This window comes from Onychostoma macrolepis, chromosome 03 (genome assembly GCF_012432095.1).
Source record: "Onychostoma macrolepis isolate SWU-2019 chromosome 03, ASM1243209v1, whole genome shotgun sequence".
NCBI classification, from domain to species: domain Eukaryota; kingdom Metazoa; phylum Chordata; class Actinopteri; order Cypriniformes; family Cyprinidae; genus Onychostoma; species Onychostoma macrolepis.
The window spans coordinates 6,445,128-6,589,306 of record NC_081157.1 but is presented as its reverse complement, the minus strand read 5'-3'; the positions used below and the strand labels follow the sequence as shown (position 1 = coordinate 6,589,306).

The 144,179-nt window shown below is 38.7% G+C and overlaps 2 protein-coding genes and 3 long non-coding RNA genes across 5 annotated transcripts in view; 2 read left to right on the top strand and 3 right to left on the bottom strand.

The window, feature by feature from the left end:
- Positions 1-57,053: 57,053 nt before the first annotated feature.
- On the bottom strand, positions 57,054-58,864 carry LOC131536669 (uncharacterized). Its single transcript, XR_009270034.1, has 8 exons — positions 58,685-58,864; positions 58,559-58,609; positions 58,370-58,414; positions 58,216-58,280; positions 58,063-58,128; positions 57,625-57,778; positions 57,375-57,485; positions 57,054-57,255 (listed from the first exon to the last, which is right to left on the bottom strand). It is a non-coding gene; the product is annotated as an uncharacterized LOC131536669 (long non-coding RNA).
- A 10,311-nt stretch (positions 58,865-69,175) lies between these two features.
- Positions 69,176-72,718, top strand: LOC131536673 (uncharacterized). The gene is made up of 3 exons (XR_009270038.1): positions 69,176-69,356; positions 70,050-70,143; positions 71,240-72,718. It is a non-coding gene; the product is annotated as an uncharacterized LOC131536673 (long non-coding RNA).
- Positions 72,719-78,977: 6,259 nt separating this feature from the next.
- LOC131536678 (uncharacterized) lies at positions 78,978-79,683 on the bottom strand. The gene is made up of 3 exons (XR_009270043.1): positions 79,579-79,683; positions 79,424-79,479; positions 78,978-79,227 (listed from the first exon to the last, which is right to left on the bottom strand). It is a non-coding gene; the product is annotated as an uncharacterized LOC131536678 (long non-coding RNA).
- A 6,558-nt stretch (positions 79,684-86,241) lies between these two features.
- On the top strand, positions 86,242-113,518 carry LOC131536646 (gastrula zinc finger protein XlCGF57.1-like). The gene is made up of 9 exons (XM_058769686.1): positions 86,242-86,284; positions 86,379-86,640; positions 90,192-90,905; positions 108,318-108,347; positions 109,623-109,664; positions 109,750-109,832; positions 109,928-110,062; positions 112,338-112,449; positions 112,608-113,518. Exons 2-9 carry the CDS (start codon positions 86,454-86,456, stop codon positions 112,691-112,693), a joined length of 1,389 nt encoding a protein of 462 aa, XP_058625669.1. The 5' UTR covers positions 86,242-86,284; positions 86,379-86,453; the 3' UTR covers positions 112,694-113,518.
- A 7,645-nt stretch (positions 113,519-121,163) lies between these two features.
- LOC131536662 (stonustoxin subunit alpha-like) overlaps positions 121,164-144,179 on the bottom strand; it is a 34,710-nt gene continuing 11,694 nt past the window's right edge. The window contains exon 3 of the mRNA XM_058769710.1: positions 121,164-121,878. Within this exon, the coding sequence (XP_058625693.1) occupies positions 121,361-121,878 (518 nt within the window). The 3' untranslated portion in view covers positions 121,164-121,360. The remainder of the gene's footprint in view (positions 121,879-144,179) is intronic.

Below are 144,179 nucleotides of genomic sequence, written 5' to 3'. Positions count from 1 at the left end.
GAAAAATTAATTACCTGCATTAACGCGCTAATTTTGTCATCACTACTTTAATTGACTTTAATTTGTTTTACAAAGAACTCAACATTTATTAGATTAAAGTGCCTGCATTACCATAGGAACACAACTAACAGAATAGGAACACAACTAATATGATCGAGCACCTAGAGTGCGCCACCAATGAGTGTCCCGGCAGAAACAAACCCTAAAATATTATAGCCCTGGAAATAAAAGTATCCTTTACCAAAAATAAATGTACAATAAAAATAAGAAAACAGTTGTTAGAGTTATTAGTCTGTTTTTCATGTTTGATTAGACAGATCTATGTGATGAATGGCTAAATAATCACATACCTTCCCAATTATTTGGCATAACGCTGCAGATGACAGATTATGATATTATAGTTTAAATTATAACAATATTAAATCATGTTCAATTCAGAGTACTTCTTATTCTTATTTGTTCTTTTGGAGCCTGATTGATTTAGTTCACCCCTAAATGTTCATTATTATATTCTTTGTAAATAGGAAATAACACCACTGCTGTTTCAACATACATGATTTCAGCAACTTTGCATTATGCTTCATTGTAAATAGGAAATAACACCCACTGCTGTTTCAACATACATGATTTCAGCAACTTTGCATTATGCTTCATTGTAAATAGGAAATAACACCCACTGCTGTTTTAACATACATGATTTCAGCAACTTTGCATTATGCTTCATTGTAAATAGGAAATAACACCCACTGCTGTTTCAACATACATGATTTCAGCAACTTTGCAGTATGCTTCATTGTAAATAGGAAATAACACCCACTGCTGTTTCAACATACATGATTTCAGCAACTTTGCATTATGCTTCATTGTAAATAGGAAATAACACCCACTGCTGTTTCAACATACATGATTTCAGCAACTTTGCAGTATGCTTCATTGTAAATAGGAAATAACACCCACTGCTGTTTCAACATACATGATTTCAGCAAACTTTAAGTTGGGTTTAGTTGAATTTCAGAATAGTAACAGATGTCAAAGGTCAGTTGGAAGAATTGTTTTAGTCATTGTAGATTTATTGGTTAACTCTTAGTTTGCATGTTTCATTGTTCATTGATACAGCAAGTGACATCCTACAGATACCTGGGGTTTTATATGGACAGTGTTCTTTGTTGGAAGACACATATTGATCGTCTGTGCACACGGTTACAACAGAGGCTCTGTTTTTTAAGAAGGCTGAGATTGTATGGGGTGGGTAGCAATATATTGCTTGTTTTTTACCGAGCCATGTTTGAAAGTCTCATTCGCTATGGAATTACAGTCTGGTTTGGAAACTTGTCTGTTCAACTGAAAAACTAATTGGCTCATATCCACAAAACAGCCAGACTTTATATACAGACTTTATATGAACAGGCAGTGGTGAGACAGACAAAAAGTATTAGCACTGATCCTGATCATCCTCTTTTTAGTGAATACCAATTGCTGCCATCAGGAAAGAGACTGAGAATGCCTTTGTGTAAAACTAATAGATTGAAGCTTTCATTTGTTCCTGCCTCCATAAATCTATTGAATTCTAATAAGAACAACGCACCTATGGCACATTAGCACTTTACTGTGTTTTTTGTATTTATTTATATTACATATTGTTGTATTTTAATGTATGTTCTTAATTGTTTTATTTAATCTGTTTTGTCTATCATTATTGTATGTATTATTGTTTAGAGCAACATTGTAGCACTCTGCCTGAGACAAATTTCCTTTCGGGGACAAATAAAGTTTATCTTTTTCCTTGTTCAAAGAATAATACAGATTTCATAGATAATTGGATGAATTTTTGGGGCAGACCTAACCTGTTGAAAAGAGATGGTATTCATCCCATTTCCCATTTACACCCCTCAGCCCTACACTTACCCCTACCCCTCCGTTTCACACATTCATGTGAAGGGTAGGGGTGTCTCGGTTCTCTCTTATTTGGAGGCGTAGGGGTAGGGGGAAGGGTCAGATAGCCCTTCAAATGAAGATTTTTCAGGAGCACACTTCAAACGAAGGGGTATGAATTATCTCGGCATAAACCAGCTACACCTGCAACATGGCTGCCCGAGCAAACAAAAAGACATAAACGTAAGCATTATTGGCATTAATAAAGATTTTAATGAAAAGTAATAGTTTGTCTTACGCTACATTCAATTGTGTGTTCATATTTATGGTCATTTTATTAAAAGAAATGTTTGCAAAAAAAAAAAAAAAAAACCGCTAAGCGCAAAGTTTACTAACGTTTAACCATATGTAGTGTCCTTATCACTTTACCGCTGGACTGATGAGGGCCTGAGTTCGAAATTCTTATTGATCCTTTGTCTAGCTGTCTCCTGATAGAAATGTGTTACTAACTGATTACTTGTTAAATGATGTTACTCACTATACAATTCAATCAAAGAAATGGAAGACAACACACTACACAATTAAATGAGGAAATTCAAAGATTAATATGAAGTCAGGTAGGCAAATGCCAAAAAGTGTGTGAATGCTGTAGATGTATGGTTTTAACAATAAATGAATTAAAAAAACAAAAGGAGAGAAGTACAAAACAAACAACCTGATCTCACAGAATTCCGTGTAATGTTCACGGATTTAATTAACCTCCGAATCTGTGGTGGCATCACGGAATCGCCGAAAATTCCGTGATGGGCTCACAGAAAAAAATCTGTGATGGCCTCACAGAAGTGATACCAATGTAAGTCAGTGACAGGCATCAGCCGTGCTCCACGCACGGATCCACTGGTTCAACACTTTAAATATGCCGACGCGATAATTTATTGTCATCATTATTGTTCAGAAGTGGGTAGGTTTAGGGTAGGGGTGGGGTCAGGTACTCCAGTGAAAGTATAACTGCATCGGTCACTCTTTTACGTGGTCCGATGCAGCGCTGGTGTTGAACCAGTGAATCCGTGCATGGACCACGGCTGATGCCTTCTGTGAGCCCATCACGGAATTTTCGGCGATTCCGTGATGCCACCACAGATTCGGGGTTAATTAAGTCCGTGAACATTACACGGAATTCTGTGAGATCAGGTTGAAACAAAAGATACACCAATAAATGGATTAATGCAACCTGTTGTCTGTCTTTTATGCTTTTAAATAAAACTAATTTCTTTGTCTTCAACAGTTCGCTTTCAACTAATATGCTCCAATTTATCATTTTCCCGAGTCTCTCACAAACTGGAATTTACCTTTCCACGTAACGTGAATGATTTTCTATAGCGTTAGCTTATAACACTTCGGCAATATTGATGAACTTGCTGTTTTGGCAAGGGGCGGGGCAGTACTGTAACACCTTCTAAGCTGTTCGCCAATCACAACGCACTGGGACAGCTAACCAATCACAACACATTTAGTTTTTCGGAAGGCGGGCCTTCATCAAACCCGGAACTAATCGAACCGTTTGTGTCAGGCTGAGGAGAAAGGTATTGTAATAATGTAAATTATGTGAAAAATAATGCAATTTTCGAACCACCGAGCATGAGAGCATGTTCTAGTACACCGCCAAAACAAAACCAAGATTTTGTAAAAGAGCATAATAGGACCCCTATAATAAACCTAACTTTAACAGTATCAATCAGCTCAGATTTAGAAAATCACAGTGAAATACTATATTAAGACCGGTCAGATTAAGGAATATGAGGATCCACACTCACTCTCACTCACACACACACAAATCCCCCTGAAACCCACCTCGCTGCAGGCCTGATTTGAGGCTAGCGATTGTTGTGGCCACAAAAAAACAAAGGCTTCTTCGCTCAGCCGAGCAAAAAAAAAATTAATCAAAAAAATGAATAAATAAAACAAAATAAAACCCTGTTTCTTGTTTTTACTTTGAGATCATCGCCTGAAACGTTTAGGATTTTATGGCCTAAAATACAGGATGATATCCTGCTTCTCTCGCGTCTCTCTCTCAACTGACTTTCAATCTTGCTCGCACTTTTCTAAGTCCTTCCCCCTCTCCCTCCTGATTGGAGGAATGAACTAAGACACTATAATTTAAACAAGCTGATAACAGCAACCCACAAACATGCTGTTAAGCACCTGTTTGACCAAGTACATTACAACCAAACTCCCTGTGCAAGCGAGTCGCTTAAAGAAACAACACATATTAAAAAATATATACATTTACCCACTAACACACACACAAAAACAGGTTTTCTAGTAACAGGGTTACACATACTGACTGCATGATAGTGCCACAACATATTTTTATGTCTGATCAGGGCGATAACCACCACTAGTCCCCCCAATAATTAGAAATTGCTAACCCTTTTTTTCTCAAATATGGCCAATTTCAGAGAGACAGAGAGTGAGAGAGAGAGAGATGAAAGTTGGGTGTACACACTGTGCATCTCTTTTACAATGAGTGAGTCTACTTCAAAAACAGCGATTTTATCTTCTCGTTGCTGCAAAATATAATGTAGCTGTAGCACACGTGTCAAATAATATGCACTTGCTGCTAATATTAACCTTAGGCCAGTAAATAAAACAACAACAATTGAGTCAAAATAAATCTTTGTATTGAAAACAACTATTGTACTGATTACTGTGGTTTTTCTTTAAAAGGAAAATAAAATAAAATGATAATCAACAATTGTCACAATTTTCTTTGTTCAATATAAGATCACAATTGCATGAATTTTCAACTGCAATGAAATTAATTGAGCAATTTCACCTGACTCTCTGGTCTTCTATTTGTTCAGTAGGGTGCACCCTCTAGGCTATGCAAATTTCCTAGAATACAGCACTTTTGAGATCACCATGAACACTTACAATGTTCTAATAATTTTTTGACAGTTCACTCAAAATAAAATAAACAATAACTCCTTGATGTGAACCACAAGGCCAAATAACAGTTCAGAAGAAAACAGTTCAAAACTCAGTTCAAAAGATTTGTTTGGAAGGTTCAGTTCAAAAAGATTCAGTTCAGTAAGTTCGTTGAAAAGTTCAGTTCAAAAAGATTCAGTTCAGGAATCCCCCCCCAAAAAAATAGAATTGATAGAATCGTGGAGAAATGATTCTATTCAATCATTCCAAATGACAAAAACAGATCCGTCAGAGCAGAAACGAAAATGCTCTTGAAAAGTCTCTCAAAACACAGCTCAGTTCGGTTTATGAAACCTAGTGAAGAGGGTGGTTCCACTTAATACACTCAAGGATTTTGTCAGGGAGACATTAGGCTTGTTTGAGATGCACCTCGCCTCGCCTGTAATGTAGGAAGAGCAGGCGGCTGCAGTGAGGGGAGGAGTGAAATAAGCGCAGTCAAGACGGACAGTTCTGAGCTCTCGAAGTGGAACAGATACCAAAGAGATTAAAGGCAGATATCGCCTTATTCTCACTCATGTGCTGTGCTGCTGATAAACATGATATTATTTCAGTTCTGTTGCTTTTATATGAATATAAATATGATGAACAAGACACTCAAAGTTTTTGCTATTTAATTCCATACGAAAGGCGTATTTATATCCATTTTTATTTTAATTCAAACATGTATTTTAGATTTTATAGAAAATATGACAACAATCACATATCTCACACAGAGATCGCACTGTCATAGTGTTTGGGAATATTCATGCACAATTTAAATGCATAATAGCATGAAATCAGATTAAAAAAAGAAAACATTTTAGAAGAGAACGCAGCATCACGGTTGTCTGAACCAATGAGCATTAAGCTGTGTCGTCAGTCAGTCGTTTCCCATCAGGCTTTTGACCAGCGCAGTCGGTGGAGAGCAACTGCACGTGACTGCTCAATCCAACACAGCCGCCTCGCCATCGCGAGAGTTTTTTGGTAAGCTAAGTTTTAGGCTTATGATCAGGGTTAGGTGCTTCGACACCCTTGTTAATCAGCTATCATTTCTCACTGATTTTAGGAATAAATTATGGGTAGGGTTACGTTTAGGGGTAGAGATTGAGTTAAGTCTATATTTTTGGACAATAATGTTGATCCAGGATCAACAAAAGATGTTGATCCAGGAACATGTCTTACTTGGCAAAATCACGGTGACCGGTAAGGGCATAGTGCATATCCGCCTCCAATCTGCGCTGAAGCTGCTGGCAAAGATCAGACAACTGTTGATTCCTGTGAGGTGGAGACCTCACAACCCACACCGGCCTTTCATCAACAATGGCATCCTCCTCATCAGACATCAGTTCCAGTGTTGCAGTCTGCCACAGTTCTCTCTCTGCATAGGTTTTTATGACCCTTGACCTGGACTCCAGCAACTGCAAAACACACCATATGTTAACTTCGAAAAACACAATACATAGATTAATTTCTACACTTACTTGTCTTTTCCTTTGTCGGTTTTTAGCCCCTGCCTTAATGGAGTCTCTTAGTTGGGACTTTCCTGGCCGAGACAAAGAGTATTTCCTCCGCAATGTCTCGTAGAAAGTCCTGCAACATGCTAAATAAATAAAAAAAATATTCAAATAAGTGACAGAAACAATTCAAATTAAAATAGGGATGAAAAAAAACGAGGGACATAAAATAATTACAATAACACTTTTATGATTACCTTTTATACACTCAGGGTCTGCATCTTCAAAAGTTGTCCTTAATTCCTGCAGCAGATAAGTCATCACTGCCTGATTATGAAGTTAATTTATTCTGTGCTGAAAGAGAGTCGTGTGTCATTAATTAAATTTAAATGAATTTAACACATACACACGTTATGGCAAGATGAAAGCAGTTTGAAGAAAGTTTAAGGTTAACGTATACTCTTTCCTGAGAATAAAGACGACCTGAAGACGTCACAAACAGAGGCTTTGACTTTACTCTTAAAGATGAATTCAAGCCAGCTCAGCAAGACACGGAGATTGTTTGTTTGTTTACTTGCTTTGTGTTGAGTTGCAGGCTGTTCGTTCTCCAGTTTCCTTTCCTTCTTGGTCGGGAATCCCGGGACTGGTGATTGGCTGCTGGTGCGGTCCTTGTGTGGCGTCACTGGGGAACCCCTTTTGGTGATGTCTTGGTGACGTTGACGGTGACGCGCTCACTAGAAGTTCTGCTCAGAGTTTGTTTGCGTGGCTGCAGGTTCTAACAGTTTTTTCAGTGAGAAGTTGACGAAGTGTTTAGTTCTTTTAGATGATCAGCTTGATGTTAAGTCTGCGAATGCTTCGCAGCTCGATCAGTGGGAGCAACGCCCAAGCTTTCAGCCAAGTTTTTCCAGCAGTTTTCCAGCAGCATGCAAAGTTGGGTGTCTGTTTTTATCGGACTGATTTGAGTCCATCCCATTCACTGTTTGGTCCAATCACATTGTCTCTGTAGGGCGGAGCCCCGCCCAGCACTGCTTCTCTTCGTGCATACATTATCTTAATGTTTCATCCATCATGTGAGGAACATTTCTTAATAACTTCTAATAAAAGTATTCATCATTCATACGAGACTGAAAATCGACATATAATTCATGGCAACTTCCTGCATCTGAAATAAGCTTTAATTCAATATCAAACATGAGGTATTTGTCATATCGAATACCTATAATTTTACCTACCAACGGGTTAAGTCATAGATTAAAATATCCTAAGTTCTAATAACCACAGCAAGATAAACAAGCATAAAATACCACATTCATATATACATATTGCCTCTTGGGTATATTGCTTTAATAGCAGCAGTTTATTTCTTGATTGTCCTTTTGGCAAAGTCCATAAAAGTTTGGGTGTTCTTTGCACAAGAAGAGAAAAAGAGGCGCATTCCTTTGGAAGGTGGGAGACCAAAGCTGAGGTCTTGAGGTCATTAGGAGTGTCACGTTGTGTGGCTCTGGTGATCTTCTTAGCTCAGACGAAGCTATAAGTCAGTCGCTTTTTTTGTTTATCAGAAGCGTAGTTTATGGTAAGCGGAGTCGCAGTATCGCGAGCGTCTCTGATTCTGGAACCTCTCCAAAGAAGCAGTTCTTTGTTCTTAACTCCGTGCAGATGTAGCGCAGTCATTTCATCCTCAAACTTATCGTGGTGTACGAGTCTATGGCAGGACGCTAGTCGGAGAATTGGGCGTTGTGCTGGTCATTTGTCAATTTTATGACTCGGCGATTGAGGGTAAACTCATGTTTATGAGTTATGAGTTAAGGAATGTTCTGAGTTAAGATTATGTGTGTGTGTTCTGTGCGACCAGGTTCTACAACAAATACACTAATATGCTAACATCTACTAGAAAATAAAGTCTAGGGCTCTTCAATCCCATTTTTGGAGGGCTGGTGTACAATTATGATGATTTCTCCTCATTGATTTGTTTGCTGCAAAACAAACATGTTGTTCTGAAAGGAACTAGTAACAATGAAGCAAGAAACAAACCTGAAGGACCTGACACTGCAGGAGCAGTATGAATGCATGACATGGCAGCAGACTTCATCTTGTCAATTCCCTTATTTAAGTAGTCGCACTCATACTTAAGTAAGGATAGCTCTGCTTTTAGAGTAGCAATCTTTGCTGATAGAACAGAAAAGAACATGAACAAGAACAAGAAAAGTTAGAGGTTTTATTTCTCTGTCCATGGCCCTTCTCCAAGATCTATAATTTGACCACTTCCCCATTTTTCAAAATGTCAAATACAAATTATAATCATCACTAGTAAAGTACATTTCAAATAAGTGTAATTACATTTTCCAAACACAATTTAGCCAATTACACTACAGCAATTTGTGTTCCTGTACCTTGTTTGTCAACAGTCACATTATAAATGAATGGTACAATAATAATTACAATGTTTAGGGTGCATTGTGTAATGTATATAATTGGTGATACACAAGTGTTTCTACGATATGAAAACATCAGTTTCTGAGGCAAAAGTACTCTCACGGAAAACATTATATTTTACATTTTAAAAATATTTTACACAAACTTTTTTTTAATGCAATATAACTTATCATATCCAACTTTAAACACCTCATCTTTCAGATCCCTCCTCTATCAATGCCTAGCTGCTTGTCTGCTCTACCTTAGCGGTAGTACACCACAGAGGTACTACAAACACATTAAGACTGTCACATGTTGATCTAGTTTCCTTAGTTCTCCTCATTAGTTAATTAGCTCCACACCTGTTTCTGTTTCGCCTTGATTACGTTTTGTATTTAAAGCCTGTGTTCATCCTTGTTTCTTTGTCTGCTATTATTTGGTCTATGTGTTTTGCTACCTCTCGCTCCTGGGTTATCTCTGTTTCTTGTTTGGATTTTTATTAAAGGGGTGGTTTACTGCTTTTTTTCTTTGCTTGATTGTGTTTATGGGGTGCAATATAACATGTCTTCGTGTTTCGTTTGATAAAAAACGCCTTATTTTTCATATATTTCACCTTTATCGTAAGCCGCTTTCTCCTCTGTCATTTGAACGACCAGTTGACTTCCTGATTCTATGAAACCACGCCCTCAGAAACAGGCAATGGGCTCAGATTGGTTAGTTGTGATCGGTGTGTTGTGATTGGCCAAACCACGTACTGCACGTTGTCCGGAAACTTCACGCCCATCACCTTCACGGGCGACCGCTGCATGTGCTCTGGTCATATGTAAATAATGGTGTCAATATTGCCATATCAGTTTGAGCCAGAATCAGACCCAGAAAGCGGTAATGAAGAGAGTCAAGCAGAACTTCTGCAAGCACGGCTCTTACAAACGTTTCTGAACGGAAGTTTGCTGTTGTGATTACATATAATTGTTTGAAGTTTGTACACGTTTTTCTTATACACAAAATAGCATCGAACTAACTGGCTACTATAACCAAACAGCGTTGGCTTGTGTTTACGTTCTTGATCAAATCGAAAAATTATGTCATAAAGTATATATGGAAAATACATTTACAAAATTAGCACATAATTACAAATTCGCGTCCAAAATGTTTGTACGAGTTTGTCAAAGACACACGAAATAGCATTCAACTAACTGGCTACTAAAGCCAGCGTTGGCATTTGTTTACATCCTTGATAAAACTAAAACATTACGTCTGAAATTATATATGCAAATACATTTAAAATGATTAAATCTTACTTACAGGGTGTGGCCCAACAACTGCTGCCTCTGTTTTTAAAGTTGGAACTGCTCCATGTTTTAGTAATAGTTTCTGTGTGAATCCGGCATTGAACTCGTGTAGATTCTGGAAGCTGTCTTCCGTAAAATGCGCAGCACAGAGAGCTAAATTACGATTGTAATTGTCAGGAACATAATCAGACATAAATTTGAACCATTGTTGACGAACTACAGCGTCTGTAGGAATTCCGAACACAGAAGACCTGACAGCTGGGTGAAAATAACACCGTTTCGACGTCATGGCTACAACTCTCCAAAGCCACAGAACATGGCCTTTCCCCCTCTTTGGCATGTTCCGGAGGGAGGGGTTGATGCAAATGTATGGGTTTTTTACGTATGCAACCCGGGAAGTATCTCGTTGTAGTCCCATATGAGTCGTTTTTGTAGGCATTAAACTTCTTGATTTTTAAAAGACGATATCTCCGCTTACGTTGAACTTTCAGCGCCTCAACTTTGCAGATACTGTTCATGCACCAACAGCAACATTACACACTATTTAAAATGAAAAAAGTGAAATCGCAGTAAACCACCCCTTTAAAAGACTCGGTTTAGACTTTACTCCTTGTCGTGCGCATCATTAGTATAGCAAACCGTAACAAAGACATTTAAGAAAACCTTGTATTCTTTTATAATATTGCATTATAATATGGTTATTGTTACGGTATGTAGACCAGACACAGCGGATGGGGAGTATAACACAGATTTATTGATATAAGTATGCAGGTAAGTAATGCAGTCTGTTGATATTGTGAATGTGGGATGATAATGACTGATAAAGGATATCTTGCCAGGGTGGAGATGCCAGGAGCTCGTGGTTGACGGGAGGCGCACACACCTCGGGGAATGGAGGTTCCTGAGCGGGAAAGACAGGCGAGGACAGACGAATGGAGGTGACGCAGGGAAACACAGACGATCCGGACGAGGAGGTAAGTATAGCGAGGTAAGTCTATCTTAGCAGGTAGGGAATGAGTCCACTTCGTGTGATCGAGATCGGACGCTGACTGGAGTGAGGTGTGTGCTTAAGTAGTGAGGTTAGGGCTGAGTGTTGATGAGGTGCAGGTGGTTGTGATCAGTATTCAGGTGATTGTGATCTTTGTGTGGGATTGGTGGAGGAGCCTGGCTGATCCGTGACATTACCCCCCTCTCCACGGCCCGCTCCTGAGGGCCAAGGGGCCCGGCGCCGTGGTGGTCTGCCTCTGGTTCTAGGTGCTGGACGGTTGGGGAAATTAGTGTGGAATTCTTCTATTAGGGCGGGGTCCAGGATGTCGTCTTTGGGAATCCATGACCTCTCTTCTGGTCCATACCCCTCCCAATCGACGAGATATTCCAGTTTACCACCACGGCGTCGGGAATCCAGGATGGTTCTGACTTCATAGACCGCTCCGTCCTCCAGAATCAGTGGGAGAGGGGGTTCGGTGGTCCGGCCAGGCTCTGTGGAGGAAGGAACAGGAGTGTGATAAGGTTTGAGTAATGATATGTGAAAGGTAGGATGGATCTTGTACTGAGGTGGTAATTTGAGTTGGAATGTGACCGGGTTTATCTGCTTCTGGATGACAAAGGGGCCAACGTATCTGGGAGCGAGCTTCTTACAGGGTAGACGCAGTCTGATGTCCCTTGTGGACAGCCAGACCTTCTGACCTGGTTGGTAGGGAGGAGAGTCGGAGCGTCGAAGGTCAGCTGTCAACTTGCGTCTACTCAAGGCTCGTCGAAGATGGTGGTGTGCTTCGTCCCAGACCCCCTCTCTCTCTCGGAACCAGTGATCCACCGCAGGTACATCCGAGGGTTCCCCGTTCCAGGGGAATAGGGGTGGCTGGAAACCGAGTACGCACTGGAAGGTAGTGAGTCCAGTAGTTTGTTGGCGAAGGGAGTTCTGGGCGTACTCGGCCCAGCCAATGAACTGGTTCCAAGAGTGCTGGTGGCCGTGGCAGAAGGTTAGTAGGAAACGTCCGATTTCTTGGATCTTTCTCTCCGTCTGCCCGTTGGTCTGCGGGTGGTAACCAGACGAGAGACTGACGGTCACACCTAGGAGCTTTAGGAAGTTCTTCCAGACTAAATAAATTGAGGACCACAGTCAGAAACGATGTCCTCCGGAATGCCAAAGTATCTGAACACGTGGTTAAACATGATTTCTGCTGTTTCCATGGCTGTGGGTAGGTTCCTTAGGGGGATTAACCCTCTGGGGTCTGAGGTCATTTTGGGGCCCTTGAGATGTTTTGACATGCCCTGATATTTGTGCTTATTTCATCTACTTAAAACATACTATTGACCAACATGTAATTTTTTTTGTATTCAGCACAAACTGTGCTACAATAATATGTGACCAAGATGGATGTACATGTTTGCATTTCTTAGAAAAAAAATATTATGCGTGGTTAGTAAGTTTTGGGAAAAAAAATGTAGCTGAAATAAGGCCATAAAACCCACACTAAATAGTCCTGAGCAAGACTTTTGAGTAATCAGTCTTGTAGGCTAGAATATTTACTTCAAAATTATGTGAAAATCATTCTGCTTACTCATTCACAGAAAACAATATATTGATTTAAAATTTTCAAGACGTGTTTTGTGATCGAGGGTCTATATGCGAGGGAGTGGTAATGGCCATGAATATTAAGTGATTTTCACCTGAGAGACAAAGGGCCCTCCCCTATGGGCCCCTAATGGCCCATCAGTGTGACTGTGACTTTGAGGCAGGTAAGAGAGAATGTGAGGAGATTGAAAAAAAGTTTTTTTTTAATTATTTGTATTTTATTTACAACACAGTATAATCAAAACATACATAATGAAGGTCAAAGACACATTATTGTGCACGCTGATCTAACCACAGAGATGTGAACAGACTTTGAGTCATTCCTGCAGCAGATTCTGTTCAACAAGTAAATCATACCTGATATTTACGTGTGTTATTTAAGTGTTTCTACTTCTTTCCATGGATTCAAGAAGAAAAAAACACAATCAGTAGAAAAGGAGCGTTTTAACATAGAATATCAGTGTAGTTGAACATCTGATGTTGGTGCAGCGCTCTCAGAGGAAAACAGTTTGAAGAGACATCAGGATACATCTGGTGCTGGTATCTGATTCAATAAAATACAAACAAAAAACATTTGTGAGCATGTTGATATCAGGAACATCTGTATATATATATATATATATATATATATATATATATATATATATATATGTTTTGTAGCCATAGACTCACACATGCTTTGTACTATCATAAAAAAGAAAGAAAGCTTATATCTGAGAAACGAATTATTATTGTTTAGCAAGTTATTAAAATCTATTTCTGAACAGAGTAGGCTATTAATAATAAACATGTACTAAACATACTTAGACTTGTAGCATTCATCATGTTACAGTGTACACTCATATTACTTTTATTGTTTTATATAGAGCATGAAAACATCATCGTGCCGTAAGAAATTTAAATACAACGAATTGCCCTCATATTCAAAATGTTTTACACGATTTCAAACATTGTAGTCAGGAATTATAGTTTGGGAAATACTCAACTATGATTTTGTAGTCATATAGTGTAGTATATGATTTTATAGTAGTCTATGATATGATTCTGTAGCCACAGACTCAAGCATGCTTTGTACAATAAAAGGATGTACTTTATACTATAAAAAATGATATTTTATATCTGAGAAACTAATTATTATTGTTTAGCACGCTATTAAAATATATTTGTGAACAGAGTATTAACATTAAACATTCTTAGACGCGTAGCATTCATCATGTTGTCGTTTGGGAAACCCCGTTAGTAAATCTGTTCAAGTTTATGTCACAATAACACGGTAACTAATGCAAAAAAGAAACATTACTTACTCATCTCCTCTGCTGGATGAAATCGTGTTCTTCTTTGGAGGGAAATCCTGCTTTTACTCAGCGCGTCTTCATCCAGAAACGAACAGTAGCCGCGATGAAGGACCTCCTCTTTGTTTGTGTTGGGCGTTTGCACGCGCGCACTTACCACGTGACTATTTACATATGAACAGCGCGAGCCGCGCGGGGGCGGGGTCACATTAGAGATAATGAGTCAGACGGGACAGATTGAACATCGTGTTGGTTTCATACAGATTACTTCATCACAGAATGTTTGTTTTCGATAAGACTTACTTCATTTCAAAGTAGACACTTCAAGCTTTCTATAGATATATTTATCATGTCTCTGTGTGAAGTATTTGCTGAGTTACAGTTCATTTTAGTGACGCGTTTCTAAAAACAGTTCGCGGAGACGGAGAAGACAAGGAGCGCACCCTGTTTGTTTTATTATTTTTCTAAAAGCACAAAGTTGTGTTGTTATTGTGAGTGTACTCAAAAAAAAGTAGACACTTAACAGTTTCGATTGATGTATAACACTTATCTGTACGATCAAAAATGGCAATTCAAGCTCATTTCAGCCTTATCAGGAAAATCTGCCTCAAAACGCGTATACGCGTTTGTCGACCCCAGAGGGTTAAGCGACAAGACTTGGAGAATCTGTCCACTATGACCAGGATACAGGTGTTACCTTCTGACTCGGGCAAGTCGGTGACGAAGTCTACTCCCAGTTGTGACCATGGTCGATTGGGTGCAGGGCAAGTTTGCCGGCAGGAAGGTGGCGAGGACTTTTCGATATGGCGCACTCTTCACAACCCTGGACGAACCTTCTCACATCCCTGGCCATGTTCGGCCACCAGTAACGATCTTTTAGTAGCGAGAGGGTAGCGTTGGCCCCAGGGTGACCAGTGCCCAGTGAGGAGTGAGTAGTTTGGATAAGTTGGGTGCGTTGAAGTCTGGGAACGTACCGCGAGTCCGGAGGGCAGCCCGGCGGAGTGGCCGTGGAGACATTGGAAGAGGGAGTAGAATCTGGATTCCACTGGATGGGATTTATGAACATGTTTTCGGGGATGATGGGGTCGGGTTTGTCCTCTGTGTCTTCGGGTGTATATAATCTTGATAAGGCGTCAGCTTTGATATTTTTGGGACCGGGGTTGTATGTGACCTTGAAATGGAAACGGGTGAAGAATAATGCCCAACGAGCTTGGCGGGGATTGAGTCTCTTTGCTTCTTTGAGATATTGCAGATTCTTATGGTCGGTGAGTACTGTAAATGGGTGTTTGGCTCCCTCAAGCCAGTGTCTCCACTCCTCGAGGGCCAGTTTGATAGCCAAGATTTCCCTATCGCCGATGTCATAGTTTCGTTCCGCCGGGCTGAGTTTACGGGAGAAGAAGGCACATGGATGGAGTTTAGAAGGGTTCCCCTGCTGCTGGGAAAGAATGGCCCCCACGCCTGTGGTGGAAGCGTCCACTTCTACGATGAAGGGTATTTCCGGGTCTGGATGTACAAGGATGGGGGGCTTGGGTGAAGGATGTTTTCAGCTTCTCAAAAGCTTCTTGGGCCGCTTTGGACCAGGACAGAGACTTGGGCTTATTGTGGTGGAGGTTTGTGAGTGGACTGGTTAGAGTGCTGTAGCTCTTGATGAATCTGCGGTAGAAATTGGAGAAACCTAGGAAGCGTTGGAGCTCTTTAATGGTGGTGGGTTGTGGCCAGGTCTTAATAGCCTCCACCTTCCCCTCGTCTATCTGAATGCCATTACTGTCGATGTGGTAACCCAGGAACTGTACTGACGATTTATGGAATGAGCATTTTTCGGCTTTGAGGAAGAGATTGAGATTGATATCAAGAATTTATATCCTTAGACTGTACTTATACTTCAAGTTATCCTTGGTACTGCATTTATACTAGAGGTTTTGTTTCTATATATATTTTGAATACAACAATTTCACTTCACACATTTGAATTAACTCTAATTTAGATGTTAGTATATTGAACCTTAATGTTTTTACAAGTTTTGGTGATAAAAGGTTTACTTATTTGCAATGCCTAATATAATTTAGATTTAAATGTCTGCATCCACTAATCTTTCTTAATGACTATGACAATCCATAATAAAACTGAGCTCTAACCTATTTAAGCTATCATTGTTTTAAACCTCAAAACAAACAATCTGTCATGAATCTGGCCGAACAAGCTGACACTAGTTGAGGAAAGTCAGAGCCAGTCTGCAGATTACAGCTGACAGATTCCACAGAAAATCGGGTAGTGTATGATGGTCACAGTCTCTAATTTTTTAGCTTCAGACTTTGATTCTATCTAGTCGGAGGATATTAGACATATCTGATATTTTCAGCCGATTTTAGAACACACATTGTTTTCATTTGTCATGCGTCAATTGTCAGACTTTAAGGACTTTTTTTTATTTATTTAAAAAAAAAATTATTATGATTTTCTCATCAGATTTCACTTCTGTCGAAAATAGGGTTTACTGATGAAATAGTGTATTTTTTTTTTGGATAGATGCTAAGCATTTGGTAGAAGGAGGTGCAGCACATATACATTTAAACAAGCACATTAAAACAAGGATAGCTTACTTCTATATTTACATATAAAACATTTATTTGTTGTTTATTTGTTTATGTAATTAACCAACTAAATTGTGACCTGAATTTGCCAATGTAGCTGAATAGCAATGCAATTGCTTTAATTAAAAATGATTTAATTATTAATTTTTATTGGACTGTTTACAATTCACATTGTCTCAAAGCAGCTTCACAGAAAATAATAGATCCAAAAAAAGAGCCATTATTTTAACCAAATCCTAAATTCATGCCATTCTGTTGTATACACAGTTCTATACAGATTATTCACTTTAGCTGAAAAGTTTTATGTGGCAATCAGGTCATCACACTCATTTTGACAGTAACAGTGGTGACTTGCCACAATTTATTGGACTGTTGGGTTGCATGGTGGCAACAACATGATGACCATTTTTAAAAATAAACATTTACTATAAATATTGCAGTTGCAAGATTTTAGTGTATTGTGTGCAGCTCAATACACGTCAATCACTGATACAGTTAAATATTATATCATTTCATTTGTATTTTATAGTTTTTTTATTACTGGAGGTGTGGGAGTCTCATATGGATCACCACTATTTGTTCTCGTCAGTTTTGCTCAAGGTCTCAGGAGAAGACATGTGGACATGATAGAAGAAAGTGTTTGCAGAAGTGGTGCATCCATTACAAAAGTATATGATGCTCTTCGTCACAGCTGCATCACTGCTATGAAGCGTCTTCAGAGGAAGAAAAAGATGCGGATTGGTGGTACACATGCTTTTGTCATCATTGATGAAAGTAAATTCCGTCACAAAAGAAAGGTACAGCACAGAACGACAGATGACATTGAGATTACTAAGAAGATATTTTTGATTGTTAAATAATAATAATAACATGATTATATCATTTTGGTTTGACTTTTGTGTAGTACAGCCGTGGATGATTTGGGAGAACCTGGGGAAGAAATCGTTCATGGGTTTTTGGAATGCAAGAGGTGAAGGGCATTCGTCGAAGACCAATATTGAAATTGATCAAACAGTGTTCCAGAAGGCATCTGCTACCCATTATACAGAAATATGTAGTTCCTGGGAGTTAAGTTCTCAGTGATTGCTGGAGGGCGTACAGCACCTTGCAGCATCAGGGCTACATTCACTATCAAATGAACCATAGAAGATTCTTTGTTCATCCCCAATCAGGCGCTCACACCCAGCACCTAGAGTGTGCATGGCGCTCTTACAAGGAAAATATCTATCGCTACAGGGGCAACCTCAGCAAACATTCACTACAAAGAAACCTTTGTCTTATTGAGTGGAACTACTGGCTTGGAAAGAATCACAGACATGGACCCATTGGCCGCTTAATCCACGACATTCGAAAAGTGTATACATTTAAATGAAACAGTATTTCTAATGTGATGACCGTACTTGCTTATAAGCATGTAAATAGTGCATCTTTCTTATTAATGAGTAAAGCACTGGCACGTACAAATGGGGCCGAGCTACACTTAACCAAGGCCGTTTTATATATTTTATAGCTTTATTTTAAGTGGAGTTACTTGTAATTGTAATTGAATGTTTTCTCTTCCAGCTTTACCTGTCTTTCTCCACAGAAAGATGTTATTTAAATTTCCAAAATGTTTAGTTTTGATTTTGAGCCTTTTGGTAAACTCTGCCTTGGCTGTTCCTATGCAAGATGTTTTTCTTTTTCTTTTTTTTTCTTCTATTAATTGCCCATCATTAAACTGTCACCCTGACTCTGTTTAGTTTTGTACATCGTGGTTTTGTCATTATTGTTTTTCCCTTAGGACTATGGAATGATGCAAACATTATACATAATAAAGCTTTTTAATACACAATTATTGTAGCACACTTCAAAAGTAATATTCATGTTAAAAATATAAAATTAGGTTTGCCCCGTGCTGGACATTTGACTAATGCTGTATTTACTTAAGGCGTACAATGAACATTAATCAATCCCAAAACATAATTAAATTGCTGTATAAATCGCATATTCGTGGAGTAGGGCTAAAAATAATTGCGAACAATTTTGGGAAAACAACAATGAGGGAGACGAAGTGAGTGTCCTAGTGGTTGCGAGCATACCGGGAGCCAATGGCAAGGCCGTGATCTCTTTACTTAGCCCTTTAGAAATTGAAGCGTTACAAGCAGGTAATAAGTTTACTTCATAGATCGTATATTTGGTGCTATTAAAACGCTTATTTGTTTCACTACGATTTTACTGCACTAAATGTTTTACTTTTATAAATTATATACCTAATTGTTATTGTGGTGTGTTGCGTGCGTCATTATAGCAGAGACACCTCGTGAAATCCGTCAGTCCGACGACGATCGGTAAAGTAAAGCATTTGTTAGCCTTGTTAACGATTCTTTGAATCAACAACTGTTGTGTGGCCATGGCGGATCTATTGCCCCCCGCCAAAATTTTTTGGGTGAAATTTATGACTTGTTTTCTCTGGAAGGGCTCTGGGGGGCGCTCTGGCGGCACGGAACCAGCAGAGACTCTTGGGGGCGCTCTGGAAGCGCGGGCTCTTGGGGGCGCTCTGGAAGCGCGGAGATACGGAGGCGCCTTCGTGGCGCAGGCACTGGGGGGGGCGCTCTGGAAGCACGGACTCTTGGGGGCGCTCTGGAAGCACGGAGATAGGGAGGCGCCCTCATGGCGCAGGCACTGGGGGGCGCTCTGGAAGCGCGGAGATAGGAAGGTGCCTTCGTGGCGCAGGCACTGGGGGGCGCTCTGGAAGAATGGAGCTGGACGGGACCAGCGGAGACGCAGGAGGGGTGTATGGGACCAGCGGAGACACAGGAGGGCTGGACGGGACCAGTGGAGACACTGGGGGACACTTGCGAGGGGCAGGCACTGGCGGGCTTGCCATACTCTCTGACATCGGGGTTGGGCAGGCCACGGACGGCGGGCTGGTTCCGACTCAGGACCGGACACAATCCTGTGGTGTCTGGGAGGTCCACGGGTGGTGGTAAGAGACCCCGAGCCGGAATAGGTAGAGGATAGTCGCGTCGTCCAACGCGACCCCTGCGGCCAATTTACAGAACTCCCCCGCAAACTCGTAGAAGGGGAGATCCTGACGGGCAAGGGCAAGGATCGGAGCAGCATCATCCATCCTTTCGGTGTTGGTTCGATCTTCTGTCACGTAGTCGTTGGAGCCAGGGAAACGCAGAGACGAGGAACTTAGACTTTATTAAAGGAACATAGACTTTATTAAAGGTCCCATAGCATGAAAATTTCACTTTATGAGGTTTTTTAACATTAATATGAGTTCCCCTAGCCTGCCTGTAGTTCCTCAGTGGCTAGAAATGGTGATAGGTGTAAACCGAGCCCTGGGTATAAAATGAGCTACTACCGTGCGAGGCGAGCACAATATTTTTTTACGAGCGAAGCATGACAGTTGCTCAGTGTTTGGATGTACAAATGAACACCAAAGTATTTTTTTTAAGTATTGTTAAAAAGAGTTTCACGAAAAAATGGTTGTTACAGGAGAGTCCCACCCTAAATGCATGGATGGATTTATAAAATGGAGCAAATAACAGCATTTGTAAATCACAAAATGGAACAATTTGCTTCGCACTGGTAAAAACTGGATAGAGTATGCAACATCTCAACCTGATTTTATTTTTTAATCTAAATTCTGATAAAGAAAAATCACTCCCTATATGTACATAGTTTTCTTTCTTGCCTCCCCCCTTTTTTATTTTTTTTTCATTTTATTAGTTTTTTTTTTTATATATCCCCCCCACTTTTTTTTTGGTTTTGTTTTGTTTTTTTCCTCCTCAATATGTACACAACATATGTAAAGGGTGCATATATGTGGGCACATTTAGATATATACATACATGTGAATGTGAGTGTAGATATATGTGTGCTTATATATGAGTGTGTTCGGATGTATAATATGTGATGTGCATCTGATGGAAGTGTATTATTTTTTGAGGAAAGTAAACAAATAATAATAATTAAAAAAACAGCCAAAAGAGTTTCACAGGATTATAAAGTGATGCACGGGTTTCGTTTTCACTTTTTTTTCTCTCTGCGCCATATTGCTGATGTCTTTTCAAGGGCATATAGCTGTCCATCAATTATGATCATTTGCATTCAGCTGCAAACATGAGGTGCGAGTGGTTGCGGTCGTTCGCGCGGATGTGGGAATGGCGTTTCAAGTTTTTTTTTTTTTTTTTTTTGAACTGGGATGGTGCCCCCCTGGGAGTTGGTGCCCTACGCAAACTGCGTACTCTGCGTATAGGGAGCGGCGGTACTGTGAAAATGACATCCAAAATTTTCTGAAGACAGTTGGTTTCCTTCAGAAATACAGTGATATAAAAACACCCGCACCGGGTTTCGATTTTGAAATGTGCAGTGCTCAACCAAGCGTTCTCTCCACCTCCCGAACCATTCAAATTTCCGGAGGTGGGATTTATTTTAATGATATTCTAATGGGCCGCTTTGTACGGAGCCCTTTAAAGGACATTGTGGTGGGAAAAATTCGGGGTGAGTGGAAAAAATTCAGGGTGGGAGGAAAAAATATTTTTGAATTGTTTTGCGTTCTCTCGCAAAAATTTTGCGTTCCCTCGAGAAACTTTGCGTTCCCTCGCAAAACTTTTGCGTTCTCTCGCAAATATATTTCCGTTCCCCCACAAAACCATTTGAGTTCGGACAAACTCTTCCTGTTTACAGCTTGCAGTGGTTACAGCTCGTATGTTCACAATGGAGCGGTTCATAGAGTTTTATTTTGAACTTGGACTCAAATAAATCAATAAGTCAGTGCTTAGTTCAAGGCATGGTTTTGGGACATAATAAAACGCTTTAATGTGGGCTTAATGTTTTAAAACAGTGACTTGGAGGACCAAATTCGATAATAATAAAAGCTGATAAAATGATTAGGCTAATATTAATAACCTTATTAATAATATTACTAAGCAGAATAGCCCAGAATATGAACGCAACGACCTGCACATAGCCTAAGCTTTTTCTCCCCCATAAAATGCTTAGTAAGCTATAATGAAAACCAAATCCGTTGCATTCATATTCTGGGCTATTCTCCTTTATTAATAGTAATATTATTAATAAGGTTATTAATATGAACCTAACAATTTTATTAGTATTTATTATTATCGAATTTGGTCCTAATGTCACTGTTTTAATGCATTAAGCCACACTAAGCGTTTCAGAATGTCCCAAAACCGTGCCTTGAAATAAGCACTGACTGTATTACTCTGAGTCCAAGTTCAAAATAAAACTCTATGCACCGCTCCATTGTGAACATACGAGCTGTAACCACTGCAAGCTGTAAAGTAAACAGGAAGAGTTTGTCTGAACTCAAATATCTTTTGAGAGAACGCAAATATCTTTGCGAGAGAACGCAAAAGTTTTGCGAGGGAACGCAAAACATTCGACAATAATTTTTTCCTCCCACCCTGAATTTTTTGCACTCACCCCGAATTTTTCCCACCACAATGTCATTTAAGGGGCTCCGTAGCTTTGTGATATCACAAACACTGGAAAATAACTTTGTAGTCCAAACGAGCCGTTCGTGTAGTTCTTGAAAACTGATTTTTTTTTTTTAAACGAAATATCTGCCCCTTTGGAGTGGACTTTGAGATTTGTAACTTTGTAGATCTTTTTATGCCCAAACATACACTGACTAAAATTCAAAAAGTGAAAAAGCATAGCAGGACCCCTTTAAAGTTAGTGCCTAGAAGAACACAATTGTTATTGTTAGTCTGAAGTGCTATAAGCTAACGCTATAGAAAATCGTTCACGTTACATGGAGAGGTAAATTCCAGTTTGTGAGAGACTTGGGAAAATAAATTGGAGCATATTAGTTGAAAGCGAACTGTTGAAGAGAAAGAAATTAGTTTTATTTAAAAGCATAAAAGAGACAACAGGTTGCCTTAATCCATTTATTGGTGTATCTTTTGTATTACTCTCCTGTTGTTTTTTTTAATTAATTTATTGTTAAAACCATACATCTACAGCATTCACATGTCACGTCCCTGGACTGTCTTGTGTGTGTTTTGCTCCCCATGTGTGCCCTGTGACCTAGTCTCTGTCTCCCCTTGATTGTTTAATTTGATTCCAGGTGTGTCTCCTTAGTTCACTGATTGTCTTGTCTTTATAAACCCCAGTCCTTTCAGTTAGTGTTTGTCGGTCTTTGAACGTCAACCTGAGTGTCTACCCTACCTGTGATCTATGTTCCTGTCTGCCTATTAAACTCCCGTGTTGCTATTCCTCGTCTCCTCGTTCCTGATTCCCGGGCTCCCCCGTGAGTTGTGACAGAAAGACCGACCTTAACAAAGTAACCTCCGCATTTTTTCCTCCGTTTTGTTTTCTCGTTTTACCCAGTGTTTTTTCTTTCCGTTGTGTTCGATGGATCCCTATGTTCGGCCCGAATTCCTCCTCCTCCTGCTGGAGCAGGGGGACAGATCTCTCGAGGACCACACCAGACTATTCCTGACGATAGCTAATACCACCAACTACCCGGACGGCACGCTCTGCTCATTCTACAACGCAAGTCTGAACACCGCGTGCAGAGCGCTGTCGTCCGAGGATGGTCCTCGAGAGGATTTCGCCGCCTTCGTGGAGTGGATACTGGTGAGAAACGGATCACCCCTCACCGTCTCTTCCGAGGATGATCTCGCCAGATCCACTCCAGACCCAGAGCCCAGCCCACCAACTCCCAGCGGGACGGAGCATCAGCCCGAGCCCACCGATGACGGAGAGCCATTGCCCGCTGCGATCTGCGAGCCAGCGCGAAGCCAAGCGACTGAGCGGAAGATCGCCCCGGAAGTTGAACCCAACACGTCAGATCAGGTGCGAGAGCCGGCAATAGTGCCCATCGCGAGGGAGCCAACCGTGGACGGTGTGAGCGCGGAGTGGAGCTCCGCCCCCTGCATCACGGCTGAGGATGAGCTGATCATCCATCTGGGGCTGCTGGACATGGAGGAGGATTTGCTGGACTGGGAAACGGATCTGGAGGTCAACGTTTCCCTTCACCAGCCGCCGTTCGCGGTCCAGGAAAACCCGCCGGCAGAAAGTATGGCAAGCCCGCCGGCAGAGAGTATGGCAAGCCCGCCAGTGCCGGCCCCTCGCAAGAGCCCTTCAGAGTCCCCGCTGGTCCCGTCCAGCACCGCGCTGCCAGAGCGCCCCCCAGTGCCTGCGCCACGAAGGCGCTTCCAAGAGTCCCCGCTGGTCCCGTCCAGCACCGCGCTGCCAGAGCGCCCCCCAGTGCCTGCGCCACGAAGGCGCTTCCAAGAGTCCCCGCTGGTCCCGTCCAGCACCGCGCTGCCAGAGCGCTCCCCAGTGCCTGTGCCACGAAGGCGCTTCCAAGAGTCCCCGCTGGTCCCGTCCAGCACCGCGCTGCCAGAGCGCCCCCCAGTGCCTGCGCCAAGGCGGCGCCTCCCTGTCTCCGCGCTGCAAGAGCGCCTCCCAGTGTCGGCCCCTCGCAAATGCCCGCCAGTGCCGGCCCCTCGAAATTGCCCTACAAAGATGAGCCCTGAAAGCCCGGAACCTCACAAATGCCCACCCTCCCACCCGCTCCTGCCTCCTCCACCGCTGTCGTCTGGCAGCCCCTCTGCTCGCCCTCAGCCCACCATCAATGCGGTGCGAGCCCCACAGGACTGCCATCCTCCAGCGTCGCCGGGGCTGGAGTATCCCTCACCTCCGCCTCCAACCTCCTCGGCCCGGACTCTGCCTCGGCCCGTTGACCCAGCGGCTCCACCTCGGCTCCTAGCTCCCTCGCCTCCACCGTCACCCGTCGATCCTCCAGCTCCACCGGGCTCCCTCGTCCCTCCGGCTCCGCCTTGGTCGGGCGTCGACCCGCCATCGCCTCAGGACTCCGCTCCTCCGGCTGCACCTCGTCGCTCCGTCCCACCGGCTCAGTTGGGCTCCTTCCTCCCGCCAGCTCCACCTTGGTCCTCAGTCGCTCCGGCTCCGCCGCGGATCTCCGGAGCTCCGCCTTTGCCTCGGTCGCCAGAGCACTCGGCTCCACCTTGGCCCCCCGAATCCTCGGCATCCCCCTGGCTCGTCGGCTCTCCGTCTCCGCCTCGGGCTCCTCCACCACCTGCTCCGCCGCCGTTGGTCAACCCCCTGGAGTCGGAGGCCATTCCTCCTCCATGGCTCCTCCCTCCGTCGGCTCCACCGTGGGCCATCATCATGGCTGTGGCCTGGGTCCGGCCAGGCTCCTCCTGCTCCGGGTCCCTCCTGTCTCTTCCCTGGCTCCTCCCTCCTTCGTTGCCTCCCTGGTCTCTGTCTGCCGACCTCCTCCCGGTGGTCCGTCCTCCTCCTGAGCCTCCGCCATGGTTCCCACCCATTCCCCCCCCCCTGTGTTGTTCCACGGTGCGAGGACGCACCTTCCGGGAGGGGGGGAGTAATGTCACGTCCCTGGACTGTCTTGTGTGTGTTTTGCTCCCCATGTGTGCCCTGTGACCTAGTCTCTGTCTCCCCTTGATTGTTTAATTTGATTCCAGGTGTGTCTCCTTAGTTCATTGATTGTCTTGTCTTTATAAACCCCAGTCCTTTCAGTTAGTGTTTGTCGGTCTTTGAACGTCAACCTGAGTGTCTACCCTACCTGTGATCTATGTTCCTGTCTGCCTATTAAACTCCCGTGTTGCTATTCCTCGTCTCCTCGTTCCTGATTCCCGGGCTCCCCCGTGAGTTGTGACATCACACACTTTTTGGCATTTACCTACTTGACTTCATAGTTCATATTCATATGTCTTCATATTAATCTTTGAATTTCCTCATTTAATTGTGTAGTGAGTAAACATAATTTAACAAGTAATCAGTTAGTAACACATTTCTATCAGGAGACAGCTAGACAAAGGATCAATAAGAATTTCGAACTCAGGCCCTTATCAGTCCAGTGGTAAAGTGATAAGGAGGCTACATATGGTTAAACGTTAGTAAACTTTACGTTTTTTTTTTTGGTTTTTTTGCAAACATTTCTTTTAATAATATGACCATAAATATGAACACAATTGAATGTAACATAAGACAAATTATTACTTTTCATTAAAATCTTTATTAATGCCAATAATGCTTACGTTTATGTCTTTTTGTTCGCTCAGGCAGCCATGTTGCAGGTGTAGCTGGTTTATGCCGAGATAATTCATACCCCTTCATTTGAAGGACTATCTGACCCTTCCTCCTACCCCTACGCCTCCAAACAAGAGAGAATCGAGACACCCCTACCCTTCACATGAATGTGTGAAATGGAGGGGTAGGGGTATAAATGGGAAATGGGATGAATACCATCTCTTTTCAACAGGTTAGGTCTGCCCCAAAAACTCATCCAATTATTTATGAAATCTGTATTTGTCACAAACAGAGACGTGAACCAAGAGTGAGAGGTGAACAGAGATATTTATTTGCAGACAGTACGATAAGGATAATGGCTCCCTTTGCAGGCATTTGTATAACATGTAATGTACATAAATTGTTTATTTTGTATTAGCCTACATTAACAGTGTTATTCGATGAAACCATATAATTATTAATTAACCAATCATTATTGCCTCATTGTTTTTATATAATGCATTTTAAGTCATTTTAAAGGCTATTGTTGGCTTAGGTCTGTTTTTATAACCCCAAAAATTATTATCTTAATACTCCTTTGTAAATTATTATTTGAAGTAACAAAACCATGGTTAATTTGCGGTTACCATGGCTACAAGGACAAAGATTTTTGGTTTTATTTGTGTTAAAACCGTGGCTACTTTTCGTAAGGGGACATGGAAACTCAGAGAGAATATTAGATGTGTTGATGGTGGTGAAATTATTTCCGACATTAAAACAGCCAAAAGAGTTTCACAGGATTATGAAGTGATGCACGGGCTTCGGTTTTTTTTTTTCTCTCGGCGCCGGATTGCTGATGTCTGATGTCACGGGCATATAGTTGTCCATCAATTATGATCATTTGCATTCAGCCGCAAACATGAGGTGCGCGGTTGTGAGCGCGGATGCGGGAATGGCACTTCAAGTTTTTTTTTTTTTTACTGGGATGGTGCCCCCCTGGGAGTTGGTGCCCTACGCAAACTGCGTACACTGCGTTTACACTTGCCTAGAACAGGGGTATTCAATTAAAGTTCCAAGAGGTCCAGTCTCTAAATTTCCTTCCCAGCTGAGGTCTGGACAATAATTGTATTTATTTATTTTTATGTTTTTTAATTTAATAATTTTTTGTACTAGTTATACATTTCCATCTGGTAAGCTGGCTTTGTATAAGGAAAAAAACTGTCAAAATAGTCATCAAAGATGAGCATATTGGGCCTTGATAGGCAAAGCAGTGATGTTTCAGATTTATTCTATAAAACAATTACAATATTTCATCAATGAGCCCAATTGGATATGAATATTATAATATAAGCTCAGATGTTTTATCAAATTGTTGTTGTTATTACATTTAGATAAGGTAGAAAGCCATGTGACTGAGAAAAATACTGTATGGGGGGTTCAGGGTTCAAGTATTTTTATATTTTGCTTAAAATTAAATGTGAAGTGAAGTGAAGTGACATACGGCCAAGTATGGTGACCCATACTCGGAATTTGTGCTCTGCATTTAACCCATACAACGTGCACACACACAGCAGTGAACACACACACACACCGTGAACACACACCCAGAGCAGTGGGCAGCTATTTATGCTGCGGCGCCCGGGGAGCAGTTGGGGGTTCGGTGCCTTGCTCAAGGGCACCTCAGTTGTGGTATTGAGGTGGAGAGAGCGCTGGACATTCACTCCCCCCACCTACAATTTCTGTCGGCCTGAGACTTGAACTCACAACCTTCAGATTACGAGTCTGACTCTCTAACCATTAGGCCACGACTTCCCCCCCAGGAAGTCAAATGTACATAATAGTCAAACACCCACCATCAGCAGAAAACAAAGTTAACTAGTGATATCAAATTTTCAACTATATAATAGTTTACCTATTATCTACAAATACTTTCCCAATTACTACATTATTATAATATGCTCTTATCATGCTGATTAATAATGCTAAATGTAGATTAATAAACAACTTGTCACAAACCTGGTTTATTTGAATGGTTGGAGTCTGTAAAGTATGTTAAGCACACTCAAACGGAAGCAAGAGTAACTTCAGTTGAGGCTCAGAGTGTCAAAGATTTCTATTTACGACGTGTTTTTGCAGCGTTCATAAAAATTGTGATCATAAAAATGGCATATTTCAATTGCAGTCCTCCAGGTTCTGCTAATTCTTTGTTTTCTGCATATTTCTAAAAAAAATGATCACATTTCAAAGAGAAGTCTGTATGCTATGTGGGAGTGTGGATTCGTCAGACATACACACATCATTTTGTTAAAGAAAAAGACTTTCAATAAAAACAGACTTTAAAGGTTTCATGGCAGCTTTATTTAACATATTGAAAGCAAAATCCAAATGTATTAAGTGAAATGTGTGAAAAATTACATGTACAGTATGTGCGAAATGCATGATGAGTACAAAATGCAGTGCTGCTTATTGACTTGTGAATCAAACACTTCAGCACCTATTTTTTATTGTAGGTATTAACCATTGAGAATTAATTTATAGATATTTATTTACTTTATTCAGCCTAATTTCTGCCAAAATTTTAAGCAATGCTTGCAGATATCTAGGTGTAGGGTTTATACATAGAAATAATTTAATTTAGCTCAAAGGGAATCATTTATGATTTGATAGGGAATTTGAACAGAATCACTGTTTTGCGGCTGATCACTGAGTCGGCAGCGATTCACTGAACGAGCCGTATACCATCAACTCTGCACTGGATACTAAAATCCAAAATATAGTGAAAACACTATTAATAAGCACAGTAACAAGATCGGCAGATTAAGACATTAACTTGTAAGTACAAAACACAAGATACTTCTCTTTTCAATATAAATAAGACTTTATTTATATAAACCTAAGACATAAACTAATCTAACACATGAACACATGTTGCAGAAAGAGAGAAAGGATGAGTTTAGAGAATGAGAATGTGAAATCCCAAGTTTATAGCAATATGTGCTATTGCATAGACCTGAACAAACCATCAATCACTTAATTAACCCTCGCATTGAGTTTCTCAATGAGGCTAAAATTTATATTAAATGCACCAGTTCAGAATCTGGGGGCTACTTGCGTTGCTTTGGTGTTAAGGGATTCCCTTTTCTCATCCTCGTTGTTGCAGGAAAAGGGGTTTCCCAAATGCTGATTGGCTGGAAGTTCAGTAGTCGTTGAAGTGATGTCTTGGCCGTTGGCTGAGGATGCGGAGTTGGTCTGGTTGAAGTTTTGAGGCTGTCACAGGCTCGAGTTGAACTTGGAGACAAGGTATGGCGGCAAAACTTAAACTGAGAACACGAAACTCGCAACGGAAAAGAAACTAAAATAAAAGAAAGAATGGGTGTAACGAGACTAGGTGGTTTTTCTTCTCATCGTGGTGTTAAGTAGCAACTGCCTGTAGGCCAGAGCACGCTCAAAGAGCGCTAAAATACAGCGTCAAAACGCGGTGGCAATAAGACAGAAGAGAGACGAGAAGGGGCAGATTTGATGGTGTCCTGAGTTTTTAAACTCGGCTTTTGGACACATCCCATCTGGTGTCTTGACCAATTAGATAGGCTATTATCTTAGCTAGGGTTGTTCCTCCCATCATAAATCAGCATGTTATCAGCAGTGTTGGGCACGTTACTTTAAAAAAGTAATTAGTTATAGTTACTAGTTACTTCTCACAAATAGTAACTGAGTTAGTAACTAAGTTACATCATTATAAAAGTAACTATTGCGTTACTTTTTAAAAAATGTCAAATAACTTTGGATACCCCCAACATTAAATGTTAAATTAATGAAATGGACACTAAAAAGAATAAATTATTATAAAACATTGTACATTAATCTACACTATTTATCTACTGTCACTTATTATCAGTCAGTCAAGCATTATAATATAATATTATGATAATTTAATATTATATGATGATAGAACTTTAGTAATTAGAATAACCAAGTATGAATGCATGTTTGTCATCAATATAAAACGCACTAAGGATTAATGAGCTGCTGGGTTCATGAATATTAATCATGTTGTCTGCATTCGCTCGAATTGATTTGCTAAAATCAAAACAGGGACGATAATAGGTGAGCGCCAGCCAATGAGATTGTCGCTTGCGCATTAGTTCCGCCCACTACCAGAGAAACCGGCAGTTCTAAAAAGCTGAAGAATACAGACAAGAATACAACAAAGAATATCGTTTACATGTAGCGCGTCAATTCTGCATGTTATGAAAGACTCTCTTGCTCTGTATCTTTCTTTGCGTGCGTGTATGTGAGAGAAAGCGACGGCGAGTCGTGCGCTTCACACTAGAGTTTATGGTACGTCAAATACACTGCCATCCATTCAGATGAACTGAAAAAATAAATTCTAATAATATAATATAGTAACGCTACATTTTATTGTCAGTAACGGTAACGGCGTTGTAACGGGGGAAACAGTAATTCGTTTGATTACTCGTTACTGAAAAAAATAACGCCGTTAGTAACGCCGTTTATTTATAACGCCGTTATTCCCATCACTGGTTATCAGTCACATGGTCCGAATTTTACACACTCTTGCAAAGTATACTTTTGGATGTGATTTCTATAACCAGAATATGATACATTTGACAAAGAATCAGTTGGAAGAAACGTTTCAAGCTAGAATTGTCAAACTCATACATACCAAACACGAATAAACCTTAAAGTCATTCAGTAGTTATTAGAAAGACATACATAATATGTGCTTAAAACATGATAGTCTAATGTGTGGGTTACATACATAATATTGTGTTATGCCTCGATGTCATTTTAGGATTTTTTTATGCGTATGAAAAAGAAAGTCTCTGTGTAATTCTATGTAGGACATAGGGACATGTTCGGTGAAGACCAGAGAGAGGTTAAAAGGTCTCCTAAAGAATTTCAGTCTCAGTCTTTGTCTTCTATGTGTGGGGAAAGTCAATCTAAGGAAGCTCGTGATTTCCAGCGTGGAACGCATGTGATGGCCATCTCTTTGACCATCAGTCTTAATTATTTGTCCCAAATTTGACGATCTACTTCCGACATTGTACTTATCAATAAGTATTCTTTTGTCTTAATGTTGCAAGCTGTTCTGTGAAAGAGGCTTGTTGGTTAGGCTGTCTTCAGACTCATGGCGCCAGAGTACCATGGACAGATTTATGAGTTCTGTTGGGCTTCTCTGGAATTTCGGCTCCTCAAGTTTCGATGTTCTGATCGAATCTTAGTTTTGTCTGACTCGTTCTGATCCTACATAGGTAATTTCTTAAAAGGTTAGAATACAGGTATTTAACTGAAGCACTTGGTTATCCTCAGAGTAAACCCGTGCTGATATTTTTCATGATTGTGCAGGTGGCAGCGGGACTTCAGCTGGAGGGTTAGGCTCATCATCGATCTTCAAATCACGACAGAACAACGCTGGTTCTTGTCCAAGACCCAGTTTGTACTGCCACAGATATAAACTCTGATTTAGCTTCAGCTCAAATGAGAGTTGTTCTTCCATTTCAGTCAGTTCGTTCCAGATTTCCTTTTCAGTGCTGACATGTGAACCTCCATATTCTGCAGAAAAGGAGAACTGCCACTTCGCAATTGACCCTGAAAGGGCTCCAGATTCAATCGAGGCTGACATGGCTATCTTCCAGTTGTGTGTGATCTGGGTCATCTTCTCTTTATTGTATCCAACCTTTTTATTGACTTTCTTTTGCCACCTCACTGGTGTATTGCTGTCATTAGTTATAGTTTTAATATTTTCCCACATACCAAATGCTGGGCCTTTAGTAATTGACAGACCCCCAGGCAGGAAGTTAACCTTCTGGGGTCAATAAACGCGTATACGCGTTTTGAGGCAGATTTTCCTGATAAGGCCGAAATGAGCTTGAATTACTCTGCCATTTTTGATCGTACAGATAAGAGCAATACACCATTCGAATCTGTAAGGGGTCTACTTTTATTTGTATACACTCATAATAACAACTAAACTTTGTGCTTTTGAAGAATAAAGAAAACAAACAGGGTGTGTTCTCAGTCTTCACTCTCTCCGCGAACTGCTTTTTGAAACACGTCACTAAAATGAACTGTAACTCAGCAAATACTTCACACAGAGATATGAGAAATATATCTATAAAAAGCTTGACATGTTTACTGTTAAATGAAGTAAGTCTTACCGAAAACAAATATTCTGTGATAAAGTAATACGTATGAAACCAACGGAGGTCACGCCCACGCGCTGCTCGCGCTATTGTTATTACAAATCTCCACACGAGCCACGTGGCATGTAAACGCCCACACCACCGTAAACAAAGCAGAAACGCGTTCATCTCAGATACTTTTCAGTTTTGGAAGAACACGCTGTGAGGAAAAAGCCTTGTATTTACCCCCAGAAGTCGCGCTGAGAGGAAAAAGCTTTGTTTACCTCACAAACAGAACGCGAGCGCAGCTGGAGCCGCCGGAGGAGGAGATATTTTATACCGAGTAAGTAATGTTTCTTATTGGCATTCGATAATGTGTTGTTGTGACAAAGCTGAACGCATTTACTAGTTGAACTTTTCCCAAACTATAACTCCAGAATAAAATGTGTGAAATCGAGTGCAAAATTTTGAAATATGATAGGCAACCTTTCATTGCATTTAAATGTTGCACGACGTGAGGATAGTTATATGTTCTTTAAACAATGATATAAAAGTAATGTCTAAGAAAGTTTAGACCAATCTTTATTGTGAAGTAGCCTACTCTGTTTGCAAATACCTGCTCAAACATGTTTATAATAAGCTTAACAATAATAATTTATTTTCTCAGTTATAAAATGTTGTTTTTGTATTGTATGATAATACATGCAAAGCATGTGTGCATCTATGTTATAAAATCACGTGGGCAATATTGGTGATTGCTAATGTAATAATATAGTTGCTCCTGATAAGCCTATCAACATGCTTACTAATTTATTTATTAATTTTAGTGTGTGTGTGTGTGGGGGGGGGTGCTTTATTTATTTTGAATAGTAAAAATATGTAGGCCTATATATTATAATAAATATAATGTACTGTTTTTGCTGTACTTTGGATCAAATAAATGCAGGCTTGGTGAGCTGAAGACACTTCTTATAAAAAAAAAAAAAAACATTACAAATCTTACTGTTTAAATAATTTGACTGGTAGTGTATGTATTGTCACCATGTTTGCTTTGTCTTTGTCCATTCATTGTGTTGCTCACGTCTGTTTTGTGTTTTCTCATGCAGTTTCTGCTGTCTCCTGTTTTCCTGGGTTCCAGTTTCCTGCCACTGTTTTGGATATTTTGGATATTGCACCCACGATGTCTTGACTCTTCTGTTGTTTATTTGTTTGTTTGTTCCTAATAAACTGTTTAACTGCACTCACAAGTGAATCTCAAGTTATTTTATGTGATAGTTATATGTATACACATTTCTTTTTTCCTCACATTCTTTCTTGTAGCAATTCCCTCTCAGTCACACACCTGACTCAATGGGTCATTATGGAGCTCATTATGCGGGCCTTTGTCTTCTCAGGTGTGAGTCACAGCATTATCCAGGATAGTTCACGCCCTCTCGCATAGACCCTTTCTACTCAAAAAGTGACTTAGAAAATTTAAATCAATATATTGTTTTCTCTGAATGAGTGAGTTAGATTATTTTCTGATCATTTTGAAGCAAATATTCTAGGCTACAGGATCCAGTTCTCAAAAGTCTTGTGAACAAATGTTCTGTATGTGTTTTATGGCCTTATTTAAGTTACTTTAAAATTTTAGTTTTTTTCTAACCATGCATAAATGTTGTTTTCTCAAAAACACAATCACGCATTAAGCTGCTCACATATTATTGTAGCCCAGTTTGTGCTGAATACAGTGTTTTAGACTTTAGCCATTAAAATGTTTATAAGCAACTAAAAAAGCACAAATGTCAGGGCATGTCAAAACTTCTCCAGGGCCCCAAAACACTCTCAGACCCCAGAGGGTTAAACCGCGCTGTCAGAATTTCACGAGTGCACCAGCGCGCTTCCCTCGCTTGCGTCGCCTGGAGCGCTTGTACAGGAATGCAGCTCCTCCGACTAAAATGTCCAGCAAAACGTCCGAATGTTCAAACGTCGGCAAAAAGTCATCTGGTGTGCCATTTTTTATGTCCAAGAGTTCGTTTCTAGTGAAGCTGATCGGAAAAACGTTGCTTAAGACAGGACAAACAAACAAAAACAGGAAAAGTACCAAGGAACAACAAACCGAAGCTGCCATGTGCGGTGTCATCTTTTCTCATAAATAATTCTGTTGGATATAAAGACCCATAGGAAAGTAAAATCAAAAGCGAGATCTCTTTAACATCTCAAGTATTTCTCCTAGACAGAAATGAGGTTACTTTAAGATTGAATGGAGATTTTTGCTTGAGTCTCCTGCTTCTCAAACTTGTCTCCTGAGACAAAAACTCTTAACACTCTCACAATGGTCTCCTTTAAAGTTTTAAAAGAGATCACAACAACATCACACTCCGCAAACAATGACCTGGCGGTCCACCAGCGGTTTTTGGGCGGCACAAATTCAGCGGCTTAATACGGTCGGACCACCGTCGGCACACCATCGGCGAGCAGACCAATCTAAAAACGCTGTCGGTCAGCCGGCGTTTTTTGGGTGGCACGCCACCAGCGGTTTGCCGCGGCTGGGCCTCCGTCGGTACACCAGTGGCAAGCGGAGGGTTTCTACTGAGCTCTTACATGACATCTTTGTTATATATTACATTTATGTATTACATTACATTTTTACAGTTAAGGAATCTGAAGCACTGAATAAAAATAGTGAGAGTTATAATTAACAAAAGTATAGTATAAAAACTGCAAGCACATTTTTAAATGAAAACAATAGTTTGAATGATCGTAAAAACAACAATACAAAATCTAATAACATTTTTTTTTTAAATCTATAAAAATTTAATTAAAATAAAAGTGCTACTTTCTCCCACTATCACGTGCGGGTTGCAGTTTACACCTATGTATGAATGGGTCATATAACTACAAAAGCGATTAAAATTCAAAATTAAATAAACATTTCTATATGTTTATTTAAATGGTGCGTGACTGTGACGGACGCGCACTCCGAGTCTCATTCAAACGCTGCAGCGAGGGAGTTACCATGGAAACGGGGCGGCAACTCTCCAACTGACAGCTGCAACACTGCTTCTCTCGCTGCTGTTTTCACCGTTTTCAGGTGAGTTTAGTCCCTAAAATCAAAAATATTACATACAACTGTTCCTGACACTTTTCTTTCTTGTAATAGATACGCTTCTGTTGAATATTTACTTCATAAAGACGGTTTAGTGTCTTCGAAAAAGTCCGTCAGCATCTCAACTGTTTTCAGACGATGTATGCTAACTCTGTATATTGAGCTCTAATTTATCAAAGTTTTGACTTTTCATCACATATTTATGTGTAGTTGGGAGATTTTAACCCTCTGGGGTCGACAAACGCGTATACGTGTTTTGAGGCAGATTTTCCTGATAAGGCCGAAATGAGCTTGAATTACTCTGCCATTTTTGATCGTACAGATAAAAGCAATACACCATTCGAATCTGTAAGGGGTCTACTTTTATTTGTATACACTCATAATAACAACTAAACTTTGTGCTTTTGAAGAATAAAGAAAACAAACAGGGTGTGCTCTCTGTCTTCTCCGTCTCCGCGAACTGATTTTAGAAACGCGTCACTAAAATGAACTGTAACTCAGCAAATACTCAACACAGAGACATGAGAAATATATCTATAGAAAGCTTGAAGTGTCTACTTTGAAATGAAGTTTGACATCCAAACATGAGTGAGTGATGTTGAAATGTATTTTATTTCTGTGATCAAAGATGAATTTCCAGCACCATTACTCTTCAGTTTTACATGAAGATTATTCAGAAATCATTCTAATATGCTGATTTTCTGCTCAGGAAATATTCCTGATTTGTATTTTGTTTTGTGTTTTGTGTGTATTATTCAGGATTCCTTAATGAACAAAGTTTAAAATTAACAGTGTTTATTTGAAACAAAAAGTATTTACTCTCACTTCTCATCAATTTAATGCATCCTTGCTGAATAAAAATTAATTTATTAAAAACCTCACTGACTGTAAACTTTAGAACAGTATTGTACAATACCATTTAAAGGTCTGGAGTCTATTTAACAATGAATCCTGAAAAAAAAAAGAAGAAGTTTACACTAAAATGTTTATCAGCACATCTTTTTTTTATATTGTTAATAATCTGAAATGTTTCTTGAGCAGCAAATCAGATTTATTTTTGAAGGATCATGTGACACTGAAGACTGGAGTAATGATGTTAAATTCAGCTTTGATCACAGCAATACATTACAAGTTTAACATATTCTAATAATAATAATAAAAAAACAAACAGTTCTCTTGAATTGTAATATCATTTCACAATGTTATTGTTTTAACTGTTTTTTGAGTTGTGAGTATAAGAGACTTCTTTCAAAGATGCACAAATCCTACTGACCCCAGACTTTTTAACAGTTGTGTAAATTAGTTATGATGTTCCTCCCACTTCAATAATACTGTGGCATATGTACACTGTAAAAAATCCAATTAACAAAACGCTGAAAGGGCAAAAATATTTGGTTACACTTTATTTTGATAGTCCACTTTAGACATTCTACTAACTATAAGTAACTTTGTATTGTAGAACCTGGTCGAAAAGAACGCACACACATAATCTTAACTAAGTACATCCAACTGAGTTCCTCCCTCCATGCAGCGTCGTAAAATTTTACAAATGACCAACACAACGCCCAAAGTATCTGACTAGCTACCTGCCTGTTCTCCTTATCATCACATGAGACCCATGAAGCTGGGAGGAGAACATCTGGCCATCCTTTGAAGAACAGAATCTTCAATGTTGTTCCTGACCAGTTTACCATAAATAAAGTTGAATAAACAGACAGTACAAAGCACGTGGGATCTGGACATGCTCCAGCACAGACCCTCCCTGAATCCCCTGACTGCTTTTGACCATAATTCAATGCTGGTATCAACAAGGAAAGACAGATATACGTTGACCAGACCTCAACAAAGCTACAGCACGGTCATCCTTATGACCTCATAACAACTCCCTTTTCTTCACTGCATTCCAAGAGAATGCGTGCCTCTTTTCTCTTACAACAAAGAAACTCTAGTTACACAGAGGATCTGTAAAAGGACAATCAAGAAAAGACTGCTGCTATTAAAGCAATATACTCAAGAGACAATATATATGAATGTGGTATTTTATGTTTTGTTTATCTTGCTGTGGTTATTAGAACTTAGAATATTTTAATCTATGACTTAACCCGCTTAGTAGGTAAAATTATAGGTATTAGTGTTGTCAAAAGACCCGGTACTTCGGTACCAAGTCGGTACTAAAAAATGAAAACGCCACGGTACCAGCTTTTTTTAAGTACCGGTGGTGGTGCAGTACCGTAAACCAGTTCTTGATGCGTGCGGCCGATGATTTCCGCGATGCAGAAAACGCTGACGGAATCGCGGAATCCAGTTATAAAAACAGAATTTACAGTTTAACACGGAATGTCACGGAATTTGTCAAAGTTTGGACGAAATAATCAAAAGTAGGTCATTACACTTAAATCAAATCGCGACAAGGACTAGCATCTGTAAATATTAAGCCGCAAAAGTCGATTCAAATATGAATCCCGCATGTTCTGCTAGTCTCTGTGTGAATGAGTGAATGGCAGAGAGCGTTTTACTACATACACTGAAGCGCGCCTGATGCTCGCGGTGATTTCAGCATCTGCCGTCTCAATGAGGACATAAATACATAAACAACGTCTCGAGAACTGCTCTGAGAGTCACTTCACGAGCATTCTACCGTTTCATTTGAGTAAACCAGCGTCATATCATATAGCTACACACAGAAATTTAAAGGTATTCACGGCAACCCGTCAAAATAAAAGTTTATCTTAGAGACATTGTGCCAGAAATATATTACTATTATTTAGTAGAATGTATGTGATACTATTACTACTGTTGAAAAAAAATTAATAAATATTTATTTTTAAAGAAATAATCACACAATATTTCTTCCATATTTTAATTTTAATAGTAAATCCCCTTTATTTACCAAAAATTAAATGTTTAAATTTCATTATTTAAAAGACCAATTAAATTTGGGTAAAACTTGTTTACTGTTTTTCATACTTTTATTACTTGGAAAACCTGAAACACAATTTAAATAAGTATAAAGAATGGCATTGATTTTTGTACATTTTATTTTTGTTTGATTTTATTATTAAAAATGTTTTTGGTCCCACTTTATATTAGGTGGCCTTAACTACTATGCACTTACATTTAAATTAATAATTTGGTACAATGCACTTATTGTGTACATACATGTTACTTATATTTTAAAAAATACCTATATGTAATTAAACCTGTAATTAATTTCTGTAATTATATTTATAATTACACTGTTGACCCATCCCTTACACCTTAACCCACCGTTAAACCTACCCATACCACCAAACCTGTCCCTAACCTTACCCGTATCCCACTTCAATAGCAGCAATAGTGTTTTGCAATACAATATGAACACAATGAGTACATTGTACTTATTTTTTGATGCAAGTACATAGTAGTTAAGGCCACCTAATATAAAGTGTGACCATGTTTTTTAATTAGCATGTGGTACCGAAATTGGTACCGAGAACCGTGGATTTTCACTGGTATCGGTACCGAATACTGAAATTTTGGTACCGTGACAACACTAATATATATATGCTTGGTGTTTTATGTTATGCATGGTGTGTTTTAGTTTGATCTTTGCTTTAGAACTGCCTTTTTGAATATATAGCCTTGTCTAGTATTGGGTTAAAGCTTTTCTCAAATGCCAGACGTTGAACAGAACTATATGTTGATTTTCAGTCTCGTATGAATGATGAATACTTTTATAAGAAGTTATTAAGAAATGTTCCTCACATGATGAATGAAACATTAACAATGTATGCACGAAAAGGAGTCATGCTGGGCGGGGCTCCGCCCTACAGAGACAATGTGATTGGATCAAACAGTGAATAGAATGAACTCACATCTGTCCGATAAAAACAGACACCCCGCTTTGCATGCCAGGGGGAGGAAAAGCCTGAGCTGGAAACTTAGCTGCTTGGAAACTTTGCTCCCGCCTCACCCGCCTACAGACTTAACATCTAGTTTGATCATCTCAAAGGACACTCTGTCCACGTCTGACCAAAGTAACTCCAAAGCCTTACCATTCGCGCGCTGCCAGGAAGCCACCAATCCAAAGAGGATTCCCGAGTGACGTCACGCGACAACGACACAGCAGCGCGAGAGTCTGGGGTTCCCTCAAGAAGAACTCAAAGCAAGTAAACAAACAAACAATCTCTTTTGCTGAGTTGAATTGAATGAATCTTTAAAGATAACGATAGTTGAGTCTTCTGTTTGTGACGTCTCCAGGTCGTCTTTATTCTCAGGAAAGAGAATAGCTTAAACTTTCTTCAAACTGCTTTCATCTTGCCAGAATGTGTGTATGTGTTTTGTATTGTATCCTAGAATAGTAAATAAACTCTTGATTCATTTTTAATGAATAGTCTGGTGCCGTGATTTTCAAATCTTAAATTATTTGCCAAAGATCGTGTTACCTGTTGCTCATAAATTTCCCAACCAAGTCTGTATTATTATCGTGTCCACGAGATAAACAGAATTGCTAAAATATACTGTATTAATACTCGCTGGTCGAGTCATTAATAAGGTATAAATTATACATTTCTGATTAATATCAATTAATCAGATCAAAATCGAATTTCTACGATTTGATTCCCTAAAGCTGAGATTATAAATAAACGATAAAACCTTACAGTATCTACGTGTCAACTAATTCTCATTAATTTGCAACTACATGTCTACTAATTCTCAGTAGGGTAGATTTAGGGTTAGTAGAATAAGTTGACATATACTTGTAAAGTTTCTCATACTCAGTATGTTGTATGTTGTGGACCCATCAAAATAAAGTGTTAGAAGATATTAAGCAGACAGTCTACTAATACTCTTAATGACTGCTAGTTGACGTGTAGTTGCAAAGTTACTTACTGTTAGTAGAATGTCTAAAGTGGACTATCGAAATACCAAATATTTAAGTTGAACTCTTTTTATTGCTTGTGCTTAGTTGAGAAGACATATTAAGTCTGCGTAAATATATTTTAAAAATATTAAATGAATGGTTATTTTCAAATCCAGTCAACATTCAGAATGCTAAATGTTGACTAAACTAATAAAAACAAATCCAGCCAACACTGAGATCATTCCGCACGTGCACGAGCCTGAGTGACTTCGCGGGAGAAACAGCGCCGCCATCTTGTCAAGTTGGTTGAAATATATGTAGCTGAAATAAGGCCATAAAACCCACACTAAATAGTCCTGACCAAGACTTTTGAGTAATCAGTCTTGTAGGCTAGAATATTTACTTCACAATTATGTGAAAATCATTCTGCTTACTCATTCACAGAAAACAATATATTGATTTAAAATTTTCAAGACATGTTTTGTGATCGAGGGTCTATATGCGAGGGAGTGGTAATGGCCATGAATATTAAGTGAGTCTCACCTGAGAGACAAAGGGCCCTCCCCTATGGGCCCCTAATGGCCCATCAGTGTGACTGTGACTTTGAGGCAGGTAAGAGAGAATGTGAGGAGATTGAAAAAGGGTTTTTAATTATTTGTATTTTATTTACAACACAGTATAATCAAAACATACATAATGAAGGTCAAAGACACATTATTGTGCACACTGATCTAACCACAGAGATGTGAACAGACTTTGAGTCATTCCTGCAACAGATTCTGTTCAACAAGTGAAACAAGTAAATCATACCTGATATTTACGTGTTTTATTTAAGTGTTTCTACTTCTTTCCATGGATTCAAGAAGAAAAAACATAATCAGTAGAGAAGGAGCTTGTTTTGACACAGAATATCAGTGTAGTTGAACATCTGATGTTGGTACAGCTCTCAGAGGAAAACAGTTTGAAGAGACATCAGGATTCATCTGGTGCTGGTATCTGATTCAATAAAATACAAACAAAAAACATTTGTGAGCATATTAATATCAGGAACATCTGTATATATATCATATATATCACTATCATAAAAGAAAGAAATCTTATATCTGAGAAACTAATTATTATTGTTTAGCACGTTATTAAAATCTATTTCTGAACAGAGTAGGCTATTAATAATAAACATGTACTAAACATACTTAGACTCGTAGCATTCATCATGTTACAGTGTACACTCATATTACTTTTATTGTTTTATATAGAGCATGAAAACATCATCGTGCCGTAAGAAATTTAAATACAACGAATTGCCCATCATATTCAAAATGTTTTACACGATTTCAAACATTGTAGTCAGGAATTATAGTTTGGGAAAACCCAGCTATGATTTTGTAGTCATATAGTCTAGTATGTATGATTTTATAGTAGCCTATGATATGATTCTGTAGCCACAGACTCAAGCATGCTTTGTACAACAAAAGGATGTACTTTGTACTATAAAAATGATATTTTATATCTGAGAAACTAATTATTATTGTTTAGCACGCTATTAAAATCTATTTGTGAACAGAGTATTAATAATAAACATGGTCTAAACATTCTTAGACGTAGCATTCATCATGTTGTCGTTTGGGGGAAAACCCAGCTAACTGTTAGTAAATCTGTTCAAGTTTATGTCACAATAACGGTAACTAATTAAAAAAAAGAAACATTACTTACTCATCTCCTCTGCTGGGTGAAATCGTGTTCTTCTTTCGAGGGAAATCCTGCTTTTACTCAGCGCGTCTTCCAGAAACAAACAGTAGCCGCGATCAGGACCTCCTCTTTGTTTGTGTTGGGCATTTGCACGCGCGCACGCACCACGTGGTTATTTACATATGAACAGCGCATGCTACACGAGGCGGGATCACATTAGAGATAATGAGTCAGACGGGAAAGATTGAACATCGTGTTGGTTTCATACGGATTACTTCATCACAGAATGTTTGTTCTCGATAAGCCTTGCTTCATTTCAAAGTAGACACTTCAAGCTTTCTATAGATATATTTCTCATGTCTCTGTGTGAAGTATTTGCTGAGTTACAGTTCATTTTAGTGACGCGTTTCTAAAACAGTTCGGAGACGGAGAAGACAGAGAGCGCACCCTGTTTGTTTTCTTTATTCTTCAGAAGCACAAAGTTTAGTTGTTATTATGAGTGTATACAAATAAAAGTAGACCCCTTACAGATTCGAATGGTGTATTGCTTTTATCTGTACGATCAAAAATGGCAGAGTAATTCAAGCTCATTTCAGCCTTATCAGGAAAATCTGCCTCAAAACGCATATACGCGTTTGTCGACCCCAGAGGGTTAAAGGACATGTTACAAGAAATTCAGATTTTATACATTAAGAGGGCAATTGTTAGTTAATTGGCAATGAGTAGTTAAATGTTTCAACTGCCCAATACATTTAAGAAATAAAAGATTGTAAAAAGACTTAATAACAATCTAGGAGCTATTGTTGAAGAGACATGAAGCCTCTAAAATCATATTAGACCCTGAGCTATAGAAGTAACGATTTTGAATAATTAAACAGTTGTATTGCTGCTTGTTCTATGACCAGTAACTTATCTGTCTTATTTTTAGTCTCCACCATCATACAGGGCCCGATGGCTGCAGCTATAGAAGTAACAGAAAATTACACTGAATGGACGGGTGTGAAAAATAAATTCACTGAGTGAAGATATCCAATTGATTTTAATGATTAACCTGTCTCAATGTTTTAATACTAGTAGGTGCTGTCAATGGCTCTCATGGTTCTTGAGTGCACCTTTCCTAAGCTGCAGAAAATACCGGATTCTGGAAGAAAACTGTCGAGGATGTTGCAGCAGGAAAGAGCGGTTACCAGTGTGCATGAGGTGATTTCTCAATGACGGGTAAGATCCTCTTCTGGCCAATAGGGGACAACCTAAGGCAGGGGTCACCGCCACTGGGCACCTGCCCGAAGGAGGTGTTATATGTGAGATGGTAGTGGAGTTGAGCGGATGCTTGATAGGCCTAGAGCATCGTTAAGAGGAACTGTAAGAAGTTACAGCAATCTGCCTCAAAAATGTGAGCTCCTCCAGACCTGATCACCAACAACCGCATTCCTTCATGGCTTGTTTTTCATTGGGACAAGCGTCCACAACCTGATGCCACTATGCCAGGGGATCACACCCTGAGGAAACGGAGCTTATTTATAAAGAGTTAATGGCAATGGGCTTTCAAGAACCATCTGAGACCATGTGATGACAGCCATTATTATGAGACAAAATTTCTTCTGAGGCTGAGATGATATTGAACATTGATATTGTGTCTATATCATAGTTTTTACATATGCAGGTCATTAGGCATAGCATAAGATGATTACAAGACATGGTGGTAGCTAAAAATGAAGACTGCTTGTGCTGATTCAAGAGATGGTTTGGATAACTAAGGTTAAAGGAATTAAGCATTTAAGATAAAAATAATTTTAAGAAATGCTCATAGCATTATGTATTTTAAACAGTCTAAATTGAGATTTTAGATATAGAAACCTTGACATTTTTAACCTATTTGAAGGATTAAGGGTTATATGTTGTAATGACTTTGATATTATAGTCCAAGTTAAAGATTGGTGAAACTGTCAAATGATAATTTGCACAGCAAGAGAGAGAGAATGCTTGAGTGGAGGCAGGGATGGTGCTCTGCTTCTCTTATCGGCCTGCTAAGCAAGAGTAACCAAAACAAAGAAATGATTTTAAGACCAAAACAACCCAGCTGATTAATGAACAGGCAAACTTTGAGACTAGATAAGAAGACTAGCTACAAACTAGGTAAAACTGGCAGAAAAATGTTAAGTTTAAATCCTTCGAATTTAACACCAAAAGCAAACCTTGAATATATAAGCTGCTTCGATATTCATGTGCCTAGTATGTGCGAGCGTGAGGATGACTACTCTATATTTTGAGGACAATTCTGTTTGTGTTTTGCGTATATTGTGTCACTAACCTCTGGAATGAGTGTTTTATCATTACAGATGGGTTAAGTGAAATGGCAAACTTTACAGAAGTCGATAATTCTGAGAGAATCTGATGAAAAGAGGATACAGAAAATGGGACGAGCTTTAACTGGATTGGTTATCCGGCTCTGTCTGCTACTGGTAATAATGACTTATTTTGGCATTAATAATGCTGATTTGAATCACTTTCTAGATTAATATGTTTAAGAGTGTTTATGATTCGGATTTGTGAAATTTAAGATTGCCGTCCATAATGGATTAAAAATCCATGCCTAAATTCAACTGAGGGTCTAAATTCAAACAAGTTAACACTTTGTTATTCGAAATATTTTAGACTTGACGGCAGAGAAACAGTGACACATTGGCTAAGTCACTAACCAAATTATCCAGAGAGCACCCTCACATAAAGAAAGGCTGCTGGGAAGACAAAGGAGTGAACACAGTTCATGTACTATGGGTTAAAAGCAAAGCAGCTATAAGGCTGTCTGTGTGTGTCCTCAAGGTTTGAGTGACGCAATAGTTTGGGTTATGTAGAATAGAGATAATTTAACAAAAACTTTTGGATCTGCTGGCTAACCCGTTGATGGAGGAAGACAATAACAAAAGGTTTTAATCAAAGGAAATATAGCAGATGAAGTTAACGTTTAAAATAACAAAAATTGGAATGGGATCTACAGAGCTGTTTATGAACACCTGTCAAGTCAAATTAAATTAATATTATTGTGAACACTGACAGGGCTTTTTGATAATTTATACTGTTTCAAAACAGATTTATAGAAACGGAGGATGTCTCTAATGAATATTTGACAATTTAGATCTGAGCAATAATATTGTTTAAATAGTGATAGGATTGTGAAAACAGTCAGCTATTGTTCAGTTTTTTTGATTTGAGAAGTATCACTGCCAAGAGACATATGATTAAAGGGTTTTAAGACTGATCAGATAGCTGACCTGTAAGCATTTCTAACTGACAAGACAGTGAGAACTAAATTGACTTTACACGAGGTCTTCAGGATTTGCTTCTGAATGTGCCGTTAATTTAGTCTGAGTACAGTAACATGGTATAATTGAGAAGATTGCAATAAAAATAATAATAATAAGGCAATGAGTATGATTAACAGTAATGTCATGATATAAAAATACATGCATGACAATAAGTGAACAAGTTAGTTCTATTTTTGAAGTTATACACTTGAATACTTAATGTCATTTCGACCAAATGTTCTCAACATTGACAAGTTTAGGTTTATGTAATTTATGTTTAAATAGCATGTGGACTGTGATGACTGCAAATGGATCCGTGGTGAAAGTAAAACTTAATAAAAGGGCTATTAAGTAAACTAGGAACCGTTCTAGGTTTTCGAGGAAATAATGATTATGATTACTTTTATTTCTATTTTTAAAGATGGCTGAATCTTGGTCTTACTTATTTTTGGTTTGTTTATTGTTAGTAAGACTTCCATTTGATTTTGAACCACAACATGGTTTCTAATGGGGGAATGAATGAGTGGATTTACAATCCCTCTTCTTGCACTTTATAATGGATTGAAAATAATAGTTTTTGTAAAAACCAGTGTATCTATCCTGGTATTTAGGTTATAAGCAATGTCTGTATTTGGTATCTGTGAGGTGACTGAGGGTCTGACATATGTCAGGAATGCTATAACAGTGTTTATTCATTTAGCCCGGCTTCCAGAGAAATATATATTGTAATCAGTTCATTTTTACAATCTGACCAAATTAACCAAAAATCATCATAGTTGTATGAATTAGATATTGTGGATGCAGTTTTCTTTCATAATACTTTAATGATTTGTTAAATCTGGTTAATGAATATGCAATTTTAGTTTTAAGGCTGTTGGCTAAATGTTTTGTTTTCGAAGGTCAGTGTGAAGTAGCTATTGTAGGAAGAGAGGTATTTACAAAAGGGGCGTTGATGAAAGCATATATGGATGGAGGACACTTTTCCAGTTAGAGGGACAAATGAATGATCCACTGGAAAAGGCGTAAATTTTTATGTGAAGAAAGACTAGTGCAAGTGCAGAAATAGTGGGATTAAATAAGTTGATGAATGTATATGGGAGGTACGAAATAATGTGTTTATTACTAGTATCAGAAATGTTAAGTATATGCACCTGCTTAAGATGACCAACAGCCTGCATTATTAGCATGTGTCACGACTACACTTTCCGTAGTGACCTCATTTAGTAGACCAGACGTGGGGTATGGACCCCACATTGGTCTAAAACGGGGGACTGAAGGAGTGGATGCCGAGCTGCCCTATCCTTCATATTGAAATTAATTATATTATTATATTGTTTCTTGTTTGACTATGGCAAGAGTGAAATGTGTAACCTTATGTGCGCTTATGAGATATTAAAGAATCCTGCTGTACTTCTACTCTCTAAGATGATGACTTCATAGTGTGTGTGTAACGAAGTCAAGGAGGCCTTGAAGTTCTGATAAGTGCTCTGTGTGTATGTGTGTGTGCTGGTAGCTCTCTCTCTCTGTGTGTTAGAAGACTGTCTCTGTCAGCTGCCGCCATCCTGACCAAAAATGGGTGTCCGGAAGACGATTCATATATGAATAGATTTTTACGTGCACCCCTAGTTTTCTCTTCCTCTTCTCTAAAGCAGCACAGCATGGCCTCGCCCCCTTTCTTACATGTTCCTGAGGGCGGGGTTTATCTGGGTCCGTGACGTATCAGACCCGGGAAGTAACTCGTTGTAGTCCCTTACCAGCCGTTTTTGTAGACATTAAACTTCCAGAATTTTAAAAGACGATATCTCTGTTTGCATTGAACTTTCAGCGCTGCAACTTTGCAGATACTGTTTATGCTCAAACAGCAACATTACACACTAACTAACGTTAAAAAAGTGAAACTGCAATCAACCACCCCTTTAAACAAGTTTAAAGACGGTGTTATCGGTCATAAGAGACGACAGAAACATTATTTGTATCAATGATACTTCATTAATAATAGGCTAGTAAAAAGATGCCATTAAACATTTAAAATATACCATCTTTATGTTGTTTCTATTTGAAGTTCAGTTTGAAAATATGACAACACATATTAATATGCGTTTAGTCAAATCTTTTGAATTCATTACAGAAACAATGTGTGATTATTTTTTTAATTGAATGGCAGACAGCACTAATGTTAACCTTTTATAGATGTTACTGTTGGTAATATTAGTTAATTTTACTGCTGAATATGCATTTAAATTTAATTTCCAATTTTATAGGCCCCCCCAGAAAAAGATTGGGATGGCCCCCCGCCCCCTTCAAATGTTCAATTCGATAATCCGGCCCTCAAATGAAGTTAATTGAACAGCCCTGGTATAGACCATTTAAATGAATATTCGGCGGTTTAAGGAAGTGACATCTTTGTTCCTTGGGCGTTTCCGGTTAGTGTTCGAGTATTTTTAGTATTTATTTACATTAACTCTTCAAGTATGATGCAGCATTGTTTTCGACATTGTTTACATATGCGCCTAGCGTTTTGATTCTTGTTTAGTGAAAAATGCAAAGCTTTTATTTCTGTTTTATTGCAAGCGTTATGTGGGCTATAATTAAATATGAGTTCTCATTAGTTGTCTAGCTATCTTGTCGGCAGATAAATGCAGTGAGTAACACATTATAGAAATGTATACTGTAAACTTGAATGTTGTATAGTGTAACAGTTAACTGCAGTAGTTTACAAAAGCTAACGGTAAACATTTTTCATCACTTAATGCTTGTCTAATGTTAATTCTAACATCTACTGATGTATTAAACAATAATAGTATTATTTATAAATATTGTGCATTAAACTAACTGTTTTTTCCACTTTTGTCTTTAGGAAAGCCATCATCTGTAATGTAAGACACCCAAGATAGTGAGTGCTACAGGAAGGACAGCTGGTTGTCTTGCTGTGCCAAACCACGTGACCATATGCAATGTAGTATTTAAAGCTGCTCATGGCCAGCCTGCTACTTTTGATATTGATCACATGTTAATAAATTAGCTGGAAACAGTTGAAAGTGAGAGGATGTCTTTTGTTTATATATATATATATATATATATATATATATATATATATATATATATAAAAAATGTCTGGACGCATTACTATTTTTAAAAATGTTTTTGAAAGAAGTCTCTTATGCTCATCAAGCCTCCATTTATTTGATCAAAAATACAGACAAAATATTGTGAAATATTACTACAATTTAAAATAATGGTTTTCTGTTTTAATATTCTTTATATTTATTTCTGTGATGCAAAGCTGAATTTTCATCAGCCTTTACTCCAGTCTTAACCCTCTAAGCAAAATTGCGACAAGACACCATACTTAATGAAATAGACTGTAGTTCCTAATATGATGTAATATCTAATTTATATTCCCTACCACTAGATGACAGACATGTAGTACTTCGATTCTAGACCAAAATTACATCATGTTCCTATTCAAAGTGTGGGAGGAAATAGCAGAGCAAGTGAGCTATCGTGTCATTGATGCGGAAGCAGTTTAGCTCATAGCGTGCAAGTAAATTGTGAGAGAAAAAAAAAAAAAAAAAGCCAAATAGCTAATAAAAAGTTGTACCATGAGGATGTGTTGCGGTGTCACCATGCAAGGCGAGAGTGTTCAAGAAGCACAAACAAGTGATCATTTCGAGCCTTTGCCCAACGGGAATGGGGGTGGCAGGGGTGGACGTGGTCATAGTATCCATAGGAGTTCTGATTGCGCGTGTTCAAAGGGCCGCCGGCAGACAGTACAGGTGCAGTCAGTGTGGGGCAGGTCTGTGCGCTGTGCCATGCAATGAGAGATACCATACTCTCAAGAACTATAAACTGTCACCTAGACACCTGATTGGGCAGATAGCTGGTCAACTGATCAAAAAATAAGCACATGTATTTTACTATGGCACAGTAATATAGTAATAATTTTCTACTTACTCCTGTTTTACTGTTGATTTCCTCTTTTCCTGATCATTTGGAATGAGGATAAAAAGACAAAAAAAAAAAAAAAAGTTCAAACAATTCAATATCTACTGTTTCCTGAATATTATGAAATTCAAGAGGGTGACGTCATAATATGCAAATTAGATGAGTATATTTACACCCCACAAACATTCGGTCATGCCCAACATTTTTCTAATTTACAGTAGATCTGCATCTTTAAGCCATTTCAAGCCACAAGCTTTTGAAATCTTTGTCAAAATCCAGCATTTTTTTCCAAAAATCCCTGGCGCCCAAAGGGTTAAGTGTCACATGATTTTTCAGAGATCATTCTAATGTGCTGATTTGATATTTGGTTATTGTCAGTGTTGGAAACAATTGTGCTACTTAATATTTTTTTTTTCCTGGAACCTGTGATACTTTATACAGGATTTATTGACTGAATTCTGGCAGGGATTTTCAAAATGTAGAAATCTTTCCTAGAAGTATGTCTTTACTATCACTTTAAAAAAAAAAAAAAAAAAAACACAATTTAACATCCTTGCTGAATAAATGTATTAATATTCTTTAAGAATAAAACAAAATACTGACCCCAAACTTTTGAACAGTAGCAGTGTTAATTTTGGCAGGCATTTTTGATTTAGTCTTTGTCTTTATCTTGAGACGAAAATGCTTAGTCTTAGTCACATTTTAGTAATTTGAGTCTTTCATAGTTTTAGTCGACGAAAATTCTTTGTATTTTTGTCAACTTTTAGTCAAAGTGCCGTTAACAACATTTATTTTGGTAGCTATTTTATATGTAGTATTCAACCAAAAATAGGCATCAATTCTTCTCTCTTTAGACCAAATCAATTAATCTTATGAGAAATTTGAATCAAGGATTGAATTTGGAAAAACTGGAATAAATTTTCATTTTTTGGTAGAGATACAAATTAAACTCATTTTTCAGATACAGTAGCTTTACTTAATTATACATTTAACATCTTTTGTTGGTTAACATTTGACACGGATAGGAATGCTGCCCCTTTAAGACGGAAGGCATGCATGTAATACTGACACACATTCAGTTTTCACCCACTTGTTTACGCTCACTTAAGCCATAACTGACTGCATTTACGTGAGATACTCTACACGATAGACATTTGAACTGTGTGTGTATTTGAGCACCGAGAACTGATCGCGCGCTGTATGAGAACTGAAGAAGTGGAGCATGCGCGAGAGAGAGCACTTCTATCAGTTCGATCCCACCTTCACTAACTGTAAGTTGATCGACAACAAACTGTGACTCCCGGGAAAAACGGGACGTCTGGTCACTCTATCCCTAAAAAAAAAAAACCTTCAGGTGCTGAGGCCATTGTTTCAGATCGCTAGTTGGCGTTTTGGTAGCCTATCCCGCTGCGAATATTCGTTGACGAATATTTTTAGTCTTTGTCGACGAAATTAACACTGAACAGTAGTGCATATTGTTACAAAACATTTCTATTTTAAATAAATGCTGTTCTTTTATTCTTCAAAGAATCCTAAAATTCCCTTACGAAAATTAACCATGGTTTTTGTAGTAACCATGGTTTAACTATGGTTTTTGCAGTAAAACCATAGTAACTACAAAATGAACCATGGTTTTACCACAGTAACCATGGTTTAACTATGGTTTTAGTAGTAAAGCCATAGTAACTACGAAATTAATCATGGTTTTACTGCAGTAACCATGATTTATCTATAGTTTTGTGAAAACCATAGTAATTGCAAAATGAACTATGGTTTTACCACAGCATTTTAGTAGAACCATTACAAAATAACCCATGGTTTTTCAAAAGTGTTAACTACAGATTTAGTTATTTCTTACTCTTAAAACAAAAATAGGGCTCAATAAAATAATCATAATTAATCTCATGATTTCTGAAAATGAAACAATCAAATTTGGCAAATGTGTTGTCAGTTATTACAAAAAAATACACTCTTAAAAATGGTTATTTGGCAGGGTGTATGGTTCCATGAAGAACCTTTAATATCCAAAAGAACCTATCCATTGCACAAAAGGTTCTTTAGACTATTTAATGGTTCTTCGCAATCATCATTTTTGTGAATATTTTTTTCTGGAAAGTGAGATCAAGTGAGCTAAATGTTCCTAGCTGCCTGGTCCAGAACTCATTCCAGACTCATTTTCTTTTAGTTGTGTTCAATTAAAGCTCAATAAAGTATTACTTTTTAGTTATAAATAGTGTTTTTAATTAAAAAAGACCAGCAGATCAGTCCTTTTATACTTTTTACTCCTATTTTAATGCTGTTTAGCATGACTCAAATTTATGCTAGTTATTTAGCAAAAGCAAAGTTTAGTATAAAAATCATGTTTTAAAATGAAATAAAAAGGCTGAGTGATACAAATCTTAAAATATAATTTATTTATTTATTTTTTATTTATCCCACTATCATACATTTTGCACCAATGTATTGGTCGTAGAACTACAAAATGAGTTTCAAATTTGCGATTTAAAGAAAGATTTTTCAAACCGTAACCGGTCCGCGGTGTAAAAAAGGTTGGAGACCCCTGCTATAGAGGACGCAACAGGATAAGAAATTAGCTCCGTTTCCAAATAAATGACAAATAAATGCATACTCTGAAAGCGCTCCTCAAGACATTATTACTGGATGCTCGAAATTGAATGGGAGAATGCATGTTTTAAACAGCTTATTGTACAGGTGAATTAAATCGCCATTCTGTAACACACACACATAAGGGCTTTTCACACTGCACTTAACCCCGGGTTATCAACGTTTTAAACACCGCTTTTAACCCTGGGTTAAGAAACGTCTCACACCTGTTTTTTTGAAAGCGGTGTTAGCACCGCTTTTTAAAAAAGTGAAAGTGACGTGACATACGGCCAAGTATGGTGACCCATACTCGGAATTTGTGCTCTGCAATTAACAGTTAACCCCAGGTATAGTCTGAGCAGTGTGACACATGATTACAGATAACCCAGGATTCTGCTTATCCGGGGTTTAGGATGACCCAGTTTACAATTTCAAGTGTGAAAAGCCCTATAGGCTTCAGACAGTAGCGCGTACATCGCGTGTGCACAGAATCGTTCAGTGCGGAAATGTACTCACTATTCTGTGATTTCTCAATAAAATAGCTTAGAAACTGAAAAGTTCTAGCATATATTTCTTAACTAAATCCCACAGCTTCACTACTAGTAGAGAGTAGCTGCCAGGTAGAAGTAATTCATACAAGCAATCGCTCTCACTAATGCATTCATATGAATGTAATCTTTACTGCGCAACTATCTGTATCTGATTTAGAACGAGCAGAAATCTGTGAGAAATATGACGACCCAAAGACAAAAGAACTGATCAAAATGAGCTGCTATAGGAGCAAGAGCCATGTGGGCAGCGCTGTGTCATATGCCAGCTGTGCACAAGGTGTTTGAGTCTCAGCTCCAGACTTATTTGTTCATTAATGACGTCATCAGCGACTAGTCAACTTCGACTCGACTTTCATCACATAAAAGTCGCCTTTAAAAAAAAATTCAGAAGTCGTTCAACCCCTAGCAGGTGATACATTTTTAAAAGAAAAGAAGAGCCAATAAATCTATTTTTAGTCTTTGAGGGACTCGAGGGTTTTTCTTAGGGGTGTAACGATATAGTCGCAGTATGATATTTCGCGATGCAAAAATGTTACGATATGTATTGTTGAGTGGTGGCGATACTTTTACGTTATGACGACAGTCTAATCCTATTGGTTGAGCTGTCGACGTGACCTACTCTGCAACAGCGTTGCGTGTGCTTTCATCACAGTTGCAGAAATCGCTTGAACTGAACATTAGTAGGGCAACGTGAGTTCGGCTGAAACTGAAATTGAAGATGCCCCGTCGTCTTATAAGTCTGACGTCTGGCAGCATTTTGGTTTTCCGGTCATGCGACAGAACGACGGTAAAAAAAACATGACAACTGACGGGTGGACTTCACGACAGAGTCCTGCATGGGTCCTGTTTGATAAAGCCGCAGTAGTTAACCGAATACCTGACCTGTTATCTGACAGCAACACTAATTTAATTCCGAACCCGACCCGTTTGACATAAAAACCAGTAGCCCATCACTGCAGAACACAAGATCCAGGGGGCGGAGTTGGATCCAGGTCCAGGGGTGGAGCTGGATCTCTTCCCACAGCATTTTGATTGGACACATGGCAGATTCACGTCATACTTACTCGCGTTGCGTATGCGGAAACTATCGTTTCAGCATTGAGTCGTAAATAAAGTTATTCTTGTGACGAAAAACAAACTTGCTAAAAACAATAAAAATAAATCTAACTCTATAAATGCTTAGTTACAAACACTGTAGTTTGCACAATATGGAAATGGGCAGTAATCAAGTATTTTAATACTTTCATTTAGAGAAACGTTTGTATTCATTTCAAAACATTATAACTACCTAAATACAAATGGAATCTTACGTTTCACCATCCCTGGGGCCGGTTGCACCAGCTGGACGTACACCCGGTCGTAAGGCTAGGCTGGACGTAAAATGCGCTTTAAGTCATGCGTAGAATTTATACCCGTTGCACCATCTCGGCGTAGTGCTACGTCCGAGACTAAATCTTACACCTAGTCAGAGGTAGGTGTAAAGTGAAAACTCATGATTTGCTCGGACATTATTAGTTTTTAGGATTCATGTCTGTTAGTTAATTAATACTGCAGACGTGAACTGCAATGTTTATGGTCTTTTCAGGCAGGATAAGCGATATCAATGACGGAGCTCGGTGTTGACTATAACACTCTGTCGACAGTAATTGAACTAATACAAAAATATTAATGTACATCTTGCAATTATACAGTAAAATATTACATATGATCAGGAATTATTAAAAGAAATGTAGCCTACCATTCCACATCTTGCTCGGAAGGACAGTAGCCTATGCTTGGAAATATTTCACGTAATTGCATTCATTTGTAGCATGCCTGCCATTCAATAATCGCAGTAAGTTTGTGCTTTGTTGTTTTTAATCAGAGATAAAAGTGTCAGCTTTCAAACTCTGTCAGTTTTATCACAACATACAAACTATAAATGTGGTTTTCCAGCCACAGAAAGACGTCACGTTAAGTCACATTTGGCTACCTCAGGAAAGACATTCATTGTACATATAACCTCGATTGTCAGCTAGAAAAAAATAACTAGAAAGAAGCCTTGTATTGCATTCATTATATTTTACTTGACCTACTGCCTTCGTTTTTAATGTTTGTTTAAAGAAATCTGTCATGGGAACGTGCAGGGAGACTATATAAAAATGCAGACTTGTTAGAAAATGTTTACTCAGTGAAATCATGGCGCGGTGGCTTCACTTGTTATGATGTCTTGAGCAATTCAGTTCTATATTTGTAGTTGTAGCCATTGCAGCGTGAACATCGTCTCAGCTATGTCTATAACTGCGGGAGAATGTGTCAGCGTGGAAGCACATCGTCTACGCCTGATCGTAGTTTTAGTTGGTGCAACAGGTCTAAATATTTATCGTAAAGCTGGACGTTGCAAAGCCCAGCGTAGGGCTTACACCCAGCTTTTTTACGTCTAGCTGGTGCAACCGGCCCCTGAAAAGCCTGTAGTTTCTTGTTACATGTCAGAATAAAAACAAGTATTCTTTGTTTGGGTGATTCTATAACCCTCTCAGTAGTCCACTTTGACTTCAAATTAATAAGTAGGCACATCTGCTTTTATTGGAGTGATATTAAATTGTCTATTTGAAGCAGAAAATGTGTGCTTTCCACCACTGATTATGCACATTAATATAAAACTGCATAAGACTAAAGTATAGCAGCACTGTCAGGTTGTCTTCTGCAATTTTATATTTATAAATTACTTCACAAGGGCATCTGACATTTTACATAATCTCACTTAAATGCATTACCAACACAATGAAATATAAAAAAAATAAAAACTTATATAATTTAAAACAGACATGGAATTTATTTTAAAGATATTTGCTTTACATGCTCATTTGTAGTTACTTTAAGTTACTTTTGTAGTTATTTTTATGTCCAAAACTGTCATTTTTCACCAAAAAAAACCCCCAAACATATACATTTATTCATTTCAGGGTTCGTACGGTCATGAAAAACCTGGAAAAGTCATGGAATTTTAAAACGGCAATTTCCAGGCCTGGAAAAGTTTTGGAAAAATAAATTAACCCACAAAGTTTTGGAAAAGTCATGGAAATTTGTTTCACAATCTCTGTGTATTTGAATATGTTTTAGTTGATAATATTGGTTAAACTACAACAGTTAACGTTAGCGCGATCCGTCACGTGATGTTCTCTGCGTGGGGTAACGGCAACTCGCAGACGCTATTGCAGCTAGTATTATGTAGTAAACTCACGCAATGCCAGGAAAATGCCGATTTAACAATGTATGGTTTCATGATGAAAAGTATAAGGGGTGGCTTGAGAAAGATCAGGACCCGGGACGTGCAAAATGTACACTGTGCCGTAAAACATTCGACATTTCGAACATGGGAGAGGCAGCGCTGTCTAGCCATGCTAAAGGTGCAAAGCACCAGTCTGCTACTGCAGCTGCGTGCTCGACAGCTCCCAACCCGATCACTGGCTTTTTCACTTGTGTGACTGACGTGACACCCGCTCCCAGCTGCAGTGCTTCCCTTTCATCCACTGTAAAACAAGGGACCATTCTGAGTGCCGTGTCCAGAAACGAAACCCTAACTGCAGAGGTACTGTGGGCGCTAAAGGTGGCTAATTCGCACTATTCCTACAAGTCTTGTGAAGACACAGGCCAGCTTTTTCAGACTATGTTCCCAGACAGCAAGATAGCGGCCAGCTTTGCATGCGGCGAGCGCAAGTGTTCATATTTATGTACTTTTGGACTGGCTCCTTATTTTAAGAAAGGGACTTTGGCAGATGTATCGAAGCAAAGCGTCTATGTTATGCTGTTTGATGAAAGCTTGAATCACTATTTACAGTCTAAACAGTTAGACATGCATGTCAGGCTATGGAACGGGTCCGAGGTGAAGACTAAATACATCGGCTCAGAGTTCATGGGCCATTCATCAGCTCAAGACATCGCTGAGAAAATGAATAACTTACTTACAGAGATCGGAATCAAGAATCTTGTCCAAATCTCAATGGATGGACCGAACGTTAATTGGAAGTATTCAAAATACTCCAGAAGCAAGTGCAGAAAGATGCGGGAAAGTCACTAATTAACATCGGTTTGTGCGGGTTGCATATACTGCACAATGCGTTCAGAGATGGGTGTAAATCCACCGGATGGGAAGTTGAACACGGACTCTCTAGCTTGTATTGGCTGTTCCATGATTGCCCTGCCCGTCATGAAGATTTTATGACAGCAATCGGTTGTAAAACGCCCATGCTCAAGTTTTGTAAGAACCGGTGGATTGAGAATGTCAACGTGTCAGAAAGAGGATTGCTACTCTGGCCACATGTCAAACAATACATCCAGATGGTAGAGAGAGGTGAACTACCCAATCCAAAAGTCAAGTCATTTGAAGAGGTGAAGAAGTACCATGGGTCCCTGGATGAAGAGAAGAGAAAGAAAGAACAGCAAGCTGTTGACTTGAAGAGGAAGGCCCTCACAGATGAGCTGGAAGATTTGAAAAAGAAGAGGGCTAGGACGGAGGCAGACATTTGTGCTCTTGAGAAATCAGCAGATGAATATGCTGAAAAGGCTGAATCTTCAGGCAAACTGACCTTAATCACCAAATCCAACAGTTTCCGCCGTACTGCAAAAGAAAAGAAAGCATCTCTGCTCAAAATTGAAAAACAGATTGATGAGAAGCTTACAGAAATGAAAAAATAAATGGTGTTGATTGTTTTTGGGGGATGTAGAATTCAAATAAAAGTGTTACCTTGTTAAAGACAGTTATCCAGTGAGATTAATTTATGGCAGTTAAAGTTAAGGACAATGTTGCTGGACACTTATTTATTTTTTAGTTTAACATTGTTGGTTCCCATTGATTTATGTTAATCATCTCCCATGGATACGTCAATCCATTTCTAAGGGGTTCTCAGGGTTTGATGCACTATTTTATGTAACTGTGTTACTGTGCAATAATTATTTAAATAAATGGTTATTTTGTATTATAAACTACAAAGCTTGTTATTTTAGTAAAAATATGCTGTGGTAAAACATGGATTTTTCTTCTTATTTAACATGTATACATAGACATTTCATGAAAAATTAGGTCATGAACATTTACCTCAAAGTCATGGAATTTTATTGGTAAAAATGGTGTACGAACCCTGTTATTTATTAATTTTTTTTGCAACATTTTACAAAAATCAAGATTTAATATATTTGGTCAAAATCCCATGTTAGAAAAAGATGAAGTGCTATACAGGCTATTTAAGACGATATTGGCTGACTACATGGCAATGCTAAGCTAAAATGTAAAATTTGCCCTCTCCCTCTTCACCGTTCCCACATCTCAGACCTCAAATACATAAAATATTACCGTTTTTAGACAGTTTTTGAAGTAAAAAATAAAGAAAATACTATGCAAAACTTATTGAAAAAAACAGTTCTTTATTTAACCTTGTAAGACCCCCCACCCACCTAGTTTGACCTTAAAAAATTGAGTTGTCACTGAAAGGTATGGAGTTTATATCTATGGCACTACATGCACACAACACTCAAATAAGTTCAGCACAGATTTGGCAGAACTCGCTGCAGAAGTCTGGGTGGGTGTCTTCGCTAATGATTTTTATGAGTTCCCCCCTTATTCCACGACCTACATATCCTACAGGTTAGCAAAGAAAGAAAACAAAGAAGAGAAACATTCCAATGTTCATTATTTTTGTAATGTTTTAATTCATTATTGAAAGCAAACACTCTGTGGCAACAACTAACAATGAACACCTGGAATGCAATTTTTGAATACGTCTCCACACTGCATACAGGTTTGCAGTCTGTACATTTTGTAGAACTCCGCCTTGTAGTATGTGGAGAAAGCACTCCAATTTATGACATCTATACAAATGTAAAATTACACATTCAAAAATCCACAAGGCTGGAATTCATTAACCGGCTGTTCAAGCAAATAAGAATTTCTTAAGATTTTTATTAAAATATGTAACAAGTTATGCAAAAAATACTAGGGAACACTTACTGTCAAGCCAAAGAAAATGGGCTCGTCTCCTGAAGGCTTCCCGTGTCACAAGGTCTCTGAAACGAGTGCACACCAGGGCCAGCGTCAGAATTGCCTCATCACCCTCCTGGAGAACCACTTCAATAAAAATGTCCTCCAGAACAGATGCTGGCAACTGTAAGCAAATAAAAAAAAAATATATGAAGATATTGGCCCCAATGCATAGTTCTTGAATTTATCTAATGTCTTTGTTCTTGGTATACATGTATGTAGTGGGTAAAATCAAAGGATAATGGCCCGTCTGTTTTCATTGTGAAGTACATAACAGGGTGATCAGGACACAGGTGAAGTTAAGATTGTATAAAAACCACATACTCCCTGTACAAGGAATACAAACACAAGTATGCTGAGAGTTAATATTTCAAAACTGTACAATTGCTAGTGACTCAGACATTATACCACAATAATCCCATGGTCCTTGGAACAACCATACATGTAGTCCACGTGATGCTCCTTGAGGCTTCCCTATAACATAGAAAATGGTGTCAGAAATAAAACAAACGAGGTGAAAACTTTGGAAATACAGCATTGTTTTGCAAATCTGGTTCTCACCTTTTATGTCTCATGCATTTTAATACTAGGTTCAGCCAGCACTCACGAATGTAAGGCATGTCTGTCTAAGGAAAGAAGAACAAAATAAACCATCAAAAACTGAGGCAAACTGAAAGTCATCGACTAATTTCTGTAATAAATTCAAGGCTCTCACCTGGCTGAAATCAAATGGCCACTCAAAAGTAATGTATAGTGCAGACTGTAACATATAAGACATTGATTTTAATATTATATACATTTCCTAGCACTCACATATTCTTACTATACCTATTGCCTTTGAAATGCCACTAATAAAATCCCCGAAGTCAGGTAAGGTTTACTTCCATCTTCATTTGTAACATACCATCAGCATGAACACTCCACAGTCCAAGCTGTCTCTTTGCGATGGGATATCCTGGAAAAAAAACCTATAAATTTTGTATTGATTACAGTTGTCAGAAAGCAGCGTTGAATGCTGAGTGCTATGTACCTTGTTTTTAACGAGCTCTGAAGGGCAATCTTCTCATGCCGCAACACTGTTCTGTGCATCTATGGACAACGTTAAATGCATTTCAAATTCATCTGAACATACCAGCGGTATTTCCAACGCTAATTAGTTTAACTATGTTAGCTAACTTAATTAGATAGGCCACCTCTGCAGAGCTATAACTGTTACACGTGCGCGCTAACTTTAGCTGTTATCTAGTTAGCGCTAATAAAGTGTCTTCAAAAAATATGGACAATGTCAAAACTTTGACATGCATTTAACGGTGATTATTACTTACAGACGTACCTTACACTACATTATGAATCTCTCTCGACTATTAATCAAATGTAGACTTACATTGATAAGAGCAAACGTTGTCGACCACGGGCTGCAACTTCACAAACGTGTATGCAGGTTCTTCCGGTGGAACACAGTTTATAAAGTGGGATCTTGTGTTCTGCAGTGAGGACCATCTCATAAAAACCGCGACCCGAACCGCACCTGCATTAAATCTACATAAGGCAGACAAAACACCTTCATTTTATTTTTAATGTAACAAGCAATTAACAAGTCATTCTGAGTTAATGCGTTAATGTTTTAATAATACATTTAATAACATTTAACACACGCAGCCCAACAAGTTAACAGAGAGAGAGAAAGCACCATTCAACGTGTTAACAATATAAAACTATTGCGGACTAAAGCTTTTATTCAAACTGTGAATAGATTAACTACAGAAAAGCGAGCAAAGAGTGCTCCCTTTAATATAATCACTAGACCTACAGCTGTCAATCAAAGTCAATACAGCTGTCGATTGGCTACAGTGCTCAGTGTTTGCAAATCCCGCTGTAGAAGCCCGGTCTTCAGACAGAGCGCGCGAACACAAGCACGGGACAATTTGAAAGGAGCTGCCTATCAGCGTGTACTGGATTAAGTCGAAATAGTCCTGTTATAAATTGTACCCACAACCCACCCATGCTTGTCACCAGTCCGACCCGCACCCGCACCGCACCTGACACAACAATATTATTCCACCCGTTACGTCAATTTTTGCGGTTCACCCGTCGGGGTACCCGCCCGCGTGCAGGACTCTGCAAGTTCGCGGGCTTGTCAGAGCTATATTACAGGTACGGCGCATGTTATTACCACGGAGTGGGAAATGAAAAGTTTCGTGCTTCAGACTCGCCCGCTTTGAGTCAAACACTGGAACTAACAAGAGTGGGAGCTTGAAAGGGCACACCATACTACACCAGTGTTAATTTTGGCAGGCATTTTTGATTTAGTCTTTGTCTTTATCTTGAGACGAAAATGCTTAATAGTCTTAGTCACATTTTAGTCATTTGAGTATTTCATAGTTTTAGTCTAGTTTTAGTCGACGAAAAGTCATTGTATTTTTGTCAACTTTTAGTCTTTACTTTTAGTCAAAGTGCAGTTAACAACATTTATTTTGGTAGCTATTTTATATGTAGTATTCAAACAAAAATAGGCATCAATTCTTCTCTCTTTAGACCAAATCAATTAAGCTTATGAGAAATTCGAATAAAGGATTGGATTTGGAAAAACTGGAATACATTTTCATTTTTCAGATACAGTAGCTTTACTTAATTATACATTTATTTAACATCTTTTGTTGGTTAACATTTATGACACGAATAATTAGGAATGCTGTCCCTTTAAGACGGAAGGCATGCATGTAATACTGATACACATTCAGTTTTCATCCACCTGTTTACGTTCACTTAAGCCATAACTGACTGTATTTATGTGAGATACTCTGACTCTACACGATAGACACGGGACTGCTGTGTGTGTATTTGAGCGCCGAGAACTGATCGCGCGCTGTATGAGAACTGAAGAAGTGGAGCGTGCGCGAGAGAGAGCGCTTCTATCAGCGCGACTCCGCCTATCCCGCCGTCACTAACTTTAAATTAATCGACAACGAATTGTGACTCCCGGGAAAAACGGGACGTCTGGTCACCCTATCCCTAACCCTTCGGGTGCTGAGGCTATTGTTTCAGATCGTTAGTTCGCGTTTTGATAGCCGTCCACTGCGGCAGTGTTGCCAACTATTTTCAATGGAAAGTAGCTAAAGACTGCTCGAAAAGTCGCTAAATGTCGCTAGATGACGTCACGCGCAGATTTGCATATTAATGACGTAATCACGTCCTATTTTGCATTCTGCCTAAAATGGCGGTACTTTATAACATTTTTCCCTAATCCGTGCTCACATAATGTACTTTAATATACTAACCGAGTGTTCAGTATAAAACTGTTATCATTTAACATTAACGTTACATATTTTCTGTCAGACAAGAAACTGAACTTGTTAACCAGCAGTTACATCATCTGTAATGATACAATTCCGGATTTATAACGCGTTGGACAAAATCACTACAACTGTACTAGGTAAGTTAAAGACAGCATATGTATTGTGATGTTATCAGTTTTACAAGTAAAATGATAAGAGATAGGCTATAATTTATGCCACAGAATGCTTTCCTTATTCTCTCACACAGTGTATGATATTCAATCAGGGATGATTAGAATAATCTGATAGATAGTGGATAAACCTTTGGTTGAATTAGGCCTGTTTGTATATTTACAAACAAACTTTGTGCACATTTACAAACGAACTATGTGCATGTTGATAGGCCTTTGCACATTTACAAACAAACTACGTGCATATTTACAAAAAGCCTTTGCACATTTACAAACAAACTATGTGCATATTGAAAGGCCTTTGCACATTTACAAACAAACTATGTGCATATTTACAAAAAGCCTTTGCACATTTACAAACGAACTATGTGCATATTTACAAAAAGCCTGTGCACATTTACAAACAAACTATGTGCATATTGAAAGGCCTTTGCACATTTACAAACAAACTATGTGCATATTTACAAAAAGCCTTTGCACATTTACAAACGAACTATGTGCATATTGAAAGGCCTTTGCACATTTACAAACAAACTACGTGCATATTTACAAAAAGCCTTTGCACATTTACACACGAACTATGTGCATATTTACAAAAAGCCTGTGCACATTTACAAAATAACTGCACATTTACAAACTATGCATATTCACAAAAAAACTGTGTACATTTACAAACAAACTATATTGTGCATATTTATGAAACAATTAGAAAGCTAAAAAAACATTGCATTTTAATTAACAGATGGAAATTGTCATAAAATGGCACTGAACTATACTTGCACTATAATATGATAATTTAATTAAACCGATATAATGAACCATATATATATATATATATATATATATATATATATATATATATATATATATATATATATATGTGTGTGTATGTATGTGTATGTATGTATGTATGTGTGATAATCTGGTAGACAAAAGTTCCACAAATATGTACACAGCAATTTAAAAATGTATATATACTTTTGTGTTTTTGTCGCTCTGTGATTCTGATTACAGATTAGTCCATGAGAATGTTGAGAGGGAATTCATCATCATCATCATCCACAAGATCCACACCCTCAAAGCTCTCCTCCTGTGGGGCGATATTGGATGCAGAGGATGAGCTAGAACCTGCTGCAGGACAGGACTTAAATGAATAAGCAGCTGAAGTGCCAAAGAGCTGCAGCACTTTATCTGGCAGTTTGTGCTCATAGCAGGCATCTCCGGCCAACCTCAAACCATACCTAATATAAAGAATAGAGCTGAGGGTCTGCAGGGACATGCGGTTCCTTAGTTTGTTTTTAATGACACCCATTTGACTGAACAGCCTTTCTACCTCAGCATTTGAGTGTGGGAGCGAGAGGACAGAAACTGCAGCAGAGGCCAAGTCTTCATATGGGTTCATGCCTGCTGAATCCCTGAATTTTTTAACTTCAGCCCAAAAAGCCACTGTGTTTGTTATTTCACCCCATTTCTGAAGGTGGATAGACCTCCACTGATTAATAATTTTGTCAATTGTGGCTGGGCAATATCCTAGAAGGTCTGTAAGTTTTGTCATTTGTGTCAGGCTCTTATTGTGCTTAAGTGTCTCCCCCACACTAAACAAAGACATCTGCTGCAGTATCTCCACATTATCTGGGAGCCTTGATCTTAGTTCATTTGCTAAGGAGATGGTGTAGTTCACATCTCCTTCGCACACAATCCTCCTCCTCAGGAGAAAGTTTCAGCTGTGCTGCCTTTGCCTCAAATATATAGCCAAGGTATGGCTTGGGAGAAATGTGCCCATCTATTGGTTCCTTAAGAACATCAATTTTTGCCATTGGGTTAATGACTTTGCTGCAGACAGACTTTATAACCCTCATTAAACAGTCCAGCAGCTTGAGAGGATCAGACTGTTCTCCCTCAAAAGCCTTAACAGCATACTGCACCTCACTAATTATAGATTTTAAATAAGTGAGATAGAGGAGGTTCTGTGGGTCACTGTACATGGAATGTAGAACATCTGCCATGTAGCAGTGTTCACTTGCCATGGTGAGACTGAAATGTAATTTTAATTCCTCCCACTGATCCAGGATTCTGGACACAGCTGGCTCTATGGAAAGCCAGCGTGTGGCACAGACCTTTGTAATCAGTAAAGGTTTCTCCCCACAGTTTATCGTCTGATAGACAGACTTATACGCCTCTCTGCGCTTGGGAGAAATAGAGAACCAATTATAGGTTTCCCTAACAAGAAATTCCACACTACGTGGAAGAGTGTTTTTAGAGGCAGAGCTTACAGCTAACTGTAGAGAGTGACACACACAGCGGATGAGGACTAGATGTTTTAAGTCACTCTCCTCCCTGAGAATTTTGTGCACACCATTGTAGACTCCTGTCATCACTGATGCATTATCTGTGCCGATGCCAAGCAAGTTCTTCTGCTTGAGGCCACACTTCTCAAGAAAAGTTAGAACTGCTCTGGCTATTGTTCTAGCATCCCTCCCTCCAGCTCAACAAGACCTAGGTAGGTGGCCACCACATTTGCTTTGTCCTCGCTAAAATAGCGAATTACAATTCAAGGTACTTTGAGACACTTACATCAGTGCTTTCATCAAGGAGGAGGCTGTATTTGCTGTCACCAATATTAGACACCAGTCTTTTAAGAAAATATGGTGCCAACACCCCATTGATCATTTCGGTACACTTGGTACGGTGCATCCGAAAATGTTTGGCTGCACTGGAATCTGGAAAAGCAGCTTTACATGCTTTTCCAATGTGGTCACAAGAGAGGATAGAACAGTGCTCTGCAATTGCCATTGCCATTGTTGCCTCAGCCTGTTTCAAAGAGTCAATGTTTTTGGGGAAAAAATGGCAATGTAGATTGACTTGCTTGATTATAGGGTTTGGACTTTTCAGTGTGCTTCTGAGTTGATGCATGTTTTTAATATCAGACAGCTTGGCACAAAATTCTGTCTTGTAATAGAGACAGTAAGCCCTTGTGTCATTGCCCACATAGGGCTTCAGCCACCCTTGAATTCAGGGATTAACTCCCATTCTTTTCTATACTTCTGGGAATATATTTTAGAGTGTGACATTTTAGCCATTTTAAACGTGTGTAATATTCTAGCTGTGTGTATTTGTATTTATATTTGTATTATGTATAGGTTTTTATATTTGTATTATGTATTTATATTTTATTATTTGTATTTATATTTGTGTATATCTTTAATAAAGTGGTATTTAAAGTTATATGTATATATGCTTTTTATATGTGTATATGAGTTTAATTAAGTTTATTGTTGTGTATGAGTAAGTACAATCACGTGCAGTCTCTCAGATGTAGCGCAGTAAACGATCTCGGAGGAGTTCAGAGACTGGAATGAACTAAAGCTCTGTGTGACAGTGAGTAATATAAGTGCATGAGAAGAATTAACAAAAGATAAAAATAAAAGAAAGAAGAAAAAACGGTCAAATTAAATAGTTTTATTTCAAACAAAGGAGAAGCAGGCAAGTGATTGGTCCGTGGGAACACTGTGTGCACATGCGCAGTTCATTCACATCTATGTCAGCTGCCGTGCGGTCACTGGAATGTGCTGCTCCTCTCAGCCGGAGCCGGCGCTCACTGATCAGAGCAGACACAGGGAAAGGTGTAACTCAAAATCTCGTGCTCGCAGGACAGTACAGGCGACATTTAGAAAGTTGCTAAGGTTTGTCCAGAAGTCGCTAGAATTGTCGCTAGGCGCTTTTTTAAAAAAAAGTCGCTAATGGGGTCTGAAAAGTCGCTAAATCTAGCGACAAAGTCGCTAAGTTGGCAACACTGCACTGCGGTTGCCATACTAGATACGCCCCTCATCTGATTGTAATCCAATGACAGAGACGCACATTTTGAAAGACAATACAGTTAACTTAGCCTATAGGATGTATTTTGAATGTCCGGTAGTCCTCAAATAACATTTTAGGGTAACACTTTAGAATAATGGGTCATTTGTTAACATTAGTTAATGTATTAACTAACATGAACTAAGAGTGAACAATACTACTACAGCATTTATTAATCTTAGTTAATGCTATTTTCAGCATTTACTAATGCATTATTAAAATCACAAGTTGTGTTTGTTAACATTAGTTAATGCACTGTGAACTAACATCCCAGCTAACAGGGAACGTTCCCAGAACATTCACTAACGTTCTTTAAAAGTTGTGTTAATGTTAGTACAAAACGTTATTAAAATAATGTTTTGGAACGTTCTTATAACGTTGTTAACGTTCTTGTAACGTTGATAGAAAACGTTCTTAGAACAACGTTCTTGGAACGTCTTTAGGACATGATTTGTACTTCATGGACGTTCTTATAATGTTGATAGAAAACGTTCTTAGAACAACGTTCTTGGAACGTCTTTAGACATGATTTGTACTTCATGGACGTTCTTATAATGTTGATAGAAAACGTTCTTAAATCAACGTTCTTGGAACGCCTTTAGGACGTCATTTGTACTTAATGAGCGTTCTCATAATGTTGATAGAAAACGTTCTTAAATCAACGTTCTTGGAACGTCTTTAGGGCGTGATTTGTACTTCATGGACGTTCTTATAATGTTGATAGAAAACGTTCTTAAATCAACGTTTTTGGAACATCTTTAGGACGTGATTTGTACTTCATGGACGTTCTTATAATGTTGAGAGAAAAGCGTTCTTAGAACAATGTTCTTGGAACGTCTTTAGGACGTGATTTGTACTTAATGAACGTTCTCATAATGTTGATAGAAATGAACTTAAATCAATGTTCTTGGAACGCCTTTAGGACGTTATTTGTACTTCATGAACGTTCTCATAATGTTGATAGAAAACGTTCTTAAATCAACGTTCTTGGAAAGTCTTTAGGGCGTTATTTGTAATTCATGAACGTTCTCGTAATGTTGAGAGAAAACGCTCTTAAATCAACGTTCTTGGAACGTCTTTAGACGTGATTTGTACTTCATGGACGTTCTTATAATGTTGAGAGAAAACGTTCTTAAATCAACGTTCTTGGAACGTCTTTAGACGTCATTTTTACTTGATGAATGTTCTAATAATGCTGATAGAAAACGTTCTTAAATCAACGTTCTTGGAACGTCTTTAGGACGTTATTTGTACTTAATGAACGTTCTCATAATGTTGAGAGAAAACATTTTTAGAACAACATTCTTAGAACGTTATTGTAATGTAATATAATTTCTAAATTAATAATTAAATGCTAAATGTTATTATTTTGTTATCAAAACATTCTGAGAACAGTATTCATGTCCTTATGATTGCAGGCTACTTTATGAACATTACCATGATGTTGGGAGAAACATCTTTAGAAAAAAAAAAAAATGTATAGGCTATATAAAACATGAATAGAATAGAACCGAATATGATAGAAAAATAAAATGTATTTAAATATGAAACTACAACCTCGATTAGGATGTGGCAAATCGCCTGAATGAGTCACTGAATCTTTTATAATTATATACTTTATCATTATTAATTATATATCTTTTATAACTTATTGAAGTCATAGGCCTATTGTGAAATGTCATACACTGTAAATCAGTGGCATTGCTAAATTAAATTAGTTAATTTAACAAAATTTTATTTCAACTCAATATATATTTGTGATGTGAACTCAAAATCTCATTAGGTTAAGGGAACTCAATCTAAATAAGTATAAATTAATTTAATCTAAAAATTAGCTTAATTCATGATTTCTAACATTGTTTTCGAGAAGTCACGTTTGCTTTATCTCTCTCAATATTAATTAAATAGCCTTCATAACTAAAGATAATATAATAAATACATAAATCTGCTTCATATTAAGCATAGATCAATCCTTTTAAATAAATAAATTTTACTCGAGACAAAATATTATTTTTCAAAAACCGCGCGCATTTTTCAGTCAGTCACATCCGCCCATCCCCCACAGCTCACAGTCACGGGATCACAGCAGGACGGCTCGCGACGCGTCACGGAAAATAACAGGTAAGCATTCACTTCTGTATTCTTATTTAAAGCACTTTTGAACGTTATTTTGTGTTTTGTCAACTTTATCTGAAGATAACCAGCTCAGTTATCATTGTAATGTTAGCTAGCAAAGAAGCAAGGAGCTAACAACCAACCACATCTATTCTATTCTATTCATGTTTTATATAGCCTATACGTTTTTTTTTTTTTTTCTAAAGATGTTTCTCCCAACATTATGGTAATGTTCATAAAGTAGCCTGCAATCATAAGGACATGAATACTGTTCTCAGAATGTTTTGATAACAAAATAATAACATTTAGCATTTAATTATTAATTTAGAAATTATATTACATTACAATAACGTTCTAAGAATGTTGTTCTAAAATGTTTTCTCAACATTATGAGAACGTTCATTAAGTACAAATAACGTCTAAAGACGTTCAAGAACGTTGATTTAAGAACGTTTTCTATCAGCATTATAAGAACATTCATCAAGTAAAAATGACGTCCCCAAAGATCGCCCAAGAACGTTGATTTAAGAACGTTTCTCTCAACATTATGAGAACGTTCATTAAGTACAAATAACGTCCTAAAGACGTTCCAAGAACGTTGATTTATACCAATTTGAAACAGGAAAAATCCCTTCAAATATAGATAACATTTAGAAGTTATCAATAAAGTTATTAAATGGCAAAAGTTGCCTTGTTACATGTTATTAGCTAATAAACTATTACATGAACTCAGTTAAGGAAGGAAACTCAGAGATAAAACAGGTAAGATTAATAGGTTCTAGTAGGTGTTTCTGGGTAGGTATGCTAGCATTGAACCATTAACTGACAGTAAGAATTTTTGCTATTAATACATCAGTTAAATTGTTAAAGAATAATTTGTAATGTTTTCCTTTAAAAAAAAATGCTGCATGGATTTAAAAAACGGCATTGTCAAAATGGCATTGAGAGCAAAAAAACAAGTTACACGTAAGTTGTTAGTTAATCCTTTAAATTTTACAGGTATTCAGAAACAAGATAAATAACAGAAGGTATAAGTAGCTATTATTATGTCTCAAAGCCTAAACTATAAACTTTTTGAAGCTTGAAAATAAAGACTGTCTAGACTTCCAATGGAAAGACAAAAATGATGAATGAATATCAAAAATAAAAACATTCGTTTGAAGATGAATGAAATTCATTAAAAATGAATTTGGAAAAACATGAGGGTGAGTAAACCATGACAGAATTTATTTTTTTTTTTAACTATGCTGATCTCAGCTAAAAATTTTAAATATTGCCAAGTAAATATAAAGTTGTCCTGACATGTGTCCTACCTTGTGCATCTTGACAATATCTGCAGAGACTACTTTTCAGATAGTAGTAGATCTGCCAGGATCATAACTTGAATGGCTGATGCCATTATTGTCCCTGAAGACAAAACACAAAATTAGAGAAATTTAACTCACAATTAAGCAACATTTATGGACAGCTTATTTTTATGAATCATAACAAGACAATTTTTAACCACTACAAACTTAGCATTAGCAATTACCTGACATCTTTATAAAAAAAAACAAAGCAACTTTAGGATAAGGGAAAGTAGAAGTTTTATTAACTATATTAGTTAAGTATATAAATGTATAACTATAATCAGAATTTAAGACTTCACTGGTATTCTTCTGAAGATAACCAGCTCAGTTATCATTGTAATGTTAGCTAGCAAAGAAGCAAGGAGCTAACAACCAACCACATCAAAGTTATCAGCAAGTGTTAAATATGCAGTGTTATACACAACAGTTTGTCAGTGATAAATTAAGATTTATTTGTGTGTATGTGTGTGTGTGTGTGTGTGTGGTTTCTCACAGCTGGACACAGACAAACTGGAGAGACAGCTGACAGGATGTCGTCATCTGTAACCGTCACTCGCGCCACAGTTCTCAAGTAAGGTAAAGCAAAGACATATTCTCTGTATTACAATACGTTTAAACTTTTAGTTAATCATTATTTATTATCCGCTTTGTCAGTTTCATCTAGAATATCCATGTGATGCTGATCAAGTTTACTAAATCCATGAACGCAGTGAACAAAGGGTCTGAGGAGCATTTATAATGGCTGTTTTGTTAACCTTAGTTAACATTTTACACAGTTATTTGCTCCTCACGTTGTCTTTCTTAAAATTCATACTAACAAATTGTTGTCATGCTTTTGAAATCAATCTTTTCAGTGCAAAGGCAGCGAGGGGTCATTTGCAACAAGACGGCTGATACTAATATGGGCCTAAAATAAAGTAAGTAGTATTCACATTAAACAAATTGATGGGCTTTAGTGTTGCACAAGATGTAATTTGTCACCTTATAAACAGTTATTTAAATTCATCGTTCTTCAGTTTTTATATTTTGATGAATTGCTATTAATGCAGATGTAATGATGACCAGAAATGACCAGCAGCACAAATGTTAAGTCTTCTGAAGCAATAGTATACTTTTGTTTTGTGAATATTAGATTGAAATTTAAACCTAAAGATTGATCAAATCGTGAATAACGTTATACAATACAGATGATAAACAACAAACTAACATCCCACAAGAATGACATCTAAAGACCAGTCATGTTTGATGTAATGTAGTGTGCCACCAATTTGATTCAGACTGAACTGGCAGAGTGAATAACATCTTAAATTTCAGTTTGTCTGTCATTCCGTCAAAGTCTTTTGGTATTTTGTGTTGCTTCAGAAGAATACCAGTGAAGTCTTAAATTCTGATTATAGTTATACATTTATATACTTAACTAATATAGTTAATAAAACTTCTACTTTCCCTTATCCTAAAGTTGCTTTGTTTTTTATAAAGATGTCAGGTAATTGCTAATGCTAAGTTTGTAGTGGTTAAAAATTGTCTTGTTATGATTCATAAAAATAAGCTGTCCATAAATGTTGCTTAATTGTGAGTTAAATTTCTCTAATTTTGTGTTTTGTCTTCAGGGACAATAATGGCATCAGCCATTCAAGTTATGATCCTGGCAGATCTACTACTATCTGAAAAGTAGTCTCTGCAGATATTGTCAAGATGCACAAGGTAGGACACATGTCAGGACAACTTTATATTTACTTGGCAATATTTAAAATTTTAGCTGAGATCAGCATAGTTAAAAAAATTAAATTCTGTCATGGTTTACTCACCCTCATGTTGTTCCAAATTCATTTTAATGAATTTCATTCATCTTCAAACGAATGTTTTTATTTTGATATTCATTCATCATTTTTGTCTTTCCATTGGAAGTCTAGACAGTCTTTATTTTCAAGCTTCAAAAGTTTATAGTTTAGGCTTTGAGACATAATAATAGCTACTTATACCTTCTGTTATTTATCTTGTTTCTGAATACCTGTAAAATTTAAAGGATTAACTAACAACTTACGTGTAACTTGTTTTTTGCTCTCAATGCCATTTTGACAATGCCGTTTTAAATCCATGCAGCATTTTTTTTAAAGGAAAACATTACAAATTATTCTTTAACAATTTAACTGATGTATTAATAGCAAAATTCTTACTGTCAGTTAATGGTTCAATGCTAGCATACCTACCAGAAACACCTACTAGAACCTATTAATCTTACCTGTTTTATCTCTGAGTTTCCTTCCTTAACTGAGTTCATGTAATAGTTTATTAGCTAATAACATGTAACAAGGCAACTTTTGCCATTTAATAACTTTATTGATAACTTCTAAATGTTATCTATATTTGAAGGGATTTTTCCTGTTTCAAATTGGTATAAAATGGAAATTGCAGTTGACTTAACTACCCTATTATGATGTATTTCCAGTAGTGTGCATGTGTATACCTATCAAGATGAATAAATTAGGTCAATTTATGTTGACCTAAAAAAATTTTTTTGGAAATGACACGATGAAAATGTATTATTTGAATGTTTATATTTTTCTTAATCTAATGATGCTTCAGAAGACGTTTTTCTTAATGCTGCTATGAAAGTAGCTTGTCAATGAAAGTAACATATGCCAAGTCAAATGAAACTACCTTTGACTCTTGAGTAATGTAATATTTGTAGAACTCACAGCACAGATCCTAATAATTTTTTTGGCATAGCCACACTAATTATTTTATAGGCATTTTGTAATATCACTTTGTAACCTCAGCCAATCTGTTTACTTTATAGATGGAGTGTGGAGAGACAGGACATGGACCACAGTTTTTCAGCACCCACACACCACACTCAAATTCATATAGAAGTTCTCAATTATTAAATGTTAATATGATAGTTTATATTTAGCTGTGAAGTTATAGTTCATTGTCATAAATATTAAACTACATATTATTATTATTTTACATGATATGCAAATTTCACCAATTTGTTCAATGTGTTAATGAACTTTTTGAAAGTGATTATCTTTAATAATTCAGATACCTGTTGAAATGCACATGTAATTATATACTTGCTCGTATCTGGAAGGTTGTGTTAATAAAAATGATGTTGAAAGCAAATGTTGCAATACTGCTAATCTTAAAATAACATTTTATTAAACTAAACTTTGTAATGTTCCAAATAAATGTTTTTAGGATGTTGTATTTTTAAGAAAATGTAGGTGGAAATAAAGTTGTAGGAACATTATGCTAACCATAAAATAACGTTCTAGCTACGTTAAGCAAACTGGACATTTTAACGTTCTTGGAATGTTCCAAATAAACGTTCATAGAACGTTATGTTTTTAGTGAAATTTAGGTTGCAAGAACGTTGTAGGAACGTTATGCTAACAAAAAAATAACGTTCTAGGAACGTTAAGCAAACTGGACATTTTAACGTTCTTGGAATGTTCCAAATAAACGTTCATAGAACGTTATTTTTTTAGTGAATTTTAGGTTGCAAGAACGTTGTAGGAACGTTATGCTAACCATCAAATAACGTTCTAGCAACGTAACGCAAACTGGACATTTCCACATTTTTGGAACATTCCAAATAACGTTCCCACAACCAAAACAGAACGTTACAAAAACGTTCTCAGAACATAAATTTGTTAGCTGGGATGAACTAACAATGAATGATTGTATTTTTATTAACTAACGTTAACAAAGAGGAATAAATACTGTAATAAATGCATTGTTCATTGTTTGTTCATGTTAGTTAATACATTAACTAATGTTAACAAATGACCCATTATTCTAAAGTGTTACCCATTTTAGTTCAGTCTCGTCTTGTTAATGAAGACGCGGCATAAATTTCATCATAGTTTTTATCATCAGACATTAATTTTAGCTTGTCAACGTCTCGTCTTAGTCACAGAAAAAAGGTTCGTTGACGAATATTTTTCGTCTTAGTCTTCGTCGACGAAATTAACACTGTACTACACTTTCTTGAACAGAACATTTATTTTATCATTATTTATTTATTTAATTTTTTTACTGCTTTAAGATGTTTTACGCTTCTTAATTCTAAGTTCATGTTAAATGTAACAATTTTTTCAGTGACTGACAGACAGACCTATACAGAATGTTATTCAACCTTGAAATGTGATCTTGTATGCACAAAGAAAGTTATTGAAATTTGTTAAGGTTTTTGAAATTAATCTGTTATTTGAATTTCAGTTTAATTTTTCAAATTTATTCAAAATATCGTGATACATATCGTATCGTGAACCCAGTATCGAGATACGTACCGTATCGTGACCAGGGCATATCGTTACACCCCTAGTTTTTCTCCAGGTTTGACATGATGTTTCTCCTCTTCACTCAGTTCTTCACTCTCCTCGCTCTCTTCCATCAGGTCTGAAATAAAATTTAAAAATCACTTTAAATACACCAATATTCTGTAAGGAGGGAGAGGCTGATGCCGTGTCAGAATCCATATGCAGAAGTTTAATTAGGAATCACACAACAATCCAAATCGTGAGGCAAAGATCAGAGTCGTAGTCGTAGTCACAGGCAAGGAGTCAAAATAACAACACACAGTCCAACTGGCAAACAAACAAGAGGGCAATCCTAAAGGCAAAAATCCAGAGAAACAGGCAAAAAGTCATACACGTAGCAAACAACACTAGACAAAGGAACCGCTCGGTAAGGCCGTGAAACTGGCAACACTTCACAAGGTCTGTTAGCCTGGCCATGCTTAAATAGCTGCCAAACAGGAAGTGATCACAGAAGCAGCAGAGGGAGCGATACCAGTCAGTACTCGGGCGAGGGCTCCCTCTGCTGGTGTGGCGTTACATATTCAAAGAGAGAAATATGAAAGTGAGTCCTGATGTAATAGCAGAAACAAGACAGCTGCTGTAAAACATGATGATTCTGGTGTGTTTTTATGAATTAATTGCATTAATGAGGTACATTGACATTTCATTTATTGTTTTCAAAGCATTTTAGGCACAAATTAAATTTTGTTGTAGTGATTACTATCAATCATTTAATGATAAGTTAAAGGGACCAAACAGATCTCACCCCCATTTACTTCCATAGTAGGAAAAAAAATATGAAAAATAAATACTATGGTAGTTAATGGTGGTCAATATCTGTTTGATTACTGACATTCTTCCAAATATCTTCCTTTTATTTAAATGATAAATGATGGCAGATTTTTCATTTTTGGGTGAACTATCCCTTCAAGTTATTCTTATGGTGCGTTCAAGTCATGTCAGATACATCGTATTTACGAGTTGAACGCACATGAACGCCACCACAAAGTCGTTATTACGAGTGGGAAATTCGGAATTTTCTTTAAGCCCCGAGTTTCCGAGTTGGGGGCGTGTCAGTGAAAAAACATGTCGGATGCAATGGACGCAGCCAGACTAAGGCTGAATCCCATTTCTCTGTCTTACCCCTACCCCTTCGTCTTACCCCTAGCCCTTGTCCCTCGAAACCGAGTGGTAAGCGCTAGGGGTGAAAACATACCTCTATGAAATGAGACACCACTTGGTTACGGTTACGGTTACGTCATCATACATCGTCGCTAGCTGGCTGCTACGTCACCAGAGCCGACAAGTGTTGATCACAAACTTCCAAGATGCCGTCTGCAAGTGTGTGTATGTCGATTGCATGGGTTTTAGTGATGTTTTTACGATTGTCTGCAACAAATCGCAGAAATCAAGGGAGAAGAAGAGGTCTACGACGCCTACGAATGCTGGTGGATCAGCTTATGGTATGTATGGATTGGTTGCAAACAACGTTATGTTGTATTTAACGTTAACTGAACTAACCAACACAGTAGCTGAGCTGGGCACGCGTAAATTACATGGACTTGTATTACCGTATTGACCCGAATATAAGACAATGTTTTTTTCTTGGAAATACATCTGAAAAAACGTGGTCGTCTTATATTCAGGGTCTAGACTTTGACATGTCAATAATACACCCACAACAATAGATGGCGCCAAAAACGCATAAAATGAGTGTGCCATGAAATATGTAATGTAATGTGTGCTGTAAAGATCGCGAGTGAAAACAAAAGAAAAAGAAAAGCTTACAGCGGCACGAGTCGTGACTGTCATGTTAGCCTGATGGGACCAAACTTCCTCTGTAAGTGATTTTAAAACATAAGACAGTACCCAGATTTGAAGACTACAATAATATTTCACTTCTAATGATAATAAAATTTTGGTAGGCTACTATGAGATGAATAGCCTAATTGTTATATAATTCAGATGGGCTACCTGTTATTTCAATGGTATATCAAAAAGTGTATATTTTTCAGTGTCACTGTTGGTACATTTTACCAGTATTTACCATACTTTCAAAAAAAAATTAAAATAGGAAATATATGTAATTTGAAAATAATTTAAGAAAAAATGTGTTTTACAGAGAGAGAGAGAAAAAAGAAAAGAAAACAAGATTTGGTTTTCAAAAAGCCTTTTTCCAAAAGCTACATCTGGAAAAAGGGGGGTCGTCTTATAATCAGGGTCATCTTATATTCGGGACAATACGGTATATTGTAATACGAATACAGTAAAGATCTATGTGTATAAGTAATATTTTGTAATGACTGCTAGCTATATGTTTTGTTTTGTTTTTTTGTCCCAGTTTTTATCCCTGCTAACGTTATATGCTTTTTTCTTGGGGAGGGGAGACAACTCTACTCACTATGTTTTTTATTTGGTGGGGAGGGGAGACGTAAATGTAGCCACTATGTGCTTTGTTGTGGGGAAAGGGAGACGTAAACAGTTTAAAGTAGTTTGAAGGGGCAAAATTTTTTCCAGCTCAGCCCATTAATGGTGTGAAATGTTTTTTTTTTCCAGACTGGTGCTCCAACAAGATACTGTGCCATAAACCCCAACATGCCTATACTGCGCATGTGGTTCGATGTTGAGACTGAGCTGAGGCAGGATTTCTGCCTCAGCAGAAGAGCGATGCACAGCTTTCAGAGGCTTTTGCAAAGGGAGCAGGACCATGGCTGGGGTAATGAGCTTGAAGTACTCATATACACCTATTGGCTGGCACATGGACTCTCTTATCAGGTGGTGTCCCGTGTCTTTAATGTACCAAAGGCTACAGTTCACCGCATCATTCACAGAATGGCCCAGAACATATGGGACAATCTGAGGAGAGCAATCTGCTTCCCTCTAACAGTGGACCCACATTTGCACCCCAGGTAATTGCTTCAATAAAAATATAAAATATCATCAAAAAGTTGATTTATTTCACTAATTCCATTCAAAAAGTGAAACTTGTATATTATATTCATTCATTACACACAGACTGATATATTTCAAATGTTTATTTCTTTTAATTTTGATGATTATAACTGACAACTAAGGAAAATCCCAAATTCAGTATCTCAGAAAATTAGAATATTACTTAAGACCAATACAAAGAAAGGATTTTTAGAAATCTTGGCCAACTGAAAAGTATGAGCATGTACAGCACTCAATACTTAGTTGGGGCTCCTTTTGCCTGAATTACTGCAGCAATGCGGCGTGGCATGGAGTCGATCAGTCTGTGGCACTGCTCAGGTGTTATGAGAGCCCAGGTTGCTCTGATAGTGGCCTTCAGCTCTTCTGCATTGTTAGGTCTGGTGTCTCTCATCTTCCTCTTCATAATACCCCATAGATTTTCTATGGGGTTAAGGTCAGGCGAGTTTGCTGGCCAATTAAGAACAGGGATACCATGGTCCTTAAACCAGATACTGGTTGCTTTGGCACTGTGTGCAGGTGCCAAGTCCTGTTGGAAAATGAAATCAGCATCTCCATAAAGTTGGTCAGCAGCAGGAAGCATGAAGTGCTCTAAAACTTCCTGGTATACGGCTGCGTTGACCTTAGACCTCAGAATTCACAGTGGACCAACACCAGCAGATGACATGGCAGCCCAAATCATAATTGACTGTGGAAACTTCACACTGGACTTCAAGCAACATGGATTCTGTGCCTCTACACTCTTCCTTCAGACTCTGGGACCTTGATTTCCAAATGAAATGCAAAATTTACTTTAATCTGAAAAGAGGACTTTGGACCACTGAGCAACAGTCCAGTTCTTTTTCTCCACAGCCCAGGTAAGACGCTTCTGACGTTGTCTCTGGTTCAGAAGTGGCTTGGTAGCCCTTTTCTTGAAGATGTCTGAGCATGGTGACTCTTGATGCACTGACTCCAGCTTCAGTCCACTCCTTGTGAAGCTCTCACAAGTGTTTGAATCAGCTTTGCTTGACAGTATTCTCAAGCTTGCAGTCATCCCTGTTGCTTGTGCACCTTTTCCTACCCAAATTCTTCCTTCCAGTCAACTTTGCATTTAATATGCTTTGATACAGCACTCTGTAAACAGCCACACCTTTCAGTAATGACCCTCTGTGACTTACCCTCTTTGTGGAGGGCATCAATGTTCATCTTCTGGATCATTGCCAAGTCAGCAGTCGTCTCCATTATTGTGGTTTCAAAGAACAAGAGATACCGAATTTCTACTGTAGGGATGGTCATTAATTGAAGCTCAAATGTAAATATTCTAATTTTCTGAGATACTGAATTTGGGATTTTCCTTAGTTGTCAGTTATAATCATCAAAATTAAAAGAAATAAACATTTGAAATATATCAGTCTGTGTGTAATGAATGAATATAATATACAAGTTTCACTTTTTTAATGGAATTATTGAAATAAATCAACTTTTTGATGATATTCTAATTATATGACCAGCACCTGTATATATGAGAGAGAGAGAGACTTTCAATAAGAACATGTTAACATTCTGAAATTCCAGACCATAAAATGTACTGCATTACATACCATGAGGATTGGTGCGGGATGCTCATAAAAGGATGCCACCACCACAGGAGGGTCGAGTGAGGGCCTCGCACCCAACACCTCATGCATGTCTTCATAAAATTGCCAGGTTGCAGCGGTCACTTCCCCCTGTCTGTACCTGACCCTGTTTTGGGAGTTCTTAGTTCCTGGAAGGACACACAACACACACAAAACTAAATAATGCCTATAACTTATACAGTATGCATTCATTGCCTTGCATTGAGATTGAAGATGTAGGGGTTTTTCTTTAACAGAACATCACATACCTTGTATCTTTGCTTGAGATTTTCCCACTTCTTTGATGCCTGTTGGCCAGTAACCCTTCCCTCCGACCCCATTTCTTTCATCAGTGTCCTGTATCATAACCAACAACAATGTACATGTGCATGAACAGGAATAAATTACAAATGATTACAATAATACAGTACCGATATAATAATGAATGGCTACAACATGAACGCATGACTCACTCCCGTAGTTGCTTTGCAGCATATTTTGATTTAAGAAACTTCTGCTCGTTTTCAGCCCGAAAGTGGATCAGCTGCCAGGTTTCCTCCGGCGTCCCTGTGTGATACAGGACGAAATATGTAAAGCACGTATCGATGTCTCCAAAGCAAGTAGTTTTATGCACTGATATCAAACGAAATTCGCTGCTAATGGAGTTTAGTTAAAACTGTAGACATGCATGGAGACCATTCCCAGACAGCAACATAGTGTTGGCCCAGATCCGGCCCACATCTGGCCCGCGTGAAATCCATGCAGATCTGGGCCGACACTGCTTGCTGTCCCCAGGTGAAAAAGAAATATATTTAAATTGTGCTTTTTCAGACACACTTAATATATTTATATTATACTGTACTAATTGCATATTAAATGTATTATTTTGAAACAACTTTAAGTATATTTAGTGTATTTCAAGATATGCTTAAGTTCAATTTTAATCTATTTGTAATATATTGAAATTGTGTTAAATTGGAACCACTTTAAGTATATTTAGTGCAATTTAAGTGTATTTTTTAAAAATACAATTAAAATGTACTTTTAATACTTCATGAACTACAGGTAAGGTATATTTGAAGCATCGTTTTAATGTGCTTCAAGTACATTTCAATTGTATTTCAGCTTATTAGAAATGCATTAGCATTACACTACTAGTATATTATATTTATTAGTATTATATTTTCAATATATACACACACGTACACTTTGATATTTAGGAAACTTTAATGTATTATATATTGTGTACATTACAAATATTCATGAAGTACATTAAAAAAAGTACAGCAGCATATATACTTTGGTGGGGGGAAAAAAAACATAATATTAAATGTACTTGAAATACAAGTATGTTTATAGTATTTTGTATTACTACAAACATACTCAAGTACATTTTAAAACATTATACAAAAACATAAATGAAAAAAGACTGAAATGCTATGGAAGTGCCATCTTATCCATTTGTAGAACATTTCAGTTATACCTGTATTACTGAAAAGTAAAGAATTTTACATCAATGAATAAATTAAAATTACAATGCAATTTTCTGAAGAAAAAAAAACATGTAATGTGAATAGATGTGTGTGCAAAGACTGAAGATGATAAAAGTTCAAGCAACAGAATAGGGAGGGATGGAGGGGTTTTGGAGGTGGACGAGGAGATGGTGTAGGGATGGTGATGGGAGGATGACGATGATGCCCTGGCGGCTTAGATGGTGTTTGGCACATGGCACAGACCCAGAGCATCCCAGTGCTGACAACACACGGCGGAGTCGAGGGAGGGAGGAGCCAAGATGTAGATGGTGTGGCTGCCGACATCTGGGGGGCGACCGATGGAGACAGAGCTGGTGGATCCGAAGCCGCAGACTAAGGGCCAATGGAGCTGAGCGTCGTCGCAGGTTCCGGAGACCTGGGCACAGCCTAGTCAGTAGTGTCTTGCAGCTTTAGAAAAAAAACAAAACAGAAACAAAATTAGATAACAGATTTTTACATGAATGACTGAAAAGAAGCACAAATTAGGTACCTGGAATGGACACATTGCTAACGTTTTTATTCCAAGATTGACCGAACCCCCCTCTATTAGGCCTGATTCAAAAATCTCTATAACAGAGGTGATACGACATTAAAATATACTTACTATTCCTTTGCTTGTCTCTACACTCAGATTTCAGTTTGTCTTCTATAGCAGCTGATCTGAAAAACAACAAATGTTAATATTTCTTACACGCACACACACAAAAAAGGCAATGATTGATGATTTGTTTTCTATTTATGAATGACAGAACAATGTACCTGGTCGGAAATATAGTCAAAAACCTTACCAGTCTCAGCAGTTTCAGATGTACTGTATGCTTTTATAAGCAACCCTTCTTACAATTTAATCTTTGTTCTTATCTGTAATGAGAAATATATATTAGAAAATAAAGTCATAAGGTTGTCAAGCTTGAACAAATATAGACACCAATCAACCAACACTACCACAGTTTGCTGATCAGCTCAAGACAAAGTAACTGTATGTTCATAATCATGGTTTTTCAAAGATCATTAACCTCATTATAATGAAGCCAAATTGTTCAGGAAATCAGAAATAAATATACTTCATGTTGCAAATAAAAGAATGTTAATGTTAACTAATTTTTTTTTTTTCTGCCAATGCATGTGTCAAAAACATGACTGGTACAGACAAATAACGTTAATTAAACACAAATCTTACCTGAAGTCACAGTGAGGTTCTGAAGCCAGACGTCATACACGCTCGCAGAAGCTCGTAAAAATAAGAACATACCGCTTTATGCCATGGTCTGTCTGAATACTGGATTCTGATTGGCTGGCAGGTGTTGATTAAATTCGTTGAACTGCAGGTAGTTCCAGGTCAGTTTAATCACGTTCTATATTAATGCGCTTCCTATAAACATTGGTAACCATAGTAACATACAGTTACAGTTGAATAGTAATACAGACGAAAATAACCGTCATTTTTATCGTTCCGGTCAAATATTGCAGCACAAATATTATTAACATCTTTAATATGTGAATGCTGGCAAATGACCATGGCATAAACGGGATAATCAACGGCTAGCTGTGCATTAAACGATTTGAATGCACTCCGCTGAGCGTCGGGCGGTTCTTCGCCTCCACGTCATGCATTCAAATCGTTTAATGCACAGCTAGCCGTTGATTATCCCTTACATATTAATTATTAATCTGCGCGGTGATATTACGCAGCGCCTGAAAGTAGTCCCCAGCTATATTATAACCAGGTACCTGGCTGGGGACTACTTTCAGGCGCCAAGCACTCGCGCCTGCTGCGCCATGTTACGGCAGCAAAGTTCCTTGATTATTACGCCGGAATGAGAGTATAGTTCCTAGCAAAATCGGACTAGAAAATCGCAACTTTTCATTTTCCGCGGTCTTAGTACGATATAACTACAGACGAGTCAAGTTTTAAATAGGAAAACTATCGAAACTCTTTGGTCATTTTGAGCGATGCTACTGGTCTAATAGGATTCAATGATCTATGCTAAGCTATGCTAAAAGTGCTATCGCCAGATCCGGAGATCGGCTGAATGGATTCAAAAACGGTAAAACTCAACTTATTAACTCTGGGGGAGTTGGAGAATGAGCCTATTTCCAAAAAAAGTGGAGTGTTCCTTTAAGATGCTCCAAACCATCTAAGACTTTCGTTCATCTTCGAAAGAAAAGCGGAGATATTTTAATGAAATCTGAGAGATTTATGTTCCTCCGATGAAAAGATTTATCAAAGAAGTTCACGTTTCAAAAAGTTCATCGCAAAAAAAAAAACATCGCCAAAGTAATCCATATGAATTGCGTGGTTTCCTCCAAGTGCCCTAAAGAGACACGATCGCTCTATATAATATAATACTGTTTAAATTTAGACTTATATTCACATTCAAGGGACATTTGCACGCACATCATATCCGATTTACTATTATACGAACCAATCAGAGACGTTCAATGGCTCTGGAACCAATCCGGTTTAGTCGGTGTTGTTTGAATTTAAACACAAATAAACGTTTTTTTTTTTTTTTTCTCTCATTTCAGATATGATGTTGAAATCCTTGTGGGAATTTCAGAAATGTATATAAGAAAATAAAGGCGTCAAGCTTGAACAAGTTTATAAACACCTAGCTTATTACAATTAATGTATCATGTAATGAACAACAGCCTAATCAACCAAAGTAGCATAACCCATATTAAACAACATATTTTAAATACTGCAATGGTTAATAATATTTGACAAAGGTTTGTACATTGTAAATGTAAAAAATGTTTTTCAAAATATCGTACTTTTCCAAATATTAAAATTATAAATACATAAATATTTAAAATATAACCATGTGTAGGCCTACTGCAATATAAAGTACATTAAAAACCTACTAAAAGTGTAATCATTTTATGTTCTTACACAAAGTACACACAAAATATATTTTAAGTAAGAGTAACATAAGTGTGTTTTTGTAAATACACTAAAACATCACTAAAAGTATTCTTGTGTTTAGTATATTCCTTAAAAGTGTAACTAAGAATATATTTATTAACATAGTATTTCATAGTATTTCATAGTATTTCATATTTATTAACATAGTATTGAGCTAGCGGGTCGCCACACACTCCGGGCGGATAGAACATTAGATGGCTCCGGTAAGACCAGAGGTGGTGGATTGTGCATCTACATTAACAAAGCTTGGTGCACAAACTCTGCTATTGTTGGGAGTCATTGTTCAGCTAACCTTGAGTTTCTCATGGTTAAATGTAGACCGTTTATCTACCGGAGTTCACTTCCACCATTATAACTGCAGCCTATATTCCCCCGGATGCTGATGCCAAGCTTGCTATGAAAGAACTTCACACAGCCATCAGTAAACAACAAACTGATCACCCGGAAGCGGCTTTTATTGTTGCAGGTGACTTTAATCACTCAAACTTAAAGTCAGTGCTACCCAAGTTTCACCAGCATGTTTCCTGTCACACCAGAGGAAACAAAACCTTAGACCATGTTTACACAAACATGGCTGGAGCTTACGTTGCGACACCCCTCCCCCACCTAGGACAGTCAGATCACCTTTCTTTGTTCCTCACCCCCAAATATGCACCCCTCATCAACCGTGGTGAAGCCATCAGTGAAGACCATCAAGGTGTGGCCTGCGGGGCAGATTCCACACTCCAGGAAAGGTTTCTACACACAGACTGGAGTATGTTTGCTTCTCAAGCCACCAGTGGTGCTCACACAGACATTGACTCTTACACCTCCTCTGTATTGGATCATATCAATATCACCATTGACAGTGTTACAACCCAGAAACAGATCACCACATATCCAAATCAGAAGCCTTGGATGAACAAGGAAGTGCGACTCCTGTTGAAGTCACGCAACACTGCCTTCAGATCAGGAGATGCACAAGCCTACAGCACATCCAGAGCAAACCTGAAGAGGGGCATCAAAAAGGCCAAGCACTGCTACAAGCTAAAGATAGAGGGACACTTTTCCAACTCTGACCCTCGACGCATGTGGCAGGGCATTCAGGCCATCAGTGACTACAAACCCACCACTCCACCCCGCAGCCACTGATGTCAACTTCCTGAACGAGCTAAATTACTTTTATGCTCGCTTTGAAAGAGACAACAGAGAAACTGCCACCAAGCTCAATCCCTCAGCTGACCACCCACCAATCATACTCTCCTCCACAGATGTCTGCAAGGCACTGAGCCGGATCAGCGCGCACAAGGCTGCTGGACCAGACAACATCCCTGGTCGTGTTCTCAGGGCATGTGCGGAGCAGCTCGCTGGGGTTTTACAGACATTTTCAAACTGTCTCTTGCCCAAGCAGCCGTACCAACATGCTTTAAATGCACTTCCATTGTGCCAGTGCCAAAACACTCTAGTCCGAGGTGCCCTAATGACTACCGCCTGTAGCACTCACACCCATCGTCATGAAGTGCTTTGAGCGGCTGGTCCTGGAACACCTAAAAGATTCTCTACCATCCACATTGGACTCACACCAGTTTGCCTACCGTAGCAATAGGAGCACAGAGGATGCTGTTTCCATGGCACTGCACTCTGTGCTCACTCACCTGGACAATAAGAACACTTATGCACGTATGCTGTATGTTGACTTCAGCTCAGCATTCAACACTGTCATCCCAACCAAGTTAATAGCCAAACTTGGAGACCTGGGCATCAATACCTCAATGTGTAACTGGATTTTGGATTTCCTGACCAACAGACCTCAGAATGTTCGATCAGGATTCATCTGCTCCACATCCATCACACTTAACACTGGTGTACCACAGGGCTGTGTGCTAAGCCCGTTTCTCTACTCCCTCTTCACCTCGGACTGCAAGCCTGTGTATGGATCTAATTCCATCGTCAAGTTTGCAGACGACACCACGGTGATTGGCCTCATCAGTAACAACGATGAGACTGCCTATAGGGAGGAGATCCAGCACCTGGCCACATGGTGCACTGAAAATAACCTGCTCCTCAACACCACCAAAACAAAGGAGCTCATCGTGGACTTCAGGAAGGAGTCAAGAGGCACACACGACACCATCCACATCAATGGAATGGCTGTTGAGCGTGTCTCCAGTTTCAAGTTCCTGGGGATCCACATCTCGGCGGACATGTTGTGGAAAACCAACACCTCCAGCCTGGTCAAGAAGGCTCACCAGCGCCTCTTCTTTCTGAGGACACTGAGGAAGAATCAGCTCTCCTCTGCTATCCTGGTGAACTTCTATCGCTGCGCAATAGAAAGCATCCTGACCAACTGTGTCACAGTATGGTATGGGAGCTGCTCTGTTGCAGAGCGCAAGGCACTGCAGCGGGTGGTGAAAACTGCCCAGCGCATCACAGGGACTCCACTACCTGCCATTGAACACCTCCAGAGGAAATGCTGCCTGCATCGAGCTCGCAGCATCCTTAAGGACTCCTCTCACCCAGCCCACAGACTGTTTTCTCTCCTGCCCTCCGGCAGGCGTTTCAGGTGCCTCCGGACCAGGACCAGCAGACTAAAGAACAGTTTCTTCCCAGAGCTGTCTCTTTACTGAACTCTAACCCCGTTGATCCACTTCCTCATATATTATTAACTCTTCTCTCCTACCTCACATCTGCCTTATTTGCACTACTGAATGTAAATTTTATTACAGTAACAACTGTTTACTTTTGTATCTTGCACTACCATACCTAAATTGGATTATGCTCATTTGCACCGCCGACTGTTGTTTACATTATCAATGTTTACATTAACATTTTGCACCGTATGTCTAATTGTGATATGCAATCACTTCCACTGCACTTTACACCTTGTTTATAGTAATAGTCATCTGTATATATATTATATTGATAGTACATATCACCTGTAAATTCTGTTTATAGTAATAGCCATCTGTATATTTATTCACTATACATATTCACCTGTAAATTCTGTTTATATTAATAACCATCTTTCTATATATATTTATACATATATTCAGTACATATCCTTGTCCTGCACTTATTTAACCATTGTATATACTGCACTTGCTGCTATTGCACTTCTGGTTAGACCTAAACTGCATTTCCTTTCCCTGTACCTGTACTTGTGTAATGACAATAAAGTTGAATCTAATCTAATCTAATCTAATTTCTACTATACTTTTTAGAAATATATTAAAATGCAATTCAGTATATTTTTAATGCACTTCAAATAAGCATGTTGGGAATACAAATGTATTATAAACATACTACTTGAATTTCAAGTATATTTTTAATACATTTAATACTACATCTTTTTCACCTGGGTCTGGGAGGCTAGTCAGAGAAATGCGGGACTGCAAACTAGCCATTTTTTTTTTAAACGTTTCAATTAAGAACATGGTTGCAAATATATATGTACAGGACTGTGTAGAGCACAAAACATGACTGTCGTAATTTTTAAATCAATTATTTAAGCCGAAAATACTTACATTTATGGGACTCTCTGGATGATCTGGCCGCCATTGTTCCTGGTTGTGCAGTGTGTTCTGGGTACCGCTTGGTTTCAAGTAAGCTCGCGAAAATGCTTGGTTTTAAGGGGTATCTACCCTTCCCTTAGCCCTACCCTCGATCAAAACGAGAATTGGGATAGCCCTTACTCTCACGTGAGCAGCAAATCTAAGGGGAAGGGGTAAGACAGAGAAATGGGATTCACCCCTAATGCAGCATAGGTAAAGTTGTTGAAATAAAATTATTATTATTATTTTGTAATGTACAATAAAACTATATAAGTTACATATACAAAATATTATATTAATGTATAATTATTATAGAATATATAATTATTCAGTTTACATCACCTTCATAAATTAAATAAAAACGGAAAAAAGAAAAAAACACAATGATTCACATTCTTCTTTCAATATTTTGTAGATGTAGAGTTAAAAAAACATAGCTGAATTGTGTAGAAAAGTTAAATCGCCATCTTTTTCCGACCAAAGTGACTTGAACGCAACCGACGTCGTAATAACGACTTGTCAACTCTTAAGTACGAACTTCCCAGGAGGACTTGAACGCAGCATTACAACCCTGTCAGAAAGTCTGGAAAGCCCATTTACTTCATACAATTTGCTGTTTATTGCTTGTTGCTTAAAAAAATATAGCAAAAACACAATGTTGTATCCAACAAACTGAATATCTGTTGAAAACTCTATTCATTTCATAATTTAACTCTTTATCTAAACGTGATGAAGTGCTTGACGCTTTCTAACATGAATGTTCTTCAGGATGTAGACAACACATTATTCTCTGTATTTGCTAATATTGTTTAAGTTAAGCAGATCTGACTTTGCCAAATTTAAATCTGTACACTCGCTAAGTATGTATCTCATATTATTTCCCTCCTCTTCACTCCAGTCCAGCGGGTGGAGCTAAAACACACGTTTGTTTGTCAAACACCTTTAAACCTCAGAAGAAGAAGGTTAGTTTCACAGAGCTCTCTGTTGTTATCTCGTGATGCTGCAAACTGTTAGTTGAAATGTAGCCTACTATTTCTAAATAGAAAGACACAACATTGAATCAGATCAGTAAATAACTTTACCTGTAATATTCTCATCTTTAGAGTCGTGACTAAGTGTTGAAGCAAGCAGGAATATCTGGAGGAGTATCATCTGAACTGAGATCTGCTGCTGTGAAGATGGTGTTTGTTAAAGAGGAGAGTGAGGAGAACATGATTAAACCAGAAACCTGGAGAATAAAACACGAGGAACCAAAAACCGGGAGAATAAAACACGAGGAACCAGAACCCGAACCAGAAACCTGGAGAATAAAACACGAGGAACCAGAACCAGAACCATGGAGAATAAAACAGGAGGAACAAGGAGGTTGGTGTTTATTCTTCATTCATCTTTAATGAGTTTGTGGTGTTAAAGATTTAACAGGGTGCCTGCGGATCCTTAAATAGTTTTAAATTCCTTAAAAATAAGTCTTAAATCCACCTTTCAAAGGTCTTAAAATTGTAATAGAATTGACAACGAGAAGATTTATATTTTATTTTCACTCATTGCTTTTTGAATCGTAAAACTGTTTAACTCGGAGCCTGTGAGACACATCGGATTCTCTTTGTTTTTGCATTAGTGTAATCTCAAACATTTTGTGGGGCAAAGGTTTACCTGTTTTCTGTCTAAAAATAATTAATGTACATTTATCACACTGTACTTGGTGTAATGTTACCTTGACACAAATGTGAAATATTTAATCTCTTTTGTCTGCCCTTTTCCTTCACTGTTGGACCAAACGGTGATAGAAAAATTATATTTGCTAAGGTCCCCCGTATACATTTACTTTTACCATCTGTAGGTCTTACTGGATCTGGTGCCACTGCTCTCAGATGTTAGTCTGGAGCCTGTAATGACTGGTTTCCACCGAGCGGTACGGGTCAGTACAGTACAGTACGGTACACAACACCCTGATCCAGCTTGCGTACATTTACTCGATAGGTGTGGAGTATGCCGGAAAGTAGCGATCGGCGATAAAGCACAACTCTGTCATTTAACAAAAAGAGGCAGTTTTAATGAACAACAATAGCCATTATAAAAGTAGAATCACAAAGTATATGAGGCTGAATAAATAAGCTTTCCATTGATGTATGGTTTGTTAGGATTGGACAATATTTGGCTGAGATACAACTATTTGAAAATCTGGAATCTGAGGGTGCAAAAAAATCTAAATACTAAGAAAATCGCCTTTAAAGTTGTCAAAATGAAGTTCTTAGCAATGCGTATTACACCAATTCCATGCAAATGTCAACCTTGCCATGAAAAAAACATGATTTTTACCAAGATAACAAAACACTTTCAAAGTTGTCCTTTAAGGTCTGTATTTTATAGTATTGATTTGAGATAGATAGATATATATATATATATATATATATATATATATATATATATATACACACACACACACACACTGCCGTTCAAAAGATTTTTTAATGTAATTTATTTCAGTGATGCTTTTCGGTTGCACTTTATTTCGATAGTCCACTTTAGACATTCTACTAACTATAAGTAACTTTGTAACTACATGTCTACGAACTCTCAGCAGGGTAGGTTTAGGGTTAGTAGAATAAGTTGACATATACATGTAAAGTTTCTCATAGTCAGTATGTTGTATGTTGTGGACCCATCAAAATAAAGTGTTAGAAGTTATTAAGCAGAGAGTCTACTAATACTCTTAATGACTGCTTGTTGACGTGTAGTTGCAAAGTTATTTACTGTTAGTAGAATGTCTAAAGTGGACTATCAAAATAAAGTGTTACCTGCTTTTCATCAGCCTTTACACTAGTCTTCAGTGTCACATTATCCTTCAGAAATCATGCCAGTATGTTGATTTATCAATGCTGTTCTTTTTAGCTTTCTATTCATAAAAGAATCCTGAACAAAATGTCACACATGCTGGTTAGGTATGTTTTAAAGCATGGGATGCTGGTTTGAGCTGGTTTAAGCTGGTCCTTTGCTGGTTTGTACTGGTCCTACACTGGTCCCACCAGCACATGACCAGCATAAACCAGCTTCAAAACATACCTTACCTTAGCATATGCTGGTTTTATCAACAACACTGGTAATAAATTAATATATTAGAATGATTTCTGAAGGATCATATGACTCTGAAAACTGGGGTAACAGCTGATAAAAATTCTGATTTGCATCACTGAATTAAATTATATTTTAAAGTAGCCTATATTAATTATGTATTATATATGTATATATATGACACGGAGAAGAGTGAAAACTCCTCACATGACCGCTACAGAACATCTGAACATAACGAAACAAATGCACATTGAAGGATCTTCTTCCATCTGTTCTGCAAAATGTAAACAAATGCATTTTTCTGTAAGCATAAATATTGTGAAAATAGCAATATTAATTGTGTATAGGCAAAAGCATTCCTCCTGGAACAGGTCGCGCAGAGCTAAAGCGGGTTTGGCAGGTGTTCATTTCATACTTTGTGACAGCTTATTTAATGTATAAATTTTACATTGTTTTTAATGTATAAGGTACAATAAGGCAATAAGGCACAAACTGGTAATGTCATATTGGTATCGTGTGGAACCGTAGACAGCACGCGATGTTCATCTAATAAAGATCTTCATAGCTAACAAACAATAGCCTTTGCAGATTTGCCTTCAACTGACTGTAGATACAAAGCCATGTCTTCGACGCTCTTGATGTTCTTAAACTTTCTGTTACAACTCTCAGAACTGCATCAGACGACTCGGCGCGTGCGGAACGAATCATTCAAACTGATTCACTGGTTTGATCAAGCATTCGAACAGAATTGACTCAAAAGAATGAATCATTTGCAAACGGGCATCGCTCATTGCCCAAAGAAAAGTAGACGGCGCGTTTGGAATAAATTGAAGCATTTTGAACTTGTATTGCATTAAGATAAAGTAACCAGAGGAGCGTCGCCCACAGTAACGGAGTAAATGTACCGTTTTTTCAAAAATGTACTTGAGTAAGAGTGAAAATACCCATTTTTAAATATACTCAAAGTATTAGTCAAAACATTTACTGAAGTTAATGTAACTCGTTACTACCCACCTCTGGTTTTAAACAACTACATTCTCGCCTGAAAAACTCTTAAAACTACATTTCATGACACAATAACAGTAATATTTTGAAAATTATGCAGGTTTTTGGGCAATGACGTTTCACAAGTCCACAAGAACGCATATTGAGAAACAGCTATTGTCTGTGAAAATATAAAATTAAAATTATAAAATGCACTGTTATACATTTTTTTGTGTTTGCACACCCTTATGTAATTATAAGCCCAACACTCATGGATAGCAGAGCGGAACGAGTGAAGGAGGAGCTTTATCCCCTTGTATCACACAAAAGTGATGATTCTAGTCAACCAATCAACTTCTGCAGTGAGTTTAGCTCCACCCTTTTGATACCCTTTGCTGTGCTAGGTACCCCAACGGAAGGGTACCAAAAAAGTGGTACAGTATGGTTCGCTATTTTGGTACCATTCACAACTTCTGACAATGGAAACGGACATAATTGCGTACTGTACCGTACTGTACCGAACCGTACCGCTCAGTGGAAACGAGCCATAAGAGACACTTTCTATGAACTGGGCACTTTTTTCAATAACATTATGTTTGATCATTTTTGTAGTGGATCAAACATATTTAATAGTTCTTCCAATAGAAACATGGATTTTTGTCTATAATGTTTTAAAAATCATTTGAAGATCAGTGTACCTCATTCATGGGAAAAATTTCAGGGACGGATAATTTTCAAAAAAAACATTTTGTATAATAATTATCTACTTTACACTTTTATATCAGGTTTCCTTTTTATGTCCGCATTTCTCTGCTTTTTACGAGTTGCTGAAAATAAACCATTTTTACTTTCATTTTTAGAGTTGATTAAAGAAAACAAGGAGAATGAAGAATTGAGAGAAGATGAGGAGAAAAATCATGTCAAACCTGGAGAAAAAACTTTGAGTTGCTCTCAAACCAAACAGAAAGATTTAAAGAAAAGAGGAGCAGAGAAATCTTTTATCTGCACTCAGTGTGGAAAGAGTTTCACACACAAACATCATCTTAAGTGTCACATGAGGTTTCATACGGGAGAGAAACCATACACTTGTGATCAGTGCGGGAAGAGTTTCTCACAATCATCACACCTTAGGGGCCACATGTTCATCCACACTGAAGAAAAACTTCACGCATGTGATCAATGCGGAAAAACATTTTCGAGGCCTTCAAACCTGAAGACACACCTGAGAGTTCATACAAAGGAGAAGCCATATTCATGTCATTTGTGCGGAAAGAGTTTTTCACGTCCAGAAAATTTGAAAGAACATCTGAAAATACATACTGGTGTGAGAGAGTTTGTGTGCTTTGAGTGTGAGAAGACTTTTACTTCAGCAAAGTGTTTAAAACGGCATCAGAGGGTCCACACTGGAGAGAAACCTTATAAGTGTTCGCACTGTAACAAGAGATTCAGTCAGTCAGGACACCTGAAAACACACGAGAGGATTCACACCGGAGAGAAACCGTATCACTGCACTGAATGTGGGAAGAGTTTCATTCAATCATCTGCTCTACACATTCATACAAAAAACAATCACAGTAAGTAGATCATCTTCAGATCCAGCACTTTCAGGTCTGATTAGCGTCCTCACCAAATGTGACACAATAATGCATCAAGCAATAAAATATCATCTGTGTGCCACCACCATGCTTCACTTTTGGGACTGTATTGGACAGGTGATGAGCAGTGCCTGGTTTTCTCCACACATACCGCTTAGAATTAAGGCCAAAAAGTACTATCTTGGTCTCATCAGACCAGAGAATCTTATTTCTCACCATCTTGGAGTCCTCCATGCGGGCTTTCATGGGTCTTGCACTGAGGAGAGGCTTCCGTCAGGCCACTCTGCCATAAAGCCCCGACTGGTGAAGGGCTGCAGTGATGGTTGACTTTCTACAACTTTCTCCCATCTCCCGACTGCATCTCTGGAGCTCAGCCACAGTGATCTTTGGGTTCTTCTTTACCTCTCTCACCAAGGCTCTTCTCCCCCGATAGCTCAGTTTGGCCGGACGGCCAGCTCTAGGAAGGGTTCTGGTCGTCCCAAACGTCTTTCATTTAAGGATTATGGAGGCCACTGTGCTCTTAGGAAGCTTAAGTGCAGCAGAAATGTTTTTGTAACCTTGGCCAGATCTGTGCCTTGCCACAATTCTGTCTCTGAGCTCTTCAGGCAGTTCCTTTGACCTCATGATTCTCATTTGCTCTGACATGCACTGTGAGCTGTAAGGTCTTATATAGACAGGTGTGTGGCTTTCCTAATCAAGTCCAATCAGTATAATCAAACACAGCTGGACTCAAATGAAGGTGTAGAACCATCTCAAGGATGATCAGAAGAAATGGACAGCACCTGAGTTAAATATATGAGTGTCACAGCAAAGGGTCTGAATACTTAGGACCATGTGATATTTCAGTTTTTCTTTTTTAATAAATCTGCAAAAATGTCAACAATTCTGTGTTTTTCTGTCAATATGGGGTGCTGTGTGTACATTAATGAGGGGGAAAAAAAGAACTTAAATCATCCTCATAGACACGGCCCTCTGCAGCCGCCCAAGTTTCTCATGCGGCCCCTCGGGGAAATTAATTGCCCACCTCTGGTCTGCGCAGTCGAAAAGTGGCACACAGACCTCTGCCGTTTTACATTGCTCACTGCTCACCAGCCGCTGACAACCTTGGTGTCTGCAAGAGGAGGACATTTTGTTATCGTTATTCATAATTAGTTACAAGGTTAAGATAGAGATACAAATCTTACACAGTTGTTATTACACATAATGAATACATTATTGTAGGAGGGCAGCAGTGGAATCACTCCAAACAGGATGAGATGAAGTTGTTTTTAATTATGAATGCATCATTGTGCGTTGGATGAGTTAGGTTAAACGTAAATATTGCAAGAAATCCACTGTCATTCACTGATGTTTGTGACATAGCTGCAGGTGGCAGATTTATAAAAAATTTTGCAGTGTGCCATTTTCATGAATCTTTCTTCTAGAGCATGTTTGATTCAGTTTACCCCAAAGTGTTAATTAATACATGAACTAACATGCAGGAACTAACATGTAATTAAGGTGGTGTTATTCATGCGGTAATTCATATGACTCATGTCGTAGTTAAGTTAGTTCTTCATTAGTTCTTGATTAATACATGTCTTAACTCTTCATTAGTTCATAGTCAAGTAATTATTAATTAAGGTATTAGTACATGATAATTCATGTACTGTTATTGTAAAGTGTTACCGAAAAAAGTAATTCAGAAAGCATCTAAACCCTTAAAAGAGGTCTTAAGGTCCTAAATTGTTAGGAGTACGGACGAGGACTTTTAAGAGGCTTAAGAGTTTCTTTAGCAGTGGAGAAAATGGATGAAACATGAAGAGGAAGAACTGTGTTGCACACAATGCATGACTGAGTTAATAAGATGCTACACATTAGATCGTGCAGGGATCATGTTTGTGACCGATCTTATTAGAGACACGCTAACATCTCAGACACCACGCAGAAATGCCATAGCACCAGAAATGGAAGTAGATCACTACATTAACTACATTAACATACTTGGCAACTGGAAAAATGCAGCCATGCAGCAGCGATGATTTAGGTCTGTACCTGACAGCACTTTCAGAACCTTATTGTGTCGCTGTTCATTTCCAATAAAATACGTTAAGTATGACAGGTAAATAAAAAATAAAGAATATATACACATATATAATGTGTGTGTGTGTGTGTGTGTGTGTGTGTGTGTGAGAGAGAGAGAGAGAGAGAGAGGGAGTACGGTAAAACAGGAAAAATTACGCCTGAAGGCTTAAAATAAACCCATACTCTTAAAAGCGCTCTTTTGTTTCCTTCTTGGATAACTAACCAATCACAGTCTTCAAAAGACTGTGTCATAGCTAGCAATGGGGTCAGCCCCGCCTCCTCACTAAGATAAAAGTTTTTGTCTTTTCCTCGCTCAGAGTTGCTCTCAGATTAGTCCTGAATCACTTTTAAGCTAAGACTCCTAGTTAGAATTTTTTAAGCTAAATTAGGAGCTCTCTGAGAGGATTCTTGGAATCTTTAAGAATACGGGCCCAGTTCTTTTTCTCCACAGCCCAGGTAAGATGCTTCTGACGTTGTCTCTGGTTCAGAAGTGGCTTGGTAGCCCTTTTCCTGAAGACGTCTGAGCATGGTGACTCTTGATGCACTGACTCCAGCTTCAGTCCACTCCTTGTGAAGCTCTCTCAAGTGTTTGAATCAGCTTTGCTTGACTGTATTCTCAAGCTTGCTGTCATCCCTGTTGCTTGTGCACCTTTTCCTACCCAAATTCTTCCTTCCTGTCAACTTTGCATTTAATATGCTTTGATACAGCACTCTGTAAACAGCCACACCTTTTAGTAATGGCCTTCTGTGGAGTGTGTCAATGTTCGTCTTCTGGATCATTGCCAAGTCAGCAGTCTTCCCCATTATTGTGGTTTCAAAGAACAAGAGATATCCAGAATTTATACTGTATGGTCATTTATTGAAACTCAAATGTAAATATTCTAATATTCTGAGATACTTATTTTTGACTTTCATGAGCTGTAAGCTCTAATCATCAAATTAATTAAAAAAAAAAAAACTTTTGAAATGTTTTACGTTACATGTAATGAATCTAAAATATATGAAAGTTGCACTTTTTGAAGTAAGTTACAAGAAAAAATGAACTTTTTCACAACATTCTAATTTATTGAGATGCACCTGTAATTTTCCTGTGACTCCCAAGGAATTCTCTCTTGTTCTCTCTGCAATTAATTTGGGTATTGTTTCCTTATTTAGAGATGTGATATTGGTTGATATGCCCATAATCAAACTGATACAATATGTGGTAAAATTTGTTTTTCACAGACTAAAAATAACAAATCTATTCACGCTCTATTTTTAAAGGAGGTTACTACCTAAGCCTTGCTCTTTTGCTTATTGGTCTAAGTTTGTTAGAAATCCTGAGTGGGAAAGTGTTTGGTTATTACCTCGTAAGTTTTTTTGTTACAAACAAGGTAAAAAAAAAAAACTTGAATTGAAACAAATTAAAATACATTTCTTTCAAAATTATTCATAAATTCTATCCTGTTAAATATTTTCTTTGTAAGTTTAAGAAGGATATTGACGTTAACCGCTCTTTTTGCTCTTTGCACTTGGAAACTGTACCCCTCATCTTCTGGCACTGTAGTTTTGTTAAAAAGTTATGGTATGACGTCTCTGTGCTTATCACAGAAAAGGTACTTGTTAATTTTATTTTGCATTTTGAAAATGTAGTTTTTGGATATTTTAGACAAGATAATGTGAATAATGAAGCTTTAGTCATTAATCTGTTTATTGTATTAGTCAAGTTTCACATTCATAAGTGTACATTGTCTAACAGAAAACGTCTCGGTTACGTGACGTAACCCTCGTTCCCTGATGGAGGAACGGAGGCGTTATGTCGTGACGACATAGGGGATTTACTTGGGAGCCCCAATCATCTCTGATTTAAGAGAAAACGCCAATGAATATTGGCTAGTGGATTTGCATACCTGCGCCACTCCCGTGCACACGGGTATAAATAGGCGGCAGGTGCATCCACTCATTAGGTTTTACGCTGAGGGCGAGCGAGTCCCTGGCAACCAGCGATGGTTCGAGATTGTGGCATGGGGACATAACGTCTCCGTTCCCTCCATCAGGGAACGAGGGTTACGTCGTAACCAAGACTTTCCCTATCTGTCGGTCACTACGAGTTATGTCGTGACGACATAGGGGTCCTATGGAAAGCGCCACAACCTGAACCCCGTCACAACCTTGTGGCATGCAGATGCTGACAAGCGAGCGCGTGACAAACAAATGCCATGCGAAAGGTCGCAACCTTCCCATCGCCCCAGCGCAAATTCGCTAACCTTGGTGCCCACAGGGACCACTGAGTACATCGCTGCTGGAGATAGCCAAGCCGCTGTTCCTTTCCCCACAGAAGTCCAGAAGTCGGAAGGGATTTCGACCTTCAATGAAAGATAGCTTCAAGTCTTTCCTATTTGTTGTTACAGCTTGGCAGTAACGACGGGGAAGCGAGCCTTCCAGAGAAGGGCGCTACGGAGGCCACATCCTGCCCGAAGGGAGGTAACATGTGGAGACACTGATATGGACTGACCCAGGCCTGGGGCAGTACTACATATGACTGGACCCTGGGGCAGATCCTACCTAGGGGTAATAGCAATAGCAATAGCAGCCACATACACCTTCAAGGTGGAGGGTGACAGCCTACGCTCCAACCTTTCTTGCAGGAAAGAAAGCACTACTCCAATCGTGCATCTTCGGGGGTCTTCTCGGCGAGAAGAACACCAGTTCGCGAACAGACTCCACTTCAGTGCATAGGCTTGCCTTGTTGAAGGAGCTCTAGCCTGAGTGATGGTCTCTACCACAGTCCGTGGGAGACCGCTCAAGTCTGCTCAAGTCCCGTCCAGGAGCCACACGTGGAGGTTCCACAGATCTGGACGCGGGTGCCATATGGTGCCAAGCCCCTGAGAAAGGAGGTCCTTCCTCAGAGGGATGCGCCAGGGAAGAGCTGTCGCAAGGAGAATGAGTTCGGGAAACCAGGTCCGGGTGGGCCAGTACGGCGCGACCAGCAGGACCTGCTCCTTGTCTTCCCTGACCTTGCACAGTGTCTGTGCAAGCAGGCTCACTGGGGGAAACGCATACTTGCGTAGAGCCCGAGGCCAGCTGTGTGCCAGTGCGTCCGTGCTGAGGGGGCCCTCGGTCAGGGAGAAATACAGCTGGCAGTGGGAGGACTCGCGGGAAGCAAACAGGACTACCTGAGCTTCCCCGAATCGACTCCAGATCAGCCGGGCCGTCTCGGGATGGAGTCGCCATTCTCCGGGGAACGTGAGCTGTCGTGAGAGCGCGTCGGCCGCACGATTGAGCTCCCCCGGAACATGGACAGCACGCAGCGACTTGAGCCGCGTCTGACTCCAGAGGAGGAGATGGTGGGCGAGCTGTGACATGCGACGTGATCGTACACCTCCCAGCCGATTGATGTACGAGACAGTCGCAGTGTTGTCCGTACGGACCAACACGTGCTTGCCAAGCAGCAGTGGCGGAACTGCCGCGGGGCCAGATGCACTGCCAACAACTCTAGGCAGTTGATGTGCCAAAGCAGTCGAGGCCCTGTCCAGGGCCCCGAGGCTGCCTGCCCGTTGCATGTAGCGCCCCAACCCGTACTGGAGGCATCCGTCGTGACAACGACATGCCGGGACACTTGTTCTAGGGGCACCCCGGCCCGTAGAAAGGCAAGGTCCGTCCAGGGGCTGAAGGAACGGCGACACTCCTGTGTGATGTTCACACGAAGTGTACCACGACGCCATGCCCACCTCGGGACTTGGGAGTGCAACCAGTGCTGAAGTGGTCTCATATGAAGCAATCCGGCGGGCGTGACTGCGGCTGCGGATGCCATATGCCCCAGGAGCCTCTGAAACTGTTTTAGCGGAACCACAGTCCTGCCTCTGAAGGAACTCAGGCAGTTCAGCACTGACTGCGCGCGGTCCTCCGAGAGGCGCGCCGTCATACTCACCGAGTCTAACTCCACACCAAGAAAGAGATTCTCTGCACAGGGGAGAGCTTGCTCTTTTCCCAGTTGACCCGAAGCCCCAACTGGCTGAGGTGCCGGGCACCTTGTCCCTGTGATCGCTGGTGTTCTCGCGACTGGGCCAGAATGAGCCAATCGTCGAGATAATTGAGGATCCTGACGCCCACTTCCCTTAGCGGGGCAAGGGCGCCCTCTATGACCTTCGTGAAGACACGGGGAGACAGGGAGGGCCCAAGGGGAGGACCCTGTACTGCCATGCCCGACCCTCGAACGCAAACCGTAGGAACGGTCTGTGTCGCGGAAGTATCGAAACATGAAAGTAAGCGTCCTTCAGGTCGATCGCTGCAAACCAATCCTGGGGCTGGACGCATTTTATAATGCGCCTGTGCGTCAGCATCTTGAACGGGAGCCTGTGTAGGGCTTGACGGTGACGGTGCATCACGCCGGGGCAGGATGTGCTGAATCGCCTCTGTCTGCTTCTGGACTGCCGAGAATTGCTGGGCAAAGCCCTCGACAGTGTCGCCGAACAGCCCAGACTGGGAGATGGGGGCGTCGAGAAAGCGTGCTGTCGACATCCTTCATCTCAGCCAGGTTGAGCCAGAGATGGCGTTCTTGGACCACCGCCATGGCCTTCCGAGGGACGGCGCTGTGACTTTCGTCGCTCGTGGGCGAAGTCAGTCGCCGTCGCAGCTCCTGCATCAACCCCGGGTCGGTACTACCCTCGTGCATTTGTTTGAGTGCCTTGGCTTGGTGAACCTGCAGGATAGCCATGGCATGCAGGGCAGAGGCTGCCTCGCCCGCCGCACTATAAGCTTTGGCATGGCCGGCCGTCAGCTTACAGGCTTTGGACGGGAGAGCGGACGATTCCTCCAAGTGGCGGCGTTCGTGGGCACAAGTGCACCGACCGCTCTCTCCACCTGGGGAATGCCCGCGTACCCCTGGCAGCCCGCCGTCGAGGGTAGTAAGGACGGAGGAGGCAGACGGCGGTTTCTGGCCGTAAAGGGCCATCCACGACTTCGTCAGCTCCTCATGCACCTCCGGGAAAAGGAACCGGAGTAGGACGCGGTTGTGAGCCGCGCCTCGCTCCGAGAAACCAATCATCCAGCCGAGAGGGCTCGGGACTGGGCGGTCTGTTGACCTCCAGCCCAATGCTCTCGGCTGCCCGGGCAAGCATGGCCGTCAACTCTGGGTCTGGTGCGGCGGCGGCCACACCCGAAGGGGCAGCTCCGGCGCACCGTCATCCGCAGAGGACGTAAGCCCATCCCCCGATGCTGCGATCGACATCGTATCTTCGGGCGGCGCACCGAATGAAATGCTGGGCGCCCCGTGGGACGAACCAGCGAAATCACCCGGGAGCCGGACGGGACATTCGCTGCGTGAGGAGTAAGAGGTCCGTGGGGACGTACCGGCGGAGCTCTTACTGTAACCTCAGATCTCCCAGGCGCCAGCCGGCGATCCTCTACTCGAGCTAGAGAGATCGGGACGGGTGGCGGCAGAGGGTGCCAATCTTTTCAGAAAAGAAAGGCGAGATCGCAGTGATGTCATGCTCATGCGCCCACAACAGGCGCATGAGTCATCCACGAACGCAGCCGCGTGCTGGAGACCCAGACACCGAAGACAACGATCGTGTCCGTCATCCGCAGACAGGTAACGACGGAACCAAGAATACGAACGGAATGACATCTTGAAAAGACGCGACCGTTCGTGATTTTGCTCTTTAGAATTTGCTCTCTGTTGAAGTGCCCAGGGGAATCGCTGCTGGTAGGGACTCCGCTGACTGCACCGTGATGCCAACCAGGAACAAAATAAAGATGAAGGCTTTTGTGGAGATCAGCACTCTTCTCATCCACTCGGCTCCGAAGCAAAAGCTAATGAGTGGATGCACCTGCCGCCTATTTATACCCGTGTGCACGGGAGTGGCGCAGGTATGCAAATCCACTAGCCAATATTCATTGGCGTTTTCTCTTAAATCAGAGATGATTGGGGCTCCCAAGTAAATCCCCTATGTCGTCACGACATAACTCGTAGTGACCAACAGATAGGGAACCCTGTTTCACAGTGTTTTATAAAGAATTGGAAAGCTATATTTGTACTATTCAAAGTAGCACTAATAGAAGGGCTATCAAAACTGTCCGTTTGTGTTCTGTCTTCAAAATATTTGAGTAATGTAAAGGTCATGCATGTTTTTAAGTGTATTTTTCTTTTCTTTTCTTTCATTTTTTTCTCTTTCCTTTATTTCCCTGGCTTTATATTGTCTGTTGTATTGTTCTGTATATGTTGTTTAAGGCACAATAAAAAAACAAAAAAACAATCATAAAGCCCCACATGCCACATCTCCATAAGCACAACTACCTGTAAAACATTTGACATCTCATGTTGTTAGCTTTCCATTTCATGACAAATTTCATTTCATATGTATGTTAATAAAGTAGTGAACACACACACACAAGCACGCACACCGCGAGCAGTGGGCAGCCATTTTTGCTGCGGTACGCGGGGAGCAGTTGGGGCTCCGGTGCCTTGAAAAAAAAAAAAAGATGTACTAATATGTCAACAATTGTATAAACTGCATATAAATAAACAATCATAGAAAGGTTTCAAAGAAAAATGTAGGAGGATTTCGATATATAAACGCGATAAACTGGGTCATGTACACAGTGATTCTACATTACTCATGTTTGAGCATGATGCATAACCTAACTAGATGAGTCCAGTTTGCAAACGAACTTTGAAAGTTGCTTTAAAAAAGCCTTGTCTGAAAGTTTGAAGCAGTTGCCAATGCTGGAAGTTTGAAAGTTTATATAGATAACTTATATAGATATACACTGTGTGCAGAATTATTAGGCAAGTTGATATTCTGGTCATATTTTTTTTCCAAGTACATTTTACCAATTCCAAACCACATCAATCTTAATAGCTACTATTGATTTTGTATTTAATCATTTATAAGTGATATATAATTGTCCATGAAGTCAGAAAGTCATAGTCAGAAACTTTTTATTAAAGTAATTATTAGGCAGGTTTTCCATTACAGATAAAATGAGCCAAAAAAAAAATTGAACTCAAGAATAAAAGTAAAAAAAAATATTAAATGCCCATGAGAAGGATGCAATACTAATGCAATAATAGAATTAGCAAAGTTAAAACATGACCATTGGGCAGCGAAATGCTCATTGGGTCAGCAAGGTCAGAAAAAACAGGTGGAGAGGAAAAGACACGTTAACTGCAAAATAATTAAGGTGAAGAATTAGGTGTGAAACCATCAGGAACCATTTAGTCTCCAGCACCATCATTTTCCAGAACTGCAACCTTCCTGGAGTCTCCAGAATTACAAGGTGTCAGGTTCTCAGAGACTTTGCTTGGGTAAAAAATTCTTGAAAATTGCCCTCACTTCATAAGAATAACATGCTGAAGTGTTGTGAAATACATGAATACTGTATAGGATTTATGGACAGATAAGTTGTGAGTGACTCTTGAAGGACCAGCATCACATCCTCTTGTACCACTGTTTGAAGAATTTATCTTCCAGAATCTGGCAGTAAATCTGACACCCTTAGATGAATCCTCTTGTCAGGATGGAAGCAATGTCAAGATCAACATTTGTCAGAAAAGGTTCCCAAATTTTATGAAACACTCCAGTCTTATGTACAATACAAGTCAGGTAATCTAGCGACAGATATTCAAGAATAGTTTGATGCCACATCCTAACGGAGGGAGCTTTATCTGAGATCCATTGTAAAAGTATAAATTTTTTTGCACTGAAATTGAGAAAATTTAAAAAAGCCTAATTTTACACTAATTTTGATCTACGGGAGGAGACATTCCTGGAACATGTTCCTGGAACAACGTTGTGATTAACCAATCAGATTTGAAGAACCAGTTTATAGTTTTTGTGACGTTTAGGCTTACAATCAGTGTTTGGTTCTTGTACATCTGTGGCATTCATCTATCATCACTCTGATTTTAGGGATTACTCACGGTTAACCCTCTGGGGTCGACAAACGCGTATACGCGTTTTGAGGCAGATTTTCCTGATAAGGCCGAAATGAGCTTGAATTACTCTGCCATTTTTGATCGTACAGATAAAAGCAATATACCATTCGAATCTGTAAGGGGTCTACTTTTATTTGTATACACTCATAATAACAACTAAACTTTGTGCTTCTGAAGAATAAAGAAAACAAACAGGGTGTGCTCTCTGTCTTCTCCGTCTCCGCAAACTGTTTTTAGAAACGCGTCACTAAAATGAACTGTAACTCAGCGAATACTTCACACAGAGACATGAGAAATATATCTATAGAAAGCTTGAAGTGTCTACTTTGAAATGAAGCAAGTCTTATCGAAAACAAACATTCTGTGATGAAGTAATCCGTATGAAACCAACACGATGTTCAATCTTTCCCGTCTGACTCATTATCTCTAATGTGATCCCGCCCTCGCGCAGCTCGCGCTGTTCATATGTAAATAGCCACGTGGTGCGTGCGCGCGTGCAAACGCCCAACACAAACAAAGAGGAGGTCCTCATCGCGGCTACTGTTTGTTTCTGGAAGACACGCTGAGGAAAAGCAGGATTTCATCCAGCAGAGGAGATGAGTAAGTAATGTTTCTTTTTTTACATTAGTTAACGTTTTATTGTGACATAAACTTGAATGGATTTACTAACAGTTAGCTGGGTTTTCCCCCAAACGACAACATGATGAATGCTACGCGTCTAAGAATGTTTAGACCATGTTTATTATTAATGCTCTGTTCACAAATAGATTTTAATAGCGAGCTAAACAATAATAATTAGTTTCTCAGATATAAAATATCATTTTTTATAGTACAAAGTACATCCTTTTATTGTACAAAGCATGCTTGAGTCTGTGGCTATAGAATCATATCATAGACTACTATAAGATCATACATACTAGACTATATGACTACAAAATCATAGCTGGGTTTTCCCAAACTATAATTCCTGACGACAATGTTTGAAATCGTGTAAAACATTTTGAATATGATAGGCAATTCACTATTTAAATTTCTTACAGCGCTATGATGTTTTCATGCTCTATATAAAACAATAAAAGTAATATGAGTGTACACTGTAACATGATGAATGCTACGAGTCTAAGTATGTTTAGTACATGTTTATTATTAATAGCCTACTCTGTTCAGAAATAGATTTTAATAACGTGCTAAACAATAATAATTAGTTTCTCAGATATAAGATTTCTTTCTCTCTTTTATGATAGTGATATATATGATATTTATGATATATATACAGATGTTCCTGATATTAACATGCTCACAAATGTTTTTTTGTTTGTATTTTATTGAATCAGATACCAGCACCAGATGAATCCTGATGTCTCTTCAAACTGTTTTCCTCTGAGGCGCTGCACCAACATGAGATGTTCAACTACACTGATATTCTATGTTAAAACAAGCTCCTTTTCTACTGATTATGTTTTTTCTTCTTGAATCCATGGAAAGAAGTAGAAACATAAATAAAACACGTAAATATCAGGTATGATTTACTTGTTTCACTTGTTGAACAGAATCTGTTGCAGGAATGACTCAAAGTCTGTTCACATCTCTGTGGTTAGATCAGTGTGCACAATAATGTGTCTTTGACCTTCATTATGTATGTTTTGATTATACTGTGTTGTAAATAAAATACAAATAATTTAAAAACCCTTTTTTCAATCTCCTCACATTCTGTCTTACCTGCCTCAAAGTCACAGTCACACTGATGGGCCATTAGGGGCCCATAGGGAGAACCCTTTGTCTCTCAGGTGAAAATCACTTAATATTCATGGCCATTGCCACTCCCTCGCATATAGACCCTCGATGACAAAACATGTCTTGAAAATTTTAAATCAATATATTGTTTTCTGTGAATGAGTAAGCAGAATGATTTTCACATAATTTTGAAGTAAATATTCTAGCCTACAAGACTGATTACTCAAAAGTCTTGGTCAGGACTATTTAGTGTGGGTTTTATGGCCTTATTTCAGCTACATTTTTTTTCCCAAAACTTACAAACCACGCATAATATTTTTTTTCTAAAAAATGCAAACATGTACATCCATCTTGGTCACACATTATTGTAGCACAGTTTGTGCTGAATACAAAAAAAATTACATGTTGGTCAATAGTATGTTTTAAGTAGCTGAAATAAGCACAAATATCAGGGCATGTCAAAACATCTCAAGGGCCCCGAAATGACCTCGGACCCCAGAAGGTTAAGCTTAGGTGTCGGGATATGGTCAAGACTACATTTTTGGATTCAAATGTTGTTCCAGGGTCAACAAAATATGTTGACCTAGGAATGCATCTAACTCGGCGAAATCAGAACGTGCGAGACAGCTGTATCAATCTGCTTTTCAACACTGTTTGCTTTTTCAGTGTTTCTTCAGAGATTTTGACGAGCCAAAGAGGATAAACAGGGTCATGTATGCAGTGATTCTACATTACTCATGTTTGAGCATGATGCATTGCTAAACCTAACTAGATGAGTCAAGTTTGCAAACGAACTTTGAAAGTTGGTTTGAAAAAGTATTGTCTGAAAGTTTGAAGCAGTTGCCAATGCTGAAGTTTGAAAGTTTAGGTAGATAGATGTTGATAGCATGATGCTAGCATGATTTAATACATCGTTAGCATGATTAATATATTGCTAGCATGCTCCTAGCATCATTAATGTGTTGTTAGCATGCCATTAGCATGTCTTTTAGAATGATTTAACACATTGCTTACATGTTGTTACCATAGGTATAGGTAGATGCCATATTCGACTAGTCGCGTCCGCCATCTTGGGCATCTAAATCTACATGTCTGTGGTTTTTAGCATGATGTCCTAGGATAATCATTAAGCTTTGCTAGTGATAAACAGCTTAACTCTCTGGGGTCTGAGGGTGTTTTGGGGCCCCGGAGAAGTTTTGACATGCCCTGACATTTGTGCTTTTTTCAGTTGCTTATAAACATTTTAATGGCTGAAGTCTAAAAACACTGTATTCAGCACAAACTGGGCTACAATAATATGTGAGCAGAAAGTGAAAGTGAGCAAGAAGTGTCTTCAGCTCATTTATTTGATCCAAAGTACAGCAAAAACAGTACATTATATTTATTATAATATATAGGCCTACATATTGTTACTATTCAAAATAAATAAAGCCCCCCCACACACACACTAAAATTAATAAATAAATTAGTAAGCATGTTGATAGTCTTATCAGGAGCAACTATATTATTACCTTAGCAATCACCAATATTGGCCACGTGATTTTATAACATAGATGCACACATGCTTTGCATGTATTTTCATACAATACAAAAACAACATTTTAGAATTTTTTGAGAAACTAAATTATTATTGTTAAGCTTATTATAAACATGTTTGAGCAGGTATTTGCAAACAGAGTAGGCTACTTCACAGTAAAGATTGGTCTAAACTTTCTTAGATATTACTTTTATATCATTGTTTATAGAACATATAACTATCCTCACGTCGTGCACTCGATTTCACACATTTTATTCTGGAGTTATAGTTTGGGAAAAGTTCACCTAGTAAATGCCTTCAACTTTGTCACAACAACACATTATCGAATGCCAGTAAGAAACATTACTTACTCGGTATAAAGTATCTCGTCCTCCGCGGCTCCAGCTGCGCTCGCACTCTGTTTGTGAAGTAAACAAAGCTTTTTCCTCTCAGAGCGTCTTCTGGGGGTAAATACAAGGCTTATTCCTCACAGCGTGTTCTTCCAAAACTGAAAAGTATCCGAGATGAACGCGTTGCTGCTTTGTTTACAGTGGTGTGGGCGTTTACATGCCGCATGGCTCGCGTGGAGGTTTGTAATAACAATAGCACGAGCAGCACGTGGGCGTGATCTAATTAGAGATAATGAGACCAGACGGAAAAACTGGACATGTCCTTGGTTTCATACGGATAACTTTATCACAGAATATTTGTTTTTGGTAAAACTTACTTCATTTAACAGTAGACATTTCAAGCTTTCTATAGATATATTTCTCATGTCTCTGTGTGAAGTATTTGCTGAGTTACAGTTCATTTTAGTGACGTCTTTCAAAAAGCAGTTCGTGGAGACGGAGAAGACAGAGCGCGCACCCTGTTTGTTTTCTTTATTCTTCAAAAGCACAAAGTTTAGTTGTTATTATGAGTGTATACAAATAAAAGTAGACCCCTTACAGATTCGAATGGTGTATTGCTCTTATCTGAACGATCAAAAATGGCAGAGTAATTCAAGCTCATTTCGGCCTTATCAGGAAAATCTGCCTCAAAACGCGTATACGTGTTTGTCGACCCCAGAGGGTTAAACACACTACTGCCTGCTTTCACAGACAGAGCTTAGACTAAGCCAGGATCAGTGTTGGGTGTAATGCGTTACTAAGTAATTAGATTACTTATCCACTGAAAAAGTAAAGATTACTGTTCATTTTTAGGTAATTTAATTACAATTACTTATATAAATAATTTCAGTAAAAATGTAAGTAATTTAAAAAAAATTTAAGAACATACAGTAAATTTCAACAGTTCTAAAATCAATATTGAATTTGAAATGTAAATATACCGTCTAAAGATAAAATTGAATGCAGCGGCTAACCCTCCGCGCGCCGGCTCGTTCACGTTCAGATTTTCCTGATTCACAGAGGAACCTTAAATGCTCAGATACATATAAGACTAAAATCAATGGAATCTAAAAAGCTTGAATTTTACTTTTAAATGAACGAATTCAAATCGAAAACGAATATTCCTGATTATGTAATCTGTATGAAAGCGAGGTACAGTCTTTCCCGTATCTGAGCTCATTATATGCAGTCACCTGCGTGCAAACGCTCACACCTAGATACAAGAAATAAAATCAAGATTCATCTAATTTTCATCATTTTTGAAAGAAGACCTACTATGAGGAATTTACCTCATAGCAGCGAAAACTGACATTGCTTTATTCAGCAGAGAAGATCATTTCTGTGATTTATTCTTACCTGCATTGGTTAACGTGTTATTTTTACATAAACCTGTACGGATTTTACGGTAACACTTTAGAATAGGGAACACTTATTCATTATTAACTACGACTTTTCCCTCAATAAATTCCTAATTGGCTGCTTATTAATAGTTAGTAAGGTAGTTGTTAAGTTTAGGTATTGGGTAGGATTAGGGATGTGGAATAAGGTCATGTAGAATAAGGCATTAATATGTGCTTAATTACTACTAATAAACGGCTAATATTCTAGTAATATGCATGCTAATAAGCAACTAGTTAAGAGACCCTAAAATAAAGTGTTACCGATTTTACTAGTTGGGCTTTTCCTGAACATCTTGCCAAACTGAAGTGTATTGTTTAACTTTTAAGCTTTTTGTTAGTCGGATATTTTAAGTTGAAGTATTACAGTTGTTTTAAAGCTAAAAGGCTAAACTATTCTATGTTTGACTCAAATTGAAATAATAAAGAGTTTAATTTATATTAAGGTTTATAGGGATTTTAAGATAGCCTAATTAGCAATTTGAATAATTAAGTTACTTATTGAGTAACTAAGAGTAATTAGTAAAGTAATTTAAATACAATATTGATGAAGTAATAAGTAACTGTAATTAATTACTTTTTGAAAGTAATTTACCCAACACTGGCCAGGATTATGCCATAGCTCAGTTTAGCTCAAGGACATTTAAGTCATTTTTTAGAAACGTGCCTTAGAAAAAACATTACCAGTGTGCATCTTGAGACAAAACAAAGGCACTGACGTATTTTAAGATCAGTCTGTGCAAGTTTCTTTCAGCTGAAACAGCTCAGACTTCAATTTTAATCTGGGACTAGGCTTAAGCCTTGAAACTGAAACTGGAGGTATAAGTCTTACTTTACAACAGTGTTGACTCCCTCAATGAAAGTACATGGGACTTTTCATTGTATCGATCACCCGAAAATCGTAAGTACGATCAGTTAGGGGGAAAAAGATTCCAACCTGAGTTTGGAGGTTGTAGCTTGAAAGCTCTAGGAGGAGATACATTTTAAAATCTAGTCTCAGATGAAAAAGCAGCAGCTTAAATAGCAGATAAATAATTTGGCCTTTTCAAGACAACTTAATTACTGTAGCATATCACATTATCACATTTTAGATACTCTTCCTTGAGGCAAACTCAGACCTTCCTCCCAAGATGACCAACCCACACTTTGGTTAGTCCAAGTTAGGTCAGGTTTTAACAAATGGTGTGGGGAGAGTTTTGGGGAAAGAGCAAGCAATAATGACTTGGTAAGCATTCTAAATATGCAGTAATACATCTTGAAAATGTGTCATTAAAATGTATGTTTTTCCTCAATCGCTATTTTGTAGCGGTATGTATGTTGTCCAGTTATTATGGAGTCATGTTTTTGTCATAAAAAATTTCAAGATATACACAGAATCCTGAATTTCAGGGGGGGGTGGGTGGGCTTTACCATTCTGTTAGTTAACGGAAGTCAACATTTGAGAAATGAATGAATAGTTTTGATGAGCTCAAGGGCACATGCATCACGGCCCCGCAGGCCCACGTGAATATGCCATCCACATGTTCTTCACCTCTCTCCTGGTCTCAATGTGTAATTACAGTCAAACCTCTTTCCATTCCTGCTACAGCTGTGAATAATGCCTATAAACATAGTGACAGTGACCAAGTTAAATGTCATTATTGACACAAAGTTATCAAATAACCAAGTCAAGTAAATGTTTGTATTGACTTTAGGTTATGTAACATGTGGTGAAGAAATCTGCTTTTCCTGCGTGGGTTTAGGTGTATGATTAGGATTTGTGGTGGGTTTTGGAGACAGGAACCAATCAGACAGCAGTCTCCTCGGTGTATGAAACAAATAAAAGTAGGGAGTCATAATCTGGTGTTGAAGAGTCAGATTTTGGACAAGCATTTGTTGTTCTGCAGAGACCTACAGAGTACTTGGACGTGACTAACTTCATAGAGGGTGAGGTTTTCAGCCGTTCAAAACATAAAATTGCACTCTGTTTCATAAAAGTATGGCTTGAGACAATGGATCATTTGGAATGCTTATATATATATATATATATATGTGTGTGTGTGTGTGTGTGAGTGTGTGTATATATATATTTGTTTTAAAGAAAAGAAAAAAACATCAGCGGATGTTTTTGAGAAACCAGCTTAATGATCTTAAGTGTGCCGATGCCAGGTCAATATATTTGTTTACATCTGACTTACAGTCCTAATTAGCCAAGCTTCAATGACACCTCCATAGTGACACACAGGGATCTTGTACAGTATTGGAATTTGGACAGTGAGAACAGGTTAATAATGAATAAAAACTTATATTTGCATATATGTTTTATTCTGTTCTGTCTTTATATATAATTCTTTATATATAAATATATATAATGCTTTTCTTTTATTATTTCAGGGGCAACACCTCTTAATGGCACAAGCAATGGTGAGATATTGATGCTGTCTTTTAGTGCGTTACATTTGTTCTGTCTAGTTGTAGTGACAAAAGCAGGGTCGTCGCTGGTGGGGTGAAAGGTGATGGCGATTATAGGCGCATGGCTGTGGACAGCGCAAACACCAAACTGAGCTCTTCATCTGCACCTGAGTGAACAAAAACTCCTCCCCAGTTTAAACATAGAAACACAAAAAGAGGCGAAAAGCTTAATTCAGCACCCGTGCGTTGTGTTCTGTGCACTCAACGCACGCAGAGAGCCACGTCTCAGTCCTTGAGAATTGAGTTTTGCCTCTTCTTGCTCTTGAACCTTGAACCGAAAATATTAGGCTAAGTGTAAATAGCATATTTTTTAGCAATAGATGATATTTACACTATGTAAAAATAGCAACATTTTCTGCCATTTATACTACTTATTGCAAATAGTGGTAATTATCTGCACCTCAGTATTGTAGTACATTATGAAACAGTACGCAGTAATAACGTATTGAGTGTAAATTATAGTTTTAATTCAAATTATTAAATGGATGCCACCTTATTGGGATGGGATCGGGAAAGGTCCTCGAGTCGGGATTCAAACACGGAACGCCCGTAGCACAACGGCGCTGTATATCGGCGCGCTGCCCACAAGGCCCACACTTCGTTCTTATTTAAAATAAATGGCTTTCTGATGCAATATGAGATTTGAAAAGGGAGAAAAAAAAGTTTGGTAAAAGGCAGGCTCGAACTCGGGTCGATTGCCTCAAAAAGCATGCGTTTTAACATCTACGCCACTGGACCTAATATTGAATTAGCGTCTTTTATTAGTGTTAACTGACTCAATCACACGTTAGTGGGCGGAGTTAGTGTAAATAGCCTTTGCCAACAAGACGGGCAATTTGCACTTAGTTTTTAATAGACATTCTGAAAATATTATGGTGAACCCGTCTTGGCGAGTACCCTTGAAAAAACTGTCGGTTATGTCTTAAGTGAACGTAAACGGTTGAGAAAGAAGCAGATGCGTTGTCTCTTAAAGTGACTGCGCCTAATTTACTAGCTTCTGGCGATGTCCTTATATAAATTCATGAAATCCAATGAGAGAAAATCATTCACTGCTCTTTACTGAATTACTTTTAACAAGAATTAATCTATTTTTAATTTATGCAGTGAGGACTATGCAATACAATTTTTTCGGTCTCTGTAGCTGGACACCTACAAACTTAAAAAAAACTTACATTTTGTTGAATTTGTATCTTTGTTCAATTTATTTATTTGTGCTTTTTCAAACAGGGACCATTGACCTGGACACAAAGACAGGCGGAAAGTGTGCACGTATGTACAATATCAGTCTGTTATCAGTTTAATGAAAATACAAAAGGTTTGAAGCAGCAATAATACTAACAAAACTTTCTTACAGCAACCGGTGGCTGCCAGTGGTCTGCATATGAATGTAGATGCTACCGCTTTTTTGGCTGCGGGACTTCCCGGATTGATGCAGAGGTATGGGATGCCATCTAATCATATGGATTCCTTCATCTTTAAGACTTGACATTTTCAATTAGTTAACAATAGTTTTTATGTCCTACTCTCTTTAGAAACAGTGTTTGGACTACAACGGGCACCTCGCCTCTGTACACACTAATGCGGAGTACACCTTCATACAGAACCTGATTAAATCTCAAACTCAAGCTTCAACTGAGGCCTGGATAGGAGGCTATGGCTCTGTTTCAGTATGTTTGTTTAAATTTATTATTATTATTATTATTATTATTATAATAAAAAAAAACATTTGTTCAGTGTCTTTGTCAATGGTCTTTTTTCTTCTTTTTTTGTATATTGTACTTGTGATTTTGAGTGATGTCATTAAGTCATTTAGCAGATGCTTTTAGCCAAAGCGACTTACAAATGAGAACAATAGAAACAATCAAAATCAGCGAAAGAGCAGCATTACGCAAGTGCTATGACAAGTCTGAGTTAGCCTAATGCAGCGCACAAAGCAAGGCCTTTTTTTAATTACATAATGAATAAAAAGAAAACAAACACAAAAATAATAGAGAAGCTAGTGTTAATAAATTAATAGAGTGAAAGTCTAAAAGAGGCAAGTATTTTTTTTTAAAGAATAGAATTAGAATAGAGAGTGCTAGAGTTAGAGGGTCAAATAAAAATGGAAGAGATGTGTTTTTAGCCGATTCTTGAAGATGGCTAAAGACTCAGCTGCTTGGATTGAGTTGGGCAGGTCATTCCACCAACAGTTCATTTAATAGTCAGTGAAAGTGATTTTGTGCCTCTTCGGGATGAAAGTGACGTTCACTTGCAGAACGCAAGCTTCTAGAGGCACATAAGTCTGAAGTAATGAATTTAGGTAAAGAGCCAGAGCCAGTAGTGGTTTTATAGACAAACATTAATGCCTTGAATTCTGGCATTTTCTGCCAGAAGCTATTGGTAGCCAGTGCAAAATGGTTAAACAGAGGTGTGACGTGCGTACTTTTCGGCTCATTAAAAAATACATCTTGCAGCCACGTTGGATTAATTGTAGAGGTTTGATGGAATTGGCTGGAAGACCTGCCAAGAGAGCATTGCAATAGTCCAGTCTGGACAGAACAAGAGCCTGAACAAGGAGTTGTGTTGCATGTTCCGAAAGAAAGGCCCTGATCTTCCTTATGTTGAATAAAGCAAATCCGCAGAACAGGGCAGTTTTAGCAATGTGGTCTGAGAAAGTCATCAATCACAACTCCAAGGTTTCTGGCTGTTTTTGAAGGAGTTATAGTTTGTGTGCCTAACTGGATGGTGAAATTGTGATGAAACGATGGGTTTGATGGAACAAGCAGTTCTGTCTTGGGAAAGTTGATTTGAAGGTGATGGTCCTTTATCCAGCAAGAAATGTCTGTTAGACATGCTGAGATGCAAGCAGCTATCGTCGGATCATCGGCATGGAATGAGAGGTAGAGTTGAGTGTCATCAACATAGCAGTGATATGATAAGCCTTGTTTCTGAATGACAGAACCTAGCGATGCCATGTAGACAGTGAAGAGTAGTGGTCCAAGAACTGAGCCCTGAGGCACCTCAGTAGTTAGATGTTGAGACTTGGACACCTCACCTCTCCAAGAACAAACCAGTGGAGTGCGGTTTCTGAGATGCCCTTTGCCAACAGGGTTGACAGGAGGATCTGGTGGTTAACCGTGTCAAAAGCAGCGGACAAATCCAGCAAGATAAGTGTTGAAGATTTGAAATCCGCCCTTTCCATTCTTAGGGCTTCAACAACTGAGAGCAAGGCCGTCTCGGTTAAATGTCCACTACCAAAACCAGACTGGTTGCTGTCGAGGAGGTTGTTCTGTGTGAGAAAGGCAGAGACTTGGTCGAACACCACTCGATCAAGTGTTTTTGCAGTGAAAGGAAGAGGGGAAACCGGTCTGTAGTTCTCTAAAAAAAGATGGGTTAAGGGTGGGTTTCTTAATTAGCCTGTCTAAATGCTGAGGGGAAAACACCAGTGTGAAGAGATGCGTTAATGGTGTGAGTGAGTGCAGGTACAACTGCAGGAGAAATCGCTTCAAGGAGATGAGAATAGGAAACAGGAAATGGAATAGGATCAAGCAGACAAGTAGCAGGATGATTAGAAAGGATGAGTTTGGAGACTTCTGCCTCAGAGAGTGAAGAGAAGGATGTGAACGAGTGTATGTTTGCTGGTAAGATGTGCTTGACAGATTGTGGTGTGGAAAACTGCCACGTTCTTCATTAATAAAATTGAAACCATCAATGCACAAAGTCGTCAGCTGTTAGAGTTGATGAAGGAGGGGAGGAAGATGACAAAGGAGGGAGGAAAATGAAAACATTAATGATGTCTTATTATGTCCCTGTGAACCAAGTGGTTAGTGCGAACGTGTTTTTTATACTTAATAAAAAAAACTAAAAGATATATTTATTAAATTATTTGTTTAATAAATATTAAACAATGCCATGAAGGTGTGTGATGGAAACTGAGTGTCCTTTTTGGTGTTCTGTTCACAGGAGAGATCATGGCTCTGGAATGATGGGTCCAAAATGAACCTAGAGATATGGGCTCCTGGAAAACCCGATCATAAGAATGGGGAAGAGAAGTGTATTGGGATGAACTATGACTGTGAGTGTTTTTAATGTTCATGAAATATCATGACCATTTTTGTCAGTTTTTAGACAGTCTTGTAGAACAGTAGTAGCCTCAATTCAAATAACCAGCCGAATGTAGAATAATAATTATATATATTTATATTTTTATTTTATTTTTCCTTCCTGTTATAGGCTCAGAAAAGTGGAATAACTACAAGTGTGATCGGAAAATGGGTTTTGTGTGTAGCAGGATGAGAAACCTTAATGGAGAATGTTGAATGTCATATTGTCTTGCATTAAAGGAATAGTTGACCCAAAAATGACAAATATTTACAACAGTGCTTACCCTCAGTCGATCCAAGACAAAGAGGAGTTCTTAATCAGAACAGATTTGAAGAAATATAAGTTTATATCATTTGCTTATCGATGGATCCTCTGCGGTGAATGGGTGCCATCAGAATGAGAGCTTAAACAGCTGATCATGAAAACATCACAATAATCCACACGACTCCAGTCCATCAATTAATGTCTTGTGAAGTGAAAGGCTGCAAGTTTGTAATCAAATTTTCTTTTTCATTTTTTGGTCAACTGCTCCTTTAACTAATTCTCTCTGATTTCTTTACTAATGTGCAAGTAGAACTCACATATATGTGCATTTTCTGAATGAAACTCCCGAAGGTTTTGGTAAACTTTGTATCTGAGTAAATAAAATTCTGCATCAGAGCTGCTTTGCTTTTGTCATGCCTGTGTGTCGTTATAGGAAATAAACAGAAACATTTGCTAATCGAGTTGTTATAGAACAAACTGTAAAGTAATTCAATGAGAAGTGTGCCAAAGAAAGAGAATATTTGAAGATGATTTTTGTCAAAATGTCTATTCAATGAAATTACAAAGCTTATATAAAGCAGCAGTAATACAAACACCAAATTCTTTATAGAGTAACTTCTGACGGTGATTAGTCCACGTGAAGGAGATGCTTCCATTTTTTTAACACCCCAAAACTGGACTGGTATGAGATGATGGCAGCTTCGAATGTGGATTCCTTCATCTGACGATGACGAACCTCTCGAACGTATGAGCTGCAGTTAACTGTAGTCCTTATGTCCTCCTCTTGGAAAATGTCTTTGGAAAAGAGTACTTCAATAGTACTCCTACTAATTTGAAAATAGTAAATCAAAAACATCAATTTAAACAAAGACCTGGTTAGGAGGATAGTTTGTGGCTTCTGCTGCTGCTGTGAGAAATCACCATCGAAGTCTTGAGGTTTTGAATTCATTATTATTGATGAATCTGAATTTAGTGTTTACATGAACGCTAAATAAAGTGATCGGGTTGATTGTGACATAAATTGGAAATCGGAATAGAACTGCACAAATATAGAGTTTCTCACTGTCTGCACAAAATAAACACTCTCCTACAGACGGCCAAGCAGCACATCCAGTCTGCGCCGGCACCTTATTTCTCATGCACGGGTTCGCCAGCTGAACAGCCAATCAGATTGAACAGATGGCCCGACTGACCGACGAGCTCCAACGCCGATTCCACATGTCGAATCGGCCGAAAAAAATCCAACAAGGACCAACTTCAGCCAATGGTGCAGAACACACTTAGTCAGCCGACTAACAAAAACTGCCCGACGGCTGACTGTCGGCTTGGTGTGTACCGGGCTTACAGGCCTTGATCGATATCAGCACTTATGTGCCTTCAGGCTTTCCAAATGGCCTTTTTGTTCCTCAAGATATGTTTGGGACTGGAAAGCAGAAGTCTTTGAAGATTTTTGACCCTACGCATCTTTGCAGCAATAAAATAAGCAACACTTTGTTTTTCTACGAAATTCTACGTAATATCTAATTATTATATCAATATTTAACTTACATTGGAAAGGTTTCCATGACCTCTCGTGAGATCTCGGCAAAAAGTCTCGCTATTTATTCCAAAACATGATGCATGATGGGATAAACTAAGCCTCGAATAGCACTCCAGAGTGGTGTTCAAAATAGTGGCTGGGTCCGAAATGGCAAACTCAATGAGAACGTACTTCATTGTAATAAAAGCGCTAAAAGAGTACGTACTCTACAGCCAAATCTCATTAAGTATGAACGCGATCCAGACATTATCCGCCAGGTGTACGTTATCATGTGACCTACGATGTAATAACAAGTGCAACTTAAAAGATATGAGCAGCAGGTTTAATTCATCTATCTGTAAATATTTTGATGTTGATGTAATTTGCTCATTTTGTGGTCTTGTTGAAGAAACAGCTGCCATTTTATTGTGACTGTAGTATAACCAATAAAGTTTGGGTTGATTTCAGTTTTTTATATTATTACATTTACATTTACATTTAGTCATTTAGCAGACGCTTTTATCCAAAGCGACTTACAATTGGGGAATACATCGAGCGATTAATCTTGAAGAGGCAATCAGACATACGAAGTGCTTGCAACACCAAGTCTCAGACATTGTTCAAATAAATACAAACTACCAAAGGAAGGAATAAGTAAAGATAATTTTTTTTTTTTTTTTTTTTTTTTTTATTAACTCTACAAATGTGACCCACAGTATAATCCATAAATATATTATTTTTATTATGATAACCCCAAAACGTTATCTCTCGAATGTTATTAATTTCTTTATTTTATGTACAAAATAGTTCATCCACATGCAAAACTGGCTTAAATAAGTTGAATTTCACTCTCATCCCGAGGCTTATAAATAACAAAAAAAACTAATGATAATAAAAGATAAGAGGAACAGGAGTACTAACACCTGATAGCATCAATAAATCTACAACCCTACCTAGTACAGTTTTCCTCAGCGTTTGCAATGTTTGTAATATCTGCACAAAGGAGATGTAGTGCAGCTGCTCAAGATTTCTCCTTTGGAGATGACTGTTGATTTTACACTCGAAAAATGTAAGGATTACTACTTAAAAATTAAGATTACCCCAGAATGCATTGCTAGCCCACCCCAACACTTATGAGCAATAAATTATTCTAATTATAAATGCTGATTAATAATATATATATATTATTAATCAGCATTTATAATTTAATAATTATATGTAAGTGCATTTAAGGGATATATATATATATATATATATATATATCCCTTAAATGCATAACCTTGGGTCTTTAGCGATCCGGTACATCATTCTCTACCCTATCCCTCCTTCATTTTTAAAGTTAGACATCAACTTTCTTAGTATTCCTCAATCTATTAATTATAAACAATATAACAAGGGAAAAAGTAAAATATAAAAGAATGCACTTTTTCTGATTAATTTTTCTAAAAAGTGTATAGGGTCGCTAGAGGTATGTAAATGTGTAAGTATTTTTCCTGCGTGACTATATTTACATATCTGATCACTCAATATGTGCAGTGCATCTTTATTCCTTGAGGTGGCACTGTTTGATAAGCAATGATGATGTGATGTTTCACTCATAATTACATGAGGCATAAAACAAACGAATATCATCAGCAAAAATTTAACTGGTTTGAATGGCTTTACTGCAGAGCAATTACTGTATTTGATGGTGGATGTGGTGAATAAACTGCCAGTGATCAAAATATTGAATCTGAAGTCATTGAAAACAATACTTTTGAGAATATGGTTGAGATCGTGAATATGAGGCAGATGCTGAATGTACTGTGGAAGTGCGCTCTGACGATGACAGCGATGGTAAAATCATCTGCTCAAACTGAACCCTTTTAATTTTCAAAAGGTAACTAAATATGCTTTATTTTATTCTTCTGTAATTGTTCATGCATTTAAACATTCATGCATTTAAGGAAATGGATATATATATATATATATATCCATCACAACCCTCATTGCTGCAGTCAGACTGGTATCTGATCATGGATGGGAAAAGGACATCGAGGCTGTCTTTGCCGGAGTGAACAGAGAGGATGAGGAAGACCATGATGACGACCCCCTGAACCACAGGGTGGGTGAACAAGAGCAGGAGAACATGTTCGGGACAATCTGGCTGCTGCTCCGTCTGCTCCAAAACATTCGTGTGCTGATACAATCTTTATTTGAAGCATCGTCACTTTCAAAAAGGTGTTTTCTATTTTGATCGCTTCTGTAGAGTTTATATCCGACCTATAACCTTTTATTCCAGTACTTCTGTGATTATTTGAATGTCTGTAACAGAAATAACGATACAAAAGACTTTGTAAAGATGTTTCATATACAGTACGTAAACTGCTCTCTCTGGATCAGCGGCAGCGCGAGCGCAGATTTGAATGTCACAGTGTGATTAATGCTTTAATAGACATATGAATAGATATCAAAATAAATTGCAGAAGTCAAAATTGCAAAAAATGTCCCAGATTACCCGAATTCACCCTAATTAGGCTATTCTGTCATGATCTTACACTGAAGGAAATCTCATAATAATTGAATACTGTAGTCAAGGCTGGATTGGTAATCGGGCATACCGGGCATTTTCCCGGTGGGCCGACGCATTTTAGGGGCCGACAGCGAGCAGCCAGTGGCCCATTGGTTTGTCTCCTGTATTGACAGCTTAAACCACCCAATCACAATGCGCTAGACGGAGCGATTAAGTATTTTGCTCCGCTTAAAGATCGCTTCACCCCAACTTCTTCCTCGTCGGCTTCCCCCATGTTTTCACAGCAGCTTCATCAAGAACAGGCTTGCTCTGCGGTGAGTGATGCAGCGTAAAGAGCCAGGAGGAGAGGAGAGGAGAGCAGTTGAATCAGTAAAGTGCTTGATCAGGACTCGCAACGAAGCAGGCATCTAACCTATCCTAATGTGTGCGCACGCCACGTGTGTAGAATACATAAACACTTTTTAATAAAACGTAAAATATCCAAAACAGATGCAATGATACATGTCATTATTATTGAATTCAATAATGAAATGCCTTTAACTGAAAATTGAGTGTTTAATCTTATCATTATACATTACTGACACGCTATTCTCCAATTTGATACTGTTAAGTGCTTTGACACAATCTGTATTGTTAAAAGCGCTAAAGATGACTTGACTTGATACATATCTACACTACCAGAGTTTTTGAACAGTAAGATTTTTAATGTTTATTAAAGAATTCTCTTCTGCTCACCAAGCCTGCATTTATTTGATCCGAAATACAGCAAAAGCTGTAATATTGTGAAATATTTTTTACTATTTAAAATAACTGCTTTCTATGTGAATATCTGTTAAAATGTAATTTATTCCTGTTTAAAGGTGAATTTTTAGCATCATTACTCCAGTCTTCAGTGTCACATGATCCTTCAAAAATCTTTCTAATATATTTGCTGTTCAAGAAACATTTCTGATTATTTTTATTATTATCATCAATATTTAAAACAGTTGAGTACACTGTTACAAAAGATTTCTATTTCAGATAAATGCTGTTCTTCTGAACTTCCTATTCATCAAAGAAACCTGAAAAAAAAAAATCTACTCAGCTGTTTTCAGCATAATAAAAAAAAAAAAATTGAGCAGAAAATCTGAATATTTGAATGATTTCTGAAGGATCATGTGACTGGAGTAATAATGCTGAAAATTCAGCTTTGAAATCACAAGAATAAATGACATTTTAAAATATATTTTAAAAACAGTTATTTTAAATAGTACAAATATTTCACAATATTACTAATTTTGCTGTATTTTGGATCAAATAAATGGTAGTTTGTTGAGCAGAAGAGACTTCTTTAAAAAAAAAAAAAAAACATTGACTGGTATGTATATCATATGTGTATATATTGTAGAACCTGGTCGAAAAGAACGCACACGCATAATCTTAACAGAACATTCCTGAGTTCTTCCCTCCATCGTAATAGTCGTAAAAGTTACAAATGACCAACACAACGCCCAAAGTCTCTGAATAGCTTCCTGTCGGTTCTCCTTATCGTCTCCTGAGACCCATGAAGCTGGGAGGAGAACATCTGGCCATCCTTTGAAGAACAGAATATTCAATGTTGTTCCTGACCAGTTTACCATAAATAAAGTCGAATAAACAGACAGTACAAAGCACGTGGGATCTGGACATGCTCCAGCACAGACCCTCCCTGAGTCCCCTGACTGCTTTTGACCATAATTCAATGATGGTATCAACAAGGAAAGACAGATATACGTTGACCAGACCTCAACAAACCTACAGCACAGACATCCCCATGACCTCATAACAAACCCCTTTTCTTCACTGCATTCCAAGAGAATGCCGCCTCTTTTCTCTTACAACAAAGAAACTCTAGTCACACAGAGGATCTTTAAAAGGACAATCAAGAAAAGACTGCTGCTATTAAGGCAATATACTCAAGAGACAATATATATATGAATGTGGTATTTTATGTTTTGTTTATCTTGCTGTGGTTATTAGAACTTAGGATATTTTAATCTATGACTTAACCCATTTAGTAGGTAAAATTATAGGTATTCAATATGACAAATACCTCATGTTTGATATTGAATTAAATGTTATTTTGATTGCGATAAGGTGATAAGGATGAATGTTGACTTTTAGCATCATAAGGTATGATTATAACACTTTATGGAAATCTGCTAGGATATTTCCTCCATGTGACACATTTATTAGCAGATAATGTATGCATGAAAAAGAAGTCGTGCTGGGCGGGGCTCCACCCTACAGAGACAATGTGATTGGATCAGACAGTGAATAGGATGGACTTAATTCTGTCCGATAAAAACAGACACCCAACTTTGCAAAGGTGGGTTGAACAACTGGGGAACAACTGGTGAAACTGCAAGGAAACTTGGCTGAAAGCTTGGGCGTTGCCCCCTGATCGCGCTGCGAAACATCTAGCTGATCATCTCAAAGGACTTCAACACTCTGTCCACGTCTGACCAAAGAAACTTGCAAAGCCGCCGCGTAAGAACTTCAAACTTGCCATTCGCGCGCTGCCAGGAAGCCATCAAATCCAAAAGGAGGAATCCCGAGTGACGTCAACAACACATCAGCGAGAAAGTCCAGGACTTCCCTCCAGCAAACCCTCAAGAAGAACAGCCTTCGATTCAACTTCAAAGCAAGTAAAACAAGTCTCTAATTCGCTGAGTTGAATTGAATGAATCTTTAAAAGATAACGATAAGTCGAGTCTTCTGTTTGTAACGTCCCAAGGTCGTCTTTATTCTCAGGAAAAGAGAATAGCTTAACTTTCTTCAAACTGCTTTTTTGTGTGTGTGTATGTGTTTTGTTTTGTATTGTATCCTAGAATAGTTAATAAACTCTCGATTCATTTTTAATGAAGAGTCTGGTGCCGTGATTTTCAAATCTTAAATTATTTGCCATAGATTGTGTTACCTGTTGCTCAAAAATTTCCCAATCAATTCTGTATTATTATCAACAATAAGCCGAATTGCTAAAATATACTGTATTAATACTCGCTGGTCTAAATTATACAATTTTGATTAATATCAATTAATCAGATCAAAACTTGAAAATTTCTACGATTTGGTTCCCTAAAGCTAAAATGTATAAATGAAGGATAAAACCTTACATATTACAATATATATATAGTGTTAAGGAAAATGAGCAATTGTCCTATTGCAAGTTTGCCTTTTTATTGTAACTACAAGTTATTATATGTGTTTGTTTATTAAGAAAGACACCACATGTTGTTGTATTCATTTTATTGAAAGTGGTTTATTAAGAAAGACACCACACATGTTATTGTATTCATTTTATTGAAAATGGTTTATCAAGAAATATACCACAACATGTTATTGTATTTGTTTTATTGAAAGTAGTTTATAAAGAAAGACACAACACATGGTATTGTATTAAGCATTTATTGAGAAAGTGTTATAGCATATATCAATAGGAAGATAGCCAGGAAAGAAATATGTATTAGCCAGAACTTTAAGGAAAGGAATGTTACCGTTGAATGATGTGTTATGGACGCAGCGAAGGAGACATCTTAGAAGAAGGTCCCGGAGAAGAAAAATGAGAAAATGGAGGACTTTATATAGGAGTCTTCTGAGGGAAAGTCAGAATTCCAAAGACCTCATGACATCAAGACATTGGAATCCACCTGCAGTCTATAAAGGACTGAAGTACGACGAAGAGAATCAGATGCTGATTCTGCGGGACAGCTCTCCGGTGCCAGCGGCCTTGCCAAGAAAGATGCCAAGAGAGACGACAAGAAAAACGAGCTTGCAAACCTTAGTTTTTATTTCTGTTTTTATATTTTATTTGTAATGTATTTAACCTATATACAATAAAACTATATTTAATTATAACTAAGCAGCTCGCCTGCCTGAAGAGTCTGATTTATAGACTTGAGCAAGAACAGACCACGGAGAAGTCTTCTGAGACCTATTTTGTGAGTATGAAATTTAAATGCTTATTGGATAGGACAGATTCGACTTTCTTTACCTTACCTGAGAATAAATAAAATAAGGTAGAAGGTGTATAGAATTTCGCACCGCAAAACAATAGAGAGAGAGAGAAGTGGTGGTGGTGGGCCGCATGGACCAAAATATGCCAGGGCCGATTTTTTTTGTCCCAGTCCAGCCCTGACTGTAGTTAAAATAAATATAGTTGATTAAATGTGATTAATGTCATATTTGATAACATCAGAAACTCTCCTGAAGCTGATTTCAGTCAATTAATTGTATTCATAATTCATACAGCATTCAGACATTTCACACATTCATCATTAAATAAAATATAATCTCAAGATGATTTGACATTGTGTTTATTACAAACAATAGAGAAAATCACATGAATGATAAGATATAAGCCTGAGTTTAATAGTAATAATAAAATGACTGATGTGAGTTTGAGAAAAGCCCAGAAACACAGATCATCACTCACTGATTTACTGTCTAGATGAGGATTTCTGATTTATGTTAATATTAATGTGATGAAGGGACTCTATAACATCTCACTGCCACTGATTTATCATGCAGCTCAAAGCATCATGGGTAGAATCAGTCTCTTCTTCTTCATCAACACAGTTTCACTGATCCATAAACTCTAAACCCAGGATAGAGCGGCTGAGTGAATGTGGTCTGGACCGTGTGGATGAGGCTCATTGTGTCAGAGACGCTGTAGAAGGACAGAGTTCCTGCACTCTCATCCACAAACACTCCTATTCTCCTGCTGATGGACTTCACAGGGAGATCAGTCTCTATCTTATTGTGTCTGAATGAGTATCTGGGGGGAGAGCAGTACAAACTCCAGGACTGATCATTAAATCCAAACACACACTCATCACCCCGTCCCTTCCTGCTGATGCTCTTGTATGACACTGATATATACACACCATAATCTCCACTGCTCTCCAGCTCCCAGTAACAGCGTCCACACACACTCTCTCTACACAACACCTGCTCGCACACATCAAATCTGTCTGGATGATCAGGATACGACTGGACTCTGCCAGTGTGAGTAATCACTCTGTTGTTCTCAGACAGACGGAGGTTTTTATTCACTGTGTTCAGATCCAGAGTGAGCTGATGGGAATCTGATGGAGATAAAACACATCAGAATCAGGAATCATGAATGAATTCATAAATCAGACACACAAACACGTGATTTTTAATATAAGACTATAAAATCATCCAAACCTGCACTAAACCTAAACCTGTGTCACAAACACATTCTGATATACAGTATATTCTTATAAAACGGTTAGCTCCATTCCTCGATTCTGATTGGTCAGCAGCTGTGTTTTATTCACGATACAGCATGACTGTGACCGCTTCACCCAACCGTTCTGTGTATCACTGAGCAGCATGAGAACTGTTCCTGGCCTGTTTTTATTTGAGCTCCATGACATGACGCACATAGGAGCATTCTGTTGCAGTTAGAGACTATTTTTTACAGCGGAAGGCAGTTAATGATATTACTTAATGAAAACATTAATATATATTTTAGATTAAAATATTTTTATTGTGTGGTAACTCGAGGCCACGCTGTATCATGAATAAATCACGGCTGAAGGGGTTGTGCGGCCTCTCGTGCCTTACTGCTTACATACAGTCAGGTCCATAAATATTGGGACATCGACACAATTCTAACATTTTGGCTCTATACACCCCACAATGGATTTCAAATGAAACGAACAAGATATGCTTTAACTGCAGACTGTCAGCTTTAATTTGAGGGTATTTACATCCAAATCAGGTGAACGGTGTAGGAATTACAACAGTTTGCAATGTGCCTCCCACTTGTTAAGGGACCAAAAGTAATGGGACAATTGGCTTCTCAGCTGTTCCATGGCCAGGTGTGTGTTATTCCCTCATTATCCCAATTACAATGAGCAGATAAAAGGTCCAGAGTTCATTTCAAGTGTGCTATTTGCATTTGGAATCTGTTGCTGTCAACTGTCAAGATGAGATCCAAAGGAACTGCTCATGATCCTAAGCATACCACCTCATCAGTGAAGATGGTGGTGGTAGTGTCATGGCGTGGGCTGCCAGTGGAACTGGTTCTCTTGTATTTATTGATGATGTGACTGCTGACAGAAGCAGCAGGATGAATTCTGAAGTGTTTCGGCAATATTATCTGCTCATATTCAGCCAAATGCTTCAGAACTCATTGACGCGCTTCACAGTGCAGATGGACAATGACCCAAAGCATACTGCAAAAGCAACCAAAGAGTTTTTGAAGGGAAAGAAGTGAACTGTTATGCAATGGCCAAGTCAATCCCTGGTCAAAACCTGAAAACAACGCTCTACTCGTAGTCGGGCATAACCGCTTGCTAGTGGACCCGACCCGATCAATCAATTCTAAGTGAATGAGATACGCAATCTTGTCAAAAAAGACTAATCATCTTTACGAATGTGATTGTAAATCAAACCCTCTTTCGTTCTTCCTAGCCTCCCCACATTTGAAAACGCAATCCAAATTTTAACATCTCATCCAAACGCTGACATTAATTTAATAGAGATAGGTTTTGAGCAACTGTTGCCTTCGCAGCCTCCCTGGTGAGCGGTCCAACTGTAAGGTGTACGGTAGGGCTGCACAATTAATCGAATTTCTAATCGCGATTACAATTATGGATGCCACGATTACATAATTGTTCAAAGTCGCGATTACAAAAATAAATAATTAAAAATGCCCACTTGCATTATTCTGTGTGCTTAAGATGTGTTTGCAGCGTGGGGTTTAACAAACTCAAACACACAGGATAAAAGACATTTTGTCTAACTGATAGTCGTTGTAACACTGTTGTGCATGATAGATATGTTAAACGCCAAACGCGGAACAAAATAGCGGTACACATTTGAACTGCGTGCCACACTGTCCTTTTATCGCCTCAAAAGAAAACAGCGCAGCGCGAGCTTAGAGCGCATGCGTTTATTACAGTGACCAGTCGCGATCACGCACTAAACAACGCTGTGAAATCCAGTAAGAAGCGCTCGAGTTCAGCGCAAGAGTTCTCCAGTACAAATCACGTCTCTTTCATTTAAACTAGTTTAAAGCCAAATAAATCGGAGCTTTTATTTTCATCAACACTGATGCAGAAAGCAGCAGAAACAGTGCAACAACGATTCAGTTAGAAGATGTTTCAATCCACAAATCACATTTACCATAGTTTTACTGTAGTTACACTACTGGCTGTTGCTTTAAAATTATTAAGTAAATAATAATAAAAAAAAAATGAGTTAAGTGAATTGTCAAGTTTTTAATTATTATTATTTGCTTAATTTTAAGGCAACGGGTTTCCTCAATTTTTTTAAGTTAAATCAACTTATCACTTTTACAGTGTAACAATGGTACGGTGGCAGAAAAGTAAGATATTCATATTGAGTATTATTATATTATTAATATAATATAGTTGACATTTGAGGCTCAATGCTATAGAAAAGCAATAAAAGTTCAGGAAGAGTGTTTTCAGCCATATATATTATATAAAAATATGGCATGCACCTTCAAACAATGGCATAAATCTGTTCAAAATAATCGTTATTAATAATAATGCAATTACAATCTCAAGGGAATAATCGACAATTAGTATTTTTGTCATAATCGTGCAGCCTAAGAAAGACATCAGAATTATTATTATATTCGTTTGTGTAAAACAGATTTAATAATATTGTTTGCCTCCTTGATGATAACATTTAATTGAAAAAAAGAGTATTCCTCATTTTGAAAAAAAGGAACTGTTTCTTTTAATTGAATTTGTTTTTCACCTTTTTCTCTCTTTTCCCTCTTCCTCATTAGAGTGACAAAGTCCTCACATCTCTATTCTACCTAGATATCCTGAGACCAACACAGTCATCACCACACTACACTCGTGGTTCACTATCACTGACACTACACTTAGTTGTCAGTCTCTCTTCTCCCCAGCGTGCCAATATACCGCAGACTGCAGACCCCTTTGCCCAAGGGGAAGATGTGAACACTTGGCTGAGAGGCACGACACACAGCCTCTCCCCCAAGACATTTGAACTGTTATTATTTTTAATAATAATCCTAATTCTGAGAAGATTCAACAACAACCATAAGGAGCTAGTCAAAATCACCAGCTCCCTAAGCTATGCCTTCACAACCCAGCTGAAATGGAGCGACAAGCACATCACCCATCTTCAAGAGGAGCTGATACGTGCTCAACGCCACATAGACAAGCTGGAAGTGAAAGTTCAAGATTAACTCAAAGCACCCAATGAGAGGGAGCAGGAAACAACGGAACAAGTTAAGGAGCTCCAAACAGTCCTGACAGCAGCTCAGCAGCTCAGCTCGAACAACAACATGCAAACACTGCCCAGAAAGACCTGGTAAACAGACTCTAGTATGCCGAACAGCTACTAGAGAAAGCCAAGAATGACATCAGCGACAAGAATGCTGAAATCGGTGCCTTGAAAGACCACCTTGAAAGGTATGGAACTGAAACAGACAATCTGACCCAACAACTAGACGATACCAACTATGAGCTCTACATGGTCAGAAAAGAACTTAAACATGCTTATGAGCAGAAACAAGAGCCAAGGCAAGAGAAACATCTGTCAGCCTCACCTCTGCTGAGCAGAACAGAGTCCTACGTCCAAGAACTGGTACACAACGAAAGAAGCGAAGGGCCACAACCCAAAACCTCACCTGCCTTCGCCACAGAACTCCTCCCATCCAAGCAGACCTTGGAGCTGCACATGGGATGACCATCAACGACCTCAACAAGCTGTCGAAAAACATCAGCAAGTTCAACCCCAAACTCCACAGAGGGCCACACCATCGAGGCTCATCTTCAAGATATCGACTTCTATCTAGAAATGAGACCTCATGTGACTGACAGAGACAGGTTATACCTCTTTAGAGCCACATCCAGTTACGAGGTACAAAACTTCCTAGATCGACAGCCCAGTTGAACAAAGTCAGACTACCAGCTACTTCGTGAGGTCCTGATTAAAGAGTTTACTGACCCTGACTCAAAAAATGGACTGTTAACTGCCTTAGAAACCAAACAAGGTCGACAAGAGGCGTTCCACAAGCTTACTACAACCGACTTCGACAAGCCTACTTTGGTGCACACAACGAACCTGACCTTGAAGAGGATGTGAACTTCAAAAGCCTCTTCCTAAAAATCTGCACCCTGGAGTCAGCCACCATCTAGGCATCATGGCCTGTCCATGCTCCATGACCATCCAATAGTTGCATGACCTAACACAGAAGGCCTACAACAAGCATAAGATGGCCTCAAAGAAAGGTAACAAATCATCCACACTCTTGAACTCTGTCAACAAAGACTCTAGCCTTGCACTGGACGACACCCAGTTGCATCACAACACCAGAGTCCTCCATCAAGAGCACAGAGAACGTGACCCCCATGTCCACGACAGCAATCAGCCCAACCGCTGGAAAAATCCATGGGACCAGCGACACTTCTCAAGAAACCCAAAAGATAAGAACAACTGGAAACCTAACCAGACATTCAAAAGTAACCGCCTGACTCATCCAAGAGCAACTCGTGTGGGTAAGCGACAACAAAACTCACCTCAGCACCACTCAGACACGCACAGTGCTGAGTATGCACAAGAACAATACAACTTATCATCAGAAGACATGGAACAAGTCATGAGACAACTAAACAAGTTCCTTCAAGATAAGCTGAACATGGATGACTACACAATTAAGTCATGCTCGCTGTGACCAGCGACAGAACGAAAGGCCGGCGATCACATGGTACACCACCATATCAGAGATGAAAAGCACCTGTTCAATAACCACCCAGAACGAGCAAGTCCCTCACGGCCAACTGTTGATACACTCTGAGGTACCAGACAAAATCACCTCAGTCATCCATCACTCACTAACAATCTGTTAAATTAACTCCAACTCCAAGAACCACATTCCTGTCTGTGCAACAGCAACCACCAAAGCACAGAAGGTCAGAAAGTCTGCCACATCCAGAAGGCAGCACAAGAGGAATGCAACATAGGAGACGAAGTTTGCATCCCAGCTTCACACAGCCAGGCCAAACTACCTCCGACTGTCTGATAAAGAACTTCCTGCCTTGCTGGACTGACCCCCATTAGATCATGGACACGCCCCCATCCAAGCCAAGGATGCAGAGAGCCAGTCTTCACTGACATACCTGAAACGGGGGGAGACAACACAGACTGAAACAGATCTGACCACAAAGACACTACACCAGTAACACACACAACATTACCTACATCCAGAGGTAACCACATCTACTGATAACACATTTAACAAACATATTCTTCCCACAAGTAGAATATCCAAATTGTAGCGTAACATAAAGTTACATACACCACCATGAAGGAACATGCAGCTATTCTCACCATAGTTAGAACACCTGACACTAAGTTAAGGTACATCACTGCCCTAGCTGCACATGACATCCTAGCTCAACAGTAGTTGCAAACCATGCTAGGAAAACCCACAGCAGCTTTGTTTTGTTTTGTTCTTCTTTACCTATCCTTTTCCTTCCCCTCTTTCTTTAGTAGGTGAAAACCTAGACACCCTTCAAGGGTCAAAGGTCTGATATTAGGATTGACTCACCACACCTAATATCCATAAGCCACTCTAAACCGAATGGAAGCCAGAGAGCTCCATGCACGATAGGTCAATTTCATTTTACCACAAATGATGTCACCAGAAACTAAAGGTGAACATTCTTAAGTTTAGACAACTTAGAAGAAACAAACAAATCTAATCACAAAATTTGATCGAAGAATCAACATACTAAACTAAATTAGAACAACAATTTCCAAAATTGAACTAAAACTATTCAATTTACTAAACTATATTGACTAATTGAATATAACCACCTGTACCCGAATAACCTGATGCACTGCACCAGTACAGTAACTGTCATGGAGGTGTTGTCTTGTTGTTTGCTGTGTTTGTGTCTGCTGCTTCTGCCTGTTTATCCAGTGCTTGCCGATATCTCCAACTCGACACATCGCCAATCAAGGGGGGCATGTAGGATCAGGCCAAATCAGACAAATCAATTCTCGGTCAATTCTTTGTCAAATACATCATAGTCTTGTTATAGAAATCACATCCAAAACTATACTTTGCAAGAGTGTGTAAAATTCGGACCATGTGACTGATACATGATTTATGATGGGGAGGAGAAACGAGCTAAGATCATATCTAATTGGTCAAGGCACCCATTTGGACGGGTCTAAAAGCCTAGTTTAAAAACTCAGGACATCATCAAATTTCTCTCTTCTCTTCTAACTTTTAGCCATGCTTTTTGTCATCACTTTCTGCATTTTTTGAGTGTGCTCTGGCCTGCATGCCAGCTGCTACCACAATGCTTATTAATAGTGTTTTCACTATATATGCCAGCTGCTACCACAATGCTTATTAATAGTGTTTTCACTATATTTGGGATTTTAATATCCAGTGCAGAGTTGATGTTATACGGCTCGTTCAGTGAATCGCTGCCGACTCAGTGATCAGCCGTGAAACAGTGAGTCTTTTCAAATTCCCTATAAAATCATAAATGATTCCCTTTGAGCTAAATTGACCTGTTTACCTTAAATTACATATTACATTACACTGTATATAGAATACAGTATATAGCCTACATAAACAGAAAACAAACTTTTTTTTTTTTTGCAATGATCACTCAAATGTGGTGATCAAACACTTATAATAATGATGTGACAAAGATATGTAATGGAGGTAGGGCATTTAACAATTTAATAATAAACTTTATTATACAAAATGAGTCTGACATCAGTGCACTCAACAGTAGGGTGACCAAATGTCCTGTTTTCACGTCCTGTCCTGGCCGTCCTGGCTGTTTTTTATAAAGTGATGAAAATGTCCTGGTTTTCATTATTTTTCATTGGGCCATTAAAGGACCGGCACTAGGGCACTCTGCACCTGCAGAGGCTGCCGTGTGGGCGGCTCTCTTTACACTCACAACAAGCGAGCAGATAGTCGTCCGAGCACTTCTGCCTGCAACATGCCGAAGCGCAAATGCACATTTACCAATGAGAAAGAAATTCCCCACTTACTCTCCTGGTCGGGACAAGTGGGAGGCTGCATGCACCGTGTGCAAACCTGGCACATATGTTTCGGTGTCCAGTGGGGGTGCCACAGATCTCAAAGCTCACATGGAAACCAAAAAACATAAAAAGCTGTGCGAGGTGAGAGTAGTTCAACAAAGTTGACGGAATTCTTTGTGAGACCCGGGAAATCTGAGGATGCTGTGAATGCAGCAGAGGGTGCATTGTCATTTCATACAGTGAAATACCACAACAGCTACAGGTCCATGGATTGCACTAGTGCATTGCTAAAAAAGGCATTCCTAAATTCTGACACCGCCAAAGAGTTTAATAGTGCCCGCACTAAGACCGAAGCCATTGTGAATGGTGTTTTAGCGCCCCACTCTGTTGAAGTAAGTTTGTGAGAGCTATTTTTGTTCAGTTTGGAGGTATTTTTTAGTTATTTATTATTTACTTATTTATTTTTCTAATACAGAAAAGACATTATTTCTATTACTATATTTTTGAAACCTGTCATAATAAAACATGTTGTTGAGTAACCTTTGAGAAGCCTATCTGAATTTGTGTCTTTGGTTATAGATAGTATTTTGTAATATAACAATTTTCTATCCATATAGAGGAGGCATACTTTAAATGTATTAAAATTAATAAGGCATCTTTGAGTAAACTTCGAGATTTGAGTATCTCATTGCTGGGCCGAGTGTCCTGGTTTTCGGTAATCAAAATATGGTCACCCTACTCAACAGTAAACTTCACTTCACTTATTATAAATAACTTTAAAACACAAATAGAACTATATATATATATATATATATATATATATATATATATAACTTGAATTAAGAAAATAAACAAGGTAACTGTGTAGGGCAAGCAAGCTAATGCCAGTCCAACAGGAGCAGGTTTATGCAGGAAGCACAGCTTTTTCAAATGTAAACAACTAAAATGAATAAATAATAATAACAATAATAATGAATAATATTTTTTTCACAAATTCTGTGTTGTGTATATTCTGGTGTTTGAGCCTGTGTTTATGCTATTAAGAAAGTGTAGGCTAATTTGGCCAAAGAAGACTTTTGTTTTATAATTAAATGTTCATTTAAAGCAGCCTATTATCAGTGTACTGTACCATTACCATCTTACAGCTACGACAAGGTTTTGTTCTGTCCTCCACTCAGTGCCAAATCACACCAGGAGCGGAGCAACTGGATTCACAAGACCACGAGATTCTGGGATGCTTCATAAACGTGCCGCACAGGCATTGACTGAGTGGCTGCGATCAGCTCCAGTGGCTGCAGAGCCGCAGACGTGTGCAGTGATGCACAGATCAGCTCTAACGTCAATTAAACTGCTGTTAAAAATTAACCATCCATTCATCAGGTCATCATGCAAAAATAAGAATTAGAATCATTGTAATAGGCAGGTTTCTTACACCTTCTTCAAAGTAAAATTCAAGCACTTTTGAAGCACTTTCAAGGTGCATTTTCAAGCTTTTCCAGCACTTTACAACTGTGGTAAAATACATGTTTCCATACATATTTCACGTTCTTCACTTTAAATCAGATGTTATTGTTATTAAAAACCATCGGTCTGGATTGCATTCAGAGCATGTGAGCGAAGTGGAGCGGTGTGACGCTCAGTTCAATATTCCGCTTTGTGGGCGTATGCTCCGCTGAGTCGCTCACGGCCAAAGCAAAACGCTCTGCTAATGTTCCGCTCATGCTCACCGGTAAACCAAACCCCGCTTAGATCAAGCATGGACAAGTGCTGTATCCAAGCATGTTAACAGAAAGTTGAGTGGAAGGAAAAAGTGTGGAAGAAAAAGATGCACAACCAACCGAGAGAACTGCAGCCTTATGAGGATTGTCAAGCAAAATCCATTCAAGAATTTGGGTGAACTTCACAAGGAATGGACTGAGGCTGGGGTCAAGGCATCAAGAGCCACCACACACAGACGTCAAGGAATTTGGCTACAGTTGTCGTATTCCTCTTGTTAAGCCACTCCTGAACCACAGACAACGTCAGGCGTCTTACCTGGGCTAAGGAGAAGAAGAACTGGACTGTTGCCCAGTGGTCCAAAGTCCTCTTTTCAGATGAGAGCAAGTTTTGTATTTCATTTGGAAACCAAGGTCCTAGAGTCTGGAGGAAGGTGGAGAAGCTCATAGCCCAAGTTGCTTGAAGTCCAGTGTTAAGTTTCCACAGTCTGTGATGATTTGGGTGCAATGTCATCTGCTGGTGTTGGTCCATTGTGTTTTTGAAAACCAAAGTCACTGCACCCGTTTACCAAGAAATTTTGGAGCACTTCATGCTTCCTTCTGCTGACCAGCTTTTTAAAGATGCTGATTTCATTTTCCAGCAGGATTTGGCACCTGCCCACACTGCCAAAAGCACCAAAAGTTGGTTAAATGACCATGGTGTTGGTGTGCTTGACTGGCCAGCAAACTCACCAGACCTGAACCCCATAGAGAATCTATGGAGTATTGTCAAGAGGAAAATGAGAAACAAGAGACCAAAAAATGCAGATGAGCTGAAGGCCACTGTCAAAGAAACCTGGGCTTCCATACCACCTCAGCAGTGCCACAAACTGATCACCTCCATGCCACGCCGAATTGAGGCAGTAATTAAAGCAAAAGGAGCCCCTACCAAGTATTGAGTACATGTACAGTAAATGAACATACTTTCCAGAAGGCCAACAATTCACTAAAAATGTTTTTTTTATTATTGGTCTTATGAAGTATTCTAATTTGTTTTGATAGTGAATTGGTGGATTTTTGTTAAATGTGAGTCAAAATCATCACAATTAAAAGAACCAAAGACTTAAACTACTTCAGTCTGTGTGCATTGCATTTATTTAATACACGAGTTTCACAATTTGAGTTGAATTACTGAAATAAATGAACTTTTCCACGACATTCTAATTTATTGAGATGCACCTATAGACCAAAACTGCGGGGAAATGTGGTCTGTTAAAATGTCTGTCAATCTTTACAAGATTTTAGAATTTGCTTTTAGAAACATTAGCTTAGACAAACTATTGATTAGCCTATTCCACAGATTCTCGAACTAGCAAATTACCAAAGGGCATTTTGGTTTGAGCAAGCGGTGCTGTGCATATTGAGTGAGTGAAACGGAATCTTCAGAAAGGCACTCTCTGCTCTGATTGCATTGCCTCATATAAATAGCCAACATACAGAATATAAATTACAACATTTTTATAAAGAAATAATTTACAGGATTTTTAAAATAAAATGTGAGGCTTTTAAGATGTTATGGGAATTTTAATTTTAATTTTTTTTTCATTAATTGTACTAATCTCATTTTATATATATATATATATATATATATATATATATATATATATATATATATGTGTGTGTGTGTGTGTGTTAATCATTAACTAATAACTAAACATATAATGATGATGTACATGTGCTGTGCATGTGTTATGGGGTGATGTGCACAGAGTAACATGATTGGCTAAGGTCTTATCTGTTTTCAACAATGTATCTTCTTGGATGGTATAAACAACAGGTCCTGGGAGAGTGGGGAATCACTCTGCTCACAGCTATTTTTCCTCTGTGAATGGATTGATCATTCTCTGCAGAGAATTAAAGCAAGACAAAGACAAACCCCTCTTTATCTCATTGCATTGGCTACCAGTCGCAGCTCGCATCAAGTTCAAGACACTGATGCTTGCTTATAGAACAACCACAGGCTCAGCACCCGCCTACATGCACTCACTATTAAGAATCTACATCCCCTCCAGAAGTCTGAGATCTGCTAGTGAGCGACGCCTCGTGGTACCATCACAGAGAGGCTCAAAATCACTCTCCAGAACATTCTCGTTCACCATTCCTGGCTTGAGGAATGATCTTCCCACCCCTATCCGGAGTGCTGGATCCCTGTCAATCTTCAAGCAATAACTGAAAACTCATCTCTTTCGACAGCACTTGACTTCATCCTAAACGTAAAAAAATATATATATAATTCTCTCTCTTTATTTATTCCTTCCCTTGCTAGCTTGTACTTATTTAAACAATGCCTGAGACTTGGTGTTACAAGCACTTCCTCTGTCTGATTGCCTCTTCAAGATGAATCGCTTTATGTATTCCCCAATTGTGAGTCGCTTTGGATAAAAGCGTCTGCAAAATGACTAAGTGTAAATGTTTGGTTTTTCATTCTCAGTCTTCACAATTATTTTATTACTTTGATTAAGTCAGAATCTCCACGACAAAGACCTGCACAAAAAAAATGAATACTGTATGAGCGGGGTAGGGCAATGTCTATGGTAACATATTAATGACTGGTACCATAAAATGACTGGCAAGATGAAATGAAAATGCCATCAAAGCTTTTCTGAGGGCAGGCAGTTCCCATCAGAGATACTTTCATACCAAAACACCCGCGACGCATTTTGACTTTGTTTATTTAATGAAATCATACCCTTATGAAGTTTAATCGTCACATTAAGCCATATCATGATTCTTGTCAAGTTTTAGACCTCTTGAAATGATAACAAAGTCTTTTCTTGTACCATTTAAGTCTTTTTATGTCCTTAAATTTTATACAAGTTGATGTGATAATGACGATTAATGTCAGTTACTTTTTTGTGTGGGGGAAACAACACGTAATATTCATGACAGTCTTCACACTGGTTATTTTAGTAGCATGAAAAACAAAATGGTTATGTATTTTGGGATTAAAACATACAGAAAACGAGCACCAAACATTCCCCATCACCGAAACGGATGATTTCAATCTAGCACGAGCTCACTGAATCTTGCTGTCTAAGCTGCGTATCTGATTTATGATGACAGTATTCGAGAGAGTGCAGAATGTTGGTCCACTGTGTTTTCTGATGTCCACAGTCAACGCAGCCATCTACCAGGAAATCTTAGAGCACTTCATGCTTCCTTCTGCTGACAAGCTTTATGGAGATGCTGATTTCATTTTCCAGCAGGACTTGGCACCTGCCCACACTGCCAAAGGTACCAAAAGCTGGTTCAATGACCATAGTGTTACTGTGCTTGACTGGCCAGCACACTCGCCTGACCTGAACCCCATAGAGAATCTGTGGGGTATTGTCAAGAGGAAGATGAGAGACACCAGACCCAACAATGCAGATGAGCTGAAGGCCACTATGAGAGCAACCTGGGCTCTCATAACACCTGAGCAGTGCCACAGACTGATGGACTCCATGCCACGCTGCATTGCTGCAGTAATTCAGGCAAAAGGAGCCCCAACTAAGTATTGAGTGCTGTACATGCTCATACTTTTCATTTTCATACTTTTCAGTTGGCCAAGATTTCTAAAAATCCTTTCTTTGTATTGGTCTTAAGTAATATTCTAATATTTTGAGATTTTTGACTTTCATGAGCTGTAAGCTCTAATCATCAAAATAAAAGAAATAAACATTTGAAATATATCAGTCTGTGTGTAATGAATGAATATAATATACAAGTTTCACTTTTTGAATGGAATTAGTGAAATAAATAAACTTTTTGATGATATTCTAATTATATGACCAGCACCTGTATATTCGCCTCTTACCGTCTCTCCCGAGGATGATCTCGCCAGACCCAGTGCCCAGCCCACCATCTCCCTGCGGTGCGGAGCATCAGCCCGAGCCCAAGATGATGGAGAGCCTATTACCGCCACGATCAATGAGCCAGCACAATTCCGAGCGACTGAGTGGAGGATCGCCCCGGAAGTAGAGCCCAATCCGTCAGACCAGGTGCGTGACCCGGCTGCAACAACCATCGCGAGGGAGAAAGCTGCGGACAGTGTGAGCGTGGAGAGGAGCTCCGCCCACCGCACCGAGGCTGAGGGTGAGCTTATGATGGACCTGGGTAGAGGAGAGGCGGAAAAATACCTGATAGACTGGGAGGCTGACCTGCTCCCTCTACTCCCTCATTCTTCAGAGCCCTCTGTTACCCCTGTTGAGTGGGCTGCGGTTCCCACGTCCTGCCCGGAGAGGGCTCCGGTTCCCTTGTTCAGCCCAGAGGGGGCTCCCGATCCAGAGTTTAGCCCTGAAAGCCCGGAGGTTCATGAATGCCCACCCTCCCATCCGCTCCTTCCTCCTCCTCCTCCTCTTCCTCCGCTGTCGTCTGTCAGCCCCTCTGCTCTCCCTCAGCCCACCATCAATGCGGTGCGAGCTCCGCGGGACTGCCGTCCTCCAGCATTGCCATAGTCCGAGTATTCCTCACCTCCATCTCCAGCCTCTGAAGCCCGGACTTTGCTTTGGCCCATAGACCCAGAAACCCCACCTCGGAATCGACTCGCCATCACCTCAGGACTCCACTCCTCTGGCTGCACCTCGTTGCTCCGTCCCACCGGCTCCATTGGGCATGTTCCTCTCGCCAGCTCCACCTTGGTTCTCAGTCGCTCCGGCTCCACCCTGGCCCCTCGGATCCTCGGCATCCCCCTAGCTCATTGGCTCTCCGTCTCCCTCTTGGGCTCCTCCGCCACCTGCTCCGCCTACGTTGTTTGACCCCTTGGAGTTGGCGGCCATTTCTCCTCCATGGCTCCTCCCTCCATCGGCTCCACTGTGGGCCGTAATTATGGCTATGGCCTGGGTCCAGCTGTGCTCCTCCTGCTCCGGGCTACTCCTGTCTCCTCCTTGGCTCCTCCCTCTTTCGTCAGCCTGGTCTCTGTTTGTCGGCCCCCTCCAGGATGGAAGAGGATTCCCCGCACCTGACTGTCCCTCGTTATCCTGTGTTTATAAGCCCCAGTCTGTTCAGTTTGTGTTTGTCGGGTCTACTTGTTTCTACGTGTGTTGCTCAAGCTCCTGTTGTGGATTTCCCAGTGTTTCCTTGATTAAAGACTGTTAAACGTTTCCTCGTGCCTCCTGTGTCCTTCATGCAACAGCATATCGTGACATTTGCTGACTACAGATAACCTGAGAAATATTATTAATATAAATTGAAAACAGGGTTGATGCGTTGGCTAACACAGAGCCCTGAGGGACCCCTTTATTAATAGTTAATGGTTCGGATAATTGTTGGTCAATCTTTACATATTGGGTTCTGTTGAATAAAAGGTTAGAAAACCAAGATGGGGTTAAATTACACATACCAATGCTACGTAATCTGGATAACAAAATAGAATGATCAACTGTATCAAAAGCTTAGCAAGTTCAATAAAAATAGCTGCACAAAATTGTTGTGTTTCTAATGTTTCTAATGTATCTACTGTAGATATCATTCATAACTTTTACAGCTGCTGTAGTAAAAATAAATGAAGAACTAAAACCAGATTGGACTTGAGATAAGATGTTATTTGTATTAAGGAACCCTACCAATTGCTTATTAATACATTTTCCCATCACTTTTGCAACACAAGGCAAAACTGAATTTGGATCAGTTTTATCACCACTCTTATAGACAGGAGATACAATGGCTACTTTCCATATTTTAGGTATTTCAGCTGCAGTTATAGATACATAAAAAAATATATGTGAAGGGTTCGGATATAATTGGTGCACCTATTTTAAAAAAGAAAGGATCTAAGGTATCTAGACCAGCAGGCTTTTTTGAGTTATGATGAAAATACGTAATTTATTTTTATGTAATTCATGCCAGACCTGTGACTTATTAACGGTTGTAGAGAAAAGCTAAAAGGTAAAATAGTTTGAATGTTTCTTATGTGTCTCGTTTTATTAATATATTGTCTAGGAACATGATTCTTAAATAAATTACTTGCTCTGACAAAATGCTTATTTAAAAGATCTGCTACTTTTGCTTTGTCTGTAACAACAATATTTTCATTCTTATGTGAAACAGGTCCCAATAACAGATGTTTATTTTCTAGTTCTTTCACCGTACTCCAATAAGTTCTTGAATTTGAGGAACATTTGGAGAATTGGTTATTATTAGGGCGATATGGCAAAATATAATATCACAATATTTTTAAGAAAAATCACGATTCACGATTTTATCACGATTCTTTGTCATGTTGGTTTTACTATTTTGCAAGTTGTCTGAGCATTACAGCCAAACTAATTTCCTTATTATAAAGACAAAGCCTTTCAAGGTAACAAAAATATAAAAAAGAATGGCGGATATTTAGGGCAAAGTCGTTATTTGTCATTATTTTATCTTTGTTATTAAAAAATGAGAACAAAGATACACATTACAAATACACATACTATACAAACAAAACAGTGTTTTATTTTCAGGTACAATAGGTGTATTTAGCAGGAGCATTCGAGAAATTGAATCAACAAATATAAAAATAAAACACTATATAGATTGATTCCTATTAAATCAACTGTATTAACGTTTTTCAGTCAAGAGTAATGAGTGATTTTTCTCTTTGTGTTTTGGTGTTTTATTAACATTGAAGGAATAATTAACATTCTTCAAAATATCTTCTTTTGTGTTCAGCACAAGAAGTAATGAGTCAAGAGTAATGAGTGATTTTTCTCTTTGTGTTTTGGTGTTTTATTAACATTGAAGGAATAATTAACATTCTTCAAAATATCTTCTTTTGTGTTCAGCACAAGAAAAAAATTAATACAGGTTTGGGACAACATGCGAGTTAGTAAATAATGACAGAAATTTAATTTTAAGGTGAACTATCCCTTTAATGACAGTCGGCAGCATGTTCAGTACTGTCCCTTTAAGACATGCACGCATCTAATATACAGAGGCACGCATCCGTTTTCTCTCAGCTGTTTACTTACTCATTTTAGACATAAGCAACGGAGTCTATACATAAACCTTGTGTGTTTTGACAGTATTAGTGCACAAGATAACTTAGTTCAGTAATCAGGCGCTTTTGACAGGCTTTAGCACGCGCTTGGTGTACGGGCTCAGAAAAAGCGCACGTCAGACCGACGTGATTAAAACATTTAACCGGCAAGGCTTTAAAGCAGATCCGAATAATGTACAGTATATTGAGACGGAGGAATAAGAACTGCAGCTGATAGAATGTGCGCTGTAGCACGATACTGCGATATTTCTTCAAAAGCAGATAGTGGAGACATTTTTATCGTCCACGATCAAACATCGACATATCGCACCTATCTTCAACTTTACCGAGGGACAACTAGAAGCAAATGGTCAGCAGACCTAAGTGCTCTTAGCAGACATACAGCTTGATCAAGTCAGAAAGATAATTAGGTGCTAAATTATTAAGAGATTTAAAAACAAAAAACAAAATCTTAAAGGGGACCTATTATGCAAAAATCACTTTTATAAGCTGTTTGAACACAGTTAAAAGATTGTTGTTAAAATCCATCAACTAATTTCTTTTATAAAACCCATAACGAGCTGTTTCAGATTCTCCCTCTGTTCATGTCAACGAGGGAAAAGTCCGCCATTTGTGACGCTCTCTGCCCTATTAGCATAAACACAGCCCTGAGTGAGAAGCTGCGGTCCGCCATTTCTGGAGATATATACAATGTCAGAAACAAAGAGGCTTTAGAGTTGTGTTTTGGGATGCACTAATGAACATATAGGAGTTGCCATAATCTTCCCTAATCTGAGCTGAGGACACTTTGGTTAAATTTCATTTTCGAAGGAAATATCCCAGAAAAAATTGGTAACATCCCCTAAATGTTTAGGAATTAATACAAACGCTTCGTGCATGAAGGTCAGCTCCAGACAAAGTAAGTATCACACGTTTGTTTTCCAGATTGCCTTTCTGAAAGAGCTTCTTAGCACTCTGTAAGGCTAATTGCTAAAGCTATCATTGTCTCTGTGTGTTTTCACTGGTGGTGCCCCTTCAAGTGCTAACAGAATGATTGTGAATGGGCAGTGTTGGGCAAGCTTGGAAAATGTAGTGAGCTAAGCTAACAGTTACTCTTCTTTAAATGAAGCTTAACTACACTAAAGCTACAGCCCTGGGAAATGTAGCAAGCTAAGATACAGCAACATGGCAAAAGTAGTTTACTACATCCAAGCTATTAAAAAAATTGATGCTGATCAATAAAACTGTCAGTCGAGCAGACAGACAGGCATGTTCAGTTTAATTGTTCATTCAACAGCTGTTCCAAACCAATTTGGCAACAAAATCAGTATCAAATACAGGGCTGGATTGACCTCAACTTGTGACATAGGCAAAATACATTTTTGCTGTCAGCTGGTGTTACACCAAATTCTGTGACCCTAGTAGGCGCTGTTGTCACTGTTTGGCTTGAACTGTATCACACAGGAGGATTGGGCACGCAAACAGCGTACAGGTTTAAAGGGCCCGTGCACATTGTATGAGTGCGTCAACACAGTCTGGTCGCGTGCGCCGAATGAACCGTTCAAAACAGATTTCTTTACATCAACAAACATACATACATATGTATATATATAGCCTAAGGGAAATTCTTTCCCACAGAAAGACTTTGATGTTCTCCAAATGTACTGTGTATTTTAAAAATAAGTAAATACACTAAAAATATTTTGAAAGTTTTAATATGAACACTACAGCTTTTACAATATTAACTGGCATTTATTTTATTTATTCATTTTCTAATACTTTGTTTTTACATTTGTACTTTAATTTCTATTTTAAAAATTATGGTGTTAAATTGTGGCTTTTGTGCATTGTCTCTCTTCTCTCTGTCCAATTGCTCTCTCTCTCCGTTACTCCAGGTTCCTGCTCATAATTGACTGGAGAAGTGGATTGGCTGCTTCTGCACGCTTGCATCATTTAAAAGTCGCAACCGTACAAGACTGAGAGAGCACAGCTGTGTGTGTTGAGAGGACGCAGAGGTGTTAGCGTCCCGTTCCTTTTCAATTGTTGTTTCAAAGCTAGTCGAGATACACACAACACTTTGTTGTTGGCTTTTCTCTTTTTCTCTTTTCGGTTGTTACTATTATTATTATTATTCTATCAGTATTAAAAGGTAAACTGTAAAGAGAGACAATGCTTGTAGTAGAATTCCTTTTTTCCTCTTTATTATTATTATTATTATTATTATTATTATTATTGTATCGATATTAAAAGGTAATGTGTTGATTGCATGCATAAGTACGCGATTGTTTTGTATGAGATGGGCGCCTATTTTTGTTTTGAAGAAATACATTTTTCTTCTGTTTTGGGACAGGGATGACACCTATATTTTAGTTAATTTTTGTTACGGCCCAGTGAAGGAGCAGAGAGGAGCAACACGTAACAGATAAATAAAAATTCTCCCACAAATTTGTTTGTACAATTACTTATCTGTTTATTGAAAAAATACAAGGTGACTGTGTGGAATGTTTCTATTGAAATGCTTATTAAACTAAATAAAAATATAATGAGAATAAACAATGCAGTTATTTGCAGAATAGCCGATTTTTATGTCAACATAATTATTTTTAATTATGTACTTTCACTTGTCAGGCTTTTTTAAGTTGGTAGTAATTTTATGTATAGTATTAAGTGATTTCTTAAACGTTTATTGCTCTTGTTTTTTAGTGTGATCCAACAAAATACGGTGTTATTTTGGGAGCTGTCCATGAGCCCGGGCACTGGATATTGGCAGTAAGACCAAATACCTTGATCTGTGTATTGCTAAGCTTTGTGGATAACTACAATATTATTAATGGCAGTGCAAGTGAATCTAAGGTTATAATTCTACAGGTAATCTTTCCTTCTGAGAAAAGGAGCCTCGTACTGGACCCCTGGGAAATGATTCTGCCAACACTGAATTAATAAATGTAAAGTGTCTCTTTAAAAATAAAATGAAATAAAAAATATGTGGGTAAATGTAATTATATATATATATATATATATATATATATATATATATATATAATTTTCTTGGATGTGTCAGGGCCTTCATAAGAAAACAAAGCTGCCAGGTGTCCAGGTGGACAGCCAGCACAGCGACACACAGCCTCCAAAAAGATGCCACCTCATGTGGCATATTTGTCCTGAAAGTAAGTTTGCTTTCATTCTGTATTTTATTATATCTGTATTAGATCTGTATTTCAGATCAATTGGTCTCATTCACGTGTGTGTGTGTGTGTGTGTGTGTGTGTGTGTGTGTGTGTGTGTGATTTCCTGTTGTTTAAAGTTATTTTTGGCTTTTTAGAATAAGCTTTAATATGAAAGTTTTGGTGAATCATGATTTGTGTTTGAAAAAGTTTATATGAAGATTTCACACAATTTGTGCATAACCTTGTTTAATGTATGAAACACAATATTTTTTTTTTCTCTCTCATCAAACATTTTGTTGGTTTATATTCTATGTATACATGCACTTAAAAATTATTTTCCTAATGTCATCTTAGTATGCAGAGAAAATACTGGCCGGAGAGTCTCTACAGTTTCCCAATAATACCTCCGCAGTGGAACAGTACAGAGGAGAGATCGCCTTGGCACTGCTAAATGAGTCTGGTCCATTTAAAGGTATTAGAAAATTAATGAATAAATACAAATTATTTCATGTAACAGCTGAACTGTTCATATTAGACCAAAAATCTTTCCTGGATGGACTATACAATAGAGGAGGTTTCACATCACCAGAATGAATTGACTTGTGTTGACGCGCTCATACAATGTGCATGGGCCCTTTAAACCTGTACGCTGTTTGCGTGCCCAATCCTCCTGTGTGATACAGTTCAAGCCAAACAGTGACAACAGCGCCTACTAGGGTCACAGAATACGATGGTCACAGAATTTGGTGTAACACCGGAAACCTCCTATTGGTAGTTGGTATTGTGGCTTTATTGTATACGGATACATTTATATAAATGGTAACACTTCACAATAAGGTTCAGTAGTTAACATTAGTTAACTAGTGTAGTTAACATGAACTAAGAATGAACAATACTTCTGCAGCATTTATCTTAATGTTAATTTTAACATTTACTAATGTATTATTAAAATCAAAAGTTGTTTGTTAACATTTGTTAATGCACTGTGAAATAACATGAACTACCAATAAAAGACTGTATTTTCATTAACTAACATTAACAAAGATAAATACTTTAACAAATGTATTTTAGTGTTACCATTTAGATGTTTAGGCCTACAGATAGGCTATGTTTATTTGCATCGTTGCATGTGTCATTAGATATTAATATAAACATTTCACCAAAATCAAGTTCAAATACGAAGCTTTTGACCAGCAAATGTTTTTTTGTTTTTGTTTATTTATATATATTTTTTTCCTGACTCATGTCCCGTTTTACCCAGTTTTCTGTCATTATGTGGGCGTTCAGTTTTTTTCTGTTATTTGGCCAAAGTATCATATTATGAAAGATTCAGCGCTTCGCACGAGCTATTTGGCTGTAACTTGACAACAAATGCTAGAGAAACTCTTCTCCGCTCCTCAAAACAAAAACAAAAGAAAGCATTAGCCTTTATAAAGTGTTTTTTGAGTAAAGAAACCGCTACTATATTTCTGATTTGAGCTTGAGTTTCAAAATGCGTTCTTTGGAAAATGTAACGTTAGCTTTTGTTGATGCTACCACGCTACTTGATCAAAAAAAGAGCTTAACTACCGAAAAGCTATTTAATTCAGAAAGCAGCAACGCTACTGCCCATCACTGTGAATAGGAATGTGGTAGTTAAAAGTTGCGTATGAAAGCAATGTGAGTCGATCGCTTGAAGTTGTCGAGCTCATAATCAGAAGTGGAACTTATAAAGTTTGTGATAGCATGAGACCAGCTATGTTGTTATTTTTATCCATCCATGCTCCCCGTCTGTGTAATTCATAAACGCAAATTTATTATGCACAGTATAATCAGATGACTGACTTTGAAACCGAGTAGTTTTCTGTAAAGATAACAGGCTTGTATTAATAGTGGAATGTTTATTTGCAAAGGCTAGCACTGCTAAAGTGGAGCTCCGCCCTCTTCTCCGGGAGCAACAGCTCACTCACATTTAAAGCAACATACTCAAATTCAGCATGTTTTGGCTCATACCCTAAAAGTGGCAATTTTAACAAGCTATAAAAATTTATCTGTGGGGTATATTGAGCTAAAACTTCACATATAGCCGCCTGCTAGCCGCCTCACGTCACAGAAGTCAGTTAATTCTCAGCACATAGACTCTTTCACCTCGATATCACACTATAGAGACTGTGTCTGTTCCCCGAACTAGAAAATACAAAAAATGTCCAAACCAATTTATGAGTAACAATTTAATTGATGTTCAACAAATAAAAATGTATAAAACACAGAGAAACTGATTACAAAGCTTACTGAATATCAGGTCCCTTTCTACGAAAGCGTTTTTTGTAAATGATATGATCACTAATCATAACCTAGATGTACTCTGTCTGTCAGAAACATGGTTAAAACCAGATGAATACATTATTTTAAACGAGTCAAAGTCAAGATGGCGCCGCTCACGGCAGCCATGGTGCTTCGCTATCCAGTTGTTGTTGTTTTTTCCTTTTCTGTTTTTTGTTTCTCAAACATGATCAGTTTTACCAGAGAAGAACTGCTGAACATTCGGCAGAACATACCACAAAATCTCCTACCAGTTTTCGATTATTCGGATGTTTTGCTAGACATAGTAGTCGATGGAGCAGCGGTGCTATTCAGACGCTTCAGGATGTGCAGACGGGGGAAGTGAACCGGCACGCTTGTGAAGCTCAGACAGCTCGGATTAAGAATGGCGTTGCCTAGCATCCATCTGGCGAATCTTCTCTCTCTACCCAACAAAGCGAATGAACTCCTCCTGCTCTCCCAGACAAATAAAGATTTCTCAAACTCTGCTGCTCTGTGTTTCACAGAAACTTGGCTGAACGACACCATTCCAGACAGCACGCTTCATCTGCCGGGCTTTCAGCTGTTTAGAGCAGATCGTGACACAGAATCAACAGGGAAATCGCGTGGTGGCGGGACATGCTTCTACATCAGTGAGAGGTTGTGTACAGATATAACAGTGTTAAAGAAGATGTACTGTTCAGATCTAGAAGCTCTCTCCATTAACTGTAGGCATTTCTACTCACCACGGGAGTAACAACAACACCCAGATTCTGTTTCAATCATTCTTGAGGACTTTAATCAAGCAAATCTCTTCCGTGCACTGCCAACATACAGACACCATGTTACATGTCCCAGCAGAGAAAGTAATATATTGGATCACTGTTACACCACAATAAAGAATGCATATCACACTGTTCCAAGGGCAGCTTTGGGGCTCTCTGATCACTGTCTGGTTCATCTTATACCAACCTACAGGCAAAAACTTAAATCTGCTAAACCTGTGGTAAAGACTGTAAAGAGTTAGTGCCATCGAGACAGAGTGGGTTTTACAAGCCTGTCTCGACCTTACTGATTGGAGTGTTTTTGAAGCTGCTGCCACCAATCTGGACGAGCTCACAGAGACTGTAACTTCATATATCAGTTACTGCGAGGATATATGCATTCCCACCAGGACTTATGTAACATTCAACAATGAT

Excerpts from the sequence above, each read along its gene's own strand:
- LOC131536646 (XM_058769686.1), top strand. The coding sequence starts at position 86,454 with ATGGTGTTTGTTAAAGAGGAGAGTGAGGAGAACATGATTAAACCAGAA. Across the intron at positions 110,063-112,337 it reads GAGGCTATGGCTCTGTTTCA|GAGAGATCATGGCTCTGGAA; the intron begins GTATGTTTGTTT and ends TTCTGTTCACAG. Across the intron at positions 112,450-112,607 it reads TATTGGGATGAACTATGACT|GCTCAGAAAAGTGGAATAAC; the intron begins GTGAGTGTTTTT and ends TTCCTGTTATAG.